This window comes from Tiliqua scincoides, chromosome 3 (genome assembly GCF_035046505.1).
Source record: "Tiliqua scincoides isolate rTilSci1 chromosome 3, rTilSci1.hap2, whole genome shotgun sequence".
Lineage (NCBI taxonomy): Eukaryota > Metazoa > Chordata > Lepidosauria > Squamata > Scincidae > Tiliqua > Tiliqua scincoides.
Genome location: NC_089823.1, coordinates 178,567,433 through 178,711,611, shown reverse-complemented (window position 1 = coordinate 178,711,611; position 144,179 = coordinate 178,567,433). Strand labels below are relative to the sequence as shown.

The following is a 144,179-nucleotide window of genomic DNA, read 5'->3' as shown; positions in this document are numbered from 1 at the left end:
AGGTACACTGGTGCAAAGACTTTGTGCAACACTTTGCATGTATCTTTGCTCTTTTTTTGGGTCACAAGTTCCATCTAAATAATTAAGAACCAACAGCAAGATTACAGTCAATAATACAGTCTGAATAATATATAGCAGGGGTGACCAAACTGCAGCTCATGAGTCACATGCAGCTCTTTGACATATAATGTGTGACTCGCAGGCATACATTGGCTGAGCTCCTTTCAGCATCACAATTACTATAAAAGATAAATAAAAAATTTCAAGCTTTATAATTATTTACCAGGTATAAACCAAGAGTCCACTGGATTAAAGCATAAGTTTAATAATCACGATCAGAAAATATATTTAAAAATTTGCCCCTTTAAATTTGTGATTTTTGAAACCAATATCAGCTAACAGTTTAAAAACTATATACATGAATAAATATCACATACATGTATTCCTTAATATTTACATTAAATGTTTGTAACAAAATGTGCATGTAACAATAAAAATTATTAATTCACCAATAGACTTATTTCCTGAAAAATTATTATTCTTATTCTTGCCTCTGCCATCTACCTTTTTCCATTATCCCCTGGATTTCAAAGGGAAGGCAAGAAAACAGCAGACAACAGAGGAAGTGGCCCCAATATATTAGCCCACCGTTCTCCTCTTCCTTTTTGAATCTATGAAGTGGAAGTAGGAAGAGCAGTGGACATGCTGCTGGGTTAAAGGACTGCATCTGGCAAACTGCCTTGGGCCCCATGCTCTGCTAGAGCCTATATTTCTGTACATATTGGCTCCCGCTTAGAGGGGAAGAGAATAGGGCAGTGGTTTCCCAAGCTTTTTCGTCTGGTGGCTCCTTTGACCTACTGGGCTTTTGGCCACAAGTCCCCATTAGAGCTACAGTCCTATTTATTGTATAGGCCAGTGGATTTTTCATGAGGATTCCACGGCTCCCCGGCTGGTTTCCTTGTCAGCCTGGGGAGCCACGGCTCAGTTTGGGAACCACTGAACTAGGGAAGGATGACATTAGCATTTTGTTTTGATGTTTGCAAGTAACTTTCTCAACGTGGTTGTGAAATGCGAAGTTAGAGGAGAGAAAACAAAGACACCACCGCGCCCAGATTTTTATTTATGAACACGGTTCTCTTTTGTCTGCGCAATGGATGACTTGGTCGACGGATTGGATAAGTGCAGGTATGATTAATGATATTAGCTTTGGTTGGTAATGGGACTGAAACAAAACTCATGGGGTGGCTGGGCTCTGCCATCTCCTGTGTTCATTTGTCTCATCTGGCTTCAGCTTTACAATGTGAAGTGGGTGGCTTTCTGGAGCCCCTGTATTGTTTCTGCACCAACGCCTCTGGGTTTATTGGCAAAGGAGGATGATTGCTGCTAATGACCGCCCAGAAATAAGTGAAACTGCTGATTTAGTGAAGGCCATTCTTGACCTTGACACAAGCTGGGACAGGCAAAGGGAAGGACTCCAAATAGAGCAAATGAAAGGAAGGGAGATCAAACAAGAGCGCGAGACTGGCCATGTCCTCCCCCGCATTCAGCTAACACCTGGCTGAGTTAGAAAACATGACCGGTCCAACCTTCCCACTACAGCCAATTGAAGCTGTCAGCTCCTGGCTTGTCACCCGCTGTATCAGGAGGCCCCTGGGCTACCCCAGGAGCACTAATTAGGCCGAAATGGTACTTCTGCAACTGACCTGCTAGGACCTTTGGCAAAGCATTTAACATCATTAGTTAACATTTTTTTTCTTTAAGTGTGAATGTAAATGAACAGCCAGAGTATTTCAATAGGGGATGTCAGTGGCATCGTTCCCCACCTCACACAGGCAATTTTTTTTTCTGCATGAATGGCTCACTTGTACTCTCCAAGGGGGGAGGGGATGTGTGTATCCGTGCAACACAGGGGAATCCTCCAGCAGACCTAGACACATTCAAAAGTATAAACAAGCCCAGAAAGGAGGAAGACATGGTCACCTTCCTGCCATTTTGAGATGAAAGGGGAGGAGAGTAAGAACTCAAAAAGAATGAGGACAGAGCACCGGCATTCCCCTGACAAGTCAAAAGCAGCATCGATCCAAGAATCTGCTCATCACGCATTGAATTATGAGTGGACACTAGAGTGGTCACTCATAGGCTGGCATCTGCTGCAGAATAAATCCTGGAGACAAAATATGACTATCAAGAGGAAAATGAAAGACCTAACATGCATTTTGTTACTTTAGTCTGTAATGATTTCTTGTACTCAGCAAGAGTCATTCTGTGAAAATGTGTCCACATTTTGCTCAGATAAAGCCTTTAGCCTATTTGTTGATGTTGATAAGGTGTTGAGTTATGCATGGATAACTTCTAGCTAACAGCCCAATCCTACCGGGACTGAAATAGTCGCTGCTGTATCTGGTGGGGCCAGGGAGGCAGCCAGAGGTCTCTTTGGAGTCTTTACCTTTTGCCATGTAAACCATGTTGTGAACTACTCCTGCTGAAAAGAGGCATATAATAATAATAATAATAATAATAATAATAATAATAATAATAATAGTTTTTAGTTGATACATGCATATGTTGCATGAGAGGCACAGTCACAGAAGGCACTCTCTTGGGGAATCAGGGTTGCCTCCATGTTTTTTGGCGGGGGGAGGCTCAGCAAATTGCTCTCCACCTAAATACCTAAATACTCCTACCTAAATACCTTCACGTCTGGGTTGAGGTTTGCTTTGGTAGAAGACATGGAAGACAGGAGGTCACAAGAGTGATTCTCTTGGTTGAGGGCCAAATCCTACCCAACTTTCCAGCACCGGTGCAGCTGCAATGCAGCCTCTGTGACAGCCACCCCACCAAAGAATGCAGTGCACACCCCATTGGCACCGCTGCACCGGCGCTGGAAAATTGGATAGGATTGGGCCCTATGTCAGTCCACTACCGTACATAAAGCTATGGGCACAGAAGAGGTCTGGGGGGATCAATGATGGGCCCTTCTGAGGCCTCTGGGCCTTCATCCATTGCCCAACAATGCTGATTCCTGGTGCAAACTATCCAAGAAATGTGTCCCTATAGTTTTTGTAAGTATTTGTGTTAAGACATTTTTTTTAAAAATTATGTTGACGTAATTAGCTCTGGGCACCTTATGGTTGACCAAAAGCTGAACTGACTGTTTCAGCCCTATCAACAATTCTTTAAAAAATATCTTGGCATTCCACATATTTCCATTTTGGCTTTCAGTGGTCCTCAAACGTTGACAGCATCCAGAGAATCAAAATAACATGCATGCAGAAAAGTCTATGTCTGCTCATCCTTTACTTAAGATAATCCTGAATAGCTTGTTGTGTCTATGCTGCATAAACTGAGTAAATCAAATATTTGCTTATTTTGACTATTCACAATACCTGTAAATAACAGGCTGAGGGAGATAAAATTCCCACTGGTCTTTGCAAGGTGGAAATGTGAACAAAGCTGAAACTGGGCAGGACATACATAATGGTGGGGGAATGGGGAGAGACAGAGAAGCCGATCATAAAGGAGCATCTTGCTTTTTAAGCTAAATGCCTCCGCATTTTAAGCAAAGCAGAAGGAAAACCAGTTAAGGGATGTCAGACACCTGACACTCAGAGCACTCCAAAAGTCAATAATGTTCAGGTGCCTTTCTGTGACCCCTTTCCCATGCCTAGTCCTATCCTAGCCCAGCCATTTAGTGCGGCTCCTCTCCAGCTGGGGAGCTAGCTCATTGAACAGCTCTTGCTCCCTGTCTTGCTTTGGCACATATTCTGCAGGTGCCCCCCACTGCGGTCACAATGGGCTCAGAGAGAGAGGCTTCAAACCTGTCAACAGCTCCAGGAGGTAAGCCCATTGCGTTGCCTTAAAAGGCCAACTTCGTTATACACAACCCTAAGCCCTGAAGCTCAAACACCTGCTAACGAGATGAGCCCCCTTATTCTACCATGCGCATCTCTCCGCTTTGTGTAATGATTTAACTTGATCGCTTTGGTTCCTTTCATTGGTGGAAATAAAGGGGACAGGGATGGGATTGCTCCAATGACCAGACAATGTAATTGCCTGTAAAACATTGCTCTGAGATGACTGTTCCTCGATTGGTTGAAAATGTCACAGCAATTGAAAAGCTTTCAGGGCAGTTCGGGAGCAAGGTTGAAAAAGAGAAGCAGATCCTACATATGGATGTGTCTCTTTGTGCATTTGCATGGAATACCCGTGGCTTCCAGCTTTCCCAGGGCACTGCCTGCCATTCAGTCATTTCCATAGGATAGGCCAAGATATTAATGAAGCACATACACATTAAGAAAGGGAAGTGGTCTTTGATGTTTTAATGAATGTTCATGCTATTTGCTTTGGTGGACATAAATCCTGAAAGATAACTAATGACCAGATTTTGAGAGTAGAAGCAAAATGTTTGCAACTTCCTGCCTTCAACAATATATTCCTAGAGACCAGTGAATTAGCCATTATCCTTTATTTCAAGTTAATGAAAAGACCCATATACATAGCTGCAGTTAGAGGAGAAGGAGCACTATGCTTGACGAGAAGAAAGTACTGCCCTTCATTGGCCTTGCATATTCCTTGCATAAATACAAGAAGTTATGATTCCATCTGAACACACCATGATACACATGAGAGGCACTGGCTATGGAAATGCTCTCTTAATTGGAGTTACAGTATAGATCTCATGGAAGCCGTCCACTCTTTGTTATGGCGAGGAAAAATACAAAGAGGCACGCTGCTTGAGCAGCTTCTACCATTCTCCTCCTTCCTTCGGCACTGTCTAGAATACTTGGAAGCCTCAGGTCATGTCCTGGACACCCAGGAGGAGAAAAGGTAGAGGGTGATGGGAAGAGTAGTATGCATGCAGCTTACATGGTCATGATGCCCTAGGCCAGCGATTTTGAACTGGTGTGCTGTGGCACATTGTTGTGCCACAAATGGTTTGCAGGTTTGCCACAGGAGTTTATGGGAGGGTCATTTATTAGTAAGGTCATCAGGGGATGTGAACACCCACCAGCAGTGGGATGTGTCTTGTCAATTGTAAAAAAATAAATAAAATGGTGGGGTGACCAGAAAATCTTAGTATCTTGTAGTGTGCCGTAAGATGAAAAGGGTTGAAAAATCACTGTAACTAGACTACCAAAACTATTGTATGTCCAATATACTCTTGGACCAAAACTAAAAGTGCTGCACTGTAATACTGGAGTATTTTTTTTAAATCTTTCTGAATAAAACAGTGCATTCAAGGTGGCTAACAGTGAAGGTCATAAAATACAATCAAACACAATATAAAACAAACATCCCAGTAGACATTAGTTGCAGACTAAAATATCAGCTAGGCAGCATTCCTTAATAGGTGCTGGAATAAAATACTCTTCCTTGCTTTTTTTAAAATATGCAGTGATGAAGTCAAGCTATTCCATAAACTGGGTGCCACTATGGAAAAAGCCCCACTCCTTTTGCTTACCCACTACACCTCCAATGGTGAAGGGACTTGTACAACAGCTTCAGGAATAGGACAGGTGTTCTTGGGAAGATTCGTAAGGAGGCAGTGCATATCATTGGTTTATTCCCTGCCACTGGTGGTATTTAAAAAACTTTGATCATGAAAATACATCCCAGTGTGCAATAGTATTTGTAAGCGCTGTTAACAGCTACTACTAGTGCCACTGGCTTCATTACTACCTCTAAAAATGGTCACATATAGGAGGCCATAGTGATACGGAAAATGTTTATATACGCTAATGCACGCACGCACACAGGTTTCAGAATATTGCTCCTGATTTTATGTGAAGACCTCACTGCCCGTCACATGGCGGCAGCAGTGACACAGAAGAGGCTCAAATCCCACAGTCAGTCTGTTTTACAGAGATTTGCTCAGTAGCTCTAAGCAACAACCATTCCTTGAAGAATATTATGTGAGCCAACAAGTTATTTAAATCAAATTTCATCCTGTTAATAGCTAATTATTACACTAAAGGTGTGAAGAATGGAAATGCCTAGAGCTGCCATTTCATGCCTGTTCCAAACTAGAGATTTTGAAAAACAGATTAGCTACTGCAGTTTTAAACAGGATCCCCAGACTTGAGATTTTAAACATGATAAGGCAAAACTGTTGGTCTTACAAGGCCTTGGGCAGGTGTAGTGGAGAAAGCTAAGATAGCCATTCTGTTCCCTGGAAATGTCTGAAATGGTATGTTTAAAATATTCGTTGACTCCCTTGTTTGGAATAAAAGAAAAAGGACTTCAGCCTACTGCTCACTAATGGATTTGTATCTGACTTCTTAATCTTGGAAGTGGAATTTGGAATCACTGTTAACAGAAAGGTTTTTGGAATGGTTATGGGAAAGTGTTAAAAATTGCTTCAGTACTGATTCATCTGTTGTGCATAATGAGCTGATTTGCTCAGTATTGATTTAGGGTGCAATCCTATAAAGCACTTGGGCCAACTGCATTCATTTCATTTCATTCTTTATTTACAGTCACAGACCCAGCATGGGCCAACTGCAAGTCCTTTGTGCCAGCCCGGGAGTGTCACAAAAGTGCCGTAAAGCATTTGGACCAACTGCATTCATTTCATTTCATTCTTTATTTACGGTCACAGATCCAACATGGGCCAACTGCAAGTCTTTTGTGCTGGCCTGGGAGTGTCACAAAAGTGCCGTAAAGCACTTTTGCACTACTTGTTGGGGAGATAGGCCAGCGCATAGACACACACCAGCCTCCCCATGCTGCTGTGGGCTCCGGGGAGAAGGTGAGTTGCATTGGCCAAACTCAGCTGATGCAGGGGTATGAGGGGGGCATGGGGATGGCAGGAAGGAGGCGGGAAGAAGGTGTTTTGGGGCAGGGGGAGAGCGGGTGGTGGTGTTCTCAGGGGCGGGCAGGCAGGCAGGGCCCAGGAGGTGGGGCCAGGATCTGGCAGTTATACCGGATTCTGACCCTGTTCCCGTGCAGCATGGTGTGGCTCCAGGCTGCTTGGATCTGTGCCATCTTGTCCAGTTGCACAGATCCAAGTAGACCCATTGGGGCCGCTGCAGCATGACGTGGGGTCCCCTTTAGTGACTCTCCTGGCTCCTGCAGGCCTGCCTGCTTCCAGTGCAAGTTAGGATTATGCCCTTAGATTATAAACTTGAATTTGGACATATAGGCTTGTTGTTATATGCTTTCTAGTCTGGATGCCATCTAATTATTTTTTATATTCAAAAATAATAGCAAAGGTACATAATAAAAAAGTCTAAGATTTTTCAGCTGATGCCTTCAAATCAATGAACCAATGAGGAGTGGCATTCACATCCCTACTTGCATTGTGGTGCTTGTCTGGGCCCCACTAAGCTGGTTGAACATTTTAATGTGTATCCCTTTCGAGAACAGCAGGTCTTACGTGAACTTAGAATTGGTGTGTGGACCAAGGCCATTGGCGAGAGAACACGAGAAATATCTTTTAAGTACCTTACAAGTGAGGAACATTTTTCTTTCACAGAAGGTTATGAAGTATTTCCTGATTGTACAGGGTGACCCAAAAAAAACCCAGAACCCATAAAAATTTTATTAAATCCTACAAAGGTCCAGTAAATTTCAAGAAACTTACTGGACTCAAACTTATTGAGTTTGAGGAAGATTATTGTTCCAATATTTCATGCACAAAGTCGTCTTGTATACCCTGAAAGAAAAAAGAAGAAAAATTAAAATTAACAGTTTTATTCAAAGATTTGTGGGTTCTGTTTTTTTTTGGGTCACCCTGTACATTTTTAAAAAAGAAAGAAATGATAGCATTAGTCTTCATGGACTGCAATATTAGTCTATAAATTCCCAAAGGTTTGAATAGAATGAAGGAAATTAAGGCGTAGTTACAAAGATACATTGTTCAAATATGTCTGGGGGGAACCTCAGTATGTAGGACTGCAGTCTTAGATACACTTGGGAGTAAGTCCCACTGAACCCAATTGGGTCTACTTACAAGCAGACAAGTGTGGGATTGCACGATTGTAGGTGTATGTTTAGTACATTGGTTTAGTTAAAATTAAAAGTTATTAACACACAAAACTGCAGAGCAGAGACTTCATCCTATAAATTGTAGGCATCAATGTAATTTACACACGTCTACAGTCATCAAGCCTGGCTATTGGTGCAGACAGTTTTCACTGATGCCTGGCACTGAAGTGGAAGAAGGATGCAATCCTTATACTTATAAATCATACTTATTGAGTGAATGGCTTTAGGACTGGAGCCCAGACCTTGCATGCTGAGCATCTTATTCACTCACTCTTGTCAATCAAGTTGTATACAGTGCTTACAGCAGAGCTCAGAGGACAGCTCTTGGTCAGTAAATAAATACTGGAGTGTAATTACAGCCTGATGAGATCTCAGAAGTAAGTCCCGCTGCACTGAATGTGACTTTCATGGGATTGTCCCTCTAGCTATAGTGATGCAGACAAGTTATGAGATGGAAAAAAAAAATTCCTAATTATACATTAACCTATGAGGAAAGGTAATAGATTGTAGTTTGTATTAGTTATAAATAAAATAGAAAGGAGTAAAGCAACAGTCTTATGTTTTTCTTATTTCTTGAAATGGTAGTGACCAGTTGTTATTTGTTGTAGTGGCTTGTTAAATAGTTTTGTTTAAAGTATAGACATATATTCTTTTTTCTGCTTGTACACTGTTGAGTGTTATGAATTCAGTGAAAAGCCGAAAGGTAATGCTATGACCCTATATATTGTACATATTGGATTTTCACTGTAAGCCTCTGTGAGAGCAGCACTAACACTGAAGAAAAGTGGAATATAAATGGATGAATAAATGGTAATACCATATCATACAGGACTGGCTTTAAGTCAATTGGGTCAATTACTCCGAATTAGGCCCATACCTAAGGGGAGCCCGCACTAGAGTAATCTCCTCTAGTTTTGTATGCAACTTTATATTGCAATGTGCTTAGATCCATTTGGGGCGCAATCCTAAGATTGCACTGGGCCAGCACAAGTCCCTTGTGCCAACCTGGGCGGGTTGTAAATGCGCGGTAAAGCACATTTGTGCCTCCTCAAAAGTCAGCCACACTGGTGCACAGAGGTGTGCTGGCTGGCGGGGGCCAGATCCAGCCTCCATGTCAGCAGAGTATGCACTTGCCAAGCTCGGCCAGTGTAGAAGTCTGGAGGGACCTTGGGGAGGAGGCATTATGGGGCAGAGGGAGGGCGGGCAGTGGGTACACCCATGGGCAGGGGGTGGGGCCAGGACCTGGCAGTTATGCCAGATCCTGCCCATTCGTGGGCAGTCCAGGCCAACACTGGGCTGCTTGAATCTGCACCACCTCTTTAGGTGTCACAGATCCAAGTAGCTCCATTGGGGCTGCAGCAGCTTTCCCCAGGATAAGGGCTGAGCCGCTTTCAGCCTGAAACCTGCACTGAATATGGGGCAGGCATGCCGGCCTCCCTGTTCCAGTGCAAGTTAGGATTGGGCTGCTGGTCCATTAACTCACGTGCACTTTATGAGTGCACATTTGGATTGCTTTCCATTCTGCCATAGAGATATATAGTCTATAATAAATTGTATTTGTATATCTAAGACTCTACAGACCTTGGCTGTGAACTTGGGGCCCAGCAAAAAAATAATGTTTCCAGTTGGCCCTGCAGCTCCTAAGAACAGCCCTGATATCATACCAGGAGGAGGCAGAATTAGGGTATAGGCATGTGTGGTAGATTTTGCCCCTCAGTTTCTACTTTGTCTCCAACTCACAATCTTACTCAATGAAAATGGTTTCAGTATCACAAATATTTGACTTGATGTCCAAAACAAGGTCTTGGATCACTTTATATAGGTTCCTGAAACAGCAGCAACATTTTCTGAAATTTTAATGTTGCAGGCCCAGTGCACTTCTAGTAATGGTGCCAGATGTTGCTGCTGAATCCATGCCAGAGGCAGGGACCTAATCTATCAAAATCAGAATTTTACCAATCACCTTCACCATGGTCAACTGTGTACCAAATTGAACAGTGGAGCAGCAATTCTTTAGACCAGTGGTTCTCCCACATTTAGCACTGGGACCCACTTTTTAGAATGAGAATCTGTCAGGAGCCACCAGAAGTGATGTCATGACTGGAAGTGACATCATCATGCAGGAACATTTTTTACAATCCTAGGCTGCAATCCTACCCACACTTATCTAGGAATAAGTTCCATTTACTACCATTGATAAAAGAATATACATAGTAGCTTGCTAAAAGTACAGGTCTGTAACATTTACCCAATTGCAGTCACATACCATGGTAGCATCAAGTCTAATCTATTAAAAATAAAATATTGAAATGAATGGGGACCCACCTGAAATTGGCTCGCAACCCACCTATTGAGTCCCGACCCACAGTTTAGACATTAAACACTACCTTAGACATTCCAACTCCCTTCTCTCCCTCACTTTTCAAAATCTTGTTTCCACAGGATCTTCCAGTATAAGAAAGTTTCAGCCTAATCCTATGCTTGCTGTCCAATGGCGGTGCACCTCCTGCACTGGTGCTGAGTGCCATAAAACAATCAGCTCCAGTCACAAGAGGTTCTCCAACAGTGCACTGCCAGCAGCACCAGTGGGAAGGTGTGAGCCTTTGACAAAGGTCTGTGATGAAGGTAAGTCTGTGGAAGATGTGGGAGGGGTGGTGACAGGGTGAAAAGGGTCATGGGAGGGCAGAATGGGGACAGGGATGAGGTGAAACAGGCTGGGGAGGGTGAGAATGGGGGTAGAGATGGGTGGATCGGGGGGACAGAATTGGTGGCACTGGTGTCGCTGATTTTCTAATTCCCTTCCCAGACCCAATCACATGGCACACGTCCATGAGGATGTGACTAGCTATTTATCTAGCTCAGGTCCAAGCTGACCCTTTGGCGATTCAGCAGCTTAACCCCAGGTAAGGGAACAAATGTTCTCTTACCTAGAGGAGACCTCCTCCTGGACTGCCCTCCCATCATAGGATGCAGCCAGGGCCTCTGAGAGGAATTTTTTTAAGGGGGTACAAAATTTCTTTAGGGTCCTTCCCAAAAGGGGAGGGGGAGAATGGGGGACAGAATGTGGGAGGATGAAAATGGGGGCAGGCAGAATGGGGATAAAACAGGATAGGGGAAAGGTGCCATCTGCTGGAATAGTCTTTGGAGTCCAGGTCTACCTGCCTGCACAGTGCCAACAGCTAGATACAGTAATACAGAAAACCAAACACACTCCTAAGTCTCTTTCAAGAGAGAGAATTAAATTAAAAAAAAAAATAGAAAATTGTAGAAAATTAGCATCATTGTATTTAGGCTCACACTAGAATGGAAAGAGTCCCATGTGTACCAAAATGTACTTCTGTAGTTTTGGTACACATGGGTAGTTCCATGTGTAGTTCCACAGCTGTGTCCCTGAGCTCCTATACACTCCTTTCAGGGTAAGTGGATCCACAAGCCAAAGAGCTACTGTATGCCATCTGTGTTAAGCGCCACCCACCTCTTGAGACTGGAAGAAAGCGGTCACTTTCATCTTTTCATTGCATTGTTTGTAGGCACTGAACGGATCACACGTATTAGAAATGCTTTGAATGCACATTAGATATCACTGCAATAAACGAAATAATCTTTAAAAGGTTATTTCTCCAATGACAAAATAGCAAATGACAACTATTGCTATAAAAATTGGAATGCCAAATGTATTCTAAATACATGATTCAATGACTAAATTTGAAAATGTGTGCCAATGTTAATGAAAAGGGAAGCCAATGACAGAGGCGGGAGGGGGTGACACCCAGTGTGGGCAACTTGCACCAGATGCCATCCCTTCCAGTAGTAGCCAACATGCCTCCTTTCTCTCCTCCAACTTGCACCAGCTAAAGAGCTGGCACAGGTTTGGGGAAAAACGTTGGCAACTTATGGGGGGATAAGGGAAAATAGCCTTTTTGGCACAGCTGCATCAGTGGGGGAGGAGGGGAGGGAGAAGGATAGGATAGGATAGGCTGTGAAATACATATTTATTAACATGCAAGAAAGTTGTAAATAATGCTATATTCTGTTAACTTCCTTTTCCCATCATTCTTTGTTTCTAGTCTACTATGACATATGCCAGGAAGAAAGGAGAGTAAAAACAAGTTAAGCTCTTGGATATTTGTTGGAGAATTTTATTTTGTTTTTGTACCATAGTAAATGGCTAGCTTTTTGTGTGTTCTTTTCTTCCAAGTAACCACTTTCCAGAATTGCATTTTTAAAAATAGCTCAGACTTTTAACACAGTTGTTCAGCCTGTATTGGGAGTTCATGTAAAGGCCACTTTGTTTCAAGATAAGCTGCTGTCTCTCTTGACACCAGTTCCTTCTTGCAGATGTGTAAGATATTTTCTAACCTTAAAGGTTAAAACTTCCCTCCTGGGCTCGGCTTGTTTCCACTCCTGTCACAATGTTAAATTAAACTGGATACCTCTTTTTCAGCTCCATATCACCTCATGACTTATGGTACTGCCCTACTTCCCACTCCATCCGCAAATTTTCTCTGTCTAAAATTGCCTAGAAAAATATTGTTCTTTGGTATTTGCATGAGATAGTTATAGATCCATCATTATTTTTCAGCTTAAGGTGGACTATCTCTTGAGCAGTGAGCACTACATCACCAAAAATCATATATATGTATACATATACATATACATACACACACACACACACACACACATTTGACAAGGTACATCACACTGCTAGTGGGGGGAGGGTTCACATCTCCCAATGGCCCAATGGATTTTTTATACATGGATTTGACTCAACACAAATGGTCCCTGCAAATAAGAAGGAATGTGCTGATCCCTGGAGAAGGGGAAAATGCATCCCTGTAAAATCAGTTTAAAAAACTGAATGGTCCTTTAACAATAGCTCCTTAATGAGAGGGGGGACGACAGCTGGCTGACAATCCATCAATCCTTCTCTCTCCAGCTGACCCCTCCCTTCCTCCTGAGCACGTGAAAGAAAGGTGATCACTTTGCATTGGTGAAGGGAGGGGCTGAGTGAAGCGCCTTTGTAAGCACTTGGAGGAGGACTGATTGACGGATTGTCTTCTTAATGACTCTTATCTTACATCACAAAGGTCAGCAAGGCAGTTTTTAAATCAGGGGAGCAAGGGAACTTTGTTTTTTAAATGGATTTGCTTTAGTGTGTTTTTTGCCATCCACGTGAGTTCTGGGAACGGAACCCATACGAATAATGAGGCTCAACCTGTATATTTATAAATATATTTTTCACACACACACACACACACACACACACACACTGTAGACAGTTGTAGTCATCCAAGAACATAATATCTATTTTTAATTCACCATCACTTATAGTTGGCAGACTTATTGATACAGTTTTTCCTGTAAGACAAAGAACAAGAGATTGGCTCTTTGATAAATGCAGGGGGGATTGGGACAGCTCAATCCTATGGAGGGCCTACCATAGTGGATCTTATGACCTGCTGCCCCAAGACAGTGTTGCTACTTGTGCACTACAGAGCTGCTGGTGCTAATGGCCGGAGGCTCTGTGTGCTTGCCAGCAGCTCCCAGTTCCCCCACCAGTGCAGGAGGCGAGTGCTGCAGGAGTGCAATCCAGAAGCTATGTTGAGCTGGTGTAGGTCCCTTGCTCTGGCTCCTAAGTGTTGCAAACGTGTCATAAAGCATGTCTGTGCCAACTTAGGAGTTGGCTGGGCTGGTGTGGAGGCCTGTGCCTGCTCCACCAGGCCAAATCTGGACCTGTGCCAGCCGAGGTAAGTTTGCACCGGGCAGCACAGGGGATGGGAGAAGATGTAGGGAGGGTGTTCTGGGGGGAGGGGGCATTTGGGTGAGGACCCAATGGGAGGCTGATTGGGCTTAGGAAGGAGGCAAGAATGGTCATGGTGATGCAGGCCAGATCCTAACTCCCAACCCTAGTCAAGGTAACCTTAAACTGGAGGCTCAGAGTTGGATTTGTGCCAGCTAAATATCTGGCATAGATCTGAGAAACCCCAGAGGGGTGGCTGGGGTTCAGCATAGGGTAAAGGGAAAAATATCCCCTTACCCTGTGGTGACCTCCAGCTAACGTAACCTGCACTATGCCCTACCTGTTGCACCACAGGTTACGATTGGGCTGCAGAGAGCTTTCAGATACATTAACATGCAGTTACAACCAATTTTAATGTCAAAATGTATCCAACTATGAGATTCTAGTACACTAACAGTGGCTTTCAATTTAAAAAAGAATCATTACTCTCTATCACTCAAAGGAATTGCTGACAAAAAGGTGATATCTTATACAGTTGTAATAGTTCCTTCCATATTTAAAATCTATAGACACTGGTTCTACCTGTTATTAAAACTCAAACCATAAGCCATTAAAAAATATAGCACAATCAGATAATCCCATGGAACTATGGAAATTAATTCAAGTTTTTAAAAGCCTTGTTAAATGTTTGTAAGACTAAATATTCATACTTCTATGGGCATTAATGAAGTCTTGTCGAAATGAAATGAAATGGTATGATATTGAAATGAACCATCTAGGTATCATTATTTACTATTCTTGGTAATATAATTATTTTGCTGGTATTACAAATTTATTATAGCTGATCTAAGAGTCCAAGAGCTTACAGGCACTCAGTGGAGGCTTTCTGCTATACTACTACTGAGTTTTTTTGTTGTTTCAACAGCAAACGGCCCCCATGCACTCTATCAAAAACTGCTTTGGGAAGTCTCTGTCTTCAATACTAATTTGTTATGCTTGTCAAAATGAAAACTGGTGTTTCAGAAACATCAATCCAAAACCCCTTGGACATGCAAAACTATTTGCAAAATGCTTTTGATTCTTGGCTACCCTTCTTTGCACCAATTAAATGTTCTTAATTACACATTTATATTACTCTTTGGATCCTGCATTATCCTTGCAAAGCTATATGCCTGGTTCTTACAAAAAAAATTATTGAAAAAGACATCGGCAACATTTCACGTTTCTTTCTTTTTTAAAAACTGCTTTGAAATCAATATGACTTTCCCCGTCCATTCTGAAATTGGTGATATTGTATTCCACCCAGGCTGTCTTTATTTTTGTCAAAGTCGTTAATTTTGACACCAATTCTAAATCTGTGCTATGCATATCTTTTAAGCACCACAATAAAACTGGTTTTGGGTTCGGATATTATAACTTGAGATCAATTTAATGAATTCAGGCCAACTTTGTTAAAGTGCTTGTGTTACACATATCCAGAAGAAGTGAAAACAATCTAGTGGGGATAACAAGCATCTCCAGAAAACATACTGCGTACCAGAGCATATACAATATGGCAATACTTATTTATTAGTATTAGTGTTAGCCTTACTTTTAATAGTATAATATAATTATATATTATTATTTATTTTCTTGCATATCACAGCTGCCTGTTCTTTAGCTGAACTTGGCAGTAATTATTAGTTGGGCTGCACCCAGGGGCCTAGGACGTTGTAATGTATTCATAGATAGTGTGTGCTGAACCAAGCAGGGTAGTTTTTTGAATCTGACAGATAGTAAATTTGTCAATGTACAGATGCATTAAACGCAGTTCAAGCATTTTGGGGACTGCACCCAGTGACCAATCACAACTAGGATAACCACTCCTGATTTGCGCCATAATCTTTGGATTTCAATTTTTTTGAAATTTACTAATTGATATTTACTAATTTTTTCATGCTCTTTTTCATCAATTCTACTATTGCCAAGTAATGCTATGTTGACAATGGTCATTTTACTTTTTTTCTATTACTGTAATAGAAATAAAATTGTGTATTATGCGCCAAAACTTTATCAGTTTGTATTCGAAAATCCCACAAGATCTTGACTTTCTCACTTTCTGTCACTTTTTCTTGTTTATTCTTCCACCAATTATTAATTTCTGCATAAATTCCAATGGATTGTTTGAGACACTGTATTATGTCCAGATTTATAATTAGTCTGTGCAGTGTTCTTGCAGGAACTAAGTATGTGGTCAGTTGTTTCTTTGCCTTCTTTGAACAAACTGCATTTTGCATCATTTGATGATTTTTCAGTTCTGGCCTTTATTGCATTTGTTCAAATAGCCTGTTCTTGGGCTGCTAATAAAACCCCATGGGACACTACTTATATTGGTGGTGGGGTTTGTGTACTTCAGTGAGGCAGAAGGCTAAGCTGGACAGAGCCACCGAAACCAGACAGGCCTCTGCTGAAAAGTCAGACTAAGGGCACTATCCTATCCTGTGCTGGAACAGGCAGGCCAGGATGCTTGCGCTGTATCCAGTGCAAGATAGGGGCCAAAAGTAGATCAGCCAGAGGCAAGGGCAAACTTTTCCCCTTACCTCTGGGAAAGGTGCCCTTTCCCCTATGGTTCTCCTCAGACTTGCACCACCTCTTCAGATGACACAAGTGTGAGGAGAGTGGAGCAGCTTCAAGCCACTCCCATCTCCCTGGAAATGTGGGTTGGGACCTGGCATAACTGCCCTATTCCAGCCCTGCCTCCTGCTCCACACCTGCTCACCTCCAGGGCCACCCACCAACTGTTCAGGAACATCTCCCTCCCGCCTCCTCCCCACCCCCCCTGCATACCTCAGAGCCTTGCATCGCCCCAGCCGGGCTGACGCAAGCCTCGGTGCTTCTGTTGGCATGGAGGCTTGTTCCAGCCTCTGCAGGCTGGCACACCTCTGCGTACCAGCCTAGCTGACTCCCAAGGAGGCACAAACGTGCCTTATCGCACATTTGCAACCCTCCTGGGCCAGCCAAGGGACTTGGCCCTAAATGTGTCCCAAATCCATTCTTAGTATGGTGAAACCAATAAAACATAATCCTATACCAGATTGGTCATTGTCCAGTTCAACAAGGACCACATCAGGTGTTAGACTACCTGGACATCTGCTGACAGATGGGCTACAGGACTCAGGAGCTACAGCTGGGCAACCAGGGCTGAGCCCTATAAGGTAATTGGAGAAGGAAAACAACTAAAACAGCAATAGTGTTGCTGAAAATCATGCCATAATGGCTTATTACTATAACTCTGAGCCAGGAAAAAGAGGACTTCAGAAACAAATATAACAACTGGTACAAGTGTCAGCCTAAGTATCAACTAGATATTGGTGCAGTATGTATGATTTTTTTTTTTTTTGCTGTTTTTTGCAGATCTGATGGTGTTATTTCAGGAAGCTGCAGTTTAAAATAATTCGCAAAACTTTTCAAGATTGTTCCAAGTGCCTTGATAACAATGGGGACCACTTTGGTTTGTTTTGTCCATAGTCGTGATTTCAATGGCTGATTGTGTTTCATGTAGTTTTTAATAATAATATTAATAATAATATTAATAAGATACAACTGATATAAAATTAACATGTTTTCTTTCAGCTCCAACGAAATCAGTCCATCTGGAACATTAAAACTTGTGTCAAATCCAATATAAGTTACTACTTAAAAAAATTAATATAGTGAGGTCACAGAACACATGCTGAATAGTGAATATATTTGTAAAGGTTATTCAGATCCCTTTGATGATGGCTCAAAATGCCATTGAAAAAAATAGGAAGAATTTAGAATGCAAAATGTTTTGTTACATTCTCTTAATTGAATATGAGTTATGAATATGAGTTTCAGAAAGAAAAATTCTGTATTTTAATCCACAAATGTTCTGTGTAAGAATTAATTATTTCTGTACATTTTAAATTTGCGAGGGGCAAAATTAGCCACCCTACCTACTAGCTACCCTAGTTTCAAATTGATATGTATATTTTAATTGCCTAGTTGTGTATATCCATGCAAATGCTAGAGATCTAGTTACTGTTTGGTTTTTTATTAATATATTCATAGTAATATCCTCAAAATTATTTAACATTCAATTATAAGTATCCTAATCTTGCAGCTTGAGATGTTAACAAGGCATCAGCACAGGAATAACTGATCGATGTACATAAAAGCATGCCAAAGATGCAGACTTTGTGTTCATTATCTACAAGTGCATTAACACAACAAATGACAACATTGCCATGACAGTCATTGCACTCTGTTGTGTCAATGATCCTTGAACTAATGTCTTTAAGTAAGCCTTGACATGATAGCTTATAACACCTCCTTCATAACATGAGTACAATGGAATCTCTTAGTAAGCCTTGAAATCATTCTCTTTACTATGTAAATAAGCTATGTTGTGAAGCAGATAAGAATGCACACACCACAATCCAAATGGATTAGGGAAAATTGATGCCCATTTTCCATAAGCTTAGAGAAGTCAGTGGTCGGAGTGCGATGAGCCATTATGTTGAGTTGTTTCTTTTTGTATCCCAGAGCATTAGAGCAGCTGGAAGTCAAAGACCAACCTGCACTAATTGGTTGAAAAAGGGACTCTAAAACACCCTTTATTCCTGATCACCTTCATGGGAAAACCCTATGGAGAGTCAGAGTCTCTCCAAATCAAAAGCATCCTCATTTTCATATATTTGTACATAAAGTCATCCTTGAAAAAGGCCTTCACTGAATTCAAGTGCAGTAGGGCAGGTATGACCAAGCTGCAGCTGACATGCTGCTCTTTGGCAATTTAAGAAAAAGAATTAAAATAAAAATTACGAGATGCTACTCTGCCTATTGGGGAAAGACCATACCTTTCCCTTCTCTGCCATAAGCTGGAATCAAAGGAGAAGGCAGTAGCAGCAGTGCAGTCTTCCCATCACAGGGAGTTCTCAGACACTGCCGATCACTTTCAACCAGAAGGGAAGAAACTAAACTCACCAAAAGTGCAGGGTGGAAAGCAAAGAAGACATGTTGCTAGGCTGTTAGGACAAAAGGGCAAGAGAAGACGTGATAAATGCTTTTCTTATTACTAGCAGAAGTAATGGCCATAGTAATTTATATATTTAATATATTTATTTGCGGTATTTATACCCTGCCTTTCTCCCCAAGAGAATTCAAGGCAGCTAACAAAAGGGCAGGCACAGAAAAGTAAAAAAGAGTTAAAACAATCATACTCTGCCCTATCCATAAAATTTTCAAACATTAAAACAAACATTAAAAACAACCAGAAAACATAATTTAAATCTACAGAGCAACACCTAAAAAGGACAAGCCTGTGAAAACCAGACATTAATTTAAAAAGTCAAGACTCAGAAGTCTTGCCTGAATAAAAAAGTCTTTGGGCCTTGACAGAAGGTCTGCAAGGAGAGAGCAGTTCGTAACTCAAAAGGGAGGGAATTTCAAAGAACTGGTGCCACTACTGAGAAGACCCTATTTCTTACCGCTGCCCCCACAACTCCCTAGGTGGTAGCATTTGTAAAAGGGCCTTCTCTGATGACCTGAGAAGATGAGACTGATTATATGGAAGTAGTCAGTGCCTCAGATATCCTGGCCTGAGCCATGTAGGGCTTTAAAGGTCAAGACCAGTTCCTTGAATTTGGCCTGGAAACAAATGGGCAGCCAGTGCAGTAGCCTGAGAAGTGGCCCTTCAAATCAAACCACCTACCTCCAGTGACCACACAGGTTGCTGCATTCTGCACTAATTAAAGTTTCTGAACCATCTTCAAGGGCAGCCCCATGTAGAGTGCATTACAATAGTCTAATTTTGATGTCACTGTGGTATGGATCACCTTGGCCAGATCTACACAATACAAGTATGGTTGCAGCAGGCACACCAGCCAAAGCTGAGCAAATGCCCCCCTGGTAACCTTGCAATCCAGAAGCAGTTGTGAGTCCCAGGTAGAGCCCCAAGCTTCAGACCTGCTCCTTGAGGGGGAGTGCAACCCCATTCAGTGCAGGCTGATGCTCTAGCACCTGCATCATGGATTTCCGAACCAGGAGAACATATGTGTAGTAATGGTCTACTAACAGAAAAAGCAATGGCCTTAGAAGCCACTGAAAAGGGGAGAGAGCAGCACTGTGGCAGATGATGTGTGTGGCTGCTGGAAAAGTGTCAGGGAGCCTTGTGGCCAATGCTTGAAGTCTTCTGGAACTTTGTCCTACAAAAACACTGTATTATGACTGTCAACGCTCCACAGAGGGCAAAGTGGAGGGCAACACATGAACCTCCATTGTAGCCTGGCAACAAGAGAGGGGCAAGGGAAGGACAAGTTATCTTTCTGAAGCTGTGGGGCAATGTGAGAAAGGGGGGTTAACTGACATACAGCAATCCAAGAAAACAAGGCAGCCATCACCTGATATTGTTGTCAGGTCTCCACAATGATGGCGCCTGGCATTTATGACCCTCCAGCACAGAGAATGTGTGCTTCCTAAAGAAGTAGGCTGTGTGCAGGAGGCTTGAAGCTACAGAATCTGGCTGTGAGATGTATAGCTTTGGTTTATGCAGTTCGCATCTGGCATAGTGTGGAATGACAAGGGCTTAACACACTCATTGCAACTAGGGATAGTAGAGGCAGCTGTGGTAGTCTGCCTTCCGAATGTATAACTTTTATAATATATAATGTATATATTTTATATTTTAGTGTATAGGTTTATGATGAGCTGTGCACCTTTCAATCTGCTTAAAGCCATTTCTGCCCAATGTTGCATATACGCAACAGGGACCAAATGTGTACACCTGTGGGCCGGGCAAATATGGGTTAACACTGGTTGTGATAAGACTGTGCACTCTATTTGGGGTGTGGGCCCACAAAACCACAGCAAACAAACACTGTGATCACAAGAACTATACTGGACAATACTAGTAATATCAAGGCAAAACTTTGTTTAACATCTTTGGAGGCACTTCCTTTAAAATGTGATTAAACTGGTCATTTCATTGGATCAAATTACAAAGCTCAGCACATTTTGTTTGACTGTCCAAACCAGACAAACCACCACTGAGCATTTATCAACTATTTTTAAAATGTGACACAATATCCTTGTGCATCTAGCCATTCAGTAATTCAAACTGCAAAAAGAAATGATTGCTATACATCTGTAAAAAAAAAAAAAAAAGGTTACTCAGTCCCCCTTAATCTATTTAAAAGTTCAAAACAGGAAGAAGTAAAAACCAACATAATAAATATCCCAGAAGAATGGGTAATAATTACATAAACAATTTTTTTAAAAAAAACTATGTGGCTGAGAAACGGAAAGCTTAATGCCAAAACATTTTACAGTCACCATCCAATATCAGATGCTAATCTCAAATAATTACTACAAATATACTCTGAAATTATAGATAATGAGAGAAATAATGTCCTCATAATCAATCAATATACATAATTTTATGTTACCTTGTACAAATATTGATTATCCAGCAAGGCATAACTAAGTAGCAAAAATTACATATAATTAATTGGCATAACAATGCAGCATTAAACCTGTTTTCTCTTAGCATAAGTACAGATAGGAACTCATTTTGAAAAATTAGCTATATTCTCTGGACTAAGACAAGCCAATAATCACTGACAATCTATTGAAAATTACTGAATATTCAAAGACATTTTTAGAATCACTACTATAGATAGACTCATTTTATACTGATATAACTCTAGGAATTAATCTATAATAACAAAGTAAAATGTAAAATGACTATAAATAAATAGAAATTTATCCATAGAAACAAGGAGGCAATAGAAATGAAATACATTCTTCCCAATCCAGTAAGAGATATCTTGGCATGGAAGCAGCCTTGTACATGCCTAACCAAGGGTATGCCGATGCACGTCTGTGATGCTTTCTCAGGCCTCAGTGATGTTCATAAGCATCCCCACCAGAAGCCACCAGTTCTTAAAGAGTGACTAGATGCTTGCAACTCTAGCTGGTTTAGAACCAGAAATTTTGATTCTAGTTTTTCCCCCCTTTTCATAAATAATGCTACTAGCACAATGAAAGAAAACACAGAAATAGAAGGAAAATCTTCACGCAAATTTAAAAAGCTGTAATTTCCTAAAAGTATCTACACTACTAGTAGTTGGCAACCTTCAGTCTCGAAAGACTATGGTATCGCGCTCTGAAAGGTGGTTCTGGAACAGCGCCTAGTGTGGCTGAAAAGGCCGATTCGGGAGTGACAATCCCTTCCACACTGGGAGCAAGTGCAGTCTGTCCCTGGTCTGTCTCCCTGGCTATGGGCCTTCCTTCTTTGCCTCTTTGCCTCAGACTGTTGGCCAAGTGTCTCTTCAAACTGGGAAAGGCCATGTTGCACAGCCTGCCTCCAAGCAGGCCGCTCAGAGGCCAGGGTTTCCCACTTGTTGAGGTCCACTCCTAAGGCCTTCAGATCCCTCTTGCAGATGTCCTTGTATCGCAGCTGTGGTCTACCTGTAGGGCGCTTTCCTTGCACGAGTTCTCCATAGAGGAGATCCTTTGGGATCCGGCCATCATCCATTCTCCCAACATGACCGAGCCAACGCAGGCGTCTCTGTTTCAGTAGTGCATACATGCTAGGGATTCCAGCACGTTCCAGGACTGTGTTGTTTGGAACTTTGTCCTGCCAGGAGATGCCAAGAATACGTCGGAGGCAGCGCATGTGGAAAGCATTCAGTTTCCTCTCCTGTTGTGAGTGAAGAGTCCATGACTCGCTGCAGTACAGAAGTGTACTCAGGACGCAAGCTCTGTAGACCTGGATCTTGGTATGTTCCGTCAGCTTCTTGTTGGACCAGACTCTCTTTGTGAGTCTGGAAAACGTGGTAGCTGCTTTACCGATGCATTTGTTTAGCTCGGTATCGAGAGAAAGAGTGTCGGAGATCGTTGAGCCAAGGTACACAAAGTCATGGACAACCTCCAGTTCATGTGCAGAGATTGTAATGCAGGGAGGTGAGTCCACATCCTGAACCATGACCTGTGTTTTCTTCAGGCTGATTGTCAGTCCAAAATCTTGGCAGGCCTTGCTAAAACGATCCATGAGCTGCTGGAGATCTTTGGCAGAGTGGGTAGTGATAGCTGCATCATCGGCAAAGAGGAAGTCACGCAGACATTCCAGCTGGACTTTGGACTTTGCTCTCAGTCTGGAGATCTACACTACTGATTTCACAATTATCCTAAAATAATTGGATTATTTCCTGCTAATTGATTAGACCAGTGTTTCTCACTCAGGACCCACTAGGGAGTCAATTTCAGGTGGGTACTCATTCATTTCAATGTGTTTTTTTTTTATTTTTAATATCTTTCCTTTGTTGCTACCATCAAGTTTACAGTGAAATTGCATTTGAGAAAATGTTACAGATCTGTACTTTTAACAGATCTGTACTTTTAAACTTTTAATCTGTACTTTTAATTATATGCTTTTAACAATGATAGTTAGGAGGGTTCTTCTTTATTTTAAATACTACATTTTTAAACTTATACTTATTGTAAACTTTTAATTTACTTATTAATTTGATTTAGTCTTGTATGGGGGATGTTAAAAAAATTTTCGTGCTTTGATTATGTCACTTCCAGCCATGATATCAGTTCTAATGGGTTCCGAGATTGTTATTCTAAAAAGTAAGTCCTGGTGCTAAAAGGTTGGAGAACCACTGGATTAGACAAATACATGGAGGACAAGTCTATCAGTGCCCATTAGTCAAGATGGCTGCAATATGCTTCTGAATAGCAATTGCAAAGGGGAATAATGGAAGGGCAGAGTTACGTATTCATCTCTTGCTTATGGATCTGCCAGAGATAGCTGGTTGGCCATTGTGACCATTCTACACTGCTGCACAACATGTATGTTTTACACATGAGCATGATGCTGCCTGTATACATGTTATATAAGCCAGTCTCATGGTATTTGACATGGATGAATGGCAAGGAAGCAACAGGTGCCACAAGCATTTGGGGGGAAAAAGCCTAACTTGGGTTCTTCAGAGCAACCCCCCTCACCCCACTGGTTGGTTGGTTCTTAGAAGAAGCCTTGCCTTTTTTGGGAAAAAGCTATGGCTAGCCATACCATGCATTGTCAGTAGATTTAAGCCTGTAAGCAAGGCCACATCTTGAGAGCCTCTTGACTTGGAAGTAAACAAATTTGTTAGTGGAATACCTGAAGTGAAGCCTTCAATCTCAGCTTCTTTCATCAACTTCATTGTAAATTCAATGAATGTCATGACTGAAAAGCATACTAACCTATGGCAAGTATTTATAATTATTATCTTTGTATGCTATGGCCATGCCCATTGTGTTGTTTGAGGGAGTGGATGAATCATTTGTGCTTATAACTGTAGTTAGTTCCAAAGGGTAAGGCCAAAAATAGAGAAATAAAGACAACCGTAGAGAAGCGAAGAGAGGCCATAAAACTAAGATGGCCTTTAAGCCTTACAAAAGTATGTAGAATTTAGTAGACATGACCTGAAAATAAATGGTTGCAGAATGATTATAAAACATTTGGGTTAAACAACCCACCAGGATGCAGTTAGGGTCTTTGACTGAGAATTCTGACCAAACTGGGGGGGGGGGGCTGACTTATGGCTCAATTCTGTTTGGACACTGTACCAATGGAGCATGGATGTTGGTGCAACATCAATCATATACTAGGCAATCCCAACCAGGCAATGCCATGCTAGAGCAGCCCTCCCAATAATACTGGCAAAGGCCTTCTCAGTAACATCTGCAGCAGACATGGAAAACCTAACATAGTCCTTCACCCATGGAGTGGTGTCCTCATGCTGATGCATCATCAGTATGACATCTGTGCATCATCATTATTCTCCTTTTTTTATGAATGGGGCCGTGGGAAACAAGAGCCCCTGGATCCTTTAGTCTTGTTCACCATGGTTTAGCATTACATCCATATTGGGGCAAGTACTGCATCAGAAAATGTATGGAACTGAACAACACTTTCCTGAAATTTACTTAAAACTTGTGAGATGTAGCAATTCCCAGAAGTCACGCTTGCATGTCCTTTAAGGAATGTTTTTGGTGAATGTAGAGATATGAGGGGGGATTAACTTCCTGAAGAGGTACTGTGATACTTCAGATAGGATGATAAAGGAAAAGAAAATGATTCAGTGAAGATTTTTCTTCATTATTTCCCAGCCCACAGAAGTGAACATACAATGAAGGAGGTCCATGCACATTGATTTTAGATCTGAAGAAGTATACAGCTAACGGCATTTTAAGTGTATCCATTTTCAGTTAGTTCAACAAAATTACCAATGAAAAAAGTAACAAAATGAAAGTTTTTTTTTGGGGGGGGGGGCGGAAATTGCAGGCTAAAAGTGATCATTTAGACTGTGAAATGTTTCTTTTCATCAAAAGTAAAGGGTTTTTTTAAAATACAGAAGTAAAGTCAGGAGGGTTTTTAGTTGCTTTATTCTGGCTAGACATTTTGCAAGCTGTAATCTGTGTCTCTTTCAGGACAGTAATCTTCAGCAATTTTGTTGTTCAAAGACCCTTTTTTGATCCTAAAAGGTGTATGCTAGAAAATTTCTGGCAATAAAGATCATAACCAACCTCAGAAATGGCACACATTGTTCAAAAATAAAAGGGCCTTAAACATCTCTAACCAAACTATGGCCAAAGTTGTCTGTAATGGAAAATTTAAATATTTTATTTATTTATTTATACAGGTATTTATAGACCAACTTTCTTTGGTTGTCAGATTTCTCCTCAGACTTTAATCCAAGGCGATTTACATAGGCAGGCTCTTCTAAACCCCCGTAGGGATTTTTACAATTGAATAGTTCTAGTCTTTCATAGAACTCCTCGTTCGAGCTGGATTCCTTCCCAGTCTGGCCTCTCTCTGGCCCTTCGCCTCCCATGCTCCACTTGACGGCAACTCCTCTCTGCCACCTGGGGTCAGCTCATCAGTATATCAGCATGTCATCAGTTCTCAGGTACTTCCGGTTGTTTCGAACTGGCAGCCTCAGATCTTCAGGCATACAAGGCGGCAGCTCTACCAACTGAGCCAGACTCAGTTGCCTGTTTAAAAGGAGCAGTTTAAAGCAAGTTTATTAATATGTTCAGATTTAATAAATAAATGTTACTAATACGGGATTTTTCCCTAGCTCTTCCTGTATGCAGCCAAAAAATGGTGCTTAAGAAGTGCTCCCCACTTTATATATGAGAATGTTAAGATATGAGAATATAAGATATCAGAGGTTCAACTACATGGTCCAAAAATGCTAACAATATATATTGACAACACTCTACTATAAAAAGTGGTAACAACCATCTATCCATTTTCATATGAAAACATAACATTGTATAATTTATTGGGATGTGTACAATCAGCTATACCTTTCCAAAAATAGATCTGGGGAAACTCTTTGCCATGGAACCAAAGAGCCAATGTATGAACAGACACTGATCTTTTGAAACAGAGCACTTTTTTCCCCCCACACTGGCATATGTCAGTTTCACTTCCATACTAGTTTAATCACTTGGCAGATGGACCATGTTTCTTTCTTTCTTGCTGTTTTTGGCAATTCAAGTGTAATTTAGTCCAAGTAGTTAGTACATATTGAATTAATTCAGGTCAAACCACAAGCCTGGTTATTTTAAACTGCCTGTTCACCTGTCCTCTCCCCTTTGGGAGGCATGGTGGTAGGAATTGGGCCCATCATGCTAGTCAGAAGAAACACAGGTGAGAGTGCAAGTCAGAGGAGGAAGCAGGAGCAGCTTGCCTTCTCTATTTGGGAAGTATGGTGAGAAGGCTTGTCCTGAGCCGGACTGCCCAATGAGAGTACCATTTCTTCCTAATGGCTTGTCACTTCTCTCTAGCTGGCAGGTAAGCTAGTACCCACTGCTGCTGCTCAGAAAGAGTTCAGGCTCCTGTTTTGAACCTTCAGTAGTCTGAGCCTAGTGGGCTTAATCCATAATGTCACATTGGCAGTGGGGAAGTGTAAGAGAGACCCAGAATAAGGTGGTTGCTCCTACCTCTGCTCATCTGCCCTAAAATATGATGAGATGCACTGAAACACATGGAGGTTTATTATTATTATTAACAGTATTTATTAACAGTATTTATATACCACTTTTCAACTAAAAGTTCACAAAGCGGTTTACAGAGAAAAATCAAATAACTAAATGGCTCCTTGTCCCAAAAGGGCTCACAATCTAAAAAGATGCAAAAAGAACACCAGCAGACAGCCACTAGAACAGACAGTGCTGGGGTGAGGTGGGCCAGTTACTCTCCCCCTGCTAAAAAAAGGAGCACCCACTTGAAAAAGTGCCTCTTACCCAATTAGCAGGGGTTATGTTTATGTTGACATGAACTTGTTAAACTTAATATGCTCTAAATCAGGGGTGCTCACACTTTTTTGGCTCGAGAGCTACTTTGAAACCCAGCAAGGCCCGGAGATCTACCAGAGTTTTTTTTACAATGTTCGCGCCATCATAACATATAACATTTATGTGTACAATGTATGTTGGTGTACCTTGAGCCCCACTGAGTATAACAGGACTTACTCCTGAGTAGACATGCCTAGGATTAGGCTGTGAGGCTGCAATCCTAGCCACACTTACCTGGGAGTAAGCCCCATTGAGTACAATGGGCCTTACTCCCGGCGTTTCATCCCAGAGGCACCTGAAGGGGGGGGGGGTCGGCACTCCGCGATCTACTCATTTTGCCTCGCGATCTACCAGTAGATCGCAATCCACCTATTGAGCACCCCTGCTCTAAATCTATGTTATTCCTGATGCAAACAGCCTACAGTACTATCTTTACCCAGTGGCTCACCCCCTCATTCATGGTACAGAGAATTGGGCCCATCAAGTACGCTCAGGCAATGCACGAGAATGAATTTTTTTCAGCCTATCCTACCTCACAGAACATAAGAACAGCCCCACTGGATCAGGCCATAGGCCCATCTAGTCCAGCTTCCTGTATCTCACAGTGGCCCACCAAATGCCCCAGGGAGCACACCAGATAACAAGAGACCTGCATCCTGGTGCCCTCCCTTGCATTGGCATTCTGACATAGCCCATTTCTAAAATCAGGAGGTTGCACGTACACATCACGGCTTGTAACCCATAATACATTTTTCCTCCAGAAACTTGTCCAATCCCCTTTTAAAGGCATCCAGGCCAGTCGCCATCACCACATCCTGTGGCAAGGAGTTCCACAGACCGACCACATGCTGAGTAAAGAAATATTTTCTTTTGTCTGTCCTAACCCTCCCAACACTCAATTTTAGTGGTTGTCCCCTGCTTCTGGTGTTATGTGAGAGTGTAAAGAGCATCTCTCTATCCACTTTTTCGTTTCCATGCATAATTTTGTATGTCTCAATCATGTCCCCCCTCAGGCGCCTCTTTTCTAGGCTGAAGAGGCCCAAACACCGTAGCCTTTCCTCATAAGGAAGGTGCCCCAGCCCAGTAATCATCTTAGTCACTCTCTTTTGCATCCTTTCCATTTCCACTATATCCTTTTTGAGATTTGGTGACCAGAACTGAACACAATAGTCCAGGTGTGGCCTTACCATCGATTTGTACAACGGCATTATAATATTAGCCATTTTGTTCTCAATACCTTTTCTAATGATCCCAAGCATAGAATTGGCCTTCTTTACTGCCGCCGCACATTGGGTAAACACTTTCATCGACCTGTCCACCACCACCCCAAGATCTCTCTCCTGATCTGTCACAGACAGCTCAGAACCCATCAGCCTATATCTAAAGTTTTGATTTTTTGCCCCAATGTGCATGACCTTACACTTACTGACATTGAAGTGCATCTGCCATTTTGCTGCCCATTCTGCCAGTCTGGAGAGATCCTTCTGGAGCTCCTCACAATCACTTCTGGTCTTTACCACTCGGAAAAGTTTGGTGTTGTCTGCAAACTTTCCCACCTCACTGCTCAACCCTGTCTCCAGGTCATTTATGAAGAGGTTGAAAAGCACCGGTCCCAGGACAGATCCTTGCTGCATGCTGCTTTTCACCTCTCTCCATTGTGAAAATTGCCCATTGACACCCACTCTCTGTTTCCTGGTCTTCAACCAGTTCTCAATCCATGAGAGGACCTGTCCTCTAATTCCCTGACTGTGGAGTTTTGTTAGTAGCCTTTGGTGAGGGACCATGTTGAACGCCTTCTGAAAGTCCAAATATATAATGTCTACGGGTTCTCCCACATCCATAGGGTTGTTCGGAGGCTGAAAGGGGAAGTGAAAGCCAGGTATATTGCCCTGAACTCCTTGAAGGAAAGGGGGGATGAATGAAGAATGACTATAACTGCTTCAGCTGGCACTCTTGCTGGAGCTTGTGAATTTAAAGAAAAATTCTGTTTGGGGAATAAGTTCTCCTGTGCTGTTCTATACAGAAGTAGCCTCCTCCACCTCCTCGCTCACCCTCTCCCTGGGCAGTGCAACAGGCAGTATTGGCCCCTCTGGAAGGAGTGAGGCAGAGGCGGGGGGGGGGCCACAGCCCCCTTCTATAACCTGGAAATGGCCCTGCTCCAATCGACAATTCATTTCGTACAGCGCAAGGATGCCAGCGGAGTTACTTAAGAGAGTAAGTACTGTGCACGACTTGAGCTGTGCACTATGGTGGAGCCGCTAACAATGCTAATCAGTGCAAACTAACAGTGCAATCAGTGCACGCTGACTCAAAAGGAAGCTCTTCATGTTCAGTGGGGCTTGCTGCCAGGTGGGGCAGGGAGCTGCACAGCCCAGTCCTATGCAGGTCTACTCAGAAGTAAGTCCCATGAGTGTCAATGGAGCTTACTCCCAGGAAAGTGTGGAGAGGATTGGGCAGGCGGTCTGCAGGAGCAGAGAAACCAGCAGCAAGCAGCGCCCGTCCAGCGTCCCCCCAGGGGAGGCGAGAGCTGCTCGCGTGGAACCTTCAGGGCGCCAAAACTCGCGAGAACCCGGAACTCTCGGGGAAGTGGAGTGCGCGTCCCCGTCTCCTAGCAACAGACTCCGCTTGCAGGCCTCTGGAAGTCATGGAGCCGCAGCGGGCCAGCGGCGCCGGGAGCGAGCAGCAGCGACAGTTCACCACCATGGGCGACCTCAAACACCAGGCTGCGGAGTACTACCGAAGCAACGAAGTGCCGCAGCGCCTGGAGGAGGTGCTCAACGCCATGTTCTACCAGCGCCCCAACGACTTCTACGGGCACCTCGTACGTTGAACCCCATGCACAGGTTCCCCCCCCGCCGGCGCATGCGCCTTTGGCTCGTGGTGGAGGGGGCGCTCTAGTGCGCATGCGCAGTGGGAATGGTGGCATAGCCGGAGTGGGACTAAGGGATCCCTAGTGCGCATGCGCAGTGGGAGTGGTGCATAGCCGGAGTGGGACTAGGTAATCTCTAGTGCGCATGCGCAGTGGGAGAGGCGGCATAGCCGGAGTGGAACTGGGATGTGTGTGAAGAATGGGGTTAGGGGGAAGAGACAGTGACATGCAGCCTAAGTGAAACTCGGTGGTTATTATTCCCAATTGACTGCATTTAGAATTGCATCCTTAAAGTGATATAAACATCTCGCAAGAGTTTTTCTGCTTCAGTGTCCCGAAGCATGGTTGTGTCAGTGGGTGCAAGGACCCTGGGAAGCCTGGGCACACTTTTCTTTTTTAAATTTAATCTATTTTTAAAATTTTATTAGAATGATTTAATAAAGAACCCTGAGAACAAGTTCTTGCATTTTGCATTTGTATTTTACATTGTATTTTTACTAAACAGTGCCCCCCTCCAGTGTACGCCACTGATTGTTAGCTTACCAACCAGGTATTCCAGCTTGAGAGCCCAATCCTATGCCTGTCTGCTCAGAAGTAAGTCCCATTATAGTCAATGAATCTTACTTTCAGGTAAGCGTGGATAGTACTACAACCTCACAGCCCAATCCTGTGGCAGGTGAGGCAGAACTGCCCCATTGTTGTTCGTGGCAAAGCATGGCAGCTGCTTACACTCAAGGAGGTTCTCCTCACACCTGCTTTCTCTGTGTAAGCAGGGGAGGGCACCAGGATGCAGGTTGTGTCTTATTGTGTGCTCCCTGAAGTACTTGAGGGGCTACGGTGAGATACAGGGAGCTGGACTAGATGGGCCTATGGCCTTATCCAGTGGGGCTCTTCTTATGTTTTTATAAACAGGTGAGGCAGCTTCAGTCAGGGTGACCAGATACAATGAAGTACAAAGTGCCTAGACCTTTAACCATTGCATAGAAGAGGGAATTTTGGCACGTGCAGCTTTTTAAACCCTTTCATGTTGAGCTGCACCTGCCAGAATTCCGTCTTCTACACAACGGTTAAGATACAGGCACTCTGTCCTCCACTGGATCTGGTCACCCTGGCTGGGGTGCTTTTCCATGGACTATGGATGGGGTGGTTCTGCCTCACCTTCTGCCCCTGCACTGCAAGTTTCTGTTGTGCACATATTTACACGAGCCTCATCAGGGCAAATCCATGAGATTCCATCAAAAACACTTGTGCTGGTTGCAGTTGTATTCCAAAGTCTGTTTTAAAGATGTTGTTTAAACACAACACTATCCTTAGCTATAAAACTCACTTGATGTCTTGGACCTCTCCCTCTAAGAACATAAGAACAGCCCCACTGGATCAGGCCAAAGGTCCATCTAGTCCAACTTCCTGTATCTCACAGTGGCCCACCAAATGCTTCAGGGAGCACACAAGACAACAGCACAACCTGCATCCTGGTGCCCTCCCCTGCATCTGGCAATCAGAGGCAGCCTGCCTCTAAAACCAAGAGCTTGCACATTCTATGACGTTAAGTGATGTGGCTGCTTTGAACAGTAAGCTGTGACAAATGAGGGGCTGCACCACATCTGCCTGCTGTCTCCACCTTGCCACTGCCTCACTTCCTTCACCAGTGCCACTGTGGCAAGCAAGTGTGGCAGTGGGATTGAAGGAGGAAGCTGCTGCAATCCAGATGATTGGAACAGAATTGGGGCAGTGGGAACACACCTTACTGACCCCCTTGCTACCTCCTCCACCTGTTACTTATTCAAAACAGGCAGAGTGAGAGGATGCTGGAAGAAAAAGAGGAAAACTTCTTCTGCTCCCTGGCCCTTCCCAAAAGTTTTAGCTCCACAGGCAAAAGAGGTGAAGGCAATGATGAGTGTGGGACTAATTCTTGGGGCACAGAAAATTGACACTCCTTTGGACACTAGACTTTTAAGCTGTTTGTTCAGCATTGGAAGGGCTCACAGTGGACTTGGCATTGCAGTGCATTGCAACCCTTACATCTAAACTCAAGATAACCAGCCAACTCAAGATAACCAAATCCCCTGGAGGCTTGAATCTCCTCTTTATTCCTTCAATACAGGAAGAAACATCTACTCAGAAAAGATGTCTGTTACAGCACACATTGGCATCATCCAGAAACAAGAAATTATGCTTTCTGTTTCAGAACTACTGGTCCTGCTCATATGCAGATTCACCTCATATGCATATTCAGCTAGCCCATATTATATTGGCAACCTTCAGTCTCGAAAGACTATGGTATCGCGCTCTGAAAGGTGGTTCTGGCACAGCGTCTAGTGTGGCTGAAAAGGCCAATCCGGGATTGACAATCCCTTCCACACCGGGAGCAAGTGCAGTCTGTCCCTGGTCTGTCTCCCTGGCTATGGGCCTTCCTTCTTTGCCTCTTTGCCTCAGACTGTTGGCAAAGTGTTTCTTCAAACTGGGAAAGGCCATGCTGCACAGCGTGCCTCCAAGCGGGCCGCTCAGAGGCCAGGGTTTCCCACTTGTTGAGGTCCATCCCTAAGGCCTTCAGATCCCTTTTGCAGATGTCCTTGTATCGCAGCTGTGGTCTACCTGTAGGGCGCTTTCCTTGCACGAGTTCTCCATAGAGGAGATCCTTTGGGATCCGGCCATCATCCATTCTCACAACATGACCAAGCCAACGCAGGCGTCTCTGTTTCAGCAGTGAATACATGCTAGGGATTCCAGCATGTTCCAGGACTGTGTTGTTTGGAACTTTGTCCTGCCAGGTGATGCCGAGGATGCGTCGGAGGCAGCGCATGTGGAAAGCGCTCAGTTTCCTCTCCTGTTGTGAGCGAACAGTCCATGACTCGCTGCAGTACAGAAGTGTACTCAGGACGCAAGCTCTGTAGACCTGGATCTTGGTATGTTCCATCAGCTTCTTGTTGGACCAGACTCTCTTTGTGAGTCTGGAAAACGTGGTAGCTGCTTTACCGATGCGCTTGTTTAGCTCGGTATCGAGAGAAAGAGTGTCGGAGATCGTTGAGCCAAGGTACACAAAGTCATGGACAACCTCCAGTTCATGCTCAGAGATTGTAATGCAGGGAGGTGAGTCCACATCCTGAACCATGACCTGTGTTTTCTTCAGGCTGATTGTCAGTCCAAAATCTTGGCAGGCCTTGCTAAAACGATCCATGAGCTGCTGGAGATCTTTGGCAGAGTGGGTAGTGACAGCTGCATCATCGGCAAAGAGGAAGTCACGCAGACATTTCAGCTGGACTTTGGATTTTGCTCTCAGCCTGGAGAGGTTGAAGAGCTTTCCGTCTGATCTGGTCCGGAGATAGATGCCTTCTGTTGCAGTTCCAAAGGCCTGCTTCAGCAGGACAGCGAAGAAAATCCCAAACAAGGTTGGTGCAAGAACACAGCCCTGCTTCACTCCGCTTCGGATGTCAAAAGGGTCTGATGTGGAGCCATCGAAGACTCCCTGCATTGTTCCCTGCATTGTTCCCTGCATTTCTCCTGCAGTTGTCTAAGGGAGAATACCATATCAGTGGTGGACCTGTTGGCTCGGAATCCACACTGCGATTCTGGATAGACGCTCTCTGCAAGTACCTGGAGCCTCTTTAGTACAACTCAGCCAAACGGCTTTCCTACAACGCTAAGGAGAGAGATGCCGCGGTAGTTGTTGCAGTCACCCCTGTCACCTTTGTTCTTGTACAGCGTGATGATGTTTGCATCCCTCATGTCTTGAGGTACTCCACCTTCTCTCCAGCAGAGACAGAGGATTTCATGCAGCTCAGTGACGATGATCTCTTTGCAGCATTTTAGGACTTCAGCAGGGATGCTGTCTTTTCCAGGTGCCTTGCCAAAGGCAAGGGAGTCCAGGGCCACGTGAAGTTCTTCTAGGGTTGGTTCACTGTCAAGCTCTTCCAGCACAGGCAGGCACTCAATGCTGTTCAGTGCTTCTTCGGTGACTACATTTTCTCTGGAATATAGCTCAGAGTAGTGCTGCACCCAGCGTTCCATCTGCTGCGCCCGATCCTGGATGACCTCGCCTGTGGCAGACTTCAGAGGGGCAATTTTCCTCTGTGTTGGACCTAGGGCCTGCTTGATACCATCATACATCCCCTTGATGTTGCCCGTGTCAGCTGCTATCTGTATCTTGGAACAGAGCTGGAGCCAGTAGTCGTTAGCACATCTCCTGGCAGTCTGTTGGACTTTGCTGCGAGCAGTTCGGAGGACCTGCAGGTTGCGCTCACTGGGACAGACCTTGTATGCTGCTTGAGCTCTCCTCTTTTCCTCAATGACTGGTGTCAACTCCTCAGAGTGGGCTTCAAACCAGTCTGCCGCCTTGTTGGTCTTCTTGCCGAATATGGACAAGGCGGTGTTGTAAACGGTATTCTTGAAATGTTCCCATCTGTTGGATGCGTTTGCGTCGGCCGGGCCTGGAAGAGATTCCTCAAGCGCTTGTGCAAATTCCTCCACTTTTCTCTGATCCCGGGTCTTGCTGGTATCAATGCGAGGTCTTCCTTCCTTTTTCGTGTGATACAGTCGCTTTGTTTGCAGTTTCACTCAGGGACTCTGGCTCCTGATTTTGCCTCGAGGTTGACTCCTGAAGCCTTTTCCACAACTGGATGTAGCCACAAGGCAGTGGAGGTTTGAGGTCAGAGTTTCCTTCTCTTAGATGAGCTGCCTTCCTAGGCTGACGAGTCCCATCTACCTGGTAGCTAGCCCATACAGTTAGCTGAATAAGATTAATTAAAAGTAAACCACTGTACTTTACAGGAAACACAAGTGATTGTACACCTCAGCCTATCCTACCTCACAAGAGTTATTTGGAGACTGACAGGGGAAGTGAAAGTTATGTATGTTGCCCTGAATTCCTTGAGGGAAAGGTGGGATGAATGTTTAATGAATATAACTGCTTCAACAGACATTGTTGCTGGAGCTTGTGGGGAAAAAAGAATCTGTTTAGAGGATTTGTTCTCTTTAGGCTACCAAAATATTTCCTTCCTATCCCATTCCAGCAGTTCATAATGAAGTACAATTCGGTATATTTTGCTCAGAAGAAACCTAGACTGATAATGGCTTTTCCCAGTCCTCCTAATGCATGCACCTCACAGTCTCTTGGAATATTTCAGATGAAGTTTTTTCCTAGAGTCAGGCAGTATATCAGCAAACCACAAAGAGATTGTGCTAATCCCTGAGGATGCAATCCTAACCCACTTTCCAGTACGGACATAAGGACAGTGCAGCTCCAAGGTAAGGGAACAAACATTCTCTTACCTTGAGGAGGCCTCCACGGGTGCCCCCATCCAACTGCAGGATGTAGCACAAGCCCCACTGCAGCAGCTATGCCAGTGCTGGAAAGTTGGTTAGGATTGTGCCCTATGCTGATCCTTGCTAGTCCAAATAGCAGGCTAGGAACTAGCAGGATCAGTGTAGATAGGTCAATCCAAAGGAGAGATTTTGGTTGCACTAGGTTTTGATGAATGAATACAATTAACAGCTTTCCATCTAATTCCTTCAGAATAATCTTTAGTGTTCTATAACAACTGAGATCATGTTGTTAAAAAGGGGGTTGAGGTTTTTACCAGTGATTAGTATGAACCTAACATAGAGATACAAGAACTGCTAATTTACAATCCTATTCATTGTGTATGCCAGTGCGGCGACTGCTGCACTAGTGCAGAGTATTGCAAATGTGCTGTAAAACACATTGTGACACCTGAAGACTAAGGAGTCCTGGCAGGAAGGCCTGTGCCACCTCACCAGTGCTGGATCTGGCAGGAATGACTGATGGAGCAGTTAAATTCCCACCAGATGGCAAAGAGGCAGGGGGAGGGGGTATAACAGGACAACGAAGGGGCAGATTGGGCTCAGGAGAGGGAGTGGGATTGATGGTACTGGTGCATGCCAAATTTTATTCCCTCCCCCCCCCCCCCCCCCCGTGCTTGGAAGCCCAACATGGGGCTGCATGTACTTGTGCTAGCAATTTTGCTGGCACAGATCCACGTAGCCTCATTGTGCAGGCTGCAGTTTTACCTGGAGTAAGTGCACAGATGTCCCCTTACCTCAAAGAGAGCTCCAGCCTGCTCCTTCCCAGTGCTGGACACAGCATGGGTGCTTCGCCAGCACTGGTTAGGATTGGGCTGCCCCTTGATACATTGTAGTCAACATGTGTGCCGCAAAAGATTGCATACTGATTTAGCATAGAAATATTAGTGTAAACTAATTGCAATTACTGTTATTTTCAAGGCAAACTACTTTTCTGGATTATCAAAACCTCCAGAGATATGCAAATTAACTGGAAATAGAATGTTGGATGGAATTGCTCGGCCAACATTAGAAGTGGAAGTGTTTTGCCGTGTTAAGAATCTTGACAAGGTATGAGCTGTATTATGCCAAATCATTTTGCAGTATTCATTATGTATAAGTATTGGCAACCTTCAGTCTTGAAAGACTATGGTATCGCGCTCTGAAAGGTGGTTCTGGCACAATGTCTAGTGTGGCTGAAAAGGCCAATCCGGGAGTGACAATCCCTTCCACACCGGGAGCAAGTGCAGTCTGTCCCTGGTCTGTCTCCCTGGCTATGGGCCTTCCTTCTTTGCCTCTTTGCCTCAGACTGCTGGCAAAGTGTCTCTTCAAACTGGGAAGGGCCATGCTGCACAGGCTGCCTCCAAGCGGACCGCTCAGAGGCCAGGGTTTCCCACTTGTTGAGGTCCATCCCTAAGGCCTTCATATCCCTCTTGCAGATGTTCTTGTATCGCAGCTGTGGTCTACCTGTAGGGCGCTTTCCTTGCACGAGTTCTCCATAGAGGAGATCCTTTGGGATCTGGCCATCATCCATTCTCACGACATGACCGAGCCAACGCAGGCGTCTCTGTTTCAGCAGTGCATACATGCTAGGGATTCCAGCACGTTCCAGGACTGTGTTGTTTGGAACTTTGTCCTGCCAGGTGATGCCGAGAATGCGCCGGAGGCAGCGCATGTGGAAAGTGTTCAGTTTCCTCTCCTGTTGTGAGCGGAGAGTCCATGACTCGCTGCAGTACAGAAGTGTACTCATTATATGGTTGGATTCTCTATGGAGAACTCATGTAGGGAAAGCGCCCTACAGGTAGACCACAGCTGCGATTCAGGGACATCTGCAAGAGGGATCTGAAGGTCTTAGGAATGGACCTCAACAGATGGGAAACCTTGGCCTCTGAGCGTCCCGCTTGGAGGCAGGCTGTGCAGCATGGCCTCTCCCAGTTTGACGAGACACTTGGCCAACAGACCAAGGCAAACAGGCAAAGAAGGAAGGCTCGTAGCTAGGGAGACACACCAGGGACAGGCTACACTTACTCCCAGTGTGGAAGGGATTGTCACTCCCAAATCGGCCTTTTCAGCCACACTAGATGTTGTTCCAGAACCACCATTCAGAGTGCGATGCCATAGTCTTTCAAGACTGAAGGTTGCCAACAACATTATATGTACATTGAATAAGGCATGGCCAATTGGCAGCCTGAGAACAATATGCAGCCCCCAAATGAATTTATCCACAAGCTACCTGAACGGGAAAGAAGTGCTTTGGCCATTTAGGACAGTGCCATATAAAAAAGGGTTGTTTGCTGTTGTTGTTACATGTAGATGAAAGAAAAGGCTTTGTTTTGAATTTTTTATATTAGGTTTTAATTTGTAATTTTGATTCCTCTAAGAGAGGAGATATCCCTAACTAGGTCCTTCCTACAAGCACTGGATTTTTCCTACAAGGCCATTTTCAAGTTGCCATGCCTCCTTTTCAATTTGCAGTGTATGTAGCAAACCCTTCCTATTATAGCAGTAAGAAAAAGGATCTGTAATAAATGTTTTTCCCCAATCCTAAGGGCCACCTCTTATTGATAAAAGCTCAAGCAGGTAAATTTGAGGCAGCGCCTCAAAGCAACTCTCCCTGCATTGCCTCCACTGACAGGATGCTTTTTGGCCCTTAAAGTAAAGTTGTTAGTGGCGCTTTCTTTCTCTCACACACAAGCAGGCAATTGATGCATCTTTCTCCTCTTCTTCCCCACCCCACTCCTTCCTGCCTGCAGAACTCATTCCTTCCCCCATCCTGAAAACCTAAACACATTTCTTCCAATCCCTCCCCTCAGTTTGTTCCACTTTCCAAAGGTCCATAATCCTTTGCCATGCAGTCTTGCCCCACCCACACCCCTTGAATTGAAACCCGCACTTGAAACTTGAATTGGATCATGCCTCCTCATTGCCCCCACCCCACATTTCTCCAGCACACCTCCAGCTTAGTCTGACCTCTCTTTGCCAACACTGTCTTACACTTTCTGTAATGATTTGATTAAATTATTGAGATTAAATTATTAATTAAGTAAATTGAATTGTACTTATTAATGGTAATAATTTAAGGCAATTTAAAGACTGGCGGTGTGCCCCAGCAATTTTAGTGCCTTATCAGTGTGTCGTGATCTGAAAAAGATTGAAAATTACTGTGATAGGGTTTCACCAAACGTGAGAATGCGTGCTTCAGGTTGGAGGATTTAAGGAGATTGAATGGAAAGATTAAGGCCACTCTATGTTTTTGTATCTTTCATCTCTAAAATTTTGTCTTAAGGTTTATGCAAGAGAGAATCGTAAGATAAACAATTTAGTATACTCTAAGGTTCATATTAACAGTGCTGTTTGTCCTGAGAAAGAGGTACATAATTTAAAAAACATTCAAATAACAAAGAGATGTGTATTCTTTTGTAGTCATCAAATTCCTTGAAAACCTTAGTAAAGGTCTTGGCATGAATTTTATTATATTTGTCAGCAGAAGGAAAAAAAACACACAAAACCCCTCAAAGAACAGTAATAACACTTAAATAGGCCCTTAGCAGAAAATAGATTCTATGTCATATTTATTATGCAGAATTTCAATGGTAAGCCTGCTTTTAAAAACTGTTCTGCAGAGGATTTGTTCCAGCACCATCTCTTCTCATGCTGAAATTCTTGAAAGTGTTTCACCAGAGGCTGTTGATGCTGATGAAAAGGAACTATATGAATCTATAAATACAGCAATTGGATGGATAAGTGAGTCGTTGGATGAAATGCTCAAGGGCCTTGATCCTAGTGACCAGCATAAAGTTGATGAGTTATTAAGGTAGGCTTTGCATATTTATTCTGCTTTATTATTCAGTAATTTTTTTTTTCCTTTTGAAATCCCATTATGTTGAATGGAAAAGAAAAGTATGCTTCAGGGCCCAGTCCTATCCAATTTCCCAGTGCTGGTGCAGCTGTGCCAATGGGGTGTGCACTGCATCCTTTGGTGGGGAGGCATTCACAGAGGCCTCCTTAAGATATGGGAACATTTGTTCCCTTACTGTGGGGCTGCATTACTGTTCCCTTACTGTGCAGCTGTACCACTGCTAGAAAATTGGATAGGATTGAACCCACAGTCACCCATTATGTACTACTACAGTGTTTATCAAACTGTGGGTTGAGACCCACTAGGTGATTGCAAGCCAATTTCTGGTGGGTCTCCATTCATTTCACTGTGTATTTTTTAATATATTAGACTTGTTGATACCATAGTATGTGAGTGCATTTGGAGAAACGTTACCAATTTGTACTTTTAACAGGCTACTATGTATATACAGGCATGCGCTACTTAACAAACGTTCACTTAACAACAGATCACATATATGACAGTGGTCAAAGCACAATAAAGATGCTCTTAATGAGGCAATCGCGTCTCCCATAGTCTGTAGCAGAGTGTCTGTTTACACAACACAGAGGCTCTTAATGCAAAGAAGAGGCAATCTATCTCCAGTAGCCTGTGCAGCCAGCAAGTGTCTGGCAGGGAGACTCTGTTAACACAACAAAGGCAATAGATTGGACTGAATGCTCACTTAGTGACCTAATTGCATAACAACAGGGATAGGAGAATGTATCCCTGTTGTTAAGTGGTACATACCTGTACTTTTAACAATGATGGGTTTTTTTTAAAACAGATCAGCAACTACTTGGGAGGGTTTGGAGAGTTTTAAATAAATTTTTAAACTTATACTTATTGTAAACTTTTAATTTACTTACTTACAGCCCAATCCTGAGCTGCCCGGGGTGCCCAGGCTCAGCTGCACCAAGAAGGGCTGCCACCAAATCCTTCGCCTCCCACACTACTGCGGGAGGCGCCTCGGAAGAAGGGGACGTTCGTCCCCTTCCCCCGAGTAAGGTAAGCAGTCCCACAATGGGAAAGGAAAAGGCGCTCGTGTAGGGCACGAAGCCCTGCACGAGCGCCTTGGATCCTGCAGAGCAGAGCTCCACGGACCCTCCTACTTCCCTCCTCCCGACATGCCTCCTGCCCACCCCTCGGCACACCTCCCTTCGCCCTCTCTCCACCCCCACCGGCCTCCCACCTCCCCAGAACGCATCCTCCCTGCCCCTGCCTCCTGTTCTGGAGCTTGGCGGTCGGAAGACCTCCAAGCTGTGGAAGCTGGGCAACCACCCCACGCTAGCCCAGCACCAGCTGGTGCTGGGTTAGCACTGGCAGGAGCCCGGCAGTGCGCCCCGCAAACGTGCCTTTGCCACGTTTGCAACTGTGGTCCATGCCACCGATCACAGGACTGGGCTCTTAATTGATTTGTTTTTGTGATATGGGGTGTCAAAAATTTTCCTGTTTGATGATTTTCCTGTTTTCACTTCTGGCCATGATATCACTTCCAGATTAATGACATCACTTCTGATGGGTCCTGACAAATTGTCATTCTAAAAAGTGGGTCCCGGTGCTGAAAGGTTTGAGAACAACTGCATTACCATATAACATACTTAAGAATTCAACAGAACTGTGCCTTAACCACATGAGACTGGTGATCAGTAGGAAGCTCATGATAGACTTTCAGTTTAGTGTGCAAGAAATGTAATATCTATCTAATTAACAACATGATTCTATCCTTGATTGGTCTGTCCTGCAGAGCGCATTGTGAGTGCGGAAGGCATTTCAGCTGTTGTAAAATGGCCATCAACAGCACACACAGTGCTTCATTGGCAGCCATTTTGTGTGCACTGCTCAAAATTGCAGCAGCATTGCAATGTTGCCATTGGTTTCTGTTGTGCCTGCTGGACAAGATAATGTAGTGGTGGGGTGGGGGGAGGAATGGGTCCAGGGAGGCAATGGGAAGGGGTATTCTGGCAGCAGTGGCATATGCTGGATCCTATCCTCCGTGCCTCTTTCTTGGACTTGCGCCAGCTAAACAGCTGAAGCAACTCCAAAGAGGCCCATTTCAGGAAGGAAGGCTTACAGGGGGTAAGGGGAAAACAGCCTCCCTGTTGGATATAGCACGCACCTCTTTGGCACTGCTGCATCAGTGGGGGGGCAGGCAGGTGGGATAGGATTGGGCTCTAAATTACTCAAGAGCTAGTGCATTTTGTTGTCATTTTTTCTTGTTGCAGGATCCAAAAACAGCACCTGACGGAGCATCTAAACTCCAACTAGGCAGTGCAGGGGTGGGGAGAGGCAGAGATGGGGCAGAGATAGTCCTGGGGCGGGGTGGATCACAGCACCAGCAAATGCAGAATCCTACTCCCGCTTCTAGGCTTGAAAGTATGATAGGACACTTCTCAGACTTGTACCAGCATTTGATAGGAACAGATTCAAGTAGACCCACTGAGCAGGCTGGAGCTTTACATGGGGTAAGGGGATGAATGTCACAGTACCTCGAGGAGACCTCCACCTGTTCCTTCCTAGCTATGCATATAGCATGGGCCATGTGGCCCCGCTGCACCACCCCTGGATAGGATTGGGCTGCCCATCAATTGCAGCAGAAGTTAGACTTCTCACAGGCTGAATTCTATTTATAGTAACCACATTTAGACTCAAGATCCCAAACTGTAAGAAGTACAGATGTAACCCCTGCTAATTGGGTAAGAGGCACTTTTTCAAGTGGGTGCTCCTTTTTTTAGCAGGGGGAGAGTAACTGGCCCACCTCACCCCAGCACTGTCTGTTCTAGTGGCTGTCTGCTGGTGTTCTTTTTGCATCTTTTTAGATTGTGAGCCCTTTTGGGACAGGGAGCCATTTAGTTATTTGATTTTTCTCTGTAAACCGCTTTGTGAACTTTTAGTTGAAAAGCGGTATATAAATACTGTTAAGGAGCAGGAACTGTCATACTGTCATAGAGCAGGAACCAAAACATGTGATCCTAAGATTGTTATAGTTCTGCACTGGCTACATGCATCTCTAAAATCAATGGATGCCTAGTGAATGGAGACTAGTTCCTCTGAGGTACATCTGTACATCTTATTTTACATTTTGACTTCAGTATGGAAAATATAATTCTTTATAAGATCGACTGCAAGACTGTACTTCCTTAACTAATTACAGATAGAGTTGTAAGTGGATTCCCCTATATATCATTTATCAACCAGTACATTTCTACTCTCACCTTTGTTTTCTTCACATTTAAACATTTTTCCAGCGTAATAAATAATTGCTCCAACTTTGTATATAATTAGATAGTATGTCTGCATGTGTATAGAGTATGGAATAATGCTTTGAAATCACTATTAAGAAAACTTCAGACACTGTTGAGGAGTTGTTTAGCAATATGACTTGAATGTTTGATCAAAAGATAACAGGATCTTGTGTAATTAATTAGACAGAAATTTTCCTTCCATGAGGTTCACTCACTATTCTCTCATTTAACAATCAAGCAGTTGTGATCATTGTGTTACCAGCTGAGGAAGCCTGTGCAGTTGTTTGAAACGCATGCATGCTCATCTGCCAATGCTGGGTTGTGGGCTGAGATCATTTGTGCAGAAGGGAAGGAGGCACCAGTGGCAGAAAAGGGAATACAAATGCTTAAACTGTATTTGGCACTTGCTCCCAGATGGCTTCTATCCATGGGGCTCTTAGAACTGCTATTTGTCTTCCCAGCAAAATAAACTGCATGTTGACGGGCAAGTTTAATTTTCAAATGGTGCCAAATATGCAGGAGAAAATTTAACAGAAATGTAGGACTATTTATAGAGGCACAACAAACAAATTACAGCGTCACTCTAATCTCTCATGTCAGAATAGCCTGTAGTACATCAGGAATCTTCCCAAGAATCTTTGAGATTTGTAATGTTATAAAGCAACCCATTATTGTGCAATTTCCTTTCACCACAGTGAATACTTTGCAAAGAAAGCAGAAGAAGACAAAGAAAGAAGGAAAACTGAAAAAGAAAAAGAGACCCCGGAAGTAGTGGTTCCTGTTTCTACACCTCCCACAGCACCTGCTGGAAAAAAGAAATCAATCAAACCAGGTTATATAATAATATCATTATTGTAGCATCATAATGATATAATGGTATCATTTAAAAGAAGATAACATCTCCGTTAAGAAACTGATTTCATAGTCCTGGGCTTTTTTAAATTCTTACAGAAGCATATTTCTGGGAGGGAAAAGATGGAGAGCCACTGCACAGTCCAAGTTTCATTCCTCTTGAAAGAGGAGACACCTTTCTTGACCCTGCTTGCTTTCTCATCCCACCTTCAGCACATTTGTTTCCCACATAATATAGCAAGCCAAAATTTATGATCCCAAACAGAACCATGGCATCTGCAGAGGGACTGTGTTTGTATGTTACCTATTTTGTTTCTTCTTTGTTTCCTCTTATTGTAGTGCAGGGTCCCCAAACAGGGGTTGTACCTGTGGCATATTGTCCCAGGGCAAAACAAGGCATGTATCCTGGGTGCCAACTGGAGGAGGGGAGGCGCCAGAACATGCACTCTAACTGCTTCCCGACTGGAGAAGCAAATCGGATGCATGCGCCCTCTCAGCAACCAGTCTGGCAAAATCGCCCAACCAGCTGCTTAGAATGTGCAAACTCTGAAAATAACATCATGATGCTGCATGGCTTCATGATGTCACAGCCTTGTTGACCTGGGTGCCAAAAGCCCTGAGTATGCCTCTGGGTTGCACAGACGAAAAAGACTGGAAAATACACTCAGGGCACAATCCTAGCCCCTTATGCCAGTGCTTTCCATCACCGACATAAGGGCAATGCAGCTCTGAGGTAAGGGAATAAACATTCCCTTACTTTGAGGAGGCCTCCATGAGTGACACCCAACTGCAGAATGCAGCACACGTCCCATTGGCACCGCTATGCCAGTGCTGGAAAGCACTGACATAAGCGGTTAGGATTGCGCCCTCAGTCCTCTTTATATGTGTATTCGCTATCTGCAAATTCACTTATCTGTGAGGGGCAGAATGCTGCTGGCTTCCTGAGGGTCTCTGCTAGAATCTTCTAATAGTAGGGAAGGTACCCCTTGCCCTGGGTATCCCTTGTACCTAAGCCTATTGATCCCATAGGATCAATGGTTTGTTATCTGTGAATTTGCTAGCCACAAGGGTTTCCAGGAAACTAACCTTAGTGGATAATGACTGTAGTTACTATGATCTATTTGGCATTAGGTGCAATGGGGAATGTAAATGCTACACACACATCTACTCCTTAATGTTTCATGTCATCCATATTTGTCGTATCTCTACTTTTATTAGAAGATATGAAATTTGTCATTCATAATTTAATCATTTATAATTTGGTTTATAATTGGTATCATTGATTTCTTAGGTAAAATAAAATGAACGGATTAACAATTAGCACTTTTCTTGGAGGAAATATTTTTTTGGAATTTAACAGCCTTAGTTGAAAAAAGAATGGATGTTCTGCCTTGAAGAGTAGAACCTTGCCATTTTATGGAGAATGTAACCGATTTCTCAGAGTCTTCAGAGTATATATCTTATTCAAATGCTGTTCCCTCATGTTTGACCCCCTCATTCATCATTTTCCTTAGCTGTGCATTCTGGACATCAGAAGAGTCAAATCTAAGGTGTGCTTCACATTAAAGTCCTCTTTAGCTGTGTACCTGCCTAGAGTTCCATGGTTGCACTTGGTGGCATTTATGTTCTGCTGTTCAAAAGTGCTGTTAAGTGCTTGGATTAAAGGTCAGATTTTCAAAGGCGCTCAGCACCCACAACTAGTGTCAGATTTTCAAAAGATGCCAGCTCCTATATGGGAATCAAAGCAAACTATTGGATGATAAGGATTTGAGGACATAAATGTCACAGTGGGAGTTGATGGCTGCTAAGTTCTTTGCTACAAAAATCTAACTGTTATTAAGGTGTCTAAATGGGAGCTGAGTAATTTTCAAAATCTACCTTGGATTCTGAGTTGTGTGCACTTAAAATATTGTTTGAAAAGTCTGGATCTCTGGGTGTTAGAGGATTGAAGGACATAATGTTAAAAAAAAATCAAGGAAAAGAAAAGAAAGAAGGGTTCTGTCCAAACATTTGGAACCTGAAATATCAACTTTTTACATTGAAGAAGAGAGATTTTTTCAAGTCTAAAATTCAAGATATTAAAATTCAAGAAATCCAATCAAGTTGACTATTTATGAAGAATTTTAAAATGGCATTAGAAAACCAGTCCCCAAAGTACGTCTTCCTGGAGCAGTCTTTTTGACTCTGGTGGGGTTGCTGCAGAATAAGCAGTGGGAGGCCTGCCTCTTACAGCCCAATCCTATTGGGCAGTACCACTGCTGGAACTAGTGTTCTGGTGGCGGTAGATACTTTATGGCATCACAAAACACCTTTTGGAAGCTCATGGAGCTATGTGCTTCTGACTTCCACTGCTGCAGAGAGGACTCTGCATGTAGCAATGGTGAAGAGGAGCCCACAGGTAAGTCAGAGGGGTGAGCATAATGGAACAGGGGGTGAGATGACTGAGGTGGAACAGGCCGAGGCAGGGAACATGTTGGAGGCAGGAGGGGGTGGCACCTGGCAAGATAGACTTGTGCCAGATGCTATCCCCTCTGAAGGGAGCTGACATGCCCCCTTAATATCCTTGGACTTGTGCCAGCTGTGAGCTGGTACAGGTCCAAGGAGGCCCATTGGCAGTTGTGGGCTTATGGAGGGGTAAAGGAAATGATTTTCCCAAGCCTCCTGGTTGGCCCAACTCTTACCTCAGCATGCAACACACCTGTTTGAATGCGGAGTGTGGCTGCATTCTATGGTGGGGAAAGGATAGAATTGGGCTATTAATTTCTTTAGTTCACAGCCTTAATATAAAGAATCAAATTGTCACCATTTTAGGGTGCAATTCTATGCATACGTTCCTGGGAGCAAGCTCCACTGAAATCAGTGGAACAGTAAGTAAAATCATTCTGACATTCAAGTCAGAAGTATGTACTGTAAATAAGTTGGCCCATGTAATGCTGATAATGTAAGTTCAAACCAACGCAACACAGATTCTTCTTGTTCTCAGGGAAGAAACTATCAGTTATGGAGAAGCCGATTCCTCCAGCAGAACCCAGTGAACCAGTAGTTAAAGGTAGCATGGCTATTGGGTGTATATCACTTGCTGTTGCAAAGGCTGCTGCGACTGTCAGAGACATACCTTTATACTTACATATTGCGCTGCTGAAACACAGTCAGGTACTTGTGAAGGTTTTGATATTTTGCACAAATTGTTGCATGTGTTCCAGATTTCCCCATCCAAGATGGATGAATAAGTAATATAGACAGATGGCTGAATTTGCAATCTGCAAATCTTTTACATATTATTTATCTGATTTTTTTTTTAATTATGTCCTGCCTTTCCAATGCTGAAGCATTATCAGTGGTGCAGTGGGCTGTCGGTATCTGCGGGTTCAGCACCCATAGATTTCACTGTCTGTGGATACCTTCCTATACCTGAAAGAGTCTCCAGGATGTGATTGGAAGACACATGAACAAGATATCTGGGAGGTGTTTTGAGATGTGGGGAGGTCTGCAGCCCACTTCCTGGGCTTTTCTGTGCCTCAGAAGGCCTCCAGAATCCACTTCTGGTTCACATCTGTGACTTCTGGTCATGTCCAGGAGGTGTTCTGAGGTGTGATGAGGCCCGCGGCCCACTCCATGATCTTCTCCATGCCTCAGAACACATCCTGGATGCAACCAGAAGTCACAGACACAAATCGGATATAGCTTCCCCTTGTGACCTGTTCACTTCTGAGGAGGCGGGGAAGCCGATGGAGTGGGCCGTGAACCTGGCACAACCTCTGGAGGACCCATTGCGGCCTCCAGTTAAATCATTGCAGCATCAGGTGATGGACTTTGGCATCTGCTGAATTTGTTCAGATTTATTCAGGAGATTGAATGAAACCCCCACAGAAAACAAAGGTCCATTGTATTTGGATCAGGACCACATTCTAGTAAAAGTACTGCAACTGACTCTTTGCTAAAGGAATCCATCAAATAAATCATAAAGGCCCTGCTGATGTCTGCATACTAAGACCCAGCTCCAATATCATGTGTTGCTGCCCCTTTGCGCTGCATGCAAGAGACACTTTTTATGACATGGTAGGGGTTGGTGAGGAATCCTGTTGAGCTTAATATTTGATCTTACTGGATTTTAGGTGGTGCTCTGTGCTGAGTTAATAGGAAGGCTGTGTAAATGTTATGTACCAGAAAATAAATGTTACAACATTGAGACTCTGTCTTGCTTGCTAGTCAGAGTTATAGAGGTATGTGTTGATTTGCTTGCAGGAATGCAAGCAAATTAAGGTTTGCTTAAATCAAACAAGGTTATTTAGTAACCTTCTGTTCAATCCAGATGATGCAGAAGGCAATTCACATTAATCAATAATATTTGAATGAATGCAAACATATAGCTTTAGCGTACATTTAGGGTACACTTGCCTTTTTCCTCATTATAGGATTTGCTGAAGGAACTGATTATGCCACTGCCGATGACAACAGTTCTAAGTTGTGGGAAATCATCACCTGGGAAACTAAATCTAATGAAAGAAGTGATGCTTATACCTCCAGCTTGGTTATCAGTTAAACAAGTACGTAATGCTTCTGTTTTCACTTTTATCACAATGCACATACTATTGAAAAGAACTCAGGCACACTATAATCAGTTCATTAAAAGTTACTGTTATATATTTAGGGCTTGATCCTACATCTGATAGCTCTTGAATTCGGAATTTCAGTAAGAATGGATGACTGGGTACAGGATCACAGCCGGGCAGCCCAATCCTGAGTTGCCCGGAGCTGCGGGACCCGGCGGCTCGACAAAGGGCTGCTGCCGGATCCAGAGCCTCCTGCGCTACCGTGGGAGGCTCCTCAGGAGAAGGGACATTTGTCCCCTTCCCGCGAGTAAGGGAAGCAGTCCCACAATGGGACTACTCACTTTAGCGGTGACTGTTTGGTCACCGCTAAAGTGAAGGCACTCGTGTAGGGCGCGCAGCCCTGCCCGAGCGCCCTGGATCCTGAGGAGTTCAGCTTTGCGAATCTACCTCTCCCCCGCCCCCGACACACCTCCCCCATGCCCCCAGCCATGCCTCCCCCTCCTCGGAACGCCTCCCCCACGCCCCAGACACCCCCCCCATTTCCCATTCCGCAGCCCGGTGGTCACAGACACCGCCGAGCCACGGAATGCGGGCGCCCGCCATGCACTGGCTCAGTGCCTGCCAGAGCTGAGCCAGTTCCAGCAGGAGCCCAGCAGTAAGCCCCACAAACGTGCCTTACGGCACATTTGCGACTGTGGTCTGCGCTGCGGAGGCGCAGCACAGACCACAGGATTAGGCTCTTAAACATCTGTAGTAAAATTAGTTATAAGAGAAAATATTAAAGAGATGGAAAAGTGCAATACATTTCTGTGCTTTTTATGCAGCTCTCATTTCAGTGGTACTTGCTTTCTTGGACGTTCCCAGTGAATGTTTCTGCTTCTGTCTAGGGAAAAAGAATAATGAATGAATGAATGAATAAACCTTTATTAGGCATAGATAGAGAAATCATAAAAGCAAACATAATTAGTCCTAATCCCGTTTATCAAAAACGGAGTTAAGATACTAAATTACTAATAAAACATTTACAGTTCAACATAAAGTATCAACATTTTTGACAAATTACATTAAGAAGGCTTAGAAATCACCAAAAGTAAAAATTTAGAAATTCCCTCTAGCACATCTGGTGAGCAGTCATTTAGGAGACACTTCAGTTTTGCCTCATCCGAAAGCCCATTCATTTTGCGGAGAAGTGGAGTCATGTAGTGTGCCGAGGACAATAAAAAAGAATGTGTATGATTGATTCAACATTTCCCAAATTACAAGGGCAGAGGCGTTCTTTATATGGTATTTGCCTATATCTGCCTTCTGTGACTTTGGATGGAAACACATTGAATCTTGCCAAGGAGATTGCACGACGTTCAGAAGGGTTGATCAGAATACTCAGATAAGGAGCCATTTGCCCATACTTTAGTGGGATAGAGAAATTAAGAGGGGAGCAAATACTAGAAGCAAGTTCAAAGAGGTTTTGTGCCTCAATGTCTAGCATTCTTTGCTATACCCTTTGATAAACTCCAGGGAATGGATAGAAACTTAAAAATTCCAATGAAAAACCAATTGATTCAATTTTTGATTTAACTTGGCTATACCATTTAGAAGAACCAGACTCAGATAGCATTCTGGATAGGAGACTGCCTGGTTTCATGTTATAATGTAATTGGAGCCAATAGCGTATGGTTAAAAGCCATGCTTTTGATACTAAGAGCGATTGTCCGGTCTCCAAACATAATGCAGAGTATGGTACAGATTTAGGTAAACCCAGGATAGCCCTCAAAAATTTAGCTTGGATACTCTCAAGAGTGTGATTTATAGCACTAATCCAGATAGGGCACCCGTACAGGAGCTGTGCCGATACCTTGGCATTAAATACCTTGAGAGCAGCTGGTATATACGATTGCCCTGACTAAAAAAGAATCGATTAGTGCTCTGCAAAGTGACACGGGCCAAGTTGGTAACCAATTTTTGATGAGTACCCCAGCAAAGATTGTAGTGGAAGTGAATTCCAAGATATTTAAAGCTTTTGACCTGTTCCAGTTTCTCCCCTCCAATAGACCAAGTGCCTGGGCTCCATGATTTTGAAAAGACCATAACTTTAGTTTTCTGAGAGTTCAGTTCGAATTTGTTACATTTCAGATAGTCAGAAGTTCTATTTAACAGTCGCTTAAGTCCAATAGGTGTACAGGATACTAGCACTGCATCATCTGCATAAAGCAATGCTGGAATATGCATTGAACCTAGTTTGGAAAAATGTCCAAAAAGGGGGTAAAATCGTGTAGAAAAAGATTAAAAAGAGTGGGTGCTAAAATGCACCCCTGTTTCACTCCCCCTTTGACCTGAATTTTGGGGGTCAATTTCCCCGAAGATGTAAATTTAATTTGGCAGGTGGTTCTGTCTAGGGAAAAAGAATAATGGTGAAATTGGGAAACTTTAAAAGAGTTTGATGTCATAGTAGTTTTCTTTGCACAAAATGGGGCCTCTCATGTTACTCAGTATAGAGGGAATAGTTAACAATTTGTCTGAACAGTCATAATTGAAATGTTTATATTAGACATCTTAAACTTTGGTTTTAAGAGATTTAGGTTTGTCTCCTACTCTACCAAGTAACACCCTCAAATTAAAACTGTGTCTGTATGTCATTTTGAAAAGCACAATTGATAGTGGACCAGGTAGAAATCAGATTTAATTAGATCAGGGGTGCCCAAGCCCCGGCCCTGGGGCCACTTGCGGCCCTCGATGACTCCCAATACAGCCCTCAGGGACATCCTAGTCTCCAATGAGCCTCTGGCCCTCTGGAAACTTGCTGGAGCCTGCAATGGCCTGATGCACCTGCTCTCAGCATGAGGGCGAATGACCTCTTTCATTAACTGTGGGATGAGGGCTCGCTCCACTCCTTTCTGTTTCACATCTGTGATGCAGTAGCTGCAGCAAAGAAAAGGCCAGCCTTGCTTTGTGCAAGGCCTTTTACAGGCCTTGAGCTATTGCATGACCTTCATTCATTCATGCAAGTTCCACCTCGTATATTAATTTATGTAAACATATGTAAATTTATTCAAATTTTAAATGTTAATTAATTCTTTTTCCCCTGGCCGCCAACACAGTGTCAGAGAGATGATGTTGCCCTCCTGCTGAAAACTTTGGACACCCCTGAATTAGATAAATGGATCATCACCTTTTTGAGGTGGTGGAAATCATTATATACTCTAAATAAAGAATGGTTATAGTAGAAGCTTCAGAATATACATAACACAATTTGTATAGCCATACATTGCATACTAACTTTAGTCAATGGCAGAACTGGTTGTGTTCTTGCATCTATCCTACTCAAGACTGATGCAAACCACTCATACCAAGGCCAGCCATTTTCAGGGAGGTGGAGCTTTGAGCAACACACCTTTGGATAGTATTCAGAGCTAAATAAACTCTTGCCGATCCTGAAGGCCACTTGCTTGCTGGTCCTCGTTCCGCCTCTGTTGCACTCTGCTTCTGCCCATGATTCTGACACCCTGAGTAATCCCTGACTATTGCATCAACTATCTGCTTATCTCTTCTTTCTGCTGCCGAAACCTGGATCCAGCTGTTTCTGGGTACTCTCCATGCCCAATGTCACTACTAAAATTGTGACTTTTCCAAAGCTTTTTACATAGCCTGGACCATACCTGCAATTGTAAGTGCCTGCAATTTAATGAGCAGTGACCACCAAAATTTTTTAATGAACATAATCATTTGTTTGTATGCTATATTTCAATTTACAGGGAATAGAAAGATGTCTGGATATTCAGAAACAAGTTATGAAGTTGACAGAACCACTGGGTAAAGTGGTAAGATAACATTCAGCCAATTAGTGACAAAAATCATTAGAGAGGCTCTGCTTAGAGTCAGTTCCTGAAAGAAGATTGTTTTCACTAAAACAATCAGAGAACAGCAGAGTGTGGTTGTCCCATGGAACTGTTTGCCAAATGAAACTTGCAGTCCAAGATGGTGAGCTTACCAAAGACAGTGGCCTGTATCCAAAGAGCCATGTGGCTAGTTCTACATGTCCAAAGGAGCTTTGGACATTTATTATAAAAACGTTCTACCTTACCTCATTCTCAAAAGATTTGAGGCAGCTGAAAACAAACTAATAATACAATAAGTTAAAAATCAAAACAACAAAACAAGTAAAATGTAAAAATGTGTAAAAAAAAATACGTTGTTTGCCAACAACATGGCAAACAACCAAACCAATAAGTCTTCAAAAGGCATGAAAAGGCAAAGTGGGAAGAGATATAGCACCTCTCTCGGGGGAGTGCATTCCACAGGGGGGTTCAGTTTAGGAGACCCTTCCAGGTATCTCCTCTGACTGTACTTCAGAAATTAGCAGAATGTGCAGGAGGAGTTCTCCAGAAGATCTCAAGGCATTGGTAGATTCTAACCCATTTAAAGTGAATAACCAGCACTTTGAATTGCACATAGAAACATACTGGAAACCAATGTGGTTGAAATTTTATATGGTCTTGATTATAAGAATACTGTAGTCTTATTCATGTGCATTTAAATGTTGTCAGCGATCTTTGGGTATTTTCAGATGATGGTATTAAAATCTTCATTTCAAGATAAATTGAAAACCTCATCTTCAATTCCATGTTCCCAAAAGCAGAGGCATCATACTGAAGTCAGAGTAAATGCAACTTTACTCTAATTTCGTTAAATTAATAGTAAAATCTCATTTGCTTTACTGCTTCACTAGTGTGAAATTATACTGGTACTAGAGAGCCAGGATTAGTGGTTCTTAGGTTGTGATGCCTTGTTGCAAAAGCCATTGATACTATGGCTGAACCCTATGAAAATTCATTCATGTGCTTCATTTTTATTTTCTGGGAGTATTCCATTCAAAAGCAGTGGCATCATTCATATTCTGAGCTGGAAATCTGTTGCCAATTGGCTGACAGACAATACAGTTAAAGGCGCATTCCAGAGGTGCCCTTGGGTCAGTGCAAGTCCCAGCCCAAGAGGGTCACATGAGCCTCCTCATGAGCAAGCTGCACCAGCACATGGAGGCTGGGCCAATGCAAGGCTTTGGGGTGGGCGGGAAGGAGGCAGGAGGGAGGCGTTCTGGGGCAGGGGGAGGGCGGGCAGAGGGCAGTCCCAGGGCAGGCAGGTGGGGAGCAGGAGGAGGGGCTGGGATTCAGCAGTTATGCCAGATCCCAACTCCCGTTCCTGGAGAGTTCGAAGCAGCTTCAAGCCGCTCCACTCTCCTCAGACTTGGGCCACCTCAGGAGGTGGCGCAAGTACAAGGAGACCCTTAGGGGCCAGCGTGCCTTACGCTGAAGTAAGTTTCCTCTTACTTCTGGCTGAGCCGCTTTGGGCCCCTATCCTACACTGGATACAGTGCAAGCCTCTTGGCTTGCCTGTTCCAGCGCAGGGTAAGATTGCACTCGAATTAACTCTGTTTTCTTTTGTTTTGTACCCCAGAAAACATTTGCCTGAATAACTCTCAATATTCTTGTACATGTTATCCTTTAGGTATTACTCTAAAATATGTTAGCTCTTTTAAAATTTTTGCCTAGAATTCTCATTTCAAAACATTTTCTTAAACCTTTGCAGCAGGCTCCTTCTGTGACAGATGGCAAAAAGTCTTCTACAAAAGATGGAGGGAAAAAAGCTCCGGTAAGGGGAAAAAATGAATGTAGTTTTCAGTTTAAGTGTTGATTATTTCACATCACAGAAAACAGAATAATAAAATAGTCGGTTTATTGACAGAGCAATGTCATAGGTTATCATATATTGATACATATTTATTTCCTGGAATGAATTTATGGTCTTGCAGAAAAGCAGGACATGTGATTATTGACACATGTACAGCTTGGGCCAAATACTAGAAAGTATAATGGCTTGGTTGGAGTTCATAACATTTCAGACAAATACTACGTCTCTCTGGCAGAACTCAGGGCTTCATCCCATCCAGAGGTTCTATCATGACACAATCTATTAGACTCTCAAGCCTGCCGATAGTTAATCCATACTTCCCACTGCTGCCATACTTCTTGCTGCCATGGGCAGGAAGTGGGAGAAACAGCCATGAGTTCAGCATAGTCTCTCTTAGAGCCCAATCCTATCAGGCTTTAGTGCCAGGGCTGAGCTGCAGAGCCGGCGCTAGGTGTCGTAAACATGCTGTAAAACATGTTTATGGCACTGGGGGTGGAGGGAGTACTGGCCTAGCACAGGAAGGACGCCGGCTGCGGTAAGTAGCACTGCTGGCTGGCAGTGGGCCCGTTTGGGGTGGGGGAATGTGTTCCCCTGTGGGGGAGGGCAGAACAGGGGAGGGGCTTGGGATCCAGGTAGCACCATTGGGCAGACTGGAGCTTGACATGGGTTAAGGGAACAAATATTCCTTTACAATGAGTAGACCTCCAGCCTGTTCAGTTTCAGCTCTATGTGGACTGGCCAGCCCCTCTGTGCCAGCACTGAGTATGACTGGGCTGCTGGTGTTTTCAAGTGAGAATCTGAATGCAATTGAAATGTGTAAATTTGTTGATTTTGATTTCTCAGTGATACTTCAGGATTTTATATTTCAATTGTTTTAATTATGCCAAAATTCAACTTGATAATGTGATATAGAACTCACATAGTAAATATTGCAGAGAAAGTCTAAAGAAAGGACATTGTTTTATATAAACTGTGCTTACAAACTGCTGATTTAGTAGGTGGGGTAGGTAAGATAAGACTAGTCTCGGAATTTTGTTGAACTAATATATTAGGGCCAAATAGTCAAGCTTTGTAATGTAATAGACTTATCAATATCTGATGAAACTCAGAGGCTTGTTGTCTCATCTGCCAAAAACTCCCTGGGACAAGAAGGCTACAAATATTAATAACCTTGTGTGATGTCCATCCTGGGGGTGGAGCCAAGAGGTGGAGCTTCCACTGGAAAGGGCTGAACAACTGTAAACTTACCCCAGCAGTGAAGATAACCAGGAGCTGCAAAGAGTGGTTTACAGATGCAGTTTAATTGTGTGATAGACTTTACATTCATTGGGGGTCCTGTTATGGCACAGGAGCCCCTCACAAGTATCTTTCTGCAAGAACTGTGCCGCATTCTCTGTGCTGGGCCGGAAGGCCAGTGGAGGCTGCAGGCTGGTCAAGGTTGTGGATCCCAAGGCTAAGGTGCTGGCAGACTGGGCGGTAGTGGGTGCCGTTGGCCCCTTTAGCAAATCCCAGAATTTCTGCCTGCACAGGTGCCCTCGACGTGTCATCTGGGGTCAGGCTATATGACCACAGAAGATCCTGGGGAAGCCAACTGCTGAAGGTTAACCTGATGTCTCTGGGGTTATCTCTGCCAATGCTGTTAAGGGCGGGTGTCCCAGGGGTTTCCAGGTCCCTTGTTGCTGGGTTTATGTAGGTGGCTGTGGCCGCCGCCGCCGCTGCAGCTGCTATAGCTCCTGCCGCTGGTGCTGCCGCTCCTGCTGCTGGGGAGGCTGATCCACCCTGCCCCGGTGGGGTGGAAGCAGCCCAAGGGGAATCTTGGGGCTGCCCAGGGTCACCAGCACCTGTTCTTCCTGTGAGGGAAGTGCCTTGTCCCTGACCAGCAGCCTTCGTCAGCCCCATGCCTTCCTGTCTCGGGCTGGGCCCAAGATCTCATGAGATCTTGGGCCTCCCAATAGCCCAACTGCATGTAGGCACAATTCCGCACAGCTGCTGTTCGGTGGCCTGGGGATACAGGTGGCCGGCGCCTCACCTGATGGATGAGCAGCAGCGGCTGGCCGCCACTCCCAAGCCCTGCAGGGGCCAAGGATTCTGCCTCCCTGTCTTCCCTGCCAACCTCGGACTGCGGGGCCCCCTCCTTCATCTGTCCCACTGCTCCTTCTCCCGGGGGTGTTTTCCTGCCCCGGTAAGTACTTGGGCAACACCTTGCCCATATCACTGCCAAGGTTAAGCACTGTTAAGTCCCAATGGCTTTAGAGAAAGAGTTAAGTTCTAACAAGTAGACATAAATCTTGTCTGTTGACTCAGGGCTTATTACTGACCAGACCATGTTCATTATTTTTGTCTTGCATTACAGTTGATTAAACATCAATGGTCATCTGAAAGCAACAGAATGATAACAGAATCACAGAATACTAGAGTTATAAGGAACCTTGGAGGTCATCTAGTCCAACCCGCTAATAGCAACCCTGACAGATGGCCACCCAACCTCTGCTTGGAAAGTTCTAATGAGGGAGAGTCCATAGCTGCATGAGGCAGGCCCATCCAGTGCTGACTAGCTCTTACGGTTAGGAAAGCTACTGGAGAAACATGCTATGCTGGCCTGAATAGAGATAGTTCTCCCCTTGCCAAATATAAGAGAACCACCACTTAAAGTGTGACTCCTAGCCCAGTCATTTGAATAATTGAAACTGGGAACCTTAACTAAGCCAGCTGCAGGGAGCCAGCTGCTATTTTGTAGGTTCTGATAAATTCTATCCACTTGAAACACAGAAAAAAGTAATTAACTGACCTATAAGTCTACAAGAAAGAACATCCCACTGATACTATATGGTATTGATAGAGACTTTGCAAGGTGGTTGTGCTATATTGGGATTGGCAGAACATTTCTTGTATGTGAATGCATTTGTGTATATCAATACCAACATGTTTTTAAATTAATTTGCAGCCACCTGTTCTTAAAAAAATGTCTCACTTAGGCTGTCTGGTATTTGGGAGTGAAAGTCTGGAACAACCTCTGACCTTGATCCAAACAGCTTGTACAAATCTTTCGTTGGAACTAGGAATAGATATGTACTTGGGCATTAACTGTGCTGCTCATGAACTCATGGATTATGTAAGTTTTATTTTCAATATCTGAAGTTTTGCCACCCTTTTCTTTGCCAATATCTCTTCCCTTTTCCCCCAATAGGGGTCTGTTGAGTGTGTGGACATGGAATGAAGGCGAAGCATATCATTCATTAAAAACAAAACAAAAAACTCCTTGGGTAGTACTGCACTGTGTCCAGCACATTCATATTTGAGTCATATCCTTGCTGATTAAAAAGAAAACTGGTTAGCTTCAAATTTGCTAGTAGTATTATCTTGTCTTTTTTTTTTTTAATTCCAGTCAAAGGGAAAATATGAAATAATATGTGGTACACATAAGAACCCAGATGAAATGGTGGATGTATATGAGGACTTGATTCATAAATTTCCCTATATTATAGCATTAATAGATCCATTGAGGAAAGAGGTAGGAGTTGCTTTTTTCTGTTTATGTGTAAGTTATTGAACAAGATCCAAAAATAAAAGAAACACTTAAAGATGTTTAAACTTTGGGAATAATAGATTTTAAACATAATATGTTTAATCCTATGCTTACCTGGCACTGTGCACTGTGCTGTAATGGCCACTGCTTTATCCTGTGGAACCAGAGCAGCAGCTGGAGGTCTCCTTAGGGTAAGGGAACACTGGGAACAACAGAACCCCTGCAGCTCCTATGCGAAATCGCTGCTACAGATTCAAGTAGCCCGTATTGGGATTTCAGACATCAGAGTGGGGATAGGATCTATCGGCAGCCTCAGCTGTCAGCCTGCCAGCTGCCCTTCCCTGCTCTGACTCTCTTCTGGGCCAACCTTGCCCATCTAGGACTTAGAAACTGACTTAAGAGAGGAGGTTATGCTCCACCCTGGAGCTATGTTACAGTAATGCAGATTTGATGTTGGCAGCCAGCTCTGAATCTTACCCTTTAGCATTATATGGCGCATATATATCCTTTCTGTCACTGGCCCTGAACAGTGAGAGATGACCAGTACATGAACTAGAGCTTTCACTCACATCGAGGAAGGGCCATAGTTTTCTGATGCTGTGTAGAGGAAGAAGTGACATGATTTGGCCAAAATCTGGACATGGGGAATGAAGGAAAGAGAGCATTCAAAGATATAATCAAGGCTTCAAGCCTGCTCAGCAGGGTAAATAATGACAGTGAATGAAGGAAGTGTGCTAGGAGAGGGCAGACATGTCAGATAGTTGCAGATGCAAGATCGGTTGGAGGGACAAAGTTGTGGAGTAGAGTGGTAGGACTGAGGTGGTATAGTGGCACCCAAATGGCCACCAATGTATCCTGTGAGGCCAAGGAAGCTGCTGGAGGTCTCCTCAGGGTAAGGGAACTGATCGGTTCCCTTACCCTGTGTCAAGTATGGCTGGCTCCAATAGATCTACTTGGATCTGTGTGGGTCCTTGAGCTGGCGCAGAACCGAAGAAACCTGTATTGGGCTTTGCGGCTCTGAAGGGGAATATAATCCAGCAGCAGCCTCTGCCACTGTCCCTGCCCCCCTCCTGGGCTTGATTTGCCTGCCTGCTGGCCTTCCCTCTGCCCAGTTCCACCCCTTCCTGCCTTCCCTTCACTCTCCTCCAGGTCTCAAAAGCATCCCCGCTTCTTAGCAGGTATGCTCACTGCCAACGGTCCTCCTGGGCATCCTTCAGCACAGAGACCCGGCACAAACTGGCGCTGGCCTCTCTTATGGCACTGGGTCTCTTCTGCTGGTGGGAAAGTGCCTTACAACACTTCTGTGATGCCCAGCGCCGGTGTTGCGGTGTTGTGCCAGGGTTGGGCTGCTAAAGTATAGTCAAACAAGAATGATCAACTGCTATAGAGAGGTATTAACAAACATATTACAAAGGATGAAATACTCTGAAGCTTTTCTCTAGTAGACTTGTAATTTTCCTTTTAAAAAGTGTGAAATTAAAATCTGAGCAGTGGATGTATCTGTGATTCAGTTCTGTTAAACCCAACAGACCAGTTTTTAAAACTAAACAGAAAAATGCTTTCATTATAGAACTTCATTATAGTTCTATAGTATTCTTTATTATAGAACATTAAGGGCGCAATCCTAACCAACTTTCCAGCACCGAGGTAAGGATAATGCAACTCCGAGGTAGGGGAACAAACATTGTTTTACCTTGAGGAGGCCTCTGTGACTGCCCCCCAACTGCAGGTTACAGCACATGCCCCACCGGCACAGCTATGCCAGTGCTGGAAAGTTGATTAGGATTGTGCCCTAAGTGCCTAATTTTTGAATTTACTTTTAAAATCTGTATTTTCTATGAAGAGTATTCTAGCGTTTTTTTAAAAGTCATGGCAGTGTCTTCCTTTGCTCACTGGTATCAGTCTTTGAATTCTTGTTTATTTTGCTCTCTATATAGGACAGATCACAATGGACTGTTTTATGTAATATTCTCGGGTCAAAATGTCATCTTCTTGCAGAAGATTCATGCAGAAATGTGTCTAAACTTATAGAGGATAAAAACAAAAATGGACCAAAATGTAGTGGTCTCATTCTAAAATACAATAACGAAATGACAATTTCTGACCTTCTAGAAATGACCCAGTTTTTACATGGTGAGTAGAGAAAAGAATTTTAAAATGCACTACATATAGTGTATAGATTTGACTATACAATCTGAAAAAGTATTAACAATTTTTATTTAAACACAGTAATTGAGAATGTCAGAATGGCTTATTAGACAAATGGACTTTCATCATGGCTTTACAATATAGAGGCTCATGTTCCCCAAAAATTGAACTGAATTCTTAGAATATAGTTCAGATCAAAACGTTGTATATAGAGCCTGGGGGATAGGGCGTATTTCTCATAGCATTGGTTTCTGTAATAAAATGACCATGGAAATATTCAAGTCTTCAAATTGTAAGAGAGCCACTGAAATAAATGAATAGCAAGCTTCAGAAGTTCACTTACACCAGCTGGAGGAGTGTTTCTATCTACAAAGAAAAGCCAATTTCTCTGCAAGAGAAAAAGTCTAGAATTAAATATCTCAAAGCCTAACCTTTTGTCGGGAATATGCTGCTAAATGATCAGCTCAGCCTATAGTAGTTTGAGGAACGAATGGAGGCAATTGCTACTTTTGCTGTTTATAGAGAAAGGCCACAATGTGGCACAGAATAAGGGGGTTTAAGCTAATTTCTATCAGTGTGCTTAAATGCATGTAACTTTGTGCCCAATCCTATCCAATGTTCCAGCACCGAAGTAGCTACCATGCAACCTCCGGGGTAAGGGAACAAACATGCCCTTACTTTGAGGAGGTCTCCATGACTTTCCCTCACCATAGGATGCAGCACACACCCAGGCCAGAACAGAAGGGGGCCAGTGGGACCAGCTGACCTGGGCCTATGATTTTGAGTTAAGGGGCATCCTTTAGCAGTAAATATTAAAATTTGAAAGAAGATTAAAACAGATAAAATATAAAAAATGCAGATAACAGAAACCAACTCTGTGCTAAATTTAAGTGACAATTCATGGAAAAATTTTGATGAGATGTTTGGTGTTAAATATTTGACTGTTTCTACTTTTGATGATATTTATGAATTGGGTGTTGGATGATCGGAAGGTCCTTAAGTGTGTGGAGATTCCCACGATATTAAGATGAGTTTAATACTGGTTAATGGCTTGTTGAAATGTTTAGTAGAAAACAATACTCTAATTCATTGGTTCCCAGACTGGTGGGTCATGACCTATCAGCCTGGGAAACACTTGCTAATGCCCCTTTAAGGGCAGAGGGAAGGCAGCAATGCAATTCCCAGGATTGCACTGCTGTTGGGGACCAGAGGGGGTTTTCTACTTACTTGCAGCCAGCACTGCAGTCCTGGGGGGCCTGTGTGTGCGTGGGGAGTCCTCTGCAGGGCTGTGTGCCTACAAAACTTTTAAAAAGGGCACCTCTGGTTTTTCCAATGAAGTGCAGCATGCGTCAGTCAAAATTGGTGTGCCAGCCAGACAGTTTTGCTATTCGCAGGAGGCCCAGAAACTCAAGAAACCCAGCTCAAAAGGATGCTACTAAATGATCAGCTCAGCCTATAGCAGTTTGAGTAACAAATGGAGGCAATTACTACTTTTGCTGTTTATAGAGAAAGACCACAATGTGCAACAGAATAAGGTGGTTTAAGGGGGTTCTATTTCTTTTATTCTGTTCTATTACTTGTAAGTATATCATATACCACATGTACATGTACATATCCATATAAAAATCATATGTATTTAGCATTGATTACAAAAAACATACATAAGAACAGCCCCACTGGATCAGGCCATAGGCCCATCTAGTCCAGCCTCCTGTATCTCACAGCGGCCCACCAAATGCCCCAGAGAGCACACCAGATAACAAGAGACCTCATCCTGGTGCCCTCCCTTGCATCTGGCATTCTGACATAACCCATTTCTAAAATCAGGAGGTTGCGCATACACATCATGGCTTGTACCCTGTAATGGATTTTTCCTCCAGAAACTTGTCCAATCCCCTTTTAAAGGCGTCCAGGCTAGACGCCATCACCACATCCTGTGGCAAGGAGTTCCACACACCAACCACACGCTGAGTAAAGAAATATTTTCTTTTGTCTGTTCTAACTCTCCCATCACTACTTTTCAAAAGTACTTGAAAAGTACAGTTTGAAATGGAGCCTACATTTCCCATCTGGCTGGGCCTGTATCCAGCTCTACATGGCCCTGCACAAACTCACTGGCATGGCTGCATCAGTGTTGGAAAGTTTTATAGGACTGGGCCATTAGTCTTTTAGGATTGTGGCCAAATTATTGATTAAAGTGAGAAATGGTCCTTTTCAGATGTTCCCTCTGCATGCAGAGAAAATGTATGCTGGCTATCTGGAGTGTGCTGATAAGCCCACTCACCCCTGTTCCAGAGCCCTGCCCCAATGTTTGTCTCCAGCAACATGTTTGTTGCTGCAGTTTGTCTGCAGGGAAAGATCCTCCCTGTGACTTGGGATGCTAGATGCCCAGTGCCCCTAATCATGGGAAGGATATCTCCCTCTGGAGAGCACTTCTCACTGCAAATGAATGTTCTCAACATGGAGAGCGGATTGGGGGGACGAAATGGGCCTAGGGCAGGGCTTTTCAAACTGGGGCGTCACGATACCCCAACCAGAGAGTCCTGGCCACTTTCCCCTTAAAGGGTGGGGGCAGGGGGGAGGCAGCACACTGGGATGCACTCACCAGTCCCTGCACCAGCCTGTCGGAGGTGTGGAGAGTCCTGCGCGAGTGTCTGCAGGGCTCCCCGCAGCTTAAAAAGTGAAAGCGGAGCGATCATGTTCCACTTCCGGTTTTGCGGAGGCGGGGCACGATCGCTGCACCCGACTGGCTGCTGCAGGGACTGGTGAGTGCATCCCAGTTGCTGCAGCCCTCTTAGTGATGCAATCCTGGGGATCACATCACTGCCTCCCCCCTGCCCCCGCAAGAACTTACTGCAGTTCAAACTCCCAGAGTTTGAAAACCACTGGCCTAGGGCACAAGATGGCAATGGACTCACCAGCTTTCTATAAAACATGAAGAATCTCCATGCTTACAGAACATTTGCTTAGGGCTAAAAATACCAAGTAATAGATACATGCAAATTTACTATTTTTTCATAGAAGACAAGGAGTCCTTTGGCAGGGTACAAATGAATAAAGAATAATGGGGGGAAAATAACCCCTTTTCCATCCTGTATAGGTTTGAGGCATATTTCCGTATTAGGAAGCCCAGATGGAGAGTCTTCTGATGATAGTCTTGTGGATTTGGTAAGTACTGAAAGGTGCTCAATTGTTCAAATACTACATTTTATCTTGAACTGGTCCATAGCAGAAATGTTGCTTGTAGCTGAAAGACATATAATCTTTTAGGAAATTGGTTTTTTCAAGAAAGTCACCTTTTAAGGAGAGTTAATCTTTGAACTTTAAGGGGCAAGGGAAGCACCTTGAAAATATGTATTGTCTTTTGCTGACATTTTAAGGAAAAGGTAAGTAAATTATTCAAAACATAGAGCAGTAACATTAATTTTGGAAAGCAGAGCTTAATGGACTCAGGCTGGTTCCTTTCTGATAAAGTATAATTATAGAGGAGTGATCACTAAAATATAGTCAAGTTAAAAACCAATGTGTGAAATGCAGCCCTCCCTTGTTTCTTTTTTCCTAAGCCTGCACCACCCCTTCACTCTGTTGTTTTGTCAATGAAATACACAATTCTTCCTGAGGCTGTAGAAGTTTCCTCAGATCCTGTTCTCCAACTCTCTTCTTTTGCAGAATTTAATTCTGATAGTATGAGGGGGAATAGAATTCGTCATGCACCACTACATAAGAACATAAGAACAGCCCCACTGGATCAGGCCATAGGCCCATCTAGTCCAGCTTCCTGTATCTCACAGCGGCCCACCAAATGCCCCAGGGAGCACACCAGATAACAAGAGACCTGCATCCTGGTTGCATCTGGCATTCTGACATAGCCCATTTCTAAAATCAGGAGGTTGCACATACACATCATGGTTTGTAACCCGTAATTTTTCCTCCAGAAACTGGTCCAATCCCCTTTTAAAGGCATCTAGGCTGGATGCCATCACCACATCCTGTGGCAAGGAGTTCCACAGACCAACCACACACTGAGTAAAGAAATATTTTCTTTTGTCTGTCCTAACTCTCCCAACACTCAATTTTAGTGGATGTCCCCTGGTTCTGGTGTTGTGTGAGAGTCTAAAGAGCATCACTACAGCCAATCCTGCTCCCTCTTCTGTCCATCCTGCCCTGTTACTGCTTTTCCTCTGCCTCACTACAACGCCTTCCCACCTTTCACCTACCCTGCACCGTTCAGCACCTAATTTATGGGTCTGGCATGCTCTGTATCTTCTGCTAGCCAGTGTGGGCCTTAGTTCTAGTGCTGACAAATGATATGCTGTGCTTTAAGGCACTTTTGCAATGCTATGCTATGCACATGCTATGGTGGCATGTGTGCTGCTTTAGAATGGGTCATTAACCTCTTCATCCCTGGAACTCATAAATTCCACCCTAGACCAACTGACCTTTGCTTTGACTCACAGTAGCCAAGTTGTTTATTAACGTTCCATGACTGACATTTCTCATACTTTGTGTTTTCACAACTGTTCAAGTCAGAGAATCAAACTGAACCTGAACTTAGGAACTGGTTCAGAGGAGGGCTTTCCATGAACCACAACTGAACCCAAACCAAAAACTGTGCCTTGAACCACAACTGAACCCTTGCACAGAAAAAGTAGTAACCACTTCAAAATAAGTAGTTTGGTAATCAGGCACTCAGCTTTCAATTTTAGGATTGAACATGTTTTAATCTTGCTGTATATATTTTAACAATTCAAAAACTAAAATAGTTACTTCCCCATGTTATATAGTTACCCTTTTATTCATTTTATAGCACAACACTGCAAGCATACTCAATAGTATTTTACAGGAAATGTTTCGAATTTGGTTCAAAATTAGTTCAGAACATTAGAACCAATTTCTGATTTTTTAAAGTTAGGGCGCAATCCTATCCTGCGCTGGAACAGGCAAGCCAGGATGCTTGCACTGTATACAGCGCAGGATAGTGACCACATGCAGCTCAGCCAGATGCAAGGGGAAACATTTCCCCTTACCTCCAGGTAAGGGCTGCTGGCCCCTACAGCTCTCCTCGGGTGGCCCCTACGGGCTGCTGGCCCCTATGGGTCTTTTCCTCCTCTTGAGGTGGCACAAGTGCAGGGAGAGCGGAGCAGCTTGAAGCCGCTCCGTTCTCCCCGGGAACAGGGGTTGGGATCCAGCATAACTGCAGGACCCCAGCCCCACCTCCCGCTCCCCTCCTGCCCCCAGGGCTACCCATCACCTGCCCTCCCCATGCCTAGGAACATACAAACCCATCATGGCTTGTAACCTGTGTGACTGTTCCTCAACAAATCTGTCAAATTCCCTTTTAAAGGCATCTAGGCTAAATGCCATCACCAAATCCAGTAGCAAGGAGTTCCACAGTCAAATTGCATGTAGGGTAAAGAAATTTTTTTTTTTGTCTTTTCTAACTCTCCTGACACTCTGTTTTAGTGGATATGCTGGTATGGCGGTAGCCACTGGCACTGTTCTTGCCCCCCCCCTGCTGGGCATAATCTGATCCTTTCCCACCCTGTTACACCTCTTCCCCACCTCTGTACTGCCCTCCCTGCACCCTATTACTGACCCAAGGAGAGCCTATCTACTCTGGCAGGCGCAGTCTTTTGACTTGCACCAGCAGGCTGGTGCAGGTCTTTCTGCCAGCTCCATGACCTTCCGTGATTTTGTATCATGCCTTATGGCACATTTGTGAGAGCGCATGTGCTCATTCCACCAGTGCTGGGCTGGTTAGGATTGGCCTGCCTGAAAATATAAGCATAGAGTGTTTTGTACGAGGGTCGCCCAGAAAGTAATGCACCACATTTTTTTTTCTTCAATTATTTATTGAACACAATGAAACTTACACACAAGAAAGAATGATGTTTCTTCTACACTCCCTATTTTTCCACGTAATCTCCGTCCAGTTCTATGGCCTTCCTCCAGCGAGACACAAGGGCATGTATGCCCTGTCGGTACCACTCCTTGTTCTGGTCACGAAGCCATTTCTGCACTGTGCGAATCACCTCTTCGTCATCCTCAAAATGTCTTCCGCAAATGGCATCCGCAAATGGCCCAAACAAGTGGAAGTCTGAGGGAGCTAGGTCAGGGCTGTAGGGTGGATGGGGTAATACAGTCCAACCCTGTTTAGTGATGTGTTCCGAAGTCCTCAAACTTGTGTGAGGCTGAGTGTTATCATGTTGAATCAAACATTCACCTGCGTTGTTATGGCGCCGAAGTCGCTGGAAGCGCTTCTTGAGTTTGGTTAATGTCTTCACATAAGCTTCAGAATTAATGGTGCTGCCTCTTGGCATCACATCAATGAGTATGACGCCCTCACAGTCCCAAAACACAGTGATCATGACCTTACCGGCGGAAGCAGTTGCTTTGAATTTTTTCTTCTGTGGAGATTGAGGATGACGCCATTCCATCGACTGTCGTTTTGTTTTGGGCTCAAAATGGTGAACCCAGGTTTCATCACCTGTCACAATCCTGGACAAGAACGCTTCCCCCTCATCTTCAAAACGTTTCAGCAACTCAGAAGAAATGTTTTTTCTTAGAGATTTGTGGTCCACCATAAGACAGCGCGGAACCCATCGTGCACACACTTTTGAGTAATCAAGAGCACGGATGATTGCATCCACACTTCCTTTGCTGATTGACAGCTTCAGCGCCAACTGCCTAGTCGTTATGCGTTGGTCCTCACAAATGAGCACATCAGCAAGCTGTGTCTTGTCAGGTGTGACAGCCGTGGATGGCCGCCCCGAACGCTGCAAATCTTGGAGCTCTGCCAAACCGCCTTCTAATGGCCTCACGCTCTGTGCCCAGCGACTAACCATACTTCTGTCGACTGCAGATTCTCCATAAACTGTACACAAACGTTTGTGAATGTTCCCAACAGTTTCTTTCTCCGCAGTGAGAAATTCAATGACGACATGCTGCTTGTAACGTACATCACTTACAGACGCCATTTCAAAACACTGCTGCAGCTACGCTATCTGTCTGAAGAAACCAAAAATTTGTGTGCGCACTCCTGAAAATTCAGATAATGTATATCTAAAGTTTCGCATTCATACCATTACTGTAGGCTGAGAAAAAAAATGTGGTGCATTACTTTCTGGGCGACCCTCGTATGAATCATCTGGGGACCAGTTATGACCTGGGATTGCAGACATGCTTTTGCAATGTTATAAACACCAGCACACATGTTAAATGCTATACTAGACATACAGTTTTCCATCACCAAATTAGGAAAAAATTTCATTTCTTCAACTAGGGGAGTTGAAATCTGCATTTTGTTTTCTAAGGCTGTTGGACTAGGCGCCAGGTTCGTCAAGCTGGGAGGTCTTTCACGTGGAGAGAGGGTGACCAAATACAACCGCCTCTTTGCTATAGAAGAAGAACTGGCCAAGAATGGACGACTATGTAAAATGTCTTTCTTACTTTGTTTTCAGTGTTTAATGAATACGTGCACAAAGACTGAAGAAAGGGTGATTGAAATTACTCTGCAGGAGGGCAGGGGAATCAAAAGACTATAAATAAGCACTTGCAGAAAACAAGGATGACATTTGCCACAAAGTATATTGTCTTTCTAATGAGTTAACTGTTTACCTGGTTTGTTAAAATAAGACAATTTCTTTAGGAATAGGCTGCAACAGCCTTTTCAGCAGAATTAATTGGTTTGCAGGCTTTAAAGATGATGGAGAACTTTTCTCTTTACACAGAATTTTAACCCTAGGCATGTTGCAGATTATGCTGTAAATTGCAAATCATTGCTCTAATGGTATTCCATACAAAAATGCACTAAGAAATGGTTATTCACGAATTGTAATTTAAATAGCCAATATATGCCTAGTAGCAATTTTGACAATAATCCAGTGGCATCAATCAAAAGAAAAAAAAGTGTGAAGATGTTGTTTATGTAGTTTTATATTGTGTGCACTTTAATAATTATGCCACTATTCCATGAAATTTCATTGGAATTTTATCTTTGTAATCTCTTTGGATTTTACTAAACATCATGGACACAATCCTTCTCTGTGCTTTAGTGGTGCCTGCACATAAAGTGATACCCAAGGGTCATGATAGAACCCAGTTTTCCATTCTTGCTGTTTGTATGCACTCAGAAGCCCTGTTCCTAGCCATTACATGGCAATGAAAAGCCAATGTGTACTTTCCGTATCTCCATTCAATAGATCCCATTTGCTTGGTGGAGGAACATGCTTGGGAGGTACAAACAGGCTTATTGGGGGGAGGACTAAGTAGCATCCAGAGCAGGATGACCAAATACCATAACTGCAAAAGAGGATAAGGCACCCCTAGAAAAATGTAGGACATGACAAAATAAAAGCTAAAAACACTTGTATAGTAATTTCATGTGGTTAATTTAAACACTATATTACTTATTATTGAAAACCTGCTAACTGGGTAAGAGGCACTTTTTAAGTGGGTACTCTTCATTTATTTAGCAGGGGGAGAGTAACTGGCCCTCCTCACCCCAGCAGTGTCTTTTCTAGTGGCTGTCTGCTGGTGTTCTTTTGCATATTTTTAGATTGTGAGCCCTTTTGGGACAGGGAGCCATTAGTTTTTTGTTTTTCTCTGTAAACCGCTTTGTGAACTTTCCATTGAAAAGCGGTATATAAATGGTTGGTTGGCAACCTTCAGTACTGTTAAAAATACTAATATAATCCATTGAAAGAGAACATTAAAAGAGAATCCAAAAAAGAGAACATGTCCTGCAAAAAGAGGATATCTGGTCACCCTGATCCAGAGTGTAGCACTTCTGGAAGCCATCTTCCCCAACCTCCTTAGTAAAGCTTCCCACGCTGCCCTGTCACCTCTAAGGTTGGTGTCTGAAGGTAATGGCATAGGGCAGTGGTTCTCAAACTGTGGGTCGGGACCTACTTGGTGGGTGGCGATCCAATTTCTGGTGGGTTGTGAGAAGCTGGCCGCAGCCATCTTGGAAGATGGCAAAAGACCTAGGTGGCACCATTTTGGAAGTGGGCAAAGCCTGGGTGTTGCCATTTTTTTAAGCTTCCCAGCATTGAGATGTAACTAAGAGCAGCTTGCACATGTGCAAAGAAAGCAGTGTGCCACTTTTCCCCAGAAAGTGTGCTGCTGCCTTCCAGCTGGACTCCCTTCTGCACTTGGAGGCTTCTCTCGGGGGGGGGCCAGTCGTGGAGTGCAGGCTTGGATTGCAGGCAAAGAAGGACCGGGAGAGACGTGGACAAGCCAGCCAGGCTTTTCCCCACCAACCTTTGTCAGCTTGGCTGCCTTGATGGGATGGGCTGCCTCTGGTTGCAAAACAGAGCAGCCCCCCCCCCCCCGCAGCTGAACTGGGCTGGAGAGTGTAGGCAGAGACCTGAACACAGGGCTTGGGTGAGTAGAAGCAGACCCATGTGATCTCCCCTCTTGTGAGCCTGCCTTGAAAGCAGCATCGCCGCCACTGCCACCACCCCACTGCGGTCCTTTGCATCACACCCTCTCTGAAATCACCTGGAAGGCACAATCCTTTCCTGCCCTGGCTAGCATGTCCTCTCTTTATATCTTTGCTGGGGTGAGGGGGGATCCTTGGCTGCCTGGCTGCCAAGAGAGCAGCCAGGAAGGGGGGAGGAGGGAGGGCAGGCCTGGCATGTGGGGGGGGGGGAAGCACCCAGGGAGAGTGCTGCTACCCCAGCCACTTCTCTGATGTGCACCCTTCCCCTCTTCTTACTGCTCTCTTAGGCTGCAATTCTGTCTACTCTTACCTGGGAGTAAGCCCCATTGCCAATAATGGGAGTCAATTCTAAGTAGACGTGCTTAGGCTAGGGGGAGATGAGGGGAAGCGTCTCTGCTTATCTTTCTTCTGAGGGGGATACTACTGTTTTTATTTCCTTCATTTACAAAAGCTCAAGCTACTCCTTGTATTGAGGTGCATGAGTAGGGTGCACTTGTTTCTGGCTAGTGCTGAGCACAGTATCAACAACCACATCAATGTTTGTTAGTTTCAAGCGCAATGCAAGAAGTAGCTTGAGATTTTGTAAATAAAGACAGAAATAAAAACAGTAGTAAATAAATACACAAATATTTTGTTCCAGATGTTGTGTTATTTTTTGCTTGATAGCAATGGTAGCGAGGGCAGGGAGAATTGAAAGAAGCTTCTGAGCTGGAATACTGTCTCTTGTCATTTATGTTGAGTTTCTAGACAAGAACTTCCTGCCTGATGACATCACTCTGACATCACAGTGATGTCACTTCCTGTTTGATGATGTCATTTCTGGCTATGACATCATTTCCGGTGGGTCCCAGACAGATTGTCATTCTCAGAAGTGGGTCCCGGGCCGAAAAGGGTGAGAACCACTGGCATAGGGGGATGCAGAGGGGGAGGGGAGAACCTGGAAGCCAGAAGTGAATTGTGAGCAGAGCAAACCTCTGCTCATACTTCCCTGGTATTTCCATATATATATATATATATATATATATATATATATATATATATATATATATATATATATATATATATATATATATATATATATAGAGAGAGAGAGAGAGAGAGAGAGAGAGAGAGAGAGAGAGAGAGAGAGAGAGAGAGAGAGAGAGAGAGCATATAATTACATTGCAAATGACATGCTTACCTGCTGAATCATTACAGGTACAATGTAGCCAATGTTAAGCACTTACGTTCTGGGTTTCAGTGGGAAATGTTAGATGTTTCTCTGATATTGAAGTCAGTAGGATGCCAGAGTGCTTAATGCTGGTTGAATTGTGCCATTGTTGCATGTGTCATCCCCCCCCCCCATAGATATACACAAAATGTTTCTGAAGAGTTGCATAGTCTCTTGGGATTGACACATAATGGGACAGATACTAGCTCCTGTTGTGCCAACCAACGTTGTGGGTTACAAACTCAAGTTTGGTCTGTTGGGATTATTACACTCTAGAATGCTTCAGAAAAATAAGCTGAAATAAATTCTGCATTTTTTAACGGTCAACGTTTTGCCCATACATTCATTTAAAACACTCAGGTAATATATTTTTCATTTCAGGTGAAAGAGAAGAGCATGAATTTGTTGACTTTACTGAAGAAGACGATGATGAAGAGGAATTTGATTATAGTGATGCTACTGTAGGGGAAGTGCATTCTGCTATCTAGGAAGTGATGCTTCAGAGTTGGCAATTGTTGGCTCAAAACTAACCCTTTAATTCTCTTCTTAGGAGTGCACACCTTTGTCTCAAGTCTACCAAAAGGGAACAAGAGTGAGGACAAAAAACCACAAGTCCTTGGTCTTCCTTGTCTTTTGAAATACATATTTAAAACATTTGTACTCCACCTTTCTGCCACTCAGCTTCTAAGGCAGTTTAGTGGAAATTTGCCACACAAGAATACAAACTACTTGTGCTATGAGGATATGGGTATACTTTCAAGAATCTTTTGTCTTTGAAAAAAGACCATGTAGAATAATCTGTAAAGCACCTGCGAAAGGCAGGAGTTGTGCATGTTTTAAATAGCCTGGAATTCCATTAAATGGTTGTTAAAAAACATTAGTCAGTTTTAATGCGGTGCTTCACTTTGGGGTTCTCTAATCAGTGAGAGTTAGTGCCATAAAAAAAGGTGGCATTTTTAAAAGCACTATGCGGAACATCCGTTCCATTATTAGTGAAAACAGTTGGTGCATAACTCAGGCTGATTCAGGCTAATGTAGCTCTGTGTAGCAAAATACTATGGATGTTTTTAGTAAGTGATCATCTACAGATGCAAGAGCTTAGCTGAATTCATAGAACAATCCAGTGTGCAAAGGCATCCCATTCATTTCACTGTCCCTTCCTTTGTGTACAAAGGAATGTATATATAGATTGCTTTCCCTTCACTGAAATGAATAGTACAACAAGAGATCTATGTAGACCAGTGGTTCCCAAACAGGTGGGTACTTTTAAGGGAATGCCCAGAAATCAACAGCAATGTGATCATTACAATCCTACTGCTGCAAGGCAAGGGATTTTTTCCCACTTACCTGGGGGTTGCTATGGCTGTCCGGAGGGGCTGGGAAGCCTGCAAATCCCTTTGCAATCCTCCGAGCAGCTTCAAACTGGGGGGGGGGGAAGCATTTCCAGTTTTGTGACAAAAACAGGAAGTTTTTTTTTAAAAAAACAGCAGTTTGAAGTTGCCAGGAGGGCTACAGAGGGGGTCACTGGCCTCCCAGACCCTCCTGAGAGCCATTGACCCCCCAGGTGAAAAACCTTTCCCTGTCCAGCAACACACAAAGACTTACAGGGTTTTCAAAGTCAGAGTAGGTACTGATGTAGTACTGATATAGACAACTGACCTTGGCTGGGCTGGCACTCCATTACTACTACAGTTTTTCTCTTAGGTTATGTTCAGAGTAGGGACCTGCCTGGATTCCTGTTCCATATGGTGGTCACCAGGTTTGCTGAAGGCAGCACATCCCTGTGTGCACAATGAAAACTGATATTTTTCAAAGCCATGCATACTCTCACTTTGTAGCAAATAAAACACCAAATGTCACAATATCTGGGAAAAGTCAGAAACCTTTTTAATAATCAGCATTGAAAAGATAAATAATTCATATCATCATATAACAAATAATTTAACTAGAAAGAAATACTTTTAAGAAATTTTTGAATATTCTTCAGTAGTAACCATTCAAGGAAAAATACATTTAGAAATCATCATATTCAATTCAGTGTATTCAAACTGATACACGGTTTGATATCCAGTGCAAAATCAATTAATAGGAAAAGAAAACTACTGAAGTATTGATAAATAAAGCAATGGACATGTTTTCCCCATATTTGAGTTCTATGAAGCTGACTGATTTGATTCACTCTGACATTTGCTTAACAAGCATGCAAAAAAAAATCTATTTACATACAAATACCACACTTAATGATTTGCTTTTTAGGAGATAAGCACTGAACTACTACATGCAGAACCAAGGTTACAAATGGAACATTCATTCTCTAATCCTAACTACCAATCACTGTTTTATAGCGTATAAAGGTTATAGTGCATTCAAGAATGTTACCACCCAACTTCAAACAAAACATTGAACTGCATATTTCTAGTGTGTGTGTGTGTGAGAGAGAAGATCCTAATTACACTTGTATACTGTAGTAAGACAGTTGATTTTGGAAATACCACTGAAATGTAGATCTGCAGGATTTGTCATTGTCTTCTTCAGGAAAATGAGTGATGATCAAATGTGATGTGTGTGCTATTTTACTATGTGGTCAAAAGTGTCATGTTTCTACAGGCTACAAGTATTTTTCTAATGATAACAATACAATGAAATACAGGTTGAGGCTTGGTACCCATGAGGGTTCCATTCCCAGAACCCCCATGGATGCCTAAAATGGTGTTAAAGGAAATCCATTTAAAAAACAATGTCCCTTTGCTCAGTGGTTTAAAAATAGCCTTGCTTACCTTTGTAATGCAGGACAGAGCCAGCAGAGAGACAATCAGTCTCTCTCCAGGTGCTTAGAAAGGTTTCACTCCGAGGCAGCAACCCCAGAGTGCAGCTTGGGGAAAGAATGCAAAGCGGAGATAATATCACTTCTATTTTGCATTAGTTCACATGCTCAGCGGGAAGGGAGGGGTCACTTGCCTCATAGTGAGGGTGTTCTAAGTGCTGTAGAAAGAAAGAAAGAGAGAGAGAGAGAGAGAGAGATTGATTGTCTGCCCTGTTACAATGGTAAGTGAGGCTATTGTTAAAGGACTTTTCCCTTTAAATGGCCCTTCTCATCCTGTTGAGATGAAACCTCAGGTGAAAAATCTGTGGATAATTACATTACACCTGTTTTCTTGTCCTCATTTATTGTAGGAATATAGCACATAGGCTGGTTCTCAAAGTGCTTTGTCATAATGGTGAATATTTTAAAGGACATTTCCATTGGAATAAAGCAAATATGCACAGGGCTATGTGAAGGTCTATGACTGTTTTTATACATTTTTATTAGTACGCTAAAGAAACAGTCACCTACCTACACCATTATAATAATTCATATTAGGACTGAAATCACATCATAAGGTGAGATTCACTTTGCACAGGGTAAAATGGTCTAGAGGTATAGTCTTCCTAGGTTATGGAGAGTACTGAATTGGATGCATCCTTTATGGAGGTGAGGCAGAAAAACAACTGTGGGGTGCAGCTCACTTGACTAAAAGTTAATTAGGAACAAGTTTTTTTTGTTGGGAAAACTTGATTTGATTCAGAAAGATCTAGAAATTATACTTTTACATATGACAACTGCAGCAAGAATATTCTACACTAAGTGCTAGAAGCTTTCAGAGATACCTTCAGTTGAAGAATGGTGGGTAAAGATATTGGACCTTGCTGAAATGGATACACTTATGACTTTAAGAAGTCAGTAAAGAATTTTATGAACAACTGGAAATCATTCATGGACTTCCTGAGCAAGAAGGAGAAAATGGGTCAAATGAATTATGAATTCAATGAGTAGATAATGGATATACAGAAAATTTGTTTTCTTTGTTTTTGAAAATGCATTTTAGAATAATTAATAGAATGTTTAAGATACAATACCTAGTATGCTACATGATTATGAAGCGTATCAAAGAATTTAGAACTCTGCATTTGCCACACAACGTTCAATATCTGTTTTTTATTTTTTTTATTTCTAATTTTTTGAGTTTGTATTTGTTAATTTTTGGTATTTTAAAATAAAATTATAATAAAAAATTAGGAGCAAGTTTGAAAGTGAAAATCTTTAAGTGATGTAGGTAGCAGAAATGCTTAACGTATGTGAATATTTCAGTAGTGTAAGATCCCAGAATGATATCTGAGAAGGGGAGGGGGAGTATGAAATGTGCTGTTACCGGATCCTAAACCTGTTCCTAGACAGCCCAGGGCAGCTCCAGGCTACTCAGATTTGCACCACCTCCTGAGGTGACGCAGATCCAAGTAGCCCCATTGGGACTGCAGTGGCTCTCCCTGGGGTAAGGGGAAAAGTTTCCCCTTGCCCCTGGATGAGCTTCTTGCTGCCTGCAACTTGTGCTAGATACAGCACAGGCCCACTGGCCTGCCTGTTCCAGCACAAGTTAGGATTGGGCTGAAAATGTCAGAGGCTAGAAATCTCAGTCTGTTCAAGGAAAAGTATGGCTCTCAATTATGAGTTGAAAGGTTACAGTGTACATATTCATAATGCATCAAAATGTGGATCAATAATGCATTAAAAATGGATCAAAATGGAACATAATGGATAAAAAATAGATCAAAACTCACACAGCACCAGAAATGGGACAAACACTAAGAATGAGTGTTGGGAGAGTTAGAACAAAAGAAAATATTTCTTTACCTGGTGTGTAGTTAGTCTGTGGAACGCCTTGCCACAGGATGTGGTGATGACATCTGGCCTAGATGTCTTTAAAAGGGAACTGGACAAATTTCTGGAGGAAAAGTCCATCACAAGGCATGATGGGTATGTGCAACCTCCTGATTTAAGAAGTAGGCTATCTCAGAATGTCAGATGCAAGGGAGTGGTGTCATCATGCAGGTATCTTGTTGTCTTGAAGTTTCTGGTGGGTCACTATGAGATGCAGGAAGCTGGACTAGATGGGCCTTTGGCCTGATCCAGTGGGGCTCTTCTTATGTAACTGGGCTGCTTGATATCTGACTAGATTTAATAGCGACAGACCTCATTTCTCTTTGGCTATGAAAGCATGGGTTGATATTTTCAGGCTTTGGAATAACTTTAGCTACTGATCCTTCCAACAGAAAAGCAAGCTTTGTCAAGAGGGTATAAAGAATATGCCAAGATACAAACAATGATCAAGTTAGTGCTATGTTACATTTTTGTAAATATCTACGTACAGATCATATGGATAAGGATATAATAGCCCATATATAACTTGTGCCACCAAGTTCTACTTCTGTGGATATATTCCACTGGAAACTTTTCCTGTTCAAGTTCCTTTGAAATGAATGGGAAAATGCATAAGAGAACACCACAGCTCTTGTTCAGCTCCCATTAATTAATTAGGGTTGCAGCATTTATGGCCCTATACTCCATAGTCAATGTGCGAAGGCATTTATGACAGTGGAACACAGTTCTGTTGTAAAATAGGTTGTGATGACACACACAGTGTGTTGCTGGTGGCCATTTTAAGAGCACTGCCCTAAATGGCAGTAGTGCAGAAGGCCCACTACCAGACCCAGAAAGGAAAGTCAGATGGCAGCAGGAGAGCCAGGGTGGTGTAGTGGTTTGGGAGGTGGACTTAGTCCTGGATGATCCAGGTTCAAATCCCCCCTCAGCCACAAAGCTTCCTGGGTGACCTTGGGCCAGTCACTTTCTCTCAGCCTCACCTACCTCACAGGGTTGTTGTGAGGACAAGAAAGAGGGGAAGAGCAGCTGTGTAAACCGCCCTGAGCTCTTTGGGGGAAGGGCGGTATAAAAATGTGAAAAAAATAAGAATAAAAAAAGGTGGGAGGACAGGGAGAGGAAGAAGCAGAATGGGGAGGGGACAAGGCAAGGAGGAGGTCAGACTGAGGCCAGGAAGGGGGCAGTTTTGGTGGTAGCGACACCGCCAATATCCTATCTCCCTTCCCAGCCCTGATCCACCTTCCTGGGTCCACTTGGACTTGCGCCAGCAAAATACCTGGTGCAAATCCAAGTAGACCCAGCAGGACAGTGTGGGCTTGCCCCGGGCAAGGCAACAAAAGTCTCTTACTCAGTGGAAACCTTTAGAGCCTGAAACATCCCTATGGGATGCATCTTGATGGTATCCTTACAACAACTCTGTAAGATGAGTATTACTATGCCTATATTGCTGGGTAGCTGAGGCTAAGAGGGAGTGGCCTACCTGAGACCATCTGGCGAGTTCATGAAGGAGGGGAGATCTGAACTGGAAAAATTCCTGGTTTGCAGCTCAGTCTCTTAGCCTTGATACTACACCTGCTCTCAAAGGAGATTCTGAAATAAACAATGGGGGCAGATGTTTCTGAGAAAAGGTATTCTTCGTCTTTTATTTTTTCTCACAGAGTGAATGCCTCTTATAAAATGGTGGTCTCCAATACTCATATATCGAAAAACCCCACCTTCTGCTTGTGCTTGAGCTGGGGTGACACACTTTATTCTTGCTGATTTCCCTCTATCTCTCCGGACTCCTGCACCCTTGAAAACCTGGAGGTGGAGGACTATGTGGTGCATGGGTTTATGATAGGTGCAGGGGGTTCAAAAGGTAAAGGAGAATTGGCATAAATTGAGCCCTCCTCTTGTGCATGTGCTGGATAGGAAAGTATGCTTTTTCCTGAAGAATGTTTGCTTTTCTATGTGTAGATATAATTAAGTAATCAATTAAAATACATACAATTAATCTGACTAACAATGTTTACCCAGAGGTCAGTTCCAATAACTTGAATGAGCCTTACTGCTTACGAAATGTCTTTCGGCATGCAGTCAAAGATTTCTTTAATCAGGCGATAGCCCAAGTTTTCATGAATTTTGCCAAGAAATCCTCAGTAGGTTGTGTTCGGTGTCTACAAAAAGTGATTTGTGGTTGCATTTATCAGTGGTAGGAGCCAAAGTGCACAGAGAGTGCCTTTCTGGGAATACCTAATTAAGGCTGAATCTATCCTTTCAATCTGTTTCAGCAGGCTTTGGGTCATATCCCAAACAAGGCATTATTACAAAATAATATCAAAATAAATTTTGATATTTTGCATAATTTAAGAAACAAACATAAATAGATTAGGGAAAAAAAATCCCAACCCTGTCTATAAACAGGAGGAAGAGACTCAAAGTGAGACTTTGGATTGCGTACAATTATACAGTCTACTAATGCGCCTATTGAAAATGCATACAAAAGGCTGTTTCAGTAAACTATCATAGAATACATTAAAGTATATAGCCCTTTCCAAAAAAACAAAACAACTGACACTCACTGAAATCAACTTTGGAAAGTCAACACCTTTTAGCACATCAATTAGCAGTGAGAGCTGTCTGTCTCTTTCGTTTTCCCAACACTAGTGTCTTTATGAATGTGTTGTTCTTTTTCTTCCATCATCTTGTCTTTGTCAAGATGTTCAGGCATTTGATCTTTGGTGTTCCCTGGATCCAATACTACCATGGACTCTGCCTGCTTTTCTGTGCCAGCAGCTTTATTTTTAAGCACCACATCGCTTGGAGACCTAGAAGGCAGAACATGTTTTAAAAAAATGCCTAAGTATATAAATGACACATTGTGTTTGCAAATCCTTTAGTGCTAAGAGCAGCAGCAGCAAAATTATTATAGGCGTCAGGATTAGCATGTGATCACAAGCAAGCATGATGAAAATGAGTGAAACCTCATTACACAAAATTGTAGCCTAATTTCACAGATTAGGAATAACTTTCTGGTAGAGTCACCTGTCTGAAAGGAGTGGATTCATCCCCGAGTCAGTTGTCGGAGGGTCTCAATCTTTCATTATGAACAGCATGTAAGAGCAAGTATACGGAAAAGGATAAGGAATGGCAGTGCTTCTGCCTTTCATTTACTAATACCCTAATCCTATTTGTGGGATATAAATCATGATCCACTATCACATCCTGCTTGCCAGGCCCCTGGCACAGTAGGCAACCTGCAGAGATCCACCCAGTACAAAGGCAGGAAGCCATGCACAGGCAACAGCAGCCTGAAGAACGTCTTCCGTCACCTTTAAGTTGGCAGTGGGGCACATCAGGGTGAGGATTAGGCTGGTCTGGGGGTGGATCTTGGTGGCAGCTGCACATGCTGGATACCTTCCCAGACTGGATCAGCCCCCAGGAGCTTTTCAGACTTACACCAGCAAAAGAACTGGCCACTGGGGACCAGGCAGCCTACAGAGAGGTAAATAAAAATGCAGCAGTGGTTGGTCAGGTGCCCAACACTAGAGAAAACAGGTCAAGTGCCCCCATTTCCAGGCAGGGTCTTTTCCATCTGCCCCAGTGTTGAGAGATGGTGGATTTTGGAGCTCTCCCCCTCAAGTCTGATATAACAACAACAACAACAACAACAACAGTATTTATATACCGCTTTTCAACAAAAAGTTCACAAAGCGGTTTACAGAGAAAATCAAACATCTAATGGCTCCCTGTCCCAAAAGGGCTCACAATCTAAAAAGATGCAACACCAGCAGACAGCCACTAGAAAAGACACTGCTGGGGTGAGGTGGGCCAGTTACTCTCCCCCTGCTAAATAAAAGAGGAGCACCCACTTGAAAAGTGCCTCTTAACCAGTTAGCAGGGGTGATATCTTAATCTTCCCCAAATATCTGGTACTGCTCCTTCCTCAAGCCTTCGTAATTCTTTCCTGAGATATTTTTTTTTAAATAGAAGTAATTTGAAGGAGGAAAAGAAAACCAATATGGTGCTGGCTTCCTTCCCCCATGGCAACTCAGAAGCCCATGTTCTTTTTTTCTCCTTTTTATTTGCAGGACTGGACTCTTGGCTTCATTGCAGCAACTCCCAAGATGAATGGGCACCCAGCTGAAACCCCATCAGCAATGTTCTCTAATTCTGTATCAGTAGCAGATGTGGTTTAGCTATGGGGTCATAGCTACAAGGAGTGTCATGCAGAGCTCTTGTACTTCATCATTTATCATTACACAACTATCAGTGAAAGTATCAAAAAGAGTTTGCATTGGTATAGCTTAGCCTATTTCTGAGAATGCATTATGTCACATTTATAAATATCATGTGTTACAAATTTATAAACGCTGACATTCTACATTACAGTGGTTGCACCTACACGACTATGGACATGCAGTTTCCATGTGTCATCAAGGCCTTAATTCACCAACTGTTCCACTTTAGTCAAAGAACCAAGTAAAGATGATTTGGCAATCCTGACTACAGGGTATAAAAGCACATTGTGGCTATCAATTTATAGTGGCTACTATAAATACTGATATAAAAACAAAAACCAGTTGAATCTTTGGGAGAAGCAAATTAATGTGATGGGTCCAACTATTATGGAACCAGCTCAGGCAACTGTCTGGAAAGAAAGGTTACCCGATGAAGCGAAGTGCAGTAGAAATGGTGTGATTTTATTGGCTTAGATTGATAGGAAAGCAATAAAATCCTGCCTTTTTTGTGAAGATAGGCCTGACTACAGAAATGCCATACAAGGAGAATTTTATCTTCCAGGTCTGAATGTCTTCAACTAGAAATGGCTATTTTACAATAGCAGACCACTGTTTGCCTTCTGTGATTGTCACAGTTCAAATTATATGCACTACTGTCACATCTAACACTGGATGTTTGAGGCTAATTAGTTCAGAAATTGGCCCTGACTGATCCAGTTAGCAATTCAGTTCAGTAAGTGTTCAAACCCGTGAGAGGGGGGAAAAAGCAATTTTATGCAAATTTTGCCTAGCACTCAGACTTAATTTTTTCCCTGAAAAATGGAAGAGGAAATATTTTGAACATGACAGCAAATGAAACTTTGGAAGCAGCATTACGACAAAGGAGTTATTTTAGAAAATGGTACCTCTGAAAAGCTGATTGCCCCAACACTATAAAATGGTCAAAGCCATAAATGCCAAGGTCCTTTTTATTTCACTTTGGAGGTAACTCTCTTTCCAATCTCAACAGCTGAACTATTTAACACAATCTGGTGAATCAGAGTATAATTCTTCCGTGGGCTCTCCGCAGGGGGCCTGCATTAGTGGATGGCAGCTATCCAACGGCTGATGCACAGCCAAATAGCGAGAAGACTGTTTCGTTTTCAATAAAAATGGGTAACACAGCAATCATATTTATCACCTTCAAGGATGGCAAAAATGGGAGATTAAATCTGTCAATAATATACAGTTTAACAGCAAAAATCCAGTGATTAAGTTGTTGTCTGTTCCAGCGCAAAATAACACATTGCTGCTCACAGTTCATTTGGTGCTTTCCCTCCACCACAAGTCCTGTGTGTGTGTGTTTTTTTTAAACACAACTGCTGCTATCTGTAATGCAGTGTCATTGTTAAAATCATAAAATCTGTCACAGAGGTTTATTGGTGACTTGCTGCATTGTATCCCGAACTGAGATTTGGCATGGTAACATCAGAGTACAAGCCAGAATTTGGAATTCTATACAATCCACCCAAGACTCACTGCAATGAATTCAATTCATTCACTGAATGTCTCGCAGCCAATGACGTTTTAAGCAAAAGTAGAGGATATAAAAAGAAGCAGAAGATGGTGAGGTGCCATCCATCCTTCATTCTCCTCTGAATACTCTCAGTAATGTTTGTCCAACTTAACTGTTCTGCTCTGAAGTAAGGGTCAGGTCAAATTAAAAACCATTTAAAAAGCTATCTGCACAATCATTTTTTTTTTTACAGTAAAGTAGTGAGATGAATGGACACACAAACTGTCTTTCACTTCATGGCACTGTATGAATGATCACACTGGCATTTTCTGAGTTCTAAATCAACTTCTGTGGAATGGCATTTAATTATTTTTGTTGACAGATACATAAAGTGATGGAGAGTGCTTACTTCTAGCTCTCTACAAGCTTGCCATTGAGAACATTACTCGGGAAGTCAATATGTAAATTAATAGTTGTGCACATACCTATTGAAAACAAAGGCAAACATTTCTGTAGAGGTATCCTGGATTTACATAATAGTAGCATTGCATCCACATTTTCAACAGCAGCTAAATGCTGTAAGAACATAAGAAGAGCCCCACTGGATCAGCAAAAGGCTCATCTAGTCCAGCTTCCTGTATCTCACAGTGGCCCACCAAATGCTTCAGGGAGCACACAAGACAACAAGAGACCTGCATCCTGTTGGCACTCCCTTGCACCTGGCATTCTGAGATAGCCTTTTAATCTATAGGTTGAAAGCTAAATACAGATTTAACAAGATAAACAGTAATACACCTCAGTATTACTGAGTAAGCTCATATATTCATTCTAGTAATAATTTATGTCACTTGGAAGACTTTCTATCCTTCATAAAATAAAAGTGCTTTTTATATATTAGAAAGATAACACAAACCATTAACAACACAACACTCAAAATGCAAGTTCTTGTTATGGGTCACCTATTAACAATTCTCATGTGGAGAAAAGCATGATGCCAACAGTAAAACCTAAGATGTCTGACCTTGGATTCTGGGGACTTTTTGTCATTTCTGGGGGCCAATTCACACATCTTGAGAAAATCCATCTATTTGAGCACTTCTCTGCCTGTTTTCAAATGGAGAAGTATGTAGACCCTCTTCCCCCATGGTTAGTTCAAAACAGCCACTAGAGAGGTCTGCAGACTTTCCTTCTTTGGGACATGTGGAAAGGTGGACAGAAATAGGAACCACCACTATCAGTTCCATATACCAAACTATCCCCTGCTATAAGCATCTACGTTTTCAAAAGCAACAGTACCTCACTCACTGTATCAGGAGCTTCTCTGCTTACCCAGAGCGCAGATGTTACCACGATAAATGGAATAATGGTGCCTTCAAAGGGCTTGCATTTGCTGCCTCTGCCTAGAGCAGGAGGTGTGAGACAGAAGCTTCTCTATCTTGTGGAAGGTTGTGGTAAAGCAGCCTGGTAGGCCTCTCCAGCTGCTGCCACCTCTACTGGCCACTGAGGAAAAAGAATCTGCTTCCCCTTTAGATTTCAGAGAGTTTTGAATACCTGCATCCCCTCATTAAGAGAACATCATCTCAGCTGGTATGAATTGCCAGTCCTATCAATGGTCAATAACAAATCATTAACTGTAACAGGCTCCTGGGTAACTCAAATGACTTGTCCAAACGCCACATGTGAGGACGTCACCCCCCCATCTCTGTCTTGCCGAGACAGAAATTGTATGTAGCATACTGCCACACCTGGAGTATCTTAGACTTCCATTTTAAGAAACGGTCTCCTAAAGTTTTCTTATAAATGCTGTATAACATATACTAAAGAGTGTTGAGACAATACTGAGACTACACACTTTAAGTCACATTAGGCTATATGCATCATAATGTTGCATGTCCCTTTTTTAGGGTTTCTATTTTTAAAAGAAGATTCTCAGCTTCCAGAACATTCTGTCGTTCTTTCCCAGTTATTGTTCCAACTTAATTGCCCATGTACAAGCTCCACATGGAAAACCTTTGTAGTTGTGTCTCTCTGAGGCTGAGCTGTTTCCTGCAGTGTCAGTAGACAATTCAGTGATGCTAAGATTACAGCTGAGGGAAGGAGAGAAAATCCTTTAATTATATAAAATCATCAGATTAAGCCTTACCCTCTATGTGGCTTGTTCTGTTAACTGAGTCCTCTGCTACATGAAAATGTTTACTAAGTGCTGAAAATGCACTAAGGAGAAAAGGGGAGAAAGTAAGATGCACCTTTCCCTTCACTGTATATACATCTCACGAACCTTGGGAATTTGATTGTTTTCAAACCAAATTAAATATCACTTGATTTCTCAGAAGAAACTGCTAAATGAGACTCTTACTGTGTTAAATACTTGTGGAGAAAACTGAATGAGGTGGCAATTTTTGTGCTTGCTCACAGTTTAGCCTCCATGCACCCACACTGTCCTTGGTTTGTCCTAATCCACTTCTTCTGCAAGTTGGGGGGCCACACTGAAGCTGGGTTCAGAGGTATGCCAGTCTTTAATGCTTTCAAATTCTAATCTCTTAATTGTGTCAACCAACCTCTTGCAAAGCTTATTTTAAACTGCAAAGCAAAATTTTGTGCATGTTCAACCTAAAGTAAAGCCAGCAAAGTAATTATTTAAGATTTATCAGAACATCTATTACATTAAGAAACAAAGAATGATGTGAAGACAAAATGAGGGAAAGAACCATGTACACACCCTGAGCTCCTTGGAGGAAGGGTGGTATAAAAGTGTGAAAAACAAAATAAATGTTAGAATTGCCTCCAACCTGCAGAGGAACAAAACTGAAGATAAAAGTCTAAGGAAAAATGTGGCTGCTTGAAGGCTCAGTTGTAAGTAAGCACAATGTGCAAGACTGTGAATGTGTTGTCTACTCACATGGTGTCTTAATTAAGGTAGGTGCCTTAACTCTTCCTTTAAGTTGAAGCGTTATTTTAATCTTTCAATTGTCAAAACAGTGCAAAAAGATGACAATTTTGGTCAGATGCTTGAAGATATTGTCATAACAAGCAACTACTAGATAAATGGACCTTAGAAAGATCAGGGAATGACAGGATAAACCATTTGTTCACACCTGTTGTTTACAAAGCAGCAAACAGTTTCTGTCTCACTAGTTCAGTAAAGAAGCAGACTTAATTGGCTGTCACAACCTGAGGTTGAGAGAGAGAGCAATTCCCCTCCTTCCTTCTTCTCTTTGGAAAGAGAGATTTCTCCAAATGTAGGTGCCATAAAATGATGTCCAAGCACCACACGGCCATTCCGATTTTCTCTCTTACAAGATCAGTTAATTCTAAATTAACAGAACTTCAGATTGCATATCAAATTTTGGAAGGCGTTATCCAAATTACTATTATAATACTATTATAAATTGTAAAACCAATACATGCAATAAGATCAGCATATGTTGAAACAAGATGATGAAATATCAGAAAACCATTAAAAAAAACTAGGAGCAGTGTTTAAAGTGTACTTGGCAATGTAAATGGTCAGGCTGCACCCTGAATTTTGTTCTGCCAACCAAGGATGAATAAACTCAGTTTTCAGATTGATGTCATTGACCTGCCTCCCTTTCTTGGTTAAGTTGCCCATATCCCAAATGCATTTTAGCTGTTCATGCCTAATTAGTGTACTTCTTCCAATTAAAATTATTTCAATTCTTACAAGTTACAAGGTGTGTAAACATTTCTAAATCTTCTTGCCTATCTTTTCTGTTGTGCCCAAAGGTTCCATTGCGTTTGATCACCTACACTAGGGGCCTCCAAACGTTTCAGTATGAGGGCCACATCATATATTTTACACACTTTCACGGGCCAAAAAAATAAATCCATTTCATAAATGAATGAATGAAATTTAAATGAATGAATTAATAAGTTTTACTTGGATCGTTTTTAGTAATCAACATGATATAATTCAGAACAAAAGAGAAATGTGACAATTACAAAGAAACAATGCTTAACCCATTTTTGCCCAGCCCCCAGGTGTACACATTTGGTTCCTGTTGCATATATGTAACATTGGGCAGAAATGGCTTAAACTGAAAATAATACATATTGAGTAAAAATGTCAGACATTCGCAAATGCTCTGGCAAAAAAAAAGTTGCTATGGGCCATATAAAATCTTGCAGTGGGCAGGATAAGAACATAAGGGCACCAGGATGCAGGTCTCTTGTTATCTGGTGGGCTCCCTGGGGCATTTGGTGGGCGGCTATGAGATACAGGAAGCTGGACTAGATGGGCCTACGGCCTGATCCAGTGGGGCTGTTCTTATGTCCTTAGGTTCTTATGAGAAACAGGAAGAAGAAAAAACTGCTCACCTTTTCCTTTACAGTAGTCTTTCCAAAACACTGACAGGTTGCTCCTTAATCAATCCCATGCTGTCGTGCTGTGCTGTTAACGTATTAGTCCCACTGCTCTTGTTTAGCTTAAGTATACGTAAGTGGGCACAACACCCACCCACATCATTAAACCTAGCCAGTTACTTTTGAATTTGTTTTTATATTGCACATTTTAGGGCGAAACTATACACTTCATTGGCCCCAGCATGCTTAAAGCTTGTGCTCTGTCAAAGAGCCATTTTATGACAGTGGAACTCACTTCCACTGTTGCAAAAGCTTCCACAATACTGCCCAATCTTGAATAGGATTGGGATGCTATTGTATAATTTGTATTGATTGTTTTAATTTTCTTGTTGAAAGCCTCTTTGAGTTCCCTTGGGAGGGAAAATGTGAGGTATTATCATTTTTAAATTAAAATAAAGGCCTGAGTTTGAGAGTGTAGGTGGGGGAAATAACATTTTTAAGATGTGAAAAATCTTCCTACAGATAAAGGATTATGGGAATGACCTGGGTTGAAAGCCTTCTTAATGTTCAATGTTTATTTGCAGAGATTTCGTTTTATACAGTGGAGCATTAGAAACTGGTACCCCTACCTGCAGTCTGAAACGATACGGTGCACTCTACCACTCTTATTTTGAGCTGTGTTCCTTTTTTACCTAGAAAAAATCCGGAAGTGACATTTCCAGCATGTGTGCTTCCAGTGCACTTATTTTAAAAACAACAAAATGGCGTACCCTCATTGAAATCTTTTATATGGAGGTCACTATGTTGTAACCATACTCTGCACATACTATGGAAGTTGCCATGTTTTTGACAGGGTCCTCTGTTCTTTAGACAGGAAAATAGGTGGAAATAACATATGCATGGTTATGGCTATCCTTTCTAGCTCTGAGCAGGCTCGGAGAAATTCTAGTGTAGCTAGCACACTGGAACCTAAAAAAAAGAAACATGTCCCAAGCAGTGGCGTAGCTAATGATTGTGTAGCCCGGTGCCAAGCTCAAAATGCTGCCACGGAAGTGATGTCATAACTGGAAGCGATGTCACGCCCAGGATTTTAAAAAGTGAAAATCAAGGGAAAACATGCCTCCTCCCCCCCGCCCAGAAGCTTGCCACCCACTTGCTCTGCTGCTTCTCCCCAAACAGAGGCAAAGCTAAGGCATCTATCTGCTACCTGGCATCAAAGAAGATTTTGTAGCCCCCCCATCCATAACAAAATCAAATTTGATTAAGCAAATAAATACAAAGTGTGCCCCTTATTGGTTAGCGATACTGTGCTGGGGTGAATTCTTCCCCTGCTAAATATAAGAGGAACCTCACTTGAAAAAGTGTCTCTTTACTCAGTTAGCAGGGGTGACTGTATTATGATACATGGAAATGAGAGCTGATTCATATTAACACCTTATTCAATGCTGTACCATATTAACATCTCATTGGCTCTCAGAACAAGCAATCTCATAGATCGGTTTTGAGTTACAGAAATCCACTTTTTGTTCCATAAAGCAGTTGTGTTTTCATTTTCTGGTTAATTGGTTGTAACTTTTGATAGAATACAGGTACTCCAATGGGGTTTATTGCATTGCATTCCTCATTAAATTACCTTTCCAATGATATGTAACATGATAGTATTATTTGTACTTACCAATTTTTTTCACAATTTTGGCCACTAGTGTCAAGCTCAGCTTGTTGCCCCCCTAAGGCTTGTTGCCCGGTGAAGCTGCTACCCCCTGCACCCTCTTATCTACGCCACTGGTCCCAAGTTTGCTGGAAGCTAAAAATAAAGCTATCTAATGCTTCTAGTGCTATGAGCTAAAAAAAAAGAATGCAGCCTTGGCTTCATGTTTAAACCAGGCTGTGTGATGACCATTGTTTCATCCAGCTTAGCGCCTTAAATGCTGACTGGTGACTGCATTCTTAGGGACAGGGATATTTTCTAGACCCTCTAACTACAGATGCCAAGGACTGAACTTTCTGCATAAAAAGTATCTACTCTTCCACTGAGCTATAGCTCTTCTTGTAGCTCTCACTGAGCTGCAGGTCCAAGTATTGGGTAGGTTCTGAAAGGCTGTATTGGGTCTTTTTCTCATTAAAATTGCCATACATTTAAGAAGAGCCCTGCTGGATCAGGTCAAAGGTCCCTCTAATCCAGCATCTTGTTTTCAACATGTGTCTGGGAAACCCAAAGCAGAGATTAAAGACACATTGCTCTACTGCTGTTGCTACCCTGTCACTGGTATCTATAAATGTGCCTAGCCCTTTTCAAATAAATGTAATTTGGTGGACATCAGCAGATCTTCCGAATCAGATCTATTGGCTGAACAACCATGTTACACCAACGCTACAGCGCAGTGCTCTCAAAGCATACAGACATTTGTTTTAATTCTTTAAACTGATAATTTAAAATTAAAGAAACTTTTTTTGGTTGCCATTGAATAGGTAAGCCGGTACAATAAACTGAGGTTCACATAGGCTTTTACAGCATCTAACAACTCTGACTGACAACACAAGATCCTTTTCACAGTCAATTCACTACGCATTCTAGAAGACCTTGGGCCTGCAATTATTTCATTTCCCTCCTTGCAAATGCAATTTCCACTTAGTTTACTATAATAAAAAGGTAGACAAAAAAAAAAACAAAAAACCATACCATAGCAAGGGTAACAGAATATTCCAATTAACATTATTCCTTTAAATAGGTTGAAATTCACTGGTGAACAATGCTGTTTTGTGGAAAATAAACTCATCTCTGAACTAAATTGCCTTTGTGTCCTGCTAGTGGTTCAAAGATGGAAAAACAATGATGTCGAATTGAAACACATTTAATCAAAAAGACAGAAAATACAGATAATCTTTTGTCAAGGATATGTGAATATGTTTGAAAGTAGAAGGAAAATGTTATGGGAGAGGAGCATTTTCTTTTAAAACTCAGATTTAAATAGAATTAAGTAAAACTATAAAAGAGAGAGGAAATAAGTATTTTTCTTTTTTACAAATGATAAAAGCACTAGTAAGGTAATAAGCAGCACAAAAAAATAGATGCGAATTGAATTTCCACTTCATTTCTTAAGATTTACCCCTTTGAACTATGAGATGCAGAGCTTTGAGAATAGGCGCTCCTTTTCCACTGACAGAACAGGAAATCAGAGGTTTAATTAACCATGATTATAACATTTTGCTGATCTGATTGTCTCACCTATTTCCTTTTTTCTTTAAGTGAAACTGCCTGACATCCTGGAAAAGGGAATGAGTGAAGTCTTCAGAGTAGTTATGTGAAAAGCCGAGAATTGTTATAAAACAAACTGACCCTTCCACCGGATCTGTTTGAAGTGTGCGTTTCTGAAGCAGGATTAACTCTTTGATGATTAAACAGTACTTTTAAAGAAAATGTACAGTCAGCCAGGTCATACCTTGGCAAACCAGACCAAGGATTTATTCAGTCAAATGGAAGCTTCAAAGTGATGTATCTCAACACTTCCAACCAGCTCAGCATTTCTTTTTCCCCACTGATTAAAAGTTACTTCAACTGGTACATGTCAGGTTGGGAAAATGTGCATCTTTCCTGAGTGAATTAGGACCAAACTAGACAAGACGGAGAATGCATCATTGTATTTCCACCTGTTTGGATTTGTATTTTATACGAATGTGCACACACGCACACACAAAGCAGCTGCCAGGGGGGAGGAATCCAAATTGGGGGAATGAAATGCCATTTTTGATCCTTTCCCCCTGCTATTTTTTCCCCAATGAAAAACTGCCACCATTACCCTAAAGCTACTATTTTCCTTTGCTTTTCTTAGAGCCAATCCTATCCTTTTCCCAGTCAAATATGAAGTTGCACCAAAAAGGACTGTGCTGTATGCTATGGTGGGGGGGGGGGGGGGCAGATTGGGAGGCTTAGGTGGGGAAGGGAAAATATTTTCCCTTACCCCTCTGTAAGCTTCCTGATCACCAATGGACCTCCTTGGACCTGTGCCAACTTTTAAACAGGCGCATGTCTGAAGAGATAAAGGGGGTGTGATGGCTGCTACCAGAGGTCATCTACAGCATCTAGCACAAGTCACCCGCACTGGGTGCCACCCCCTTCTGCCACCAAGATACTTCCCACCCTTTGTTGGTGGGTGCTCCTTTCCAGTCAACCTGGTGGCAAACAAGAAGTGCATGGTTGGAGTGCTGTTTATGATTATTGTAAAAGTCTACTGCAGCTGGAACACTAAATCTAGCAGCAGTAGAGCCCAATTGGGCTGAATGGGGAAAATAGCTGGCTGGGGACAGGGAAGCATTTTCACTATGAAAACAGTGCCAGAGTGAAAGAGTCAACCCCCCTCCCCATTACAATCGGAATTAGAATCCTGCTGACTTTTGTTATAAAGTTCAAAGGCAATGACTGGCAATTGATGGAGTGATGTTTCAATCCCAACCAACCATTATGTGAGGGTAGGTGCTAGGGATGATATTTCCCAGCACCCATAGGGCCCATCACATCCAAATTTCTCGTTCTGATCAGCCACGCCAATGGGTCAATGTGGGTCCTGCAGTGGTAGGGCAGTCATGGAGTTTCCTCAAGGTAAGGGAATATTTCTTTCCTTAGCTCTGGGCTGCATTGCGGCTGCATCAGTGCTGGAAAGTTGTATATTTTATGTATAAGTTATTTTATGTAAAAGTTGTAATTTTTATGAAATCAATTGTCCACTATGGGATAAGGGAGCCAATAAGAATCCCAGTGTCTTTTGACCACTATGACTAAAGCAGTTCACCAGCTTAAATTCTTCTGGCATGAATACCCATTAGAAAACACCAGTACGTAATGAACAATAATTTTGGGACTTGACCTTTCAATTGTTTTTGTGATACCTTTGATCTGACTCTGAAGATCCCATTCTGAGTTCTGCTATCTTGTTCAGCCCAGATTGTGTTCCAGCAGAACCCAACACAGGCATGGATTTGGATTCGGAAGTAGCCAAGATTCCAGCTGGACCTAAAACCCAGAGAATTGAGTGTCTGCATTATTATATGAATGGCATTGAGCTGAAGCATAAAAAAATAAATATCTTTCTTTGAAGAGTATGCCATTTGGACTTTCTCCTTAATTACTCTTTCAAGGTTTTCTTGCCTGAGCTGTCTCTATGCAAGGTTCTTTGTACTTAAATAATGGTTCTTCTAATGGTTAGAAATCACCATCTTGATTGTCAACAGTACTACATTAACATACAACTTTGATGATCCTTCTTGTGACCATGATCCCCAGGTGTTAATTTATGTGCTCATCTTAAGCGCCAATCGAAAAGAAAGCATATCAGTTGAGATGAGAACAATGGCTCTAGTGTCAGTGTCTGAACTCCAGAGCAAAGGGTTGCCAAGGATGGGTGTACTGAACATTGCTGGTGATGTTAGAGTGCAGCAATTATGAGAACGTGGATCAGCTGGAAAAGCAACCAGAGCTCCTCAATTAATGAGCACTGAAATACTAATGGTTTCAAAGGGAAGGCAATTAGACCTCTGAAACAGCTTTGAAGGTGTAACATTATTTAGTAGTAGGACCTTAAAAAAATCATGGTGACTTACTGCTACTATCTTGATCAGTTGTCACTTTTCTAAGCCTCAAAATTCTTTCTAACTCTGTTTCACTGCTGTCTGTCTCAAGGGATTTTAGGCTTCTTGAACTCGGCGAGGTATTCAGTGTTTCCTAAAGCAAAATAAATTAATGAAGGGTCAGCAATGTGGCAGCCAAGAGAAGTTATTAATAATACTGTAAATCAAAATTTGCAATCACACAATCAGTCACACTAAGTATGCATCACATGGACAAATATTAGATCAAAATGCATACAATTTTGCATACAATACAAGTGCCATAATTCCTCTAGAAGGCTGGCAATGCAAATAAAGCGATCCTAATACTAAAGACCAATTATCTTTCGATCCCAATACTAAAGACCAAACATTTAAAGGCGGTTGAAAGAGTGGAATTTTCCATTCTTCTGATGCATGATTATGGGTGAAGTGGAGATTCTTATTCAAATGGACGAAAAGCCAGAGTGGTATAGTACTGAACAAAAACCCACACTCAAATCCCTGTTCAACTACAAAATCAACTGGATGGCCTTGGCAAGTCTCCATTTCATTTCTTATTTTCTAGGCTGTCCTTTCAGAAAATCTATCAGAATAGCATACAATAAAAACAACAATAAACAGAATAAAACAGTGAACATATACAAGAACAAAACACAGGAGTGAAAGAATCATAATAGAAATCCATGAAAAAGTTAAGCAGATCAGAAAGTATCTCTCTGCCTAACCTGCTTCACAGAATTAAACCACCATTCTGAACTTCACTTTGGGCCACTAATCTCTAGGCTGAGCACTGCACACTGTGTTATGAAAAAGAACACTTCGACTGACTGTTCTTTTCAAGTGACATGCATCAAATTAACACCACACCATCCTATTTTATTTCAGGTATGCTGGGATCAATGCTGCAGTTCTAGGAAGTCTTTCAAAATTAAGGGGGCAATTCTATACCTCAGATATGGTAGTCTGAGTGCCATGGGATATGGCATATGCTGGGGTGGCCATATGTGGCTCTGCAAAATGTGCAGTTTGCAGAAATATGTTGGCTGAGCTCCTTTTTGCATCACAATAAATGTTATAGCTAAATAAATTTTCAAGATTTATAATTATTCTCTGGTTATAGTCCATGGGATTAAAACGTAATTTTAAACACTGCACCCACCACCTTCTCTGCCTGCTTCTCCTGCCGCCTCCTCCTCAGTGGCTTAGAACCGGGAAGTAATTGACGGTGATGTCATCATGTCATCACCAATTATTTCTGCATTATTTGCATGCTTGGGGAGGGTGGCGCCAGGGTATTGTGGCCCCCTTAGCAGTAAAAGGTGGACCGACCTGACCTAGAAGAATAGATATATGGAAGGCAGGTATCTGTATTCCTCCATTGGAATAAGGGAATGTTTAGGTCACTTATCAAACACCTATGTGTTTGGGCAGGAGGTCTGGTCTAGAGGGTAGAGCCTCCGTTTGCCTGAAGATAACATCCGAAGGTCGCCAATTCGAGGCCACCGGCATCGTGAATGGCAAGACCTTGAAGCAGCTGACAAGCCTAGCCGAGTTATGCTGAGTTATTCCACCTGCTCTGTGGCCGCTGTCAGCCTGTGTGGGAGGAAAATTGAGGCCAGAATGTGATACCAGATAATAAAAGAGCCATCTGAAATGTTGTGGTTCTTGAAAGACAGAACCTTCTTCAATTGTAAAAATCCCTATTGGGATTTAGTATTGCCTGCCTATGTAAACTGCCTTGAATTAAAGTCTGAGGAGAAATCTGACGACCAAGAAAGGCGGTATATAAATACCTGTATTATTATTTTTATTATTTATGTCTAGTTCTTCAAGCTACATGGCACATGTGCAGAATCAACCCCTCCCCCAACTACTGCCTCTTCATCTCTCAATTAATGGCCTGGGGGTGGACTTAACATACAGATTACCACTTCTGATATCTGAGGCCAGAGTTGGATGATCTGAAACCTTCATCATAATGAAATAGCGATCACATCCCACTTTCTATAAGAAAGGTGATCAGAGTGATCAGCAGTGCAAAGGAGCTCACAATTCCTACAACATTCCTGGTTACAAGGTTTAGGGTGGTTCCAGCTCTGACAAACTCATTACTCCAGGCCAGTCTTCTCAAGGCCTCTAGGTCTGTACCCACATTAAAGTGTGCCTCTTCACGCATGAAACTGGTGCAAGCACAATGTGCACATACAAAAACATGCTTCCTAGCCTGCAGATGGGAAGACTAGATTATGCCGATAAAACCCCCCAGAAGATGATTATTGGGAAGAACATGGAAAATGTAGCATATAATTCTTTAAACTGGCACATCTTTAGCAAAAAAAGCACTCAATTCCTATTCAATTAAGTTAAATCCTGCACTTTGTTAGCGTTCTGAATTTAATTGGGGACTGGGAGGCATATAATTAGCAAGCAAATTTCTTGGTATTGCCCTTATGCTACAGAGGAAAGCAAATAAAAGTAGCTGTTTTACATGAAGTGTAAAATGGAACAAATTAATAAACTTTGTTTATGACAATTACATGGAGGCCTACACAAAATTCATAATTAACACAGTAACAATATGCATATAAGAATTTAGCTTTACACCTTCCAACCCTATTTTTCTCATGACTACTCTTGAGAATATAAGCTGGTTTTAGAAAGTCCTCCTTTTACTTCTAATAATGGAAAGATTTGTAAAGAGGAAGACAGATTCTATTATGGCAATTCCTGGAATGCCTATTCAACATGCAGCATTCGACTGAGATATCTGGAAGGAAATAAGGCAGTCACTCTCTATTCTGGATGCGCTCACAAATACGACACTGAGCAGTTGCATAGTGCTTTCTGAGTGCAGAAAATACATTACATGCATTTGCTTGATGTTGTCCTTACAGGACTGTTGTTAAGGCTAGTTTTATTTACTGTCCCGATATATGCACTTGGAGGCTTCAAACCAGATCCAGAGCCCTGTGCGCCAGCTTACCATTGGCGTGCACTGTTGCAAACATGCCGTAAGGTGGAGCTCAGCTCCACCGGATCCTGAGTCCCATATCGGACTGCATGGCCTGACACAGAACTCCATGATTCTGCGCCTGCTCAAGAGCCGCTGCAGAATTGTTTAGCCCCACTGAGGGGCTACTTCCCTTACCCAGGGGAAGGAGACGAATGTTCCCCTTCCCCGAGAAGCGGCCGTGGGCTGCCCAACACACGTTGGATGCTGCAGTAGCCATTTTGGTGCCGCTGCAGCTTCTCGAGCCGGGCAGCTCAGGATTGGGCTATCAATGGGCTTCATAGTAGAGGGAAGATTTGAACCAAGAAAGTCCTGATTCACAGTTCAGTCTCTAATCCACTACAGTTCTCCATTAAAACCATTCTTCATCCACCCACCTATTCACCTTCTTTCTATAGACTACTTTTCACCAAAGATACAAGGAAAAGTAGTTCGTTGTTTTTTTTCCTTACCAGAATTCCCTTTAGCTCTTTCATTGCACTCTCAGAGGGTTTGGGTACTTCTGGCTGTAATTAAAAACAAAGCACTCATCTCAATCTGATTTTCAAAGCAGTGAATAAAACACTTAAGAGTCTGCAACATTTTGAAAGAAAAACTATATAATAAGCAATGGCATTTCCCAACGAAGTCTTGGGAACAGCTTCATTTCCAAGTACAATGCATTGGACTGGAGTAATACAAGCTGAATACAAAGTGGTTTTGGATATATATTTTAAAATGTTCTTTTGCTGCCTCACTGGAGTCTCTCCTCTCCTTTTTGAACAAAGAGAAGCTATGGAGGTTTATAGCTTGGTAGTATAAGACTGCACTGACTACAGGTCAAAGTGATTAGCAAGCTGCTGACTCCCCAACTCAGCACAATCAGATATCTTTCCCCCAGCCTTGGCTATAGCTGGATAACCTAAACAAGCTACGAAACAGCATAAAGCAGCATTTGAGAGACTTATGACCCAATCCTATGACCTCTTGTGGTGCCAGAACTAGTGTTCTGACTGTGATGGGTCAGATGGGAAGCCAGGGGTGGGCGGAATGGGATGGGGAGGGGGAAGAGCCAGGTAGAAAATGGGAGGGGAAGGAGGGTGGATCCTATCTCCCTTCCCTGGTCCGCTGGTAGATCGCTGGTGTAGGTCCAAATAGACCCATTCAGGCAGCGAAGGTTTACCTGCGTAAGGGAACATTTGTTCCCTTACCCTGAGGAGACCTCCGACTGCTCAACTGCAGGATGCAGCATGCAATCTGGTGATGCAGCTGCAACAGCGGGGGGGGGGCTTGACAGAATAGAGTTGTTAGGGCAAGGAGCAAATTTTTTAAAGCAAACTTAGGGCGCAATCCTATTCTGCGCTGGAACTGGCAAGTAAGGAGGTGGTTTGAGGTAGCACAAGTCAGTGGAGTGCGGAGTGGCTTGAAGCCGCTACGTTCTCCCTGGGAACGGGGGTTGGGATCTGGCATAACTGCCAGATCCCAGCTCCACCTCCCGCTCCCTGCCCACCCCTGGGCCGCCCACCACCCACCCTCCCCCGCCCACCCACCTCCCTCCTGCCTCCTCCCCGCCCCACCTGCTTACTTCAGAGGCTTGTGGAGGAAGCCGGCGTGGAGGCTTGCGGTGGCCTCCACAGGCTGGCGCTTCTTGGAGCACCAGCCCAGCTTCCTCCAAGGAGTCACATTTGCGACCCTCCTGGGCCAGCGCAAGCCACTTGCGTCGGCCCAAGTCAAGGGCTGGATTGCGCCCTTAGACGGGGTCTACAAAATCCTTAAAATCAGGGTGTAAGAAGAAAGAGGTATAAGAGAAACCAGCTGTGCATTTTCACCATGAAGGATCCTGACTCAGTTCAGGTGATTACACTCAAGAATCTTCAGAACTATTCTGTTCCACTGGTATAGAGGGATACAGCAGACACAGTAATAACACAAATATGCAGTTCTAGAGAGAGAGAGAGTCAATTTCTACACAAAGCACACAATTTTTCCTGAAATTATAAAAGCAAAGAAAACAGAAGCTGCTAATTACAAACCTTTGCCTTGGAACGATTGGTCTGATTAACAGGTCTAAGATGAACCCCCTTTTTAATTCTATCCATCATTTCTTCCACAGCTTGTCTCTTCAGATCTGTTACTTCTCCTGTGCCCACAAAGGTAAACAACTAATTAAAAACGGAGAATATCTAATGTAAGAGAATTTGACACTTTCTTTTAAGAATCCCAGTGTTTTCTTTTCCTGAAAGGTGGTGAAAGGTAAGAGCTGGGTAGAGGGGAGAGGAGAGAGAACACCTTCCTGATTCATAGGCCGTAATTTCAAGGACTCAAGAGTTTTAGTTTGGAGAGCCCTCCACACAGGATTCTCCAAAGTATGGCCTGCAGGCCAGATCTGGTAACCGTGCTAACCACTCCTGCTCATGACTGGAGCTTACCATTCCATGGGAGAGCCTCTCATCTTCGCGCCCGATTTCCCAAAACTTTGCATTGGGTCAACTGCTTCTGTTGCCCCACCAGGCTTTGCATCCAGACTTCCAGGCAGACGCAGCTGGCCAGCACAAGGTTTGGGGGAGATTGGGCAAGATGACGAGAGGCTCCCCCATGGAATCGTAAGCTCTGGTCCCACCGGGGAGGATGTTTTGGGCCTCCAGTTTGGAGTTTGGTCCAGTTTGCTTTTGGTCTCCAGTTTGAAGACTGGGTTAAAAATATCGCATTGAATTGTGAAAGGAGATCTCCTGGCCAAAAAAGAAAATATATTGAAAAAAGTATCCAGTGATCAAAGCTAGGGACTCACTGGCTAGCTCTGAAAAAGCACCAGTTCCTGGTTTCAGCCCCCAGCTGTAAAATGTAAACATCCTACACAAGGTTGTTAGAAGGATGGATGGGATCATAATTATTAAGTACTACCCACACTAGAAAATACCATGCAGATCAACAACCTGTCATTCACACAAGAAAGGTAAAACCCCCACACCTGAAGGGAAACATTAGGAGCTCCTTCTCCAACAAAGGAAAAGAACTTCCTATAAACGTGATGACGTTCTAGGAGAAGAGAGAAAAACCATTTAATTAGACCGTGACAATTAATTATAAGAGAAGGGAAGGCTGGGGCATGGTGTTCACGTTTGCTATAATGCCAGATGTAACTGCAATCCACAGTAAAAACATTAACAAGACACAGGAAACTGCTTGTTTAAAGCCTGGTGTTAACCAAGCCGATGTGTACGCGAAGAACAGAAACCATGGATTTTAAATCCTTAGTGACCATCAGGAAATCAGTCAGAAGTTACAACTAGATCAAATGACAGGTATTCTAGTTTCAATATACATTTGAACTATGTACAGAGCTAGCAATTCATTGTGCAAGTTAAGGAAAGGTCACAGCTTTTCAAAACTGCTAATTAAACAACTTAAAACAAACCATGTTCTGATCAACAAAATGTCCTATCACACTTTAAAGACCACTGTAATTATTGTAGCCAAGCTGTTTGGAGTTAGAGCCCACTCCATCTAGCACATGAAGGGTTTTTTCAGTTTTTTTTTCAGTTTACGTTCATACTGTCTGTACACGTGCATGGACAAATGAAGTGAGGGAAGATTTCTTTATTTACAAGACTTCTACTCAAGACTTTTCCATTCCATTAGGGAAGAGTCCAAGGCGGTTCACAATAAAAAGATAAAAGGCATTTAAAAAAAAAAAAAAAACAACCTGTGAAATTAAAAAATAATAAGGGCAGCAAAAATCAAATAGTGAACAGGGGTATATCATAGAGAGGAGCCAAAAAGAATTAAAAAGTCCTTTGTAGCACCAAAAATGAAATAGTGATGGAAAAAACCATATCTCCTGGAGAAGGAGGTCTTTAGCCTGGGCACTGCCATGGAGAAGTCCGTTTCCCATGTCACCACCAGACACAATTCTGTTGGTGATGGAACGTGCAGAAGAGGCCTCTCAGACAAGCTGATTCGGGGGGGGGGGGGCTGATTCAATTCAATTCAAGCTGATTCAATGTTATTACAATAACATTGCATAACTAGAGATGTTACTACATCAAAGTGTGCTTGGAAGGTCCCTAAGCTGTCAAAAGCAAATACAGTCCATCAAAATGGGGGAAAGAATCTAATCTGATTTAATACTGAGTGATTGTTCGAAGTGGGCTGACATGGAAATGAAGGAATCTCTGTGCCAGTTACAATACCCCTAGTTTGAGGTGAGAGGGCCCAAACTGGGGGTTGTGCTCCACCTCCACAAACAGGTGCAGACAGGGATCCTGGGGTTAGCCAGCCACACAATGTCCTGAGTCTACTAGAAATGTAGGCTCAGGAAATGCCAAGAGAAATATAGAGCTGTCAAGCACTTGCAGCAGTGACAGTCTTCTCAGCTCCCTATTCCCCCTTCTCTAAAGGAAGGGTTTTTTGAGGGAGAAGGGAAGGATGGGGAACTGGTAGGGAGGAAAGGAAAGGGACTGGGCTGTTCAGTATTGCAGTGTAAAAACTTAAGGGTTTTCGATTTAGGGCACAATCCTAACCAGGTCTACTCAGACGCAAGTCCTATTTTGTTCAATGGGACTTACTCTCAGGAAAGTGTGGTTAGGATTGCAGCCTTAGACAGTCAAGCAGCCCAACTCAACTGGTGAGGAGTTGGCAAACCAAGACAAATAGTGTACTGGATCACCTAAAAAGGGACAACTGCTTTCTGTCCTTGTTTTCCATTCTCAGCCTCTAGCAGCCCAATAGCATCAAGCCTGCAAATGAATTCCAACTCAGCAGCTTAACTGTTAACAGCAGATTAACAGCTTAAACTGTTTTTATTATTGAATAACATTTTACTTTAAAGTCTGTTCAGGGACAATGAAATAAGTTTCCAAGTGTTACTGGCTTTATTGTCCAGTTTGTCTCCTTTTACTCTCTTGTGTGGAAATAGTCTGGTTTGTCCAATGTAAAAATGGTAGAAGAGGCCAATGCTGGTACAGAAAAGCATATACTGAAAGCCTGCATGGTGTAGGTCAGAGTATCAGACTAGAACTTGGGAGACCTGGGTTCAAATTCCCACTCAGCTGTGAATCTCAACGGGCCAGTCACACCCACACACCCATTTAAAAATAGATGTGTGTGTGTGTGTGTGTAGCACATGTAGAATTTTAATCCCCCCCCCCAAAAAAAAAAAATTCTGAGGCCCCTGCAGATGGCAGGGACCTAACCAGCTGTTCCCAAACTGTGAGATGTGGCTCCCCAGGGAGCCATGGAAACCAGCCAGGGTTGCCATGGAATCCATGCAAAAAATCCATCATCCAATACAATGTATAGGACTGTAGCCCTAATGGGGATTCACCTGTCAAAAAAGTTTGAGAACCACTGCCCTATGCTGTAGCTTGTTGAGCTTATGACTAAATTCAGCACAGGCCTAACCCACCTCACAGGCTTGGGAGGATAAAATTGGGACGGGGGGGGGGGGGAAGTGAAGAAGAAGGAACCAAACATGCTATTCTAAACAGTTTGGCAAGTGTGTCTCTTCACAAGAATTGCCTAGAAGGCACAGATATAATTTGTGATATCAGATGTCATCTGAATCCTACGACAAAATGATTCATTTTGCTAGAAAGAAAATGAGCAGTACCTGATTCTTGATGAGACGCCTTTTCTTTCTTGATCATGCTGCTGTTTGGATGAGACTTCTTACGAATCATTGACATAAGGGACCTTTCACAAAGTTAAAATGAAGAGAGTCACTCAGCTTTCTCTTGAATGTGACATGACTGCACTTTCAGAATCCGCTTGAGAGCCCTTAGGTGCCTGTAGGGCTTAGTTGAGGCATTGAGAATGTGCCAGCTTAAGCACTTCTAGGATTGGGGCCTCTTTCATGTGACACGCACTTATGAAAGGAACCAGCATTCGCCGATGAATAGCTTGCTCTCGCATTGACAAGAGTGTTCAAACATTTCCAGGCAGAGACAGAAATGTCACACCTCCTAAAAATACACCCAACGTATTATTTATTTCTCTACTGCAGTTGACAAGGCATAGTGCAAAACACTCAAGATCTGAATATTAAAAGGTAATGTGGCATGGTGACATTTGTGACAAAATAAAGCCTGCTCACAAAATAAAAAAATTGAAGGGTTAGAAATGTTAACGTGACGTGTTATTCTTCAGAGAACAATGCTATCCAGCAGGGTGCCACGGCACTGTCCCCTTGCTTCTACAGTACGTATTTGCTTGACTAGGGCTACTGATAAACAAACAAAACCAGAATGGAAAATTAAAACTCTCACTGGATCTATGCTTTCTGTTCAAGTTACAAAAGCATGATATTTATTTAAAAAGAGGCACTGCCAAGTCAATATTTGACCAAATGAGGTGTTTCTTGTCATTTTTCTTATATAGAAAAAGCTTTTAAAATGCCCAAAAAGAAAAAAAAAGTTGTTATTATTGAACCAGGATGCCTTCGACACCTTTTTGAATGCTATAAACAAGCACCAAAGGAATAAATACATCTGTGATCTTGAAACAACCACCGTAATTGCGGGCAGTGGTTAGAGGATAAACACATTTCCAAATAGCAAAAACTCTTCAGATGCGTAAAGGCTACCAGTGTGTCATGATACACACTGACTAAATTGGAATTTGCCATTTTTTGTTCTCCACATTAAAATAAGCAGACAAAAGTGCACCCCAGCCATATTTCATCCTCTGTGTGACAGTCCTATAAAACCTGATCCAGTGACAACAGTACACTGCTATATATACAATGGATAGGGAGGAACAAGCCATTTTGCTACCTCTTACTCTTTCTTTTTTTAAGAGTCTCTAGCTGTATGAGCATACAAGCCTTAAAAAAACTAAATCATTTTCCCAAAATGCAAAAAAAAAAAAATAAAAAAAATTAAACTACTACCCCAACACATACATTTACTGAACTTTTTGACACATCGTACCAGTGCAGGACCTTGTTACAACTGGGCCAACAATCTTGAAGCTGGACTACCGACAACAAAATCAACGAGTGCCCATTCCCTGTATGCGCACACGTATGAACAAAACAGCTTTAAAAGTAATGATTGTAATGACTGTAAGATTGTAATGATAACCACAGATAATATTTGCACAAAATAATGATACCTTATTAAGATGTGCTTTCAAACACAGGAATCTCAACAGTTGCAATGTGCCATCTATGTACAATTATATGACTAGTTTTCTGTTTCTGATAATACAGATCAAATTAATATGGATTAATTTAATCAACACAATGAAATTTGAACACCTTCACTGCATTATATTGCCAGTGTTAGTCAGTGTTGACTGACTAATGATCTCATTAATTATCCATCAATAGTAATGATAATACTTAACATTTATACAGCTCTTTCCAAGTGTGCAAAGAGCTCACATGTATTATCTTGATGTTGTCCCTGCTAAACTCCTGTAAGGTCAATATTATTATCACCATATGGCATCTGGGGAACTAAGAGAGAGAGAGAGAGAGAGAGAGAGAGAGAGAGAGAGAGAGAGAGAGAGAGAGTAGTTTTCCTAAGATCACCTAGTGAGTTGATCACGACAGGGGTGAGATCTCAACTGAGAAAGTCATGATTTGGAGTGTGGTCTCTTGGCTACTATGCTACACCAGCTCTTGGGAAGTCCTGTACCTCAGAAATGCAGTTCTGAACAGAACAAGAAATAGCACACACCCTTAGATGCCAATGCAACTACAGCTACACTGGCAGCAATGGGCAGCCCTAGCCTGAGCTTCCTAGCGCCCACTGGAGCAGCTGCCCAAAGCAGCTACTGCTGTATCCAGCAGGTGCCGGGAAGCAGCTGGAGGCCTTCTCAAGGGAAGGGGTTAAAACCACAATAGGGCTTCTCAAGTCTGCATTGGCTATTTTGTCAGTGCAGACTTGAAAGACTCAGTGTTGGGCCTTTTGGCCCATATGGGGTTCAGGATATGGAGGAGCACAGGATATGGCGGAATTACATATTCCAACAAAGAAAGCAACAGAGCACTTTGGGTGCCATCCTAATACCTTATGTCAGTGCTTTCCAGCACTGGCATAGTGGTGCTAGTAGGACATGTGCTGCATCCTACAGTTGGGTGTCACTCACAGAGGCCTCCTCAAAGTAAGGGAATGTTTGTTCCCTTAACTCAGAGCTGCATCGCCCTTATGTCAGTGCTGGAAAGCACTGACATAAGGGGTTAGGATTCTGCCCTTTGTCTCTTAAGACAAGAAGCAACTATATATAAGAAGCAACTATAAATAATTAGATTGTTCCTGTTTGGTCAATTTTGTTAACAAAAACAAATGCAGAAACTAATGGCATATTGGGTTGATAAAAGAAATCAATATCGGATACTTCAACTATATCAATATTAGGTTAACAGCAAGAACCAATTGGATTTGTTTAATGGATAAAGCCTTGAGTGCTTAGCCTTGGGTCCTCTTGGGGGAAGAGAGACGGGGTAAAAATAAGATAGATAGATAGATAGATAGATAGATAGATAGATAGATAGATAGATAGATAGATAGATAGATAGATAGATAGATAGATAGATAGATAGATAGATAGATAGATAGATAGATAGATAGATAGATAGAATGAACTTATGATAAAATATATACAGTACATAGGATTAATTGTATATACAAAAATACAGAGAAAATTTATGGCAATCCATACTATAAACTTTAATCCATAAACAATCCATAAAAATGGCTCCCCAATGTCCACAAAGTTGTCCATTTATAATTGTTGTCTATAAGTCAGGAGGCACTTATCCTTCCAAAGTTTTAATATATCTCTTTTAGGTACAGAAGGGGCACTAAGAGCTCATTCTTGCTGTCCCTCTGCTAACTTCTAAGGTACAGGTAAATAAATTAAAAGAATGTGAGTATTGACAAATATCAACAATTCTTGCAATATAACATTAATATTTCAGTTACACTGAAAAATATTTATGAAAAGACTGACAATAAAATGATCATTTAAGGTAACGCAGTTGTGGAAAAAAGACAAAAGTATGCCTTCTTCTGGGCTTTAGCTCATGTGTGAATATTATTCTGCATTAAGCACTTCACAGGTTTAAAATGGATTATACTCCTGCCCACTTTTGGAATGCCATGGAAAGTCTTTTAAAAGATATAGTACTGAGCATGCTGGGGGCATGGTATACAAAGAACTAGCAGACTTACTGTTCTCTTCAAATAGACCTAAATTGCACTGGAAGCAAATACAGCAGTTGGGCTAAGTAAAAGGATTAAGCCAGGCACATGAGCTACAGGAAGACAGAAACAGCAAACTTACAAACAGAGCTGTTCAGAAATTCATGTGATTGAATCAGCTGTAATATTGCAGGATGAGTTTCCATTAAAATTGTATGTACTTATCTTACAAACAGATACATTTATTGAAAAGTGGATTTTGTTCCTAATGTTCTGGAACAGAAAGTTCTAAGAAAATATAAGGATGAACAATTTTCTTGTAAAACCTGTACTTATTCTTTTCAATAGTGACTGCCTTAATAAAAAAGAAAGGGAAAAAATATGTACTTATCTACCAGATCACAGTGTGTATTTTTTGTGTAGACAAATAGGGGTCCATGAATTTTGGCTTGGTTTAGTTGCCAATCATTTTTTGTGGTCACCATTAAAACCCACTCACGCCATTCTGGCACAAACACAGAAATCAGGAGAGATGCTTGGTAAGTCTGTCATGTTTTATTAGATTTGAAGAAAGAAAGAAAGAAAGAAAGAAAGAAAGAAAGAAAGAAAGAAAGAAAGAAAGACATCAGTCAAAACTTGTGGTGTGCATGCCTCAGGAATGAATGGAGGTACCCAGTAGCGTAGGTATGGGGAGGCACAGCACTAAGTTTGCAGGGTGCCTCAAAACACCATGCAAGTTGTCCCTCCCCCTGGCAGTCCCTCCCCCTCGCCGTCAGAGCCATTCTTGGTGGAGAAAGCAAAGCAGAAACCTCCGCTTTGCTCTTGCCTCTAGGAATGGCTTCACCAGTGAGGGCGAGAGGCAGCTTACATGGTACATTGAGATGCCCTGCAAAATTTAGTGCTGTGGCCTACATTACTGGAGGTACCTGTCTTGTCTCTCTTCATCCAGGGCTTTAGAATGGGCAGAACCAGCAAGAGAGACATGTTACTTCTGCACCAGTCACAGTAAAGGACATGTCACCTTCACCAACAATTCATGGAAAGGGAGAGCGGGGATCTTGACAAGGGAAAGGACAGTCATTACTGGTGTCCTGACAGCCAGATTTCTGGAGACATATGGTTAACTTTCAGATGCAAATTTTCCAATAGTTCATAACAAAAAGCTACATCTTAGTAATTAAATCTAGTCGGTTTCATGAGATTTGGGTAAGAATATGGAAATAGTCATCATATTGGAACACCAGGAAGTTATGAAAATTCTACATATTAAACTGAAGATGATAGTTCTGCCTTTTGAGATTTAAGGCTCTTACTTTCAAACGGTACATATGAGTTGAGAAGCTCAAATACTAGAGAAAACCATCAGCAAACAATATCATGATTAGTCTTCAACCCAAGAAAGCACTACAGGATATGTTGAATGTTAAACAAATGAAGCTAATAGCTAATATATTTTAGTGGAATTTTGACTCATACTACAGGCTGCAATCCTATACACATTTTCTTGGGAGCAAGCTCAATTGAAGACAATAGTACTTTCCGGTACTTCTGAATGAGCATGCACAGGACTGTGCCATTAGACTCCCTATAATTCTGATGCTTTTGAGCAAAGAGATTAACTCCAAATTTATTTCCTCAAAGAGATTTATTTCCTCAAACAGCGCGATACCATAGTCTTTCGAGACTGAAGGTTGCCAATACCAATACCAATACCAAAGAGATTCCTCTATGATTCCTCTTACCAAAGAGATTCCTCTTACCAAAGAGATTCCTCTATGGTAGCAATGGAAGCTGCCAATTCCATCTTGCCTATCTGATAAACCAATCAAATCCAACATATACACATAGCTCTGAAGGTTATACACTTTAACAGAATCACATTTGGGGATCATGTATTAGAAGGTAGCTGAAATTGTCGCAAGAATGAAAATTACAATTGTACAATAGTGTTAGTCAAAAAGAAACTTATATGGGAAACAAAAATTACAGTACTGTACCTGTTACTGGTCAACATGACATCAGTCACTCTATCAACCCGTTGATATAGAATGAAAATTCAAGGCACACAAATGAATGTTACCAGTTGCATTATTACAGTATCTGTTCTCAACACACTATAATCGTGCCCCAAGGTTATTCCAACATTATGTTATATATGAAGATCCTATAGTTCACTGATCCTTAATTTGCTTAAATTTAACACTGGGAGCACATGCTTCTTTCCAAGCTAAGATCTTAAAGCTGTAGTATATGCTTACCTTATAGGATTTGGAGGAGGAAGTGGAGGTGGTAGTGGTGGAGGTGGGGGTGGCACTGGGTTTTCTGACTGATGTATTCGTTTTTGAAGTTCATCAACTATCAAAAAAAAAAAAAATGAAAACAGAGTGAATCCCCAATTCCACCAGTGTAAATTAGAACTATGTATACATGGGGTTTAAAAAGTAAAAAGCAGGTCCTTTAAAGGTAAACTGACATTCGTTACTTAATAAGCGATGGTGGTATGATAGTGGCTGGCATTCCCTTTTCTGCTATGCTTCTCTGTGTGGTTTGCTAAATAGTACAATCATATGCATGGCTACTCAAAAAGTTCCACTTTGTTTCAGGAGGCTTATTCCTAAGCAAAAGTATACTGCAGGGCTTTTCAAACTGGGGCGTCGCGATGCCCCAGCCAGAGGGCCCTGGCCTCTGCCCCCTTAAGGGGCGGGGGCAGCAAGCAGGCAGGGAGGAGGCAGCAACACAACCCTCAGGATGACGCTGCTCAGGGGGCTGCAGGGGCTTGGCTGTACTTACCAGAGCCTCCTGCAGCCTCCCGGGGGTGTGGGGAGCCCTGCGTGACCATCTGCAGGGCTCCCTGAAGCTGAAGAAGTGAAAGTGGAGCGATCGTGCCCTGCCTCTGCAAAACTGGAAGTGGAGCGCAATCACTCCACTTTCACTTCTAAAGCTTTGGGGAGCCCTGCAGACAGCTGGGCAGGCCTCTCCACACCCCCAGAGGCTGCAGGAGGCTCTGGTAAGTACAGCCAAGCCCCTGCAGCCCCCTGAGCGGTGCGATCCTGGGGATGGCGTCACTGCCTTTCCCCCGCCCCTGCTGCCTCCCCCCAACCCCACAAGGACTCTACCCGAGAGTTTGAAAACTGCTGGTATACTGGATTCCAGATAAAACATCTATACAGAGGAAGTTTAATTTTTTAAAAAAATAATCAGTACAAAAACCTGCATTTTTTACATTATTATGTTGACTTTTTTTGCTGAAGACAAAGCACCAAACCTGTCTATCCTTGGCTCTTTTACAAAATAAATATATAGGAGTTGGTGTGTGCAAGTATAAGAGGGCGGGGTTGAAAAGAAATGGCAAAACAGCTGCCAAAGTTGTATGTTGAACTTGCTATAAAAATTAAAAAAAAAAAAATCTCATAAATGGTTTAGTGTTTTTGCAGCTGATTTTGAACAAATATGTACATAGGGTAGGATGCAACTAAAATCGTTCCTTAAAGTAAGTTTCTTCCACATAATTAAGCATACAATTTTTGGGGGGAGGAAGGTGGAACAATTCAGGATTACTGAAGTTAAATGAAAAGTATGGATTCCATAGAAGCAGTGTTCCTTTTATTTAGGGTTCATTGGTCTGATTTTGTATTTACTGCCATATAATTGTATACTTTGGGGCTGGTCTATCTTGCTGAACTGGCAATTCAAACAGTTTTGAAACCTGAACTAAAACTACTCCACTGAATGGCCAAAAGGAAGTACAGCCGACTTTGGCTCTTAAAACTTTGCCTTCTGTTTCTGGTTCTGTTTCAAAACTATGTTTATTTCCTAAGACTCAATAGAGATATTACCATGACAAATTTTTAAAAACATCTTTAGTCGATTCTTCCTTATCACTTTTATGATATGGTAAATAACCATTATTTTTAGTGTTCAGTTATTAGCTGAGTGCATCAGCCTTTAAAGGGCACCATCAAGTTGAAATGTAGCCAATACATATACTCAGGTAATTCATTTTATGCCCTATAGTGGTTCCTGAGTGACTCTCCTTGGTAATTTCCATAGGTTTTCCAGTCACTTTACAAGCCTGTGATTAATTTAACACACAACACTGTAAAACAGTTTTAGGGCCTCGCACAAAGGCATTAGTATGTTTTTCTTTTGACATTTTCCATCCACATAATCCAGCTGCTTTAGGATAGTTAAACAGTACTTCCCCTGCTGGTAACTGTATTTTGAATTTATTAAGAAATGGCAATCTTAGATAAAGAGTCGTAAATTACAGTTTTTAGCATTTAATAGGTACGATGTTGTAAGCTGGTCAGGCACCATTCTGGCAAATAAGTCTTTGGTAACAACTAAATTACAGTAGTTGATCCATACTGTACATACTCTAAAGTGATTTTGTCAGTGTTCCTGATGTCTTGCTTTAGCCTATAAACTGGACAAATAATAGTCAGCGAGTGAGACAGTTTCTACAGTCAGATAGTGAGGGGGAAATGTTTAGCCTGATGTGCAGGGAATTAGCCACAGAGCTCCCATGGATTTTAGCCATTAACACCCATAGGAGCTGCAATGTTAATTCCTTCTGCATAGCCGTCAACCCACCATTTCCTTTTAAAAATGTCAGCTGCATAAGGGCACATAACATAAGGCGGAGAAAAAAAATCCCTTCATGTCTGTAGCAGTTTCCTCCCAACTCACTGTGTAGGACTAAATCATTTCTTTTCACATAATGATAACATCCTATATCTAGAATGTCTCCAAAGATCTTTCTAATCCCTCTGTGACTTGCACATCTGAGCACATTCCCACTTAGGGACTTGAGAGAAAAGGTTCTCACTTAACTAGACACTGTGGCATGATATAACTACATTTTATCTAAAAACATCTTCTGAATTATTGTGTTCTGTTAATTAGGATATTTGAAACCATGAACCATCTTAATATTTAGCCAAGCCTAAAAATAAATACTTTATATACTGCAACACTAAGCATGAGGAAATCTGAAAAAAATGGCGCTTTCCAAAATTTTGAAGTTTTATTTGTAAATACAGTTTGGAGATGACAATTCTGCAGAATTCTGTACTGCAAACCCCCTTATAATAGGAAATGGACTTGACTGAATTTCAATGAAACCACATTTAAATTCTATTTTATCTACATTTGTCATATTAATGCTAGAAGCAAAATATCAGCTTTATTATTACCCGAATGCTTTAGGTTTTTAACTCTTTCTTCGGCATTCTGACACTTTTCCTCTAATTCCTTTTTATCTTCTTCTAGTAATTCCACCTGTTGTTTAAGGGATTTGATTTCTTTATGCAAAACTTCAGTAGCTAGTTGCTTCTCCAGTTCTTCCACCTACCATTGACAAATATGCAATTACAATGAAAATCAACAACATATTTGGTCCCGTCCACTAAAGTAACAGAACAACAGCCATTACAGGGTCAGGTCAACCCAGTATCCTATCTCTGGCAGTAGGAAGGTCTGGGTCCTTAAGCAAATATTAGAAACATGTTATGCTCATAGAGAACTCAGTTTATTGTTAGTCTAGTGATTAGCAATTCAAGCTTAATAACAGCGCTAAAAATAAGGAACATCCAATTTATTATTATTAATTAACAGTATTTATATACCGCTTTTCAACTAAAAGTTCACAAAGCGGTTTACAGAGAAAAATCAAATAACTAAATGGCTCCCTGTCCCAAAAGGGCTCACAATCTAAAAAGATGCAAATGAATACCAGCAGACAGCCACTAGAACAGACAGTGCTGGGTGAGGTGGGCCAGTTACTCTCCCCCTGCTAAAAAAAGGAGCACCCACTTGAAAAAGTGCCTCTTACCCAATTAGCAGGGGTTAATTTAATTTAATAGTTTGTCACTATTCCCAGCACTGACAGATGTATCTCATTCTTTTTTAAACCTTGGTGTTGTTTTTTTTAAAAAGAAACTCTAGAATCCCAAGATTCCTGGAAAAGCACACTTGCTTAATTAAAGTAGTATTCTATTTCATTCTGACTGCACAATCTGAGCTTTGCTTTTTAAAGGAGATGGATGGAGTTGTGACATGCAGAACATGATGGGCCATAGCATTTAAGAAAACAAAATAACAAACATTAGGGAGCATGGGGAAGACCTGTGTATAAAAGAAGCCCCATCTCATTGTGCAACTGTTAGAGCCCTGATTCAGTCCACAAGAACTTCCCACCCACAAGGCCTAGAGAGACCATCTTGCTTAAATGATAGGACACATTTTGGGGGGTTTTGCAGAAATTATCAGATGCTTTGTGCGATTTGAATACTCAGACAGGCCATAGCTGAGAACACATGCTTTGTATTCAGAAGGTTCCAGGTTCAATCCTAGGCATCTCCAGGATTGAACTGGAGACTAGAAAAAGATCCCTGACTCTGAAATCCAGGAGAGCCACTGTACTGACATGTCTGAACTGAACAGACGAATTTGATTCAGCACAAGGCAGTTTCCTATGTCCCTCTTCAACTGCCTGGTTATGATGCTGGCCAGCTCTATTGCTGACAATCATGGATGTGCCAGGTAGAAAACAGTTTTAAACATGCAGCATGCTCATTTCCTGCTTGCTAGTTCCTTAGATGAACAAATCCATTAAGAATACAATCCAATGTTGGTACAAACTGTAAATTACTGTATATAAAAACAACTGGAAAATGTTCCTTCTAGGTAGTCATTCAGATCTCATCAATTTTTAGCCTGTAGTCAAAATCATGTTTTTCAAAGATTATTTTATAAAAAACAGTTCCAGAATTGAAGTGCCTAAATGTTGAGAAGGAGGTTTAAAAAGCAAAATAAAGAGAACACTTTGTCACAGGATTTGTTTGTTTTAAATCTCAAGCAATAAAATACTAATGTAAGTTATTAAATGACTGCCATCTGTTAGAGGTTATTATCCACACTCTCTCACATGCACACTTGTTCCTAACCCCTGCTGTTTGCAATGGGTGACTTTTAAAATAGTTGAATTTAACTGCCCAAACACAGTTAAAAACCTTTCTGTTCTTTCACGTATGCAACCTGGACAAATTTGGAAAATAATCCTCTCTCAGGAGCTGGCAATTACTTCCAATGCACATTAACAAACTGATGCATCCATGTTATCAACATTGTTTTCATGTTGCCATGCCTAAATACAAGCAATGTTAATTTTCCCTTCTTAACTATTCTGAAACAGTTTCCACAATGAACGAATTCATTACTCCCATCATAACGTATTGCAAAAATCCCCACCACAAATTAAAACCAATACAAACCAAGTATTTATCTCAAATCATTTTTCAGTATTTATAGTCACTTTACTTCTGTAAAGGTTCTGTTCCTCTTTCACATCGTTTTGAAGCAAAGAGAACCCATTTCATACTAATTTTAAATGATTCCTGAAACTAATCTTCTGTTTTCAAGGGCCACAAATCCATTAAGAATCCATCTTCTGGCCCAATCCTATCCTTTTTTCTGCCATAGCATGCAGCTGCACCAAAACAGGCTGGGGGGAGAGAAATCCGGAGGCCTCCATAAGCCTCCAGATGCCAATGAGTCTCCTCGGACTTTAGGTCTTTGGGTGATGCAAATCCAAGGAGACAAAAAAGTGCGTTGGCTGCTATCAGAGGGGATAGCATCTAGCGCAAGTTGCCTGCGCTGCCACCCTTCTCAGCTCCGTCACACCCCCGTCCTTCCCCCATTCCACCCTCCCCCTGCACCCTTCTGCCCTCCCTCCCAACATAGCTTGTCTGGTGGGCCTTACTTGCCTCACTGCTGTGTACAGGGCCGCTCCAGCGTCTCGGGAGGCATTCTGGAAGTACACACTTTTGCATGTTGCCCGAGCACTGTTTGTGACATCTGTGAAGCAGTTATCCAATCCTGGATACAGTTGAACACTAGTTCCAACAGCCCAATAGGATTGGGTTGTCCATGATGGCACATTGGGTAATCTCAAAAAGCAGCATCCCGACTTGTGCTTTCATCATTGGGAGCTCCCTCCAGGAAAAGATGCCTTGTGCAAGCAAAATGATCCTTACTTTCCTAGAGGGAGTTTCTAGGAAAGGCCCTTTCAGAAGGAGGCCCTGAGAGGGGAAGTGTTAATTAAGACACTACCCAAAGTTATTTTTTTCACATCCACAGATTACCTGCATCTTTTGGGGGTCTCATTTAAGGACATGCTGTTACTTCCTTAAAGCTAACTAGGTCTCAGCCTTGTCACTGCCAAGATGGGAGATGGTCTAAGAGTCCGACATTTACTTAGCTCACACTGGGGCATCATTTGTAACAAGTGCGCTGTGTTTAGCTTTGTGAGTTGAGCAGGCCTAATGGAGAAAAATCCAAGTTCAAATGTGGCTGCCAATGGTACTATAACTCTCCATCTTTTAAAATCTGCACTTTTGCAAAGAGATTGGTGTCTTGCTAATTTAATAAACTTACAGCACAAATATTCTTCAGATTTATACAGTGTGTTTTGTTTTGGGGTTGCTTTTGGTTTTATTACACACTACAGCATGGTGCTTGTTGAGAGCACAACACTTACCTTTTGCTGGTGCTGCAATCTCTCTTCCTCCAGCATTTGGGACAGCTTAGCATTTTCATCCAGAGCTTTCAAAAGTTGATCATCAGGGCCCAGATTTTGTAGCAGAAGCTGGCTTTGCCTTTTTAGCTTGTTTTGTTCAATAAACATCTACCAAGCAGGACAATACAAATTGAAAAACTGATTACTGTGTCACCTGAATGTATTTCTCTGGAAAACCGACTTCCCGCTGGCGCTGCCTACTCACGAGTCATTGTAAGCGTGCTTTATGGCACTTTTACAACAGCTAGCACTATTAGCATTGTGCTATTAGGGTTATTCATGAAATTCTCATTCTGAACTGCTTCCCCAATTGAGTCTCAACTACCTATTTCCAATCATAGATGCATTATATTATAATGTGTGTGCGTACATGTGTGCTTTTGCATGTGCTTTGGAAGTCACATGCAAAAGAAATTGCATATACATTGAATGCTGTGTGAAATGTTTTTACTTGAAAAGATACCACTCAGTTCAGATATCTATGCTCATTCTCATCTGCACCAAAATGCTATGAAGATTAGATTTTTGCTCCCCATAATGCTGTGCATTTTTAATGCACATGGGATATCTATTTGCTTCCCATTTAAACGTATGCAAACATGAGCTTACGCATAGCACACCATCACACAGTAAAAAATGAAAAATGGTGCTTTCAGCATGCAGGATCTTGTGCATAGATGCAGGAGATGAAGAAAATCAACAAATGGCAGCCAACTGTGCTTGCACCAATGTTGAAATTAGACAACCATAATATACAGTTAGAGGACAGATAGTATGGAATGCAAGGCGGACTCAATGTCTGGAAGATCAACAAAACACCACGGGGTCAAAGTCTTCTCATCTCTATTATTCATGCAACTTCCTAGACACTTTATGGACCACTTTTAAAAAGCATTTCTAATTCATTTCATTTGTGTTTTTTTTTTGAAATGTGCAAATATTAGGTGAAGGGAAATAATCAGAGAAGGTATTAAGAAAGGATATGAGGAATACTACACATATCTAGCTAATTAGAGGTTTGCATATAATTATGTAGACAAGATGTTGCATGAAAAACATATATATGGATAACCAGAATGGGATGAATGGAGTTCTGCTTAACTGAGGCATCTGTTATACTGTCATGCTAAGATTCTCATTTCCAGGTTGTGCCTTGTTATCCACTGAGGTTCCATTGTGGAACACCCAGTGGATTAAAAAAAATCAGTGGAAATATAGTTTAAAAAACCCACTTCCAGGTTTCTTGCCTCCTCCATCGTCACCCCAGAATGCATTGGGATAAATGCTATACCAGATGCAGCCACTAGATGTGGTGACTAATGGAATCTCATGGAATTAAATTACAATTATTTAATAGCACAAATGTAGGAAATTGGATTTTGGTGCTTTTTTGTTGCAAGGCATTCAAAGGTGGACCTTGGTATCAGTGGTGAGTCAAATCAGTGGATTCCGAGGTCCCACCTGTATATTCCACCTTTCCTCTAAGATGCTCAGGGTGGTATACATGAGTTAACCTCAGTTATCCTCACAACAAACCAATGAAGCAGGCTACGTTGAGCAATAGTAACTGGTCTAGGATCATCTAGTCAGCTTTATGGAAGAGTGAGAGTCTGCACTCAGGGTTCCCCAAAGTTAGTCCAAGAGGCCAACCACTATACCACACTGGCTTTCAGTAGGACTTCAAATTAATCCTGTTTTATATATTCAGAAGATGGTGTCTCAGTATTAAACAATTCCTGTCACAAAATGCTATCAAAAACTTCCTTTTGCTAAAAGTGGCCTCAGCATATGACTGTCTGCAGGGATGGAAAAACTCAGCACAGCTTGACTCAAGTTGAGTCACCAACTCACTGCTCTCCACGATCGACTTTAAAAAGCGTCACAAAGGGGGCACTTTCCAAGTCTCTGAGTCACTCTTTAGTGACTCTAATGTACTTGACTTGATTCACCCCTCCTTTAAAAAGTCAGCTGTGGAAAAATGGGGCTGCTGCCAGGCTCTGAGTGTGTTGGAGTTCTCTCTGAACGCTCCCCTGATGTCCCCAGCCATCTGTAAACAAGGTGGGAGGGATGGGAAGGACTGTGCAAGAGTAGGGACAGAAGTGGCAAAAGGGTCAGGAGCAGCAGCTGGGAGGCTTACCAGGACGACCCAATCCTTTGCAGCCGTACTCAGAAATAGTCCTACTGCAGCCGGTCATTCAGTAAGGCTCCCTTCCTCCCACCAGTCATACTGGTTTCTCCTTCAGCTCTATCTCAGCCCATAAAAATATGAGAATACTCATACTTTGTCCAATGATCATTCGCTCCTTCCTTCCTATCAGAGATGGGAAATGACAGCCTAGTCGCACCTCCCTGCTCCTGCTCACATTAACCCTTTCCTGTCTCCTGGCTGGAACTCTCTGTTGCTCACCATTCAGAATTATGACCCCATGAGGTTTTCCATGCCACGGAAACAGTAAGCAAGCACCCCCAGACATAGGCAGACTTGAGTCAGCATGTGTGGGGATGAGTGCTGAGTCTTTTTCAGAGTCTGCCATGCACACGACTCATGAGTCGCCGAGTCAGCAAAAATCACACATTTCCGTGACTCAAGTCCGTGTCACTGACATGAGTTCCCAATACTGACTGTCTGTTCAATGAACAAAAGATTGTATCTAATATGGACTCCTTGAAGAATAAATCAGAAGAGGAGTTTTGATCAATATGCCACACAAAGAAGAACCACAGCCAAATGCACAGGTGAAAGCATCTATTGTTACAAATGGAAAACATAAGGTAATTATCTAGAAATTACTGAGAAATTGATCCATAGAGCCACAAAAGTAGCAATGCATTTTAGGTTTACAGTATTAGAAGCAGAATGCCCCATTATTTCTAGTTGCAGTCCCATGCTGTTTATTTACCAGCTTAAATTATAGCCACAGCAGGCTGGTTGATAGATTCTTCCTATTCCTTATGTAACTTAATAGCATGTCATTAAAGAAAAAGTGAAATCAGATATCTGAACATTTATTTATTTATACAACAACCCACCCATCACTTTGAACAGAGTGTATTTCTGGATCTATTAAGATGTGCTGGCTGCTCTTACATCACCAATCACTTGTGAATGGTCACCAAGAGAGAAGTGAATGACAGACTCGTACCCTAATCTTTGCTCTTAGTTCATCCTGTTTTGATTTATAAAATCTACAACTACAATGTAGATGATAAAGCAGCGGTGTTGCTGTTTTTATGCCCTTCTACTGTATCTAAAAGGTGGGCAATGCTTGCCTTCGTGGACAATAGAGGCACAGTACCTTCCAAGAAGCAAGTGCACTGCCTTTTGTTGTGTGTTTAAAGCTTCTCAGACTGAACTCTATATACTCTTCCTTAATTTATCTGTACCTATTTGTTCCATAAAACAGTTCTTATAGTGAAAATCCAGATAATGGAGGAAGACGCAAGACCTATCTGACTGTGCTCAGGCAAGAGGACAACATAGTGCCTATTTTGCAGCAGTGATGCAGGTGAGGAAGGCCCTCTTTGCCTTCTGCTGCAGGACGCCATCCAGTGGCGCAGTTCTGCACTGTACAGAGTATATTACAGGTATAACCTAATTATCCACGGATTTTTCACTCGTGGTTTTATCTCAAAGCGATGAGAAGGACCCTTTAAATTAAAGGGAAAAGGTCGTTTAACAATAGCCTTGTTAATTCGAGAGAGGGCAGCTAGCTGACAATCCATCAATCATTCTCTCTCCAGGCACTTAGAATAGCTTCACTCCAAGGCAAATGACACCTCCCTTCCCTCTGAGCACGTGAAAGAAAGATATTCACTTGCATTCTTTCCCAGCGCTGCGCTCTGGGTGAAGGGAGGGGTCGCTGGATCAGAGTGAAGCTTTTCTAAGCACCTGGAGAGAGACTGATTGATGGATTGTCTGTCTAAAGACTCTGTTTTACATCACAAAGGTCAGTAAGGCTGTTTTTAAATTGCCTAGCAAAGAGACTTTTTTTTTAATGGATTTGCTTTAATGCCATTTTTTGCCATCCACGTAAGTTCTAGGAACGGAACCCTCGCAAATAACGAGACTCACCCTGTATATGTAACACCTCAGGAGACTCTCTTAATGCCTGCTGTGATGCTTTTGCAGAACATTTTGCTAATAAAGTCGTTCAGATTAGATCTAGGACTCCACATTGACAATCTATGGATGTGTCTCAGGCAACTGTCTGGCCAGTTATTTAGGATTCTTTTCAGCATATATACAGCCTGAGGATGTGGGCAGGATTCTCTGGAGTGTGAAACCTGCCGCTTGTCCTGTTGATCCTTGCGCAGTATGGTTATTACGATCTGGGGGGGGGGATATTATGATCCCTTGGGGGGAGGGGTTGGTGGAATGGGTGGAGAGGATAATAAATTCATCCTGAGAGATGGAGTAGTTCCAGAAGTCTTAAAGGTGGCAGTGGTTTCCCATCTCCTGAATAAATCCTCCCTAGACCAAGTAGTCTTGCATAATTTCTGACCAGTGTCAAACTTCCCATTTTTTGGCAAGGAGATGAAGTGGGTGGTAGGGAAATCTGGAATAAGTAGATTATCTGGACCCCTTTCAATCTGGTTTCAGGCTAGACTATGGGATGGAGATGTCCTTGGTCACTTGATTTATGATCTTCACCAAGGTCTAGACAAATTTTATTTTCTGAACAATATGATAGAAATATGAAATGAATTTACAATAGAGATCTCCTTTGGCCTCTTTCCTCCAATAATCAGCATTGTGCTCTGCGGGTAATAGTTTTAAGAGTCTGGTGATGAAGATATTTCTCCCCTGACCTCACCCAATTCCTGTGTATGACAATTGAAGCTATGGGGTGTAAAGTTAATTATAGTTCTACAGTAGCATTTTTTCTTCCAATGCAAACTAGGCCACACATAAGAATCTTTTCATAACTGTAGGTTTTTAAATCCATTTAGAGACATGTCACATGTTAATGGAAACATTATTACAAAATAACCCAAAGGCCATTAATGCATCTAAATGAGAGTTATTGTGGAGCTCATCATTAATGAAGCCCATTGATATCTCTGAATCAACATCATGCAATCTCATGAGAAGAGTAAAACTCCTATATAAGGAGGTCATGTCTATCTGAAATTATGACTATTTTTTTTTCCTACTGTTACAATAAGTGATAGCAGCATTTGACCTTACTGCTTGGAAATATTGAGTACTGGATTTTAAGCAGAATATCTGCCAAGTACTTTCAAGGGGACCCATAATGAGAAGGGCAACCAAAGTAACTAAGATAAATATAGAGATTGCACTTTTAAAGTGTATATATATGCACATAGTATGCACGATGAACATAGTAGATTGTGTTCACCGCCATTATTACATACACATAGGCAGAAAAACTGAACAAAATAATCGGCAGGACAATGCAACCTTCCTGCCCCCACCCCATGCTCAGATTCCTCCAAGCATCACCCTTACACTTTGAAGCACATCTTTGTACCCCTAAAGGACAGAAATTAGCCTTTTAAATAAACTGAATGCTGCAATTCTTAGAATCCTGAATTCTCTTTTCCTCCCATCCCGCCCCCTGAGTTGATTGAACAGGACCATTTAGTGACAGCTATGTTCATCTGATCTTCTCCAAGAGATCATAGTCACTTGTTTCCATTTCTACTTGAAAGTATTATACTAAGAGTCCAATCCTAAACTGGATCCTACTGGCAGAACAAGCGCATGCATGGTCGCAAATGTGCCGTAAAGCATGTTGCATTTGTGTGGAGACCAGTGCCATCAGCAGAGAGGCTTCCACTGGCACTGAACCTGTATCTGCCAACTGGGGTAAGTGAATTGCTGGGTGGTGGAGAGAGGGAGGGAGGGGGTGTAACTGGGCAGGGGAGGTTGGTTCAGGCCAAGGAGGGAGGTGGAGATGGCAGCAGAGGCTGCTGACACATCCTATCCCCCCTCCAATGCCTTGAAGTGAAGGAACCAATGTTCCCTTACCCTGAGGTGACCTCTCTGCTGCCTCCCTGGCCCCATGGGATACAGCAGTGACCATTTTGGTGCTGCTGTCCCGCGGGTGGGCAGCCCAGTTAGAACTGGGCTGCCACTTGAATGCTGGGCTTAGTGCTGATGTGCTTGCTTTTTTATTAGCTTAAACAGCAGATGGACTAAACCCCCTGTGCATCAGGGCCAAAATATGGGGAAAGGAGGCCACTCTCTCCACACAGTGGTCTTTCACGGGCAAGGACAAACAATTTGGTTGCTACTTCATTAAGAAAAAATAACATCAAGCCTTGTTAATGCATTTGCATTAAATATATGCTTAGCATAATTCAGTTTGACCCATAGACAAAGCACCACATATGAAGAGTTAATATAGTTAAGTCTTCTAATAATCTTGCTCTTCTTTTATTTTACAAAATAAACTGAGGGCAGTAAGACATTAACAGAATTTTAAAAAAATGTAATGAAAGCTTAATGAAAGGATGGAATGGGTGGAGTGGGCAGAGCGGGGAGGTAATCGGGCAGAGAGAAGGGTGGATTGGGGCCAGGAAAGGTTCAGTGGTAGTGGCACCTGCCGAATCCTAACCCCTTTCCGGACCAAATCCATCTTCACTGGTCAATATACACTTGCACCAGCAACATCAATTTTTTAAATCAATCAGTTGATGTTACGATGTCACTGCTGAACATCCGGCCAGTTTAAAGAAGATAAACTGGGCAGGAGGGCAGGAGGTCTGGTCTAGAGGGTAGAGCCTCCATTTGCTTGAAGATAACATCCACAAGGTTGCCAGTTCGAAGCCACCGGCACCGGGCGACCTTGAAGCAGCTGACAAGCTGAGCCGAGCTATTCCATCTGCTCTGAGAGTGGGAGGATGGAGGCCAGAATGTGAGACCAGATCAAGAAAGAAACATCTGAATGTTGTGGTTCTTGGAAGATAGAACCTTCTTTCAATTGTAAAAATCCCTACAGGGATTTAAATAGCCTGCCTATGTAAACCACCTTGAATAAAGTCTTGAATAAAGACCAAGAAAGGCAGTATATAAATACTTGTATTATTATTAAACCAACCCCTGGTTTAGAAGATAATCTGAACCCAGCCATTGTCTCACTATGGGCACAATCCTAACCAGGTCTACTCAGAAGTAAGTCCTATTTTGTTCAATGGGGCTTACTCTCAGGAAAGTGTGGTCAGGATTGCAGCCTAATTCTTATAACATTATTCCTACCATACCACAGACAGGGCTATGTTTCCAATTGGATGCTAAGGCACCAATGCAAGAGAATGGGAACTTACATTTGGGAAATGTCTATAGCTCAGAGGTAGTTCACCTTGAGCCGAAAACCTTATGCACGCAAACAATCTCCATTGTCTCCAAGCAAACATACCCTGAAATGCTATTAACCAAGGCCACACAAAAAAAACAACAATGAGTCTTGTAGCACCTTAAAGGTTAAGCATCAAAATTTCAGCATCAGATTTCTTGGATTACAGTCCACTTCATGCATCTAAAGAGGTAGGCAATGAAGGCAGATGCTGAAATATATTACTTGCTGCCCAATCTTATCCTTTCCCACACCTGTTGGTGCAGTCACATCAAAAAAGGACACGCTGTATCCAGCAGGGGCGTGTGCCGATCAGGAAGCTTTGGAGTGGAAAGGGGATTTAAATTCCCTTACATCTCACTAAGTGTCCGGTTCTGCAATGGGTCTCCTTGGACCCGCACCAGCGATTTAACTGACTCAGGTCCAAGGAAAGAAAGGGGGCAGAGAGCCTGCTTCCAAAGGGGATAGGAACCGGTGTGAACCATTGCCACCAGATCCACCCCTCCCACAGCCTTCTCACCCCATTCCACCCGCCCAGCCCAGTTTTGCCCCCTCCCTGCTCTGTTCCACCTTCCTGTCACTCTTACTGCCTTCCCCATGGTTTTACCTGCTCTGGCAGGTGGCTAGCAATCCCCCATGGGAAGGCTTTGGCCTTCCTGCCACTGCTCAGACATTGTACCAGACATTGTGCCAGACATTGTGCCAGAGCACCCTTTATGACTGCTTTGCAGCAGTTGTGGCCAGTATAATGTGCATTCTGCTGGTTGCTGGACCCAACAGGATTGGGCCAAGGTGCTACAAGACTCTTTGTTGGTTTTTTCTGTAACAGACTGCAGCTAGCCTTCGGACAGTTCTCAAGGCCACAAGAATGAGAACAATAGTACTTCAAATTAGCTGACTAGCAGGCTTTTGCAACACTGAGATAAGCTTGTTAATACAACAATAGAATGATTATCATTCAATGTCATCCATTTTCTCAAGGCTACAAATTCAAAATGTGAAATGTAGTATCACATAAGTTAAGGACAGATGTTCCAGCCTTAATCAGCACCAGCTAAATAAGATTACGATACACTGAAAACCATGAATGATGAAGACATTCAGGTCTTCCGAATAATCAGGCCACATCTACTTAAGAAAGTCACGTTTTCAAAACAAGAACATAGCTTTTGTAGTATTTTTCCCCCCTCAAAGCAAGCAATGGTCTTGCAAAGTTATTTCCTACATTATAATGACACATTATTTCAAACAGGTGATATACTTTCTAGATACCTTAAAGCTCTGAAGATAACAACAATAATTGAACACCTCAAGTTTTCTTTGAAATCAACTGAAGAGTCTTTTTAATGGCCTTCAGTCAGGTCCAGGAGCAAAAGCAAGTATCTGACTATGTCAACACTCTTGACTTTTCTCTCCCAGGCACACTTCAATACAAGAGACACTAACTCTGCTGGAAATAGTTCCTGAACAATGCACAGCACATTTGATACAGCAATACATACCTGAATGCACATGATTTAGTCATGAAGAAATGAAACCTTTCAATGTGATGGAACAAGGGGACAGTCGCATTATTAGGATGGGCTGACAAATCTTGCTTTGGGCATCCATAGACTATGCTCTGGGATCTTTGTTTTCATTTAATGAGGATCCTAAATTGTATTTGAACTTCCAAACAAGAATATTGGCATGCATTTATTTATTGATTTACTGGTAGCAGATATGATTTGCCTTGATACTTTTCTTTCTATGAAACATACAGTGTGGGCCTTCACATGCCCCTTCTCAAAGGAGGAACTACACATTGAGGGGCGGAGGGGTAAGACATGGCAGGCTATATCAGGACAGTAAACCAGTCTCAGGTGTTGGTCCGCTGCTAAGGGGGGGATTTCTCATGGAACTGGCCGAACAATTTAAAAAACAGCAACAGGCCCTTACATCAGGGCTTATTGTACCGACAGTTTCCTTCAATTCCGAGATGCTCACCAGGAGCTTCTTGATCTAATGCCATTGTAACATCCTGGGAAGAAAGGCTGCATTGAGCAAGGGACACAAGCCAGTTTGACAGCACAGGGTCAGACACCTCTGGAGGATTTGTGCTGTTGTGCAGCTCGAGACTGGACTCTGCTCTCTTTGACCCTTCTTCTCTCAGCCTCTGCAGTCTTGTTTCCTTCCCATGCACCCTCCTGCTTTTGTGCTAACTCCTCTTGTGTCTCCATTCCTTGCATCACTCCTTCTCGTGTGGCACTTCTTCTTCCACTCTCTGCTCCATTTAGAGAGTCCCAATTTGCCTCTTTCTCCTGTTGTTCTGACCTCTCACCCCTTCTCCTCCTTTTGAACCCCCTGCCTCCCTCAGCCCTGCCCCATTGGGAGCCCTGGCCTTGCCTGTCTCTCCTGGGCATCTGTGAGGGTGTCCAGCAATGATGTCATCACCAGTCTCACCAGAAGTCCTCAGATGGCCAAGCATCCATACTGTGTGGACTCTTGTGGCAAGTTAGGATGCCACACATGCCACACAGGATGATTTCATAAATCATAAAAGCCAGCCCTGAGAAGAATCAATATTGTGTGCAATAAGCATCCAACCAAGAGGAGGGGCACAAAATGAAAAGCCAGTGTGATGTAGATAGTTTTTCAGAGAAAAACAGAGGAGCCTTGGGTTCAAATGTCCATATAGCTCATGGGGTGATCTTGAGCCAGTCACTCTAGTACTCTGATATGATTCTGGTGAAGATAAAAAGGGCAAGCAGGAAGACCTCAGAAGAGAACTCTGAAGTGTCACAGCAGTATGGCCACCTTTCTACAATAAAAAAGAAGCTCCAAAAATACTCAATATAATAACACCTTTATGCAGAAGGGTAATGAGACAGTTTTATTCATCAATCAAGAGAAATCACCATGTTTTGAGTCACAAATTGATTTTTTCAAGGGACCTATGTACCAAGGTGGTAAATCAATTGCATCGGATAAATATATCTTTTATAGTTCTTTCAGTTATGGTAAACATATTTATCTTGATTGAGAGAATGAGTGAAGGATAAATACATATACATATCTATCTCTGCACTGTTCTATGTATTGTATGTGTACTGTCCTCAAATCTGTGACAGGAGAATCAAGCCTCCTAGGACACCCTACACTACAGAAAACTATGCTTGCCTTTCTGTTGTCCATCATTTAAAAAAAATTTGCTCTTGCAATAATTATTTGAGCATCATCTGATGATTTGAATACCTCTTGTGCAAAGGATTCTGCCCTCTTCCGCAGATCTTTCTCCAGTTCAAAGCTGACTTGTAGTTCGTTGTATTCTTCTACTGCCAGTACAGACACTGTTTAAAGCAACACCAACAAAACAACGCCACGCCACACCACACACAAAGCAACAGGGAAAGAAGATCGGTTAGGGAGAGAAGTAAAAATGTTTCATTAGGCCAAGAGAACAAGATTAGACAAACCATGACAGTGCACAGCAATGACATTTTTAGGGCAGTCCCAGATAGGATTGGGCTGTAAATCACAACTTTCCTGGACATCACGCCATTCAGTGAAGGCATGTGAAAGCCAAAAACCTAAGGTGAGCTAGAATTGCTTCTAGAAGGAGAGCTGGGTTCTTTCTTTTCTTTTTTTAAAGACGATTATGTGACACAAACAGCATAAAACACTTTCTATGAATGTCTGATATTATAATGGTCCCGATTCAACTGTTGCATATACACTAGGCAGATAGTACATAACTCCGTAACTCCACTGTTGATTTGGGCAATGATCTGTTTACAGGAGAGGAGAGCAGAAGCAATTGAATTTAATTCTCTGCTCAGTACTGGCCCCCGCTTGCTGGGGGCCTACAAGGCCCTGCATTTCACTACCACCCCCCAAGCAGTCCCTACCCAATTCCAGTGGGGCATTGGGCAATAATGCAACCAATAATGATTTGATGTCAGCTCAGTTGGGTCAGCTCACAAGTATGGGTCTTCAACCACTGCCTCATCTGGCTGATTCCTAACATTACCTATGTCTCTGATCTCACCCCAAAGGATATCTTGCAGATGTTCAGACTGGCACTACTTATGCACCACACAGGCTGCTGGATTCAGCCAGGATCTAAAAAAAATTACCAATTTGTTCACACTGTACTTCATTCAGTTAAAAATATATGCATGGAAGATTGTTTCAGATCTGCATGACCTAGTTGTAATGAAACTGATGTGTGCATGTTAAAAATATATGTTTTCAACAATTACATAAATGTGGAAACCAAATGACCGGAAAATTGCTGAAAATTTGCTGGAAACCAAATGACCGGAAATGAGCTGAAAATTCCCACCATGTATACAGTACTGCATAATCTATGAAACTACCCTTAGGGCGCAATCCTAACCAACTTTCCAGCACTGGCATAGCTGTGCCAGTGGGGCATATGCTGCATCCTGCAGTTGGGGGACAATAATGGAGGCCTCGTCAAGGTTGGGCAATGTTTGTTCCCTTACCTCGGAGTTGCATTGCCCTTATGTCAGTGCTGGAAGGTTGGTTAGGATTGCAGCCTCAATGAATCAACCCACACCTATAAGGAAAGGGGGTTTTCCATGAGTTAACGACGGTTCCCAATCCCAGAAGCTTACAGTATGGTAAGCTTTTATAACACTGGTTCAGGAAATCAGGGCAGGCACCGTTGGCTGAAATTACCCAGAATGTGCACAGTATCTGTGCACACTCTCTCGCATTGTTCTGCCCACACAACTCAAATGGGGCCTTCAAGTAATAGCAATAAACTCTTTAAAATCTCTTAATGACTGCTCACAGGCCCTGATCTTGTGACACACTTCAGCTTTAAGAGTTAGTTTTCAAAATAATGACATAGAATTTCAAAATCTCAGTGAATCTACTCTGCCTTTAGAAGCACTCTCTCGCCAGAACCAAACAAGTCAAAGCACCATAAGCGGCTCTTTGCAACGTCTCAGCTGCTAAGAGCTTGCCAATTCTCAACTTGCATTTTATACAGAAAGTCAAGACAATGAGTAAAGAGCTGAAGTGGTTTGTTGGGCATGGTCATATGAAGTGGATACCCACAGATGAAGGCTCACCTCAAAACCCTGTCCTATTGACCTGCAATGAGAAACAGCTGAAACTGATTTGGTTCTCTTGCCTTCTTTGGCCCATTCTTCCAACAAAAAGAACAGGGAGAGCCTGCTGGAAGACAGGTCAGCAGTACAATAGAACAAATTGCCTGAACTTATCAAACCTGTGTCCTTTAGGACATTTGTACCCCCATGATAGCAAATGTCATGCCTATCTTTAAAAAGGGAAAGAGGGGGGACCCGGGAAACTATAGGCTGGTCAGCCAAACATCTATACCGGGTAAGATGCTGGAATGCCTCATCAAAGATAGGATCTCAAAACACATAGACGAACAGGCCTTGCTGAGGGAGAATCAGCATGGCTTCTGTAAGGGTAAGTCTTGCCTCACGAACCTTTTAGAATTCTTTGAAAAGGTCAACAGGCATGTGGATGCGGGAGAACCTATAGACATTATATATCTGGACTTTCAGAAGGCGTTCGACACGGTCCCTCACCAAAGGCTACTGAAAAAACTAAACAGTCAGGGAATTAGAGGACAGGTCCTCCCATGGATTGAGAACTGGTTGAAGGCCAGGAAACACAGAGTGGGTGTCAATGGGCAATTTTCACAATGGAGTAAAGTGACTGCAAACAAAGCGACTGTATCACTCGAAAAAGGAAGGAAGACCTCGCATTGATACCAGCAAGACCCGGGATCAGAGAAAAGTGGAGGAATTTGCACAAGCGCTCGAGGAATCTCTTCCAGGCCCGGCCGACGCAAATGCATCCAACAGATGGGAACATTTCAAGAATACCGTTTACAACACCGCCTTGTCCATATTCGGCAAGAAGACCAACAAGGCGGCAGACTGGTTTGAAGCCCACTCTGAGGAGTTGACACCAGTCATTGAGGAAAAGAGGAGCGCTCAAGCAGCATACAAGGCCTGTCCCAGTGAGCGCAACCTGCAGGTCCTCCGAACTGCTCGCAGCAAAGTCCAACAGACTGCCAGGAGATGTGCTAACGACTACTGGCTCCAACTCTGTTCCGAGATACAGATAGCAGCTGACACGGGCAACATCAAGGGGATGTATGATGGTATCAAGCAGGCCCTAGGTCCAACACAGAAGAAAATTGCCCCTCTGAAGTCTGCCACAGGCGAGGTCATCCAGGATCGGACGCAGCAGATGGAACGCTGGGTGCAGCACTACTCTGAGCTATATTCCAGAGAAAATGTAGTCACCGAAGAAGCACTGAACAACATTGAGTGCCTGCCTGTGCTGGAAGAGCTTGACAGTGAACCAACCCTAGAAGAACTTCACGTGGCCCTGGACTCCCTTGCCTTTGGCAAGGCACCTGGAAAAGACAGCATCCCTGCTGAAGTCCTAAAATGCTGCAAAGAGATCATCGTCACTGAGCTGCATGAAATCCTCTGTCTCTGCTGGAGAGAAGGTGGAGTACCTCAAGACATGAGGGATGCAAACATCATCACGCTGTACAAGAACAAAGGTGACAGGGGTGACTGCAACAACTACCGCGGCATCTCTCTCCTTAGCGTTGTAGGAAAGCTGTTTGGCCGAGTTGTACTAAAGAGGCTCCAGGTACTTGCAGAGAGCGTCTATCCAGAATCGCAGTGTGGATTCCGAGCCAACAGGTCCACCACTGATATGGTATTCTCCCTTAGACAACTGCAGGAGAAATGCAGGGAACAACGACAGCCACTCTTTATAGCCTTCATAGATCTCACAAAGGCTTTCGACCTGGTCAGCAGAGACGGCCTCTTCAAGATTCTCCCCAAGATTGGATGTCCACCCAGGCTCCTCAGCATCATCAGATCTTTCCACAAGGACATGAAGGGCACTGTTGTCTTCGATGGCTCCACATCAGACCCTTTTGACATCCGAAGCGGAGTGAAGCAGGGCTGTGTTCTTGCACCAACCTTGTTTGGGATTTTCTTCGCTGTCCTGCTGAAGCAGGCCTTTGGAACTGCAACAGAAGGCATCTATCTCCGGACCAGATCAGATGGAAAGCTCTTCAACCTCTCCAGACTGAGAGCAAAATCCAAAGTCCAGCTGAAATGTCTGCGTGACTTCCTCTTTGCCGACGATGCAGCTGTCACTACCCACTCTGCCAAAGATCTCCAGCAACTCATGGATCGTTTTAGCAAGGCCTGCCAAGATTTTGGACTGACAATCAGCCTGAAGAAAACACAGGTCATGGTTCAGGATGTGGACTCACCTCCCTGCATTACAATCTCTGAGCATGAACTGGAGGTTGTCCATGACTTTGTGTACCTTGGCTCAACGATCTCCGACACTCATTCTCTCGATACCGAGCTAAACAAGCGCATCGGTAAAGCAGCTACCCCGTTTTCCAGACTCACAAAGAGAGTCTGGTCCAACAAGAAGCTGACGGAACATACCAAGATCCAGGTCTACAGAGCTTGCGTCCTGAGTACACTTCTGTACTGCAGCGAGTCATGGACTCTTCGCTCACAACAGGAGAGGAAACTGAGCGCTTTCCACATGCGCTGCCTCCGACGCATCCTCGGCATCACCTGGCAGGACAAAGTTCCAAACAACACAGTCCTGGAACGTGCTGGAATCCCTAGCATGTATTCACTGCTGAAACAGAGACGCCTGCGTTGGCTTGGTCATGTCGTGAGAATGGATGATGGCCGGATCCCAAAGGATCTCCTCTATGGAGAACTCGTGCAAGGAAAGCGCCCTACAGGTAGACCACAGCTGCGATACAAGGACATCTGCAAGAGGGATCTGAAGGCCTTAGGGATGGACCTCAACAAGTGGGAAACCCTGGCCTCTGAGCGGCCCGCTTGGAGGCAGGCTGTGCAGCATGGCCTTTCCCAGTTTGAAGAGACACTTTTGCCAACAGTCTGAGGCTAAGAGGCAAAGAAGGAAGGCCCATAGCCAGGGAGACAGACCAGGGACAGACTGCACTTGCTCCCGGTGTGGAAGGGATTGTCACTCCCGGATTGGCCTTTTCAGCCACACTAGACGCTGTGCCAGAACCACCTTTCAGAGCGCGATACCATAGTCTTTCGAGACTGAAGGTTGCCAATACAGTAAAGTGAAAAGTGATGTGCCCCAAGGATCTGTCCTAGGACTGGTGCTTTTCAACATCTTCATAAATGACCTGGAGACAGGGTTGAGTAGTGAGGTGGCAAAGTTTGCAGGACACCAAACTTTTCCGAGTAGTGAAGACCAGAAGTAATTGTGAGGAGCTCCAGAAGGATCTCTCCATACTGGCAGAATGGGCAGCAAAATGGCAGATGCGCTTATGTCAGTAAGTGTAAGGTCATGCACATTGGGGCAAAAAATCAAAACTTCACATATAGGCTGATGGGTTCTGAGCTGTCTGTGACAGATCAGGAGAGAGATCTTGGGGTGGTGGTGGACAGGTCGATGAAAGTGTTGACCCAATGTGCGGCGGCAGTAAAGAAGGCCAATTCTATGCTTGGGATCATTAGAAAAGGTATTGAGAACAAAACGGCTAATATTATAATGCCATTATACAAATCAATGGTTAAGGCCACACTGGAGTATTGTGTCCAGTTCTGGTCGCCGCATCTCAAAAAGGACATAGTGGAAATGGAAAAGGTACAAAAGAGAGCGACTAAGATGATTACTGGGCTGGGGCACCTTCCTTATGAGGAAAGGCTAAGGCGTTTGGGCCACTTCAGCCTAGAAAAGAGGCGCCTGAGGGGGGACATGATTGAGACATACAAAATTATGCATGGGAAGGATAAAGTGGATAGAGAGATGCTCTTTACGCTCTCACATAACACCAGAAACAGGGGGCATCCACTAAAATTGAGTGTTGGGAGAGTTAGGACAGACAAAAGAAAATATTTCTTTACTCAGCGTGTGATTGGTCTGTGGAACTCCTTGCCACAGGATGTGGTGATGGCGTCTGGCCTGGACGCCTTTAAAAGGGGATTGGACAAGTTTCTGGAGGAAAAATCCATTACGGGTTACAAGCCATGATGTGCATGTACAACCTCCTGATTTTAGAAATGGGCTATGTCAGAATGCCAGATGCAAGGGAGGGTGCCAGAATGAGGTCTCTTGTTATCTGGTGTGCTCCCTGGGGCATTTGATGGGCCGCTGTGAGATACAGGAAGCTGGACTAGATGGGCCTATGGCCTGATCCAGTGGGGCTGTTCTTATGTTCTTATGATTCTTTATGAATCTTTCATCTGAGCTCCTTAAATGCTCTTCTCAGACTTACATGCCTTCTACACATGTGCTCTGGAATACTTGAACCTAATCTTTTCCGGTTGTCTACCCAGTGCTTGATTCTGTACCAAGTCCAATGTGTCCCTCATTAGCCCGGACTAGACAAAAAGCACTCCTATCCAGTTGGCTTTGAACACAGGAGATACAAGAGATGCAAGATCTTATTTCACATATTGGGTTGATTCACATGATCAGCACACTTGGGCATGTTCAGGTCAGAAATGCGACCCCAAACCTACCAAGACTGCACTCTTCCTTTCCCAGACCTCCTCAACTCTGTTTTACAGCCATAACATTTATATCCTGGATCTATGACTTGTCCAAAGCTGGGTACTATAGTTTGGTTCACAAACCAGGATATGAAACCAGAGTTTAACCTCACTTTCACAATATGGTTTGTGTTAAATCATATAGTTCCTTCTTTTGTACAAACAGCAAAGTTTCAGTTCTAACCATACAAATACAAAAAGAACAATACTCTTCCTATTGTACTAGCCTATACTCTTATCTGAGCACCTGTGGAGCGATCTGCTCTGCCTCCGTCTGGGGCGCCCTGCAGGTGCTCGCACAGGTGCTCGCGCAGGGCTCCCCGCACACCGGGACGGCTGTTGCAGGGACTGGAGAGTGCACCCCAGTCCCTGCAGCCCCATCAGAAGGTAAAGTGGAGCGATCATACTCCACTTCTGGTTTTGCGGAGCAGGGCGCGATCACTCCGCTTTCCCTTTTCCTGACCTGGGGAGCCCTGCCAAAGGTTGCACAGGGCTCCCCGCACCCCTGGGTGGCTGCAGGAGGCTTGGGCAAGTGCACCCAGGCCCCTGCAGCCCCCCTGAGCGGCGTGATCTTGCAGATCGCGCCGCTGCCTTCCCCCTATCTCCTGGCTGCCCCCACCCCTTAAGGGGGCAGAGGCCAGGACCCACAGGCTGGGGCGTCGCGATGCCCCAGTTTGAATACCACTGCCTTAGACCAAGGGTATTAATTAAAATTGTCACATGGATGCCACTGAACATAATATCTCTGCAGCTAGTGCTTCCCATCTCAGCCATAACATCTGAGAAAAACATAATATAACCACATGGCTCACAGCCATCACAGTGCACATCTCAACATTCCTGAAGACAGCCACCAGGAACTGGTGCAGTGGAAGTGCAGGAACTCACAACATAGTGAGCGATCTATGTGGTAAATGGTTCCAGATATGACAGGACCAGAATTGCTTGCTGTAAGGAGGCCATTATTTTGGAGCACTCCATGTATGCAGAGTATGGGAGACACCAGTAAAGTTGTTCCCTGACTCGCTTTTTAAAATTTGCAATCCCACTGTAGGGTCTAGCCCAGTGTTTCTCAAGGTTTGTCCTCTGCCATATCACTTCACATGGTCCACCTATTCGAAGTACCACTGGAAGTAACTGGCAATGACATCATCACCAGTTACTTCTGGGTTGAGAGGCCAGACAAACACCAGTAAGAGGTTCAAACACCAGACAAACAGAGACAAACACCAGACAAGAGGGCTTTTTCGAGCATGGAGAAGCATGCTTTGGAGCTCTGCCCGCCGAGCTAAGCCTCCTATTGCTGTTTATTGCACCATGTTTCTGGTCTTGCTGCTGGGTGGCAGGTGTCCAAGGGTCCTGTGAGTACCACCAGACACCACCTCAGGGACCACTGGTGCTACCTATACCACTGGTTGAGAAACACTGGTCTATCCTAATGACAAAGTGGCAGATGAATTATAACAACTGTAATGTTCTGGGGAAAAAATTCTAGAAATAGAAAAGCAAACAGGAGGAGCAGCACACCTACATACCTCGATTACATTTTTCCAACACTTTCTGCTGTTTATGAACTTCTGCTGTCAGAACTGCATTTTCTTCCTTTACTTTATTTAACTGAAAGTGTAGGAAACAAACATTAGATGAATAATGTAGTGATGAACACAAATACCAAAGCACTTAACAAGCAAGTATGACAACACTCTATGAAACGCAGCTAATAACTCTAGCACTGCTCGCGCATTATGTGCTCTGTGCACAGCAAATGCATGAAAGGCTCAGCAGGATTGTGCATGCTAACCACCACTCCCGCTGCTGATGCGTCAGCTAGTCATACCTCTCCTATTCTCCCCACGTTCATTATCTACATTAAGAGGCAAACGATGGAAGATTTCTCCCTTTGGCTGAAATCATTAAATGCTCAGGGTTGTCAGTCACAAGGAGAGATGCTCCCCACATTCAGTGTTAACTTCTATAGACAAACAGTGAATGTGAGAAGAGTGGGGGTGGTGGTGGTTCATGCTAGCCACCACATTGTCAATGCATGGTGATGATTAACACATACCGTCCATAGAAAGCATAATGCATGAAAAAGGACTTTTAACTAATTTCCAGATCAACATGCAAAGACTAAACAGTCAGTAGGAGTTGGCTATTTCAGTCCTGAGCATGATTTGCTCAGCATGATTCTTGCTGTTTTTGCTGAAGTGTTAGCCATCTGGAAGAAGTCACGAGAATTCCTCACCCCATTTCTAGCAAAAAATGCAATCCTCCTAAATGGAATTGTTTGGATGTGTCTCACTGATTTTAGTGGGGCTTTGGAGTTTGCTGCTTTCTCTCTGCAAAGCAAGTCTATCCTTGGTTTACGTGCTCTGTCTTTGGCTCTTTATTAGCGCTACACTACACTTGCTGTTAGTTATGGTGGCCAACCAATAAGCTTCATGAAGGCCCCAAAATCCCGGAGGAGGGCCTGGAAAGAGATATGTTGAGGGGGATTCATCCCTGACTTCTATAGAAATGTTGGCATGCAAACCCAGTATGTGACTGTGGCTTCACTGACAGTAGGTTAGTTACAAATCAGGGTAGAGAGCACCTTAATCCCCAAATGTGAATGCAAATTACTGTGAACCATACTGCTTTTTCTAGTGGCACATAGTTATTCAGCCAAAGAGGAAAGAAAGATGGAAAAGGAAGTTGCTATAGAAATATTCTCATGAATTTTTAAAGCAACGGGCAGCCCAATCCTGAGCTGCCCAGAGCGCCCAGGCTTGGCGGCACCGAGAAGGTTTGCCGCTGAATCCTGCGCCTCCTGCGCTACCGCGGGAGGCGCCTCGGCAGAAGGGGACGTTTGTCCCCTTCCCCCAAGTAAGGTAAGCAGCCCCGCAATGGGGCTACTCACTTTACCACCAACCAAAAGGTCTGCGGTAAGGGAAAGGCGCTCATGAAGGGCGTGCAGCCCTGCACGAGTGTCTTGGATCATGCGGAGCAGAGCTCCATGGACCCTCCTACCTTCTCCCTCCGACAAGCCTCACTCCGCCCTCTCTCTGCTCCCCGCTGGCCTTCTCCCTCCCCGGAACACCTCCTCCCGACCCCTGTCCCCAACCCGCCTCCTGGGCTAGCACCAGCGGGAACCCGGCAGTGAGCCCTGCAAATGTGCTGACAGTGCTCGGCAGCACGGAACTGTGCTGCTGATCACAGGATTGGGCTCTCAGGCTATAATCCTATCCTCACTTTCCTGGGAGTAAGCCCCATTGACTATAGTGGGCCTTATTCTGAGTAGACATGCATAGGATTGGGCTCTCATACTGCTAGAAAATCTGTGTGGTTCGGAAGTATTCAATTCATTTCACACCAAGGACTACAATAAGCCTAAACAAGACACAAAGGGCACAATCATAAGCAGGTCTACTCAGAAGCAAGTCCTATTTTGTTCAATGGGGCTTACTCTCACGTAAGTATGGTTAGGATTGCAGCCAAAGAGTCTAGAACACACTCACCAGCTTTTTACTACCCTGCCATAAAACTTACTTCTGCAAAGTTGCTCCTTAGGTTTTCCAGTTCAATGGCTAAGGTCTTCTTTTCCTCCTGAACAGATATAATTTGATCTCGTAGATCTACATTTTCAGGAGTGGTGGTGGAGGTGGTAGGAGTTCATTTTTCATTGGAGACAAAAACACACACACAGAGTAAGCATACAATGAAGCACACAGGCAGAAAGCTGAAGTATCAGCCATCAACAGGTTCTTCAATTATTAAGAATGCAGGTGCCTTACATATGGATACCATTACAAGTCCTTTTATCTGTCAGTTTTTCTTGTCTAGCCCTTTGCTTTAGTTTGATTTTTCTTATGAAAACACCAAGTCAGAAAGAGCATTTGCTGCTGCAAACATCGTTTTGTAGGGCAGCAGTCCTATCGAAACCTATTCCATGAACTAAGGAAAATGTTGTATTTTTTCCAAGACCTATTTGCTGAGGTTGCAAACCCCACTGAAAGCCCACTATTGTGTTGTGTCATCCTTAGCATCTGTAATGATAATATTGCTTGCCTAGCGTGACTTGTGACAAGTCTCTGCTACGAGGGGTAACTGGGGAAAGGAATGAACTACTGTTTATGAGTGCTTTTGCAAAAAAAAAAAAACAACAAAATTGTCTCTGAAACCTGTAAACACCAACAAAAAAGAGTTTTGTGACACTTTAATATTGACAGATTTATTTTGACATAAAGCATTTGTGGGCTACAGCTCACTTAATTGGATGCACTAAATAACATGCACTTGCACAGTGATGTAAAAAAGAATATAAACAGTGGAGCCAAATGGCCACGAAATGCAAGTCTATGATGATCTCTTTCAAGCACAAATATTTATGAACAAAGGACCATTCACAACAGCAGTAGATTATAATACTGAAATACAGGGGGGCCCTTATCCGCAAATCCCATATCCACGGATCCAGTTATCTGCGGATTGGATCCAGACCCCCCCCCCCGCACGTGGACCCTCTGGAGGTGAGAGGAGCAGAGCTCCCATTGCCTCCAGATGCGGGGTGGCCCCCTAGACCACTGGGACAGGCGTTCACCTGTATCTATGGTTTTAGTTATCCGCGGAGTGTTCCAGAACAGAACTCCCATGGATAAGGGGATATGCCTGTATGTGTATGCACACAAGAATCCTGCTGCTAATCAGGGCTTACTACAACAGGTATACACAACAAAGTAATGCACATATGCATATATCTATATAGGAAATTAGTAACATATGAAGCAACTATTGAAGGTCATCTATCAAGAGTATCATACTTGGGGGAAAAATAGTTTATTTTTTTGAATCAACAACAATGAAGTGACTTACATGACTAGCAAAACATTCACTCACTACAGTGCAACTTGATCTACATTAATCATGCTCACTTTATCAAAAGAGCATCTCACAGTACCCTATAGGCAAGCACTGACCTTTTATTAGTTCTTGGCAATGTACTGAGTCACATGCACTGGGGCTACCTTCTGTGTCTGTGGATGGATCAACATCATCAATGTTAATTTCTTCAGTAATGATATCTGGACCGAGTTTTGCCATGTACAACATGCTGATTCTTTTCAGGGTCTTGTTTTCTTTGTTCAGCTGCAAATATAAAACAAGTGTAATGTTGCTAAATGTGCTCTCAGAAACATATTTCTTTATTTCCTCCTAAAGGAAAGTAAATGTGCCCTTCTTGAGGGCAACCAAACGTATACAGTGTTAATATGTAATATTCTGTGAAATACTCACAGAAATGTAAATTAAAAAAACAGGTATCTGCCACTTAACAACGTTCCGCTTAATGATGGACAAAATATATGAAAGTGGTCAATGCACAATAAAGATGCTCTTAATGAGGCAATTACGTCTCCCATAGCCTGCAGCTATGTTTACACAACAAAGAGGCCTTTAATGCAAAGAGGAAGCTATCTCCAGTAGCCTGTGCAGCCAGTTAGTTTCTAGCAGGGAATGTCTGCTAACACAACAAAGGCACTAGATTGTGCTGAATGTTTGCTTAACAACCTAATTGCATAACAATGGGGATTGGTGAAGGTATTCCATCATTAAGTGGCACACATCTGTACAGGTGTGCATCACTTAATGACGGGGATACATTCTCCTTTCCCTGTTGTTATGTGATTACATTGTTAAGTGAACATTCAGTCCAATCTAGTGCCTTTGATGTAAACAGACACTCCCTGCCAGACACTAGCTGGCTGCACAGGCTACTGGAGATTGCTTCTTCTGTGCATGAAGAGCCTCTTCTTTGTTATGTAAACAGTTTTCTGCTGGCTATGGGAGTCCTGACTGCCTCATTAAGAGCCTCTTTGTTGTGCTTTGACCACCATCATATATGCGGTCCATTGTTACATGGAAGGTTGTTGAACAACGCACCCCTACATAAGCAATTAGCACTGTTTCAGAAAGCTGGGTTGGGCAACTCTCCATTTCAACTTTATTTACTTTCTTTTATAATTTGAAATGAAAAAAAAACTTACAAGTGGAACCTGGAAAGGCAGGCAACAGATTTCAATAGTAGGGCAGTAAGATCCCAGAACTGGACAGAGAATTAAGGGACAATGTAAGAAGTTCCTTCTATATTGTTTTAAATGTAGTTATAAATTTTGGGTCATTAAAAAAAAATCAGATTTCTTATTATTTCACTTATACCAGAAAATGTCGAACTGATTAGCCGAACTTCAAAGAGGGAAGCTTTGTAGAAAGGGAGCCAAGTAGAAAAAGAAAATGTTTTACAAGGAACAAGAGAAATCAATTTTTGAAAGGAGGTCAGCACAACAAAAAAAACAACAGCAAGAGAATCATCCTCCATCGTCACTCTATATTCCAGTCTCCTGAATGCACATTTCCATTAGTAAAATGATGGGGGGGGGGGGGTGTTTCATGATTGTCCAAGACAGGAAATATTTCTTTTGGTTTTATATAACAGAGGTTCAAACTGAAATGCAGACTAAAATAATAAAGCAGAAACTGACACTCTTGCACATTGGCATTTGATGTCACCACAATGCCATGACTGTATGATATTCTGAAATACATATCTCATGGACATATTTCGTGCTGGCAAGCCAAGTCTTAAAATCAGCGCATCATTAACTCATGCAGCTCAGGGAACACATTCTGAAAACTGAGTCTATCCTGGGTGCATTAGGTAGCTAAGGCTACCTAATAGGATAGACATGCAGTGCACTGCTGGTGGGGAGATGGCTGAGAAGTGTACCTTGGTGGGGAGATGGCTGAGAAGTGTCGCAAACCAATAATTTTTAGAGGACTTGGCATTAAAAGCTCACTGTAGTTCAGTGAACAGGTCTGGGGTTGAGAACACTTGCTTTCCTTCCCTTTCCCCTCCAAAACTGTGAAGAGTTACAAGCGCACTTGAGGATGAGATAATACTGGTATTTATATACTGCGTTTCTGGTCATTGGATTGCTCCTTTGACTTTATTCAAGGAGGTTTACATGGGCAGGCTTTCTCTAAACCCCCAAGGGGATTTTTACTATAAACAAAAAGTTCTGTCTTTCAAGAACACACTACATTCCAGATGGATCTTTTTCTGCCTGGTCATGTTGCCTCTCACACTGACAAACAGCTACTGCCAGTTTCCTCTTGTGTCCCACTCAAGAGAGTTCGGCTAAGCTTGTTAGCTTTGAGGTCGTGCTGCAAACAGAAGCTTCCAATGATCGTGAACTGGTGACCTTCAGATGTTATCTTTGGGCTTAACAGTGGCTCTACCTTCTAGACCAGACCTTCTGCTCATAATTATACTGCTACAAGTTATGCCCAATGCATAACTTCTACTCAACAACTCAACAAACCTTTATTAGGCCCAAATCCTAACCAATTCAGGTTCACCAGATCCTCAGCCCTGTGGCCTGACACAGGACTCTTCGATTCTGTGCCAGTTCAAGAGTCGCCACAGAATTGAGTAGCCCCATTGCTTCTCATACTCAGGGGAAGGGAACAAAAGTCTCCTTCTCCCAAGGAGGCGCCAGTAGCTGTGTGAGGCATGCAGGATAGCGCGCCAACCGTTTTGGTGCTGTGGCAGCCCTGCATTCCAGGCAGCTCAGGACTGGGCTGCCTGACAATACTTCATTCTTTATTGGGATGGGATACCATTTTGACCCTCACTCTTCTCTTCCAATCCTCATTCATGGCTTATGAGCAGATATTTCCATTCACCATATAGTGCCAGTTTTTTTATGTTTCATGCAAGAGCTGCTGCCTTGTATGCCTGAAGATCTGAGGCTGCCAGTTCGAAACAACTGGAAGTACCCGAGAACTGGTGACATGCTGATATACTGATGAACTGACCCTAGGTGGCAGAGAGGAGTTGCCATCAAGTGGAGCGTGGGAGGTGAAGGGCCAGAGAGAGGCCAGACCCAGAAGGAATCCAGCAGGAACAAGGAGTTCTATGAAAGACTAGAACTACATGTTGGCAACCTTCAGTCTCAAAAGACTATGGTATTGCGCTCTGAATGGTGGTTCTGGAACAGCGTCTAGTGTGGCTGAAAAGGCCAATTCGGGAGTGACAATCCCTTCCACACTGGGAGCAAGTGCAGTCTGTCCCTGGTCTGTCTCCCTGGCTATGGGCCTTCCTTCTTTGCCTCTTTGCCTCAGTCTGTTGGCCAAGTGTCTCTTCAAACTGGGAAAGACTAGAACTATTCAATTGTAAAAATCCCTATGGGGGTTTAGAACACCCTGCCTATGTAAACCACCTTGGATTAAAGTCTGAGGAGAAATCTGACGACCAAAGAAAGGTGGTATAGAAATACCTGTATAAATAAATAAATAAATAAATATGTGCTAGCTTGGTCATTGTGTACTAAGGGGTGAGTCATCTTTGACAGGGCAGTCTGACAGGAAGGCTGTCAGAGTGTGTCACTAGTGTTACTATGTATGAAGAATAGACAGAAAGGGATACTTACATGCATAAATTCATTTTCTTAGTTATATGTTGATTGACTATCTTGTAAATTCTAATGTAGTATCATTAAGCAAACAATTAAGTAAATACCTTCAGAAAGTACACTCTTAATGTATCTAAACATAAAAAACAAATTCTACTGGTGAGATTTCTGTCACATCTGAAGATGTACTTTCAAAGCAGGGAGAAGGAGGTATAAAAGCACAAATGCACACAGACCAGCCAGCATTGCTAATGAAATTTGGTTCAAAATTGCTGCAATCCATTTTCTGATGATGAAGTGGTTTGGATGCGTATTTCACCGCCCACCCACCCCCCAAAAATTTTTTTATATATCTCTGTCTCTATCTCACAAAGAGATAAAAACATTCTTTAATAATAATAATGCACTTCTGATGAGATGGAATATAGAAAATTATATACTCGGTAAACTCATCAGCCTAGATGCAATCAACAGAGCAGTGCAGGTCACCTTTTGCCTGCCCCGTGGTTTGCTTTCATAAACAATCACCTGAAATGTTATACTCTGGCTGACTTTTCCGTTTGATTCAGACACTGAAATGCTCATTACTCTTTCATGCCACAGACACTTGGGACATTTCGACACTTGTTTATCTGTTAAGCCAGATGCATAAATGGGGGGAGGGGTTAAAAAAGGTAAATATTCAATAAATTGCCTTTTTCCCATTTAAGAATGCTTCCCAGTTTTAAAGTGCTTTAAACCTAGTCAAACAAATTCATATTTTGGAGATTGCACATACTTATAAAGTGAAAACTCTATGTCTTCCATTGCTTGAAAGAAAGCAAATTATCTTTCTGTCAAAAGTACACAGTCCCCACCATCCTGCTCCCCTAGCCCCCTAGACACAAGCTACACAGCTCAAGAGTGACTTAGACATGACAGGTGCAACACAGAAAGCACTATCATTCAGAATACAATGCACAACTCTTACGCGATGACTGCCCATACGCACAGTGCAGTCACTTTTGGCCAGTTGTAGCTTCCTAGCAATATATATGCATGCCTACCCTCAAATGTCAGCTTACATAAAGCGAAGGGCTCTGCATGTAGGAATGTCATGTTTGAATCAGCATCAAGGATGAAAACGCATGCTTCAGCACTGAACTGAAAGTGTGGGATTGCCAGTTGCACCTTCATAGAAGAGTTGTCAGGTCAGGGAAGCTGTGGAGCAACTTTCCTGTGTGCAGACTTTGTTACACTTGGAGAATGAGTGGCATTAAGCAGTGTGCCAGGAGTGATCAGCATAACGGTTGCAGGACAGAAGGCAACTGGTCATGCTGAGTCAGCCTTTCAGAACTCTGCAAAATTTAGCTCCACACATTGTCCTAAGCTTGTGTTCCAAACTTAGAAAATGTAAATGACTTCTTACCTTAGTAGCCAGAGCTTCTGCACTTTCACGACATGTCTTCTCAATTTCAAGGTGGTTCTGTATACAGCTGACTTCCTCAATAACCATGTGAGAAACTAGAGCATTGGGGGGAAAAAATTTGATTCATATGGAGATTAATATGACTCAGGTCTTCTTCCACTCCCATTTTACTCAGTACATCCATCCTATGACTATGAATATCTACTTAAACTTTCAAATCAACTACTTTTTTTTTATAAGTAGTACTTCACTTACATTAAGCAAAATACACTAACATGCTTAATACCTAGGAAAAACTCTGGAAACCAACATTGAGGCTCAGATTATTTATTTCCAATTTCCAGTGTTTCATATATAACTAAATTAATACAGTCCAATGCTACAGAGGTTCAATAGTTCCACCTTTCATTTGCCTTAACACCCACAAGGGCCTCAAACATTACCTCTTTATTCCCCCACAGTTCCCTATATTTTATATTATAGCAAACACAAAAATACTTTGAGACTGGGAACAATGTGAGTGGGAAGTCAAAACACAGATTTCTAGCTTTCTAACAGAAGTTCATGTGCTACCAAGCAGCTTAATTCCAATCCCAAAAGCTAATTCCATTTAGAAAGGTTTTACAATGCTTCCAATATTCCAGAGTAGTGTTTCTCAAACTGTGGGTCGGGACCCACTAGGTGGGTCGCGAGCCAATTTCAGGTGGGTCCCCATTCATTTCAATATTTTATTTTTAATATTTTAGACTTGATGCTGCTAGGGTATGTGACTGCATTTGGGGAAATGTTACAGATCGGTACTTTTAACAGGCTACTAAGTATATGCTTTTAACAATGATAGTTAGTGGGATTTATTCCTGAGTAAGTGTGGGTAGGATTACAGCCTAGGATTGTTAAAAATGTTCCTGTTTGATGATGATACTTCCGGTCATGACATTACTTCTGGTGGGTTCTGACAGATTCTCATTCTAAAGAGTGGGTCCCAGTGCAAAAAGTGTGAGAACCACTGTTCCAGAGGATACAAAGGCTTGAGTTCAGAAGTTTTTTGGGGGGGCTTGCTGTCTTCTCCCATTGCATATTTCAAATTATGTGCATTTATTCTTTAAAGCACCCATAGTTCTGCCAAATTTGCTGGTTCTAGACAGGAGACAGCCACCATAATCAACAATTACACAGGCCCAGATACCACATCAGGTATGGTACACAATAGAGTCTATGTACCATGCCTGAGCACCTGTATTTGATAATATTACTAGAATTATTATGTGGTTAGGATGGCTATGCAGGAGAGAGCTGCCACCACCTAGTGTCCTGCAGTCCTTCCCCTCCTTCTGTTCCCTTATGGGGACTCTGACCCTGAAGACAAAAGGGTCATGCTTAACCAGAGCCTCAGAGGCATGACAAGGAGGGGGGTTATTCACACCCTTATCTTCCTCCACCTAAGGGCATTAAACTTGTCTCCATGAAGGTGAGGTTGCCCAGCAACTGGCTCACAGTATCCTGGCCCTCAGCACCTGCCTCTCCTTGCTCAGAGAGTCTGCCCTGCCTTCAACATGAGCCTGGCACTTATATTCCTCTGGGGCCTCATCAGGTCCAAGAGGCTGCCCTACCCACTGCCCTGCAGGTTAGCCTCATTCCTTATGCCCCAGGTTTGCCTGTTGGCTGATCTTTTTCCTGGGCTAGGAGAAGCATTCCCATCTCCCAGGTCTCCACCAGCCTGTGCGGCCCCCTTCAGGCTGGATTCAGGTCACAATAGCCCAGAAGTAGCTTCACTCTGCCTCCTGCTGCCTCAGTGCAGCTTAAGGCTGCCTCCTACTGTGACTCTGCCATGAGGTCAAGGTACCACAGCATGTCTTTCCATGCAGTGGTTAGCAACTCTGCTATGCGTGGGTCACTAGGCTTGATGCTCTGCAGAACACTGCTAATGTCATTGCTGTCATTTTCACTCGGGGGAGGGGGGTTTGACACCATAAAGTGTCCAAAGTGACCAGTGACCAAAAACAAAAATAACCACAGCAAATGCACTTAAGGTATACTGGGGTCATGGTGGTTGTTTTCCTTTTAATTGACTAAACCCCAGGTGAAGCGTTAAAATTTAGCACTGCATTTCCTTCACACATACATTCCATACTCTCTTTGCCTCTCTTCACATCCATGTAAAATGGCAACCATGCTTGAGTTTTAGCAAACTTCCAGATGGCAAGGACTTCTAAGGTTATGGAGGAGCCACCCAAAGCACCCTTCTCCATGCCTTTGCGGTCCAAATATGGCATATAAATAGTACTGTGACAAAGGTGCACTCTTGATGGTTATTATGGGATGTCAGACCAGAATCACTAGGTCTAATCTTTTATGTGCGTTGGTCCCAAACCATTTAGAGCATTGCACATGAAAACCAGTATTATGAAGTGTGCCTGAAAGACAACAGGAAACCAAATGACTTTTGCGCTCTTGTTTGCTGTAATTGTTATCTACGATTTGAGTTCTATCAGCATCTGACACTGTACCAGCACAGAGATGAAAGCAAACAGTCTTAACACAAGGAGGTACATACATGGACACAGTGAGATGCTAAATGCTTGGTTACAGCTGAGCCTGGACAGCTACCATACAGTAGCATCTTCTCATGTAGATATACAAGGTAAAATATAAACAAATTCAGAAAAATTATCCGTGCTGGAATCATAAAATGTAAAAGTGAAACACTCTGCTCAAGTCCCTGTACTTTAAGACACTTGTTTTCTATATAGTCAGCCTAGGGCTAGGCCATTCATTTAGCTGTGTGTCACAAGCCAAGAGTATGTTGTGTCATGCCAGAGATACTTTCAGAACAGGGAATGAGTTGAGCAAAACATGAGGAAATGCCTCAAGTAATCATGGTCATCAGCCAAGGTGTCTTAAGGGAACACATCTTCTCTGTCCTCCAAATCAGGTGATCAGTTAGTTCCAGGCAAAATCCATTGGGTAATCTTCCCCAAAAGAATACGTCTACAGTCTTCAAGCATGTACACCCAACACATTATTAGGAGTAAACATAAGGTGTTGTCCATGTACACCTAAAATGTAAAGAAGGAACATGGGGAAAATATACATTCATAAACGAGTTAGGAATCCACACTTGGACATGGGCCCCTGTTGCATGTGTGTATTATGACAGAATGTGCAGTCCTAATAAACCCATGAACAGAAAAATAACCTTCCACTGCTATGGAATGACAATTGAATTCATTGCCAAAATGAAAAAAGTGACTGTTTGGATTTGTCCTTCTTTAAAAAATGATTTGTTGTCTCAGAAAGTTAGCCAAGAAAGTTCTAAGAAACAAAACAAATTGATTCCCTTTACATGAGATGATAGATGTAGTAAATAGAACTTGATTTTTTCATGTGAAATGTAAAGGTTTTTTTTAGTGCCTGCCTTACTGGAGATAACTCATGGTTCATTTAAGTTTAGTTAACCTGCAATTATGTTTAAATTCCAGAGGGAAAAAAATTCTCTGAAAAATTAAATACAAACATATATATTAATTCCCAAGACTGCCCAAAGTTCTTATTATGCCGATATTAAAATTCATAAAGCACTAAGTGGCCAGAAACCTCTCCAACCTCAACATTTTTTCAGGGGTAATAATAATATGCAGCAAATGCAGGCCAACCAAAAACCACTTAACTAATTAGTAGTTGCAGTCACCGAGAAAACATGAATCAACACTGTTATTACAAGTGGCACATTTGAGTGGCATCTAATTATGACTTGATGAGCGTGATACTTGCATTATCAACATTACTACCGCATCCCATCAGGGACTAAAAGCTGCTGATGGCATTGACTGCAAGAAACTCCCACTCAATGGTACTGCAGCACCCAACAATCTCCTTGGCAGGGGCACCCTCACTAAATGACACGTTAAGCGTAATTACTGGTCGACATTGTAAATAAACAGGATTGGAAGTGAAAATTGTACCAAGTGCATAAGACACAATCTGACACATTGGAAGTGGCAGCCTTAATTGAGAGTTTCTTTGACTGCTCAAGATCATTTCAACTGCATTTCTCAGAGGACAGTGATTATAACTGTGGAGACAGACAGCATAATGGTATCAGCACTGCTGACAGAGCAGTGAATTAAATTGTATCTGCTGTTGTGTGAAAGCCTTGATGAGAAGTACAGATCCTTAGTGGTCTTATCATTATCACACAATGGTCATGTTGTCATCAACCTTTCTGGCTCCAATTGAAAAGAAATGATTGTGTGTTGAAGCTTCCCCCCCTACCACCACCTTCTATCTCTTGTGCTGAATAGAACCAATTTTCAGAGAGCTATGAAATCACGCTATAGGGCCTAAAATGCAGCTGCTTGGCATACAAACTGGGCCCCATTAAACAGGAATCACGCACAATATGTGTTTATGCTGGGAGAACAAATAGAAGCTGAGCACAGGCCAAGTTTATTCACAGACACAAAGCCCGTGTAGCTCTTCATCAATATAATTGCCTTTTATATTGTCGTTTAAATAATGGGCTCCATTATTGCTGTAAAATCCTAATATTCCTGGCATTTTATTGCTATGTTTACAAGGTATGTCTTTTTTTAAAAAATAAAAAATAAAAAAATAAAAACCCTGAAAGGGAAGATAAAGGAAACCTATGACATTTTACAAGAGCAAATATTACTTTTGAATTTTAAGCCTTAACTACTTGACATTTTCTGCCACTCTTGAATTCCCCCTATCATAATAAGTGCAAACAGGCCACAAAGGTGATGGGTGTATGTGTGTGTGTATTTATTTCCCTGTCCCCCTTCTCTGTCATAGGAATTTGTCTTAGTAAGAACATTTTTGTCACATATCATTTCAAAATGGTACGTGCCACCTGATCATTCCAAAATAGTCCAAAGTTTAGGACTGTGTTGTAGGAAGTTCTCATAACTGCATTTATGTGCCAATGTAAGCAATAGCTGCATAAACCCTTTCATTAACTATATATTGGGTGCAGTGGTTTTTGTTTTTTTTTTAAACCCTATTACTAATACACCAACAAAATAAACTATATTGATAGAGACCTGACAGAACAGGCTACGATACTGTTGTCATCTCCACTCTTGAGAAGCTATTCATGGGAGCCTTTCCACTCCCATTAGCTGTGCTTTGTTACCTCCAGACGCCACAAAGAATCAATAGAAACATTATCACAAAAGAGAAAAACTGGATATTTGGTAGAGGAGGCCATTTGTTAGCATATTTAAGCCTTGCTCCAACAGAAGACACCAGTATGCCTGCTTTAAACTTGTTTATGTACATGCTTTGTTACCATTATGGCCATATGACTGAACCAGAAGAAACAAGGGCAAAGGTATTTTTTTTTTTTTTACAAAATTTTAATCACCTTCAGAAAGCGGGAGGGATAGAGAAATGGCATGCAGGTGAGAGACATTCTCCTCTCACAGGTGCATTCTGGTCAGGAGCAAATTCAAGTCAGTGCTTACTCAAAGGACTCATCAAACCTATTTTCAGAGCTGGAGGCCAATTCTGGAAAAATGTGAAGTGGGATACTGGGGGCCTTTGTTATCAGATGGTGATGAAGTCTGAAAAATTGACTCGGTTAGCGATCTGTGGTTAGTTGGGATTTTCTTTCCGTAAGAAATAGCGGGATAGGTTCCGATTGGGACGGGAAGACTTGAAACAGCCCCTTCCACCCAAATACTTATTTTAAAATATTTAAAGCATTTACGTATGAAAAAACAGCATTGTTATAATTATTCAATGGACAAATTATTATAATGAATAAATGATTTTATGTCTAGCTTAAAAAAATGTAAAATGTATGCAGTAACTATGAAGGTGGAGGTAGGGTGAAGTTTAAGCAGAGGAGCAAGGGGAGTGAGTAACAGAACTAGAGGGGGGTTTAAAACACTGGTGGGACCCCCTGGGAACTGGAAGCACAGCATATCTGTGTAGTGAGAAACACATCTGGGTGGTGTGGGTTGTGAACAGAAAGACCAAACAGCACGGAAATTTGGAAAATCTGAAAAACTCTGACTTCTCATCTGGGGATCCTTGTAAGCATGGGGAATGTTTACGTATTGTTCCTCAATAAATTGCCCTCCTAACGATGGGGAATCAACTAACAAAGGCGCGGATAGTGAGGTCCCCCTGTATAAATACATCATCTCAAAAGGACAGTCTGGCATCCAGAGAGAACAACTTTCCCGTATTCCACTAGTCCTATTCTACTGGGATATACCGCAATACAGAATTACATAGATTCTACTTGTAATACAAATTGGTTCTTGATGGCCGCGGTAGGGAAATATAATTTAAATACTAAATTACACAAGCTACCCGAGTAGAAAGGCAAGTGACTCCAAAGCTATGCAAGGGTGTTATTTTCTTAATTTATAAAAGTGTTTTATAATTTATAAAGGTGTTTTTTTCTTAATTTATTTATTTGCCTCCTAATCCACAGTTCCTTTAAAATGCTTCCATTTTATTAGCAAGCTTCTAAGGCAGCGGTGGCCAAATCTGCTTAATGTAAGAGCCATACAATAAACTTCAGATGTTTGAGAGCTGCAAAAGAGATGTTTGAAAGCCACAGTATTTA

General features: G+C 42.7%; 2 protein-coding genes across 2 annotated transcripts; one reads left to right on the top strand and one right to left on the bottom strand.

The window, feature by feature from the left end:
- Positions 1-29,498: 29,498 nt before the first annotated feature.
- ENO4 (enolase 4) lies at positions 29,499-70,496 on the top strand. The gene is made up of 14 exons (XM_066621455.1): positions 29,499-29,903; positions 36,192-36,320; positions 38,873-39,063; positions 43,067-43,203; positions 46,207-46,376; positions 47,639-47,770; positions 51,526-51,591; positions 53,360-53,419; positions 56,403-56,570; positions 56,844-56,969; positions 58,922-59,117; positions 62,233-62,300; positions 66,446-66,563; positions 70,166-70,496. The coding sequence occupies exons 1-14, from the start codon at positions 29,499-29,501 to the stop codon at positions 70,270-70,272; spliced, it is 2,073 nt and encodes a 690-aa protein (XP_066477552.1). The 3' UTR covers positions 70,273-70,496.
- A 1,187-nt stretch (positions 70,497-71,683) lies between these two features.
- On the bottom strand, positions 71,684-137,676 carry SHTN1 (shootin 1). Its single transcript, XM_066620157.1, has 14 exons — positions 137,582-137,676; positions 132,682-132,850; positions 131,243-131,340; positions 129,262-129,343; positions 121,383-121,477; positions 110,791-110,937; positions 107,447-107,600; positions 104,510-104,606; positions 98,714-98,796; positions 95,139-95,242; positions 93,579-93,632; positions 90,108-90,228; positions 89,397-89,520; positions 71,684-77,284 (listed from the first exon to the last, which is right to left on the bottom strand). The coding sequence occupies exons 1-14, from the start codon at positions 137,666-137,668 to the stop codon at positions 77,080-77,082; spliced, it is 1,620 nt and encodes a 539-aa protein (XP_066476254.1). The 5' UTR covers positions 137,669-137,676; the 3' UTR covers positions 71,684-77,079.
- Positions 137,677-144,179: the final 6,503 nt, after the last annotated feature.

Excerpts from the sequence above, each read along its gene's own strand:
- SHTN1 (XM_066620157.1), bottom strand. The coding sequence starts at position 137,668 with ATGGTTATTGAGGAAGTCAGCTGTATACAGAACCACCTTGAAATTGAG. Across the intron at positions 104,607-107,446 it reads TAAAAACCTAAAGCATTCGG|TTGATGAACTTCAAAAACGA; the intron begins GTAATAATAAAG and ends TTTTTTTGATAG. Across the intron at positions 77,285-89,396 it reads TCTTCAGAGTCAGATCAAAG|GTCTCCAAGCGATGTGGTGC; the intron begins GTATCACAAAAA and ends TCTGCCTTCTAG.
- ENO4 (XM_066621455.1), top strand. The coding sequence starts at position 29,499 with ATGGAGCTTACTCCCAGGAAAGTGTGGAGAGGATTGGGCAGGCGGTCT. Across the intron at positions 56,571-56,843 it reads CTCATGAACTCATGGATTAT|TCAAAGGGAAAATATGAAAT; the intron begins GTAAGTTTTATT and ends TTTTAATTCCAG. Across the intron at positions 56,970-58,921 it reads TAGATCCATTGAGGAAAGAG|GACAGATCACAATGGACTGT; the intron begins GTAGGAGTTGCT and ends CTCTCTATATAG.